The 109,006-nt window shown below is 43.9% G+C and overlaps 4 protein-coding genes and 2 non-coding genes across 12 annotated transcripts; 4 read left to right on the forward strand and 2 right to left on the reverse strand.

The window, feature by feature from the left end:
- Positions 1–11,548: 11,548 nt before the first annotated feature.
- Positions 11,549–17,877, reverse strand: ALOX5AP (arachidonate 5-lipoxygenase activating protein). Its single transcript, XM_035115748.3, has 5 exons — positions 17,791–17,877; positions 15,625–15,724; positions 14,714–14,784; positions 13,462–13,543; positions 11,549–12,270 (listed from the first exon to the last, which is right to left on the reverse strand). The coding sequence occupies exons 1-5, from the start codon at positions 17,858–17,860 to the stop codon at positions 12,108–12,110; spliced, it is 486 nt and encodes a 161-aa protein (XP_034971639.1). The 5' UTR covers positions 17,861–17,877; the 3' UTR covers positions 11,549–12,107.
- Positions 17,878–27,665: 9,788 nt separating this feature from the next.
- TRNAN-GUU (transfer RNA asparagine (anticodon GUU)) lies at positions 27,666–27,739 on the forward strand. The gene has a single exon. It is a non-coding gene; the product is annotated as a tRNA-Asn (tRNA).
- A 639-nt stretch (positions 27,740–28,378) lies between these two features.
- TRNAV-AAC (transfer RNA valine (anticodon AAC)) lies at positions 28,379–28,451 on the forward strand. Its single transcript has one exon. It is a non-coding gene; the product is annotated as a tRNA-Val (tRNA).
- Positions 28,452–31,740: 3,289 nt separating this feature from the next.
- On the reverse strand, positions 31,741–50,986 carry USPL1 (ubiquitin specific peptidase like 1). Of its 4 annotated transcripts, XM_088668241.1 has the most exons (9): positions 50,521–50,714; positions 42,238–42,397; positions 41,639–41,767; positions 39,879–40,506; positions 38,005–38,118; positions 36,531–36,660; positions 35,518–35,643; positions 34,989–35,149; positions 31,741–33,783 (listed from the first exon to the last, which is right to left on the reverse strand). In XM_088668241.1, the coding sequence occupies exons 2-9, from the start codon at positions 42,322–42,324 to the stop codon at positions 31,922–31,924; spliced, it is 3,237 nt and encodes a 1,078-aa protein (XP_088524367.1). In that variant the 5' UTR covers positions 42,325–42,397; positions 50,521–50,714; the 3' UTR covers positions 31,741–31,921. The 4 variants fall into 4 exon arrangements, with proteins under 4 accessions (XP_088524367.1, XP_088524368.1, XP_088524366.1 ...); XM_088668242.1 differs by lacking the exon at positions 42,238–42,397 and having other exon boundaries at positions 50,521–50,986; XM_088668240.1 differs by lacking the exon at positions 50,521–50,714 and having other exon boundaries at positions 42,238–42,471.
- On the forward strand, positions 49,564–61,793 carry LOC118084972 (ras-related protein Rab-9B-like). 4 transcript variants are annotated; one of them, XM_088668244.1, is made up of 3 exons: positions 50,206–50,393; positions 52,143–52,257; positions 60,555–61,793. In XM_088668244.1, the coding sequence occupies exon 3, from the start codon at positions 60,572–60,574 to the stop codon at positions 61,175–61,177; it is 606 nt and encodes a 201-aa protein (XP_088524370.1). In that variant the 5' UTR covers positions 50,206–50,393; positions 52,143–52,257; positions 60,555–60,571; the 3' UTR covers positions 61,178–61,793. The 4 variants fall into 4 exon arrangements, with proteins under 4 accessions (XP_034971060.1, XP_088524370.1, XP_088524369.1 ...); XM_088668243.1 differs by having other exon boundaries at positions 50,224–50,393; positions 52,143–52,855; XM_035115169.3 differs by lacking the exon at positions 52,143–52,257 and having other exon boundaries at positions 49,564–50,393.
- A 6,218-nt stretch (positions 61,794–68,011) lies between these two features.
- On the forward strand, positions 68,012–76,923 carry HMGB1 (high mobility group box 1). Its single transcript, XM_035115980.3, has 5 exons — positions 68,012–68,107; positions 72,761–72,922; positions 73,063–73,208; positions 73,429–73,603; positions 75,004–76,923. The coding sequence occupies exons 2-5, from the start codon at positions 72,773–72,775 to the stop codon at positions 75,187–75,189; spliced, it is 657 nt and encodes a 218-aa protein (XP_034971871.2). The 5' UTR covers positions 68,012–68,107; positions 72,761–72,772; the 3' UTR covers positions 75,190–76,923.
- The last annotated feature ends 32,083 nt before the right edge of the window (positions 76,924–109,006 follow it).

Here is a 109,006-nt window from a genome sequence, read left to right on the forward strand (position 1 = left end):
CCACTGGAAAACAAGTGCTGTTTTATATTCCTTTTTGCACACCGCTTTGAACATTCTTTGACTCAAAAGTGGTTTGTAAGTGTTGTAAACAAACAAAATTTGAGAACCAACCGATGTGCTCGCATTGATAATAAAACTCTACAAGGCTCAAGCAAACAGAATGCATTTGGGTCTCCACTTAGGTATATGAACATACAGATAATAATTTCAGCCAGTACAGTGAAGGAACTGCCTTCAGCCATGGAACCATTACTTTAAAACAACAAGCATAAAACATACATCTTTTGAAAAGTGATGGTTGCAGCCTTCTTCAGGTGTTCAGTGCAAATGTATGAAAAGAGTCGCAGGGTTGTGCACACAAGCCCTGAGTAGGAAAAGGGCTTGTAAAGGCATTCAGCTGAAAATGCTTTCAAGTCTCCTTGTCCTTTCAGACAAGGGTCTCTCCCAGCCCTGTATTGGGATGCTGGGAATTGACGTAGATGCTCTTATCGCTGAGCTACAGACCTCCCCCAAGTAGAAAACCTGATGGACTGATATTCAAAGGAAATATTGACAGACCTGAAATCTTTGAAACCTGACGCTGCAACAGCAAGGGTCACAGGTCATAACAGATGAGAGCTGGGCAGGCTCAAGAGAATATGAGATTATGTATGAAAGATGGCACAGAGTCAAATGGGTTTCATGTTCTCAACAGGCCGTGCTGGCAGTGAAGCATCCTCAAGGATACTTACGCAATGGCCCCCAAAGCCATATTGAGAAACTACAAGAGCGGTATGTGGAGTCAAAGTGTCTGACTGCAGTTCTCTTCATATTGATTGTGTAACTGTTATCTCTAGGAATGCTGTAGAGTTTACATTTTTGGACACCGTAAAGGATTGTGTCTCCAAACAAGCACGCCCATGCCTTGAGTACTGAATTCTGCTCTGTGAATATTTCAAGAAAGCATGTCCAGCTGTGCAGTAGGGATTTTCAATGTGGAGGAGCGTGTTGTGAGAGACCCCATAACAACCATAGTCCTAAGGAGAACAACTTTATAGCTGTGATTCATGCATTGTAGCAGGGTTTGATTAGATCACCGTTGGGTTCTCTTCCAACTCTGCAGTTCTGCTATACGGTACATCTGGAGGGCACCATATTGTCTAACCCTGCTGACTGCCTGGATTAAGAGAAACTACTGTTTTGGTGGTAGACTAAGAAGAGTCCATCATTGCTGTTTTCAGAACTGTGGCCAGAAGTCTGCAGTGAGCCCTGAGGGATAGCACAGTTGGTAGAGCATGAGACCCTTAATCTCAAGGTTGTGAGTTTGAGCCCCAAGTTGGGCAAAGGATTCCTGCACTGCAGAGGGTTGGACTAGATGATCCTTGTGGTCCCTTCCAACTCCCTTCCAAATCTGTGATTCTAAATTGATTAGAATAACTCCGTCACTTTTCTATCACAACACCACCAGAGCAGTTTTGTTTGGTCTGGATTTTATTTATCTGGTTTAGACCTATCCTAGGGGCTCAGAGTTGCTTACAGACAGTGCTTTTTTTCTAGAAAAAGGGGTGAAGGAACCCCCACTTCTTTTGATAGACAACCCTAAGTTGAGGTGTTGGAACACACCAAAGAGGTGGTGGAGCTCAGTTCCGGCTGAAAAAAAAAGCCCTGCTTAGAGACCTAAATGTTAATAATTCTGACTCCCAATGGCTAATGATCTTAGGATCACAATCTTTGTGCCACAGCTTCCTTGTTTCACATGAATGCCAGACCTTCCAAGTGTCCCTATTTTCTAGAGAAAGTCCCAGATTTACAGAAGGCATCCCGGTTTCTGATTGGATCCTGGAATGTCCTGCTTTTCCTTAGGATATCCCTATTTTCATCAGAGAAATGTTGGAGGGTATGGAGTTATGTGACACCCCCCCCCTCCCAAGCCACGGAGAGAAGCAATTTATACTTTAGAAGACATCTGAAGGCAACCCTGTATAGGGAAGCTTTTTTTAATGTTTAATGTTTTATTATGTTTTTATATATGTTGGAAGCTGTCCAGAGTGGCTGGGGCAACCCAGTCAGATGGACAGGGTATTCTTATTCTTATTCAATCGGACGTCTCTGTTTTTATTGGAGAAATGTTGGAGGGCATGGAATCCTTATGGAATGGGGAATGTTTTGAGGGCCACATTCCTTTCTGGACAACCTTCTGGGGGCCACATGACAGTGGGGAGTGAGGTCACAGCATACCCCTCAACTGTCCCGGGAAAACTGAGTCTTATCCCCCCCCCCAATGTGAGAGCACTGAAGCCATTTTGGACAGTGTGGTCTCGTGCTGTGTTCTTGCCCTGGAAAAAGTGCATTTGGGGGGCTGTGGTCTCGTGACTTGCCCCAGGAGCACGACCTGGAAGAAACATGGTCCCAGTTTTTGGCCTGGACATGTTGGAGAGTATGCCAGAGGCACAAGTGTGTGGAGCAACAACAAAAAAGTGAATTTTACCTATTGTACAGTAGGCTATGTTCTTCACTCTCACACACCCTACCCAGGCAAGGAAGAAGCATGATTGCAGTTCAAGGGCATATTCCAGTCAGGCAAAAACACGCAAGGAGGGTGTGAAGCAGCGCTGATGAAGGGTATATGCTCAGAAGTATATGGGACATGGGAAGAGGCTCCAGGCCTCAACTTCTCCACCCTTTGGTTCAACCAGTCTGGTGTCCTCCATGTTATGAACTACAACTTATCCTGGCTTGGGCTCGTGGAAGTTCTGGCCCACAACATCTGAAAGGCACAAGTTGGCTGCCCATGATATAATCACATCAGAAATGTAGTGTGGTTGGGGCGAAACATGGTTTAGGGTGCTTCAAAGAGAACGTTATAATTTTGTTCCTTTGGACTTAAATACTACATGGAAGTAATCCATGGCAGAGCAAGAGCTGCAGTTCACATAACACCATTATTATTATTATTATTATTATTATTATTATTATTATTATTATATTGAATTTATATCCGGCCCTTCCTTCCAACAACAGCGCCCAGGGCAGCAGACACATCAACAGCGAACAATACTAAGAAGCATTCTTAAACAGTTAAAAACATTCTAAAAACAGCTACAGTGGTGAGGGTGGGGTGGAATTCTAAAAACCTTCTTTGAAGATGGTTTGTTTTCTTCCCTTGTGCTTTGCAGCTCTTTTTTTTTTTTTTTTTGGCTCTTTGTCTTGCTTGTGCATCACGCAAAATAAACCTGACAGCCATATGCTGTGTGGATTACATTTTAAGTGTGTGTGTGTGTGCTTGCATGTTTGGAGAGGAGGCTGGAAATGCTGTAATATTGGTGCAATTAGTAGCCCTACTGCCACCTCCTGGTCAAAATGATGCCGGCAGCACGAGAAAAACAAAAGAAAACGAGGATTCAAAGAGGAACCATCATATTTGCTTTATTTGTTTATTATCTGCATGTTTAAAAAATACACAAGGCAAGATGCCAGCTGTCGTCTCCATCTGGCAGCTTAATGATGTTTCAAGACAGGTAATGAATTGGGATTATGGGGAAAGAATAAACTAAATACTTGAAAGTGACTTTTAAAAAGTGGTGCCTGTGTTTGCTTGTTTTTCTCTTTACCCCTCAATTCCCTTTTTCCTTCAGTAAAGGAAATGACTGCAGAACATGCTGTTGGAAAGTGCCCTGTATTTACTGACATTTTGTAAGCTGCTCTGGAAATCTTTTTGGCTGAAGGGCAGGGTAAAAAATGCTTGCAAATAAAAGATAGGGGTTGGCTTGATGGATCGGGCCAACATGGAGATTCTAGATGTCATTGCAAATAGTCCTGAATAGACGTATTAGCCATGCATCTGCCTAATTCCATATATTTATAAGAACATAAGAAAAACACTGTTAGATCAGGCCAAAGGTCTATCTAATCCAGCATTCTGTTCTCACAGTGGCCTACGGAAAGCATGAAAGGAGGACCTGAGCGAGACTGTACTTGTGATTCCCAGCGACTGATATTCCGAGGCATACTGCCTCCAAGAGTGGAGGAAGAAGATAGCCACAGTGGCTAGTAGCCATTGGCAGCCAGACCCTCCATGGACCTGTCTGATCCTCTCTTAAAGCCCTCCAAGTTGATGAATGTCATCACCTCTTGTGGCCGTGAATTCCAACATTGAAAGCAGGATTGCATGTAACTGCCCTGATACCATCGTGAGCACAAACCGTTGCAAATGCACAACGAAAAGGACATGGGGGTGGGTGCTCCTAAATTTCTCTATAATTTCATCAATCGCAGTCGTGGGTTTAAAAAACACTGACAAGGAGGAGGAGCCTCATTTTCTCACAAAGCAGCTAAAGTGCACCTCTTGCTTCATAACTCTTAAGTCCTGCAAGGCAGACTAAATACTTTAAGAACAAAATAAACAAAAGCCTGAACTCCTTGCTGGCCCTGATACAGCAGTGCTCTCTGTACCCACTTCTCGATGAGCCTGTTTGTTACTATGGTCCCTGCCTCCAGTCAGTCTTGCTGCAGTTTAGAGTAGATTCCTTGGAATCAAAACATAAAAAGTCGCTGGAAGGCTCTGACCTCCTCCAGCGCACAAGCTATGCCTGCACTAACCAGCTTGGCTGCAAAGGATTATGCTAAAAGTACCCTGTAGATGGCACTATTACTTCTGGAAAAAATAAAATTTTAGGGTCTGCATTAGTTAGGTTCCTTATTGCAAGGCTGTCTGTCCTATACAACATGCAGCGGGAAAATTGCACTGAGCTGCAATTTTCTGAGTCAAGGAACTAGGGGAATTGTAGCTCTGCTAGCGGAACAGCGGCTTCCTAACAACTCTCAACACCCTTAACTGTTCCCAGGATTCAACGGGGGAACCCATGGCTGTTTGAAGTGGCATGATACTGCTTTAAGCACATAGTGCAGATGGGGCCTAAGAATAGTGTGAAAGGCTTACATTGAGGTGCAAAATACGTTTATGAAGCAACCAAGTCCTTGAAAGCTCCACAAACAGTTGGGTTGGTTTCTGCTGCCTCTTATCTTTTTCCTTTTCTTTGATAGGGTATATGGGATATGTTAGGTAGAAACTATGTGCTTTATAGAACTGAGTATCATGCTACAGGTCTGAATCGATTAGGAAAGGTTCAGAAAATGTCAACACTACCCAAAATTAGAACCTGCTTTTTTTAGACGTCAGTCCTCAGGAGGGCCGGCCCTACCTTTTGGAAGAGTGAGGTGGCCACCTCAGGCAGTTGGCTCCGGGTGTCATGATAGGGCACCGAATTGTTTGTTACTGCAGTTTAATAATTAGTAGCATTAGCAATATTAGCATTGTGTTTTTTTACTGCATGGGTGAGGGAGAGGTGCTTGAGGGATTCTCTGCCTCAGGTGCCAAAATAACTTGGCTGGTGTGAGTATTTTTTTAAAAAAAAAAACCAGAACTCTTGGGCCTAGACAGTATTGGGCAAGCTGCTATCAACCTCATTTCCCACTTTAGAGAAACAAGGACTATAATGGTCTTTTTACATAGTTGTAGTCAGGATGGAATATGATGAATTTGATAAGAATTTCTAAGTAATGCAGATGGATAAAGTTTCCAAGTAGTATTAATGCTTTCAAGCACAAGCATTTCACAATCACATTTTGCGAATCGGGCTTTCATAACGGTTTGTGGAATAATCAGCATTGTTTTGACAGTACAAAAGAATCATCTTTGCTTTTTTGTTGTTGTCCCCTAAGATGAAAACAATTGTGAGGGTTTTTTCACCTCAGTTGAAAGCATATGATCCCCATTTATTAAAAAGGTAAAAAAGGGAAAGTATCGAGTCAGCCTGGTCAGTCCTACAAGAGCCTGGCCAGTCTCCATCAGCTCACACACATTTTGTGAAATGCATTTATTCTGCAGAAGTTTTTTAAGGTATGGCAAATGGCAGACTTTGGGCTCTGAGTCTGAGGGAGGATATGTGTGGCAACTTGAAGCTGCCAAAGTCGGGCGAGATAGAGGAAAGTCATTTGGAAAACTACGTACCAGTCTGAATAGATCTGTATAATGAAGATATTGGAAGACAAACCTTCCCCACCCCCTCAGATGAGCTGGAAAGATGACCAAAATAAGACTTACAAATGGCTATGTCCTATGGAATGTTTTAGAAGTGTATTTCTCAGTTTAAGACAGGGGTGAGGATTTTGTGGGGTCAAAATTCAGGGCTTAGGAATGCATTAGAAAAATCCCCAAAGGAATCAATAAAAATCATGGACTCGTTCTACAAACACTTGCCTAACAAACTATTTCCTGAGAAGGCATCGTGTTCAGATAGTGAGGCTTGCATGTACATTCCCCATAGGGATCACGCTGGCAAAGCAGCAGCCAGCAGGACTAAACTTCACCAGCGGCATCAGACGATTGGCGGCTGGGCAAAATTGGCCTGTGAGCTGGAGGTTCCCCACCCCTGGTTTAAGAGAAGGCAGCTCAAACACAAATGAAGTGTTTGTCCTAGTTACAACCTAGGCATCAACAATATTTGATGGCTGCGCATTTCCCCCAGTGAATTTGTGTTATTGTTCGAAACAAGTTCTGGAAGAAGAAGAAGAAGAAGAAGAAGAAGAAGAAGAAGAAGAAGAAGAAGAAGAAGAAGAAGAAGAAGAAGAAGATATTTATACCCTACCCATCTGGCTGGGTTTCCCCAGCCACTCTGGGCGGCTTCCAACAAAATATTAAAAATACAATAAAACACCAAACATTAAAAGCTTCCCTAAACAGGGCCACCTTCAGATGTCTTCTAAAAGTCAGATGGTTGTTTATTTCCTTGACATCTGATGGAAGGGCGTTCGACAGGGCGGGCGCCACTACTGAGAAGGCCCTTTGCCTGGTTCCCTGTAGCTTCACTTCTCGCAGTGAGGGAACCGCCAGAAGGCCCTCGGCGCTGTACCTCAGTGTCCGAGCTGAACGATGGGAGTGGAGACGCTCCTTCAGGTATACAGGACCGAGGCCGTTTAGGGCTTTAAAGGTCAGCACCAACACTTGGAATTGTGCTCGGAAACGTACTGTTACTTTTGAGCAGCAGTATAACTACATAAATAGATGTGCTCTGGGGTGCAGTTGACTCTGGATTAATACAGACTAGAAGGTGGCACAGAATGAATTTAAATACTGTAACTGGGAGTCAGAAGACTGAGACTTGTGTAATGAGTTCTCTGTTGTATTATGGATCTGCATTATCTTCCTAGAAGTATAGCTCCCCAGACATTCAAATGATCTTTAAAGGTCATCTGCCATGAGGCAGAATTTATGATATTACATCTAATCCAGCTTTGGTTTGGTTGCTTGAACACCCACTGTGGAGAACACTGTAACTTGTTTTGCTCATTTGCTCCACTGTCTGATTAATTCTAAGATTGGATCTTTCCCCCTCTGTCTTAAAAGTTATTTCTTCTTCTCCTGCTCTTAGGGAATAAATAGATCCTATTCCATTGATAACTTTACCTTGACTACAGCAAACTGCATTGCCTTTCTTTCAAACAAATGAACATGGCAAGTAAGTGATCCATAGTGTTCATATGCTCTCGTGAGACAGCAACCGAGGGCAGTGTGATGCCACAACACAGAGGGTGGCGCTGTGGTCTAAACCACTGAGCTTCTTGGGCTTGCCGATCAGAAGGTCAGCGGTTCGAATCCCAGTGCCGGAGTGAGCTCCTGTTGCTCTGTCCCAGCCCAACCTAGCAGTTCGAAATAATGCATTTCATATACAGTAAGTGCAAGTAGATAAATAGGTCCTGGAAGGTAAACGGCGTTTCCGTGCGCACTGGCTTCATTCATCGTGTCCTCACTGGCGGGGCTTCATGCTCCAGCACCGGGGGTGGGGGCAGGACTGGCGTGCATTCTGGGGGCGCGGCGGACAGCTGCCATGGCGCCCTCAGGATTGCCCTGCCCAGGGCGGAGCGTCCCCATTGCCCCTCCCTTCCTACGCCCCTGGGTGTCCGTTGTGCCAGAAGCAGTTTAGTCATGCTGGCCAAATGACTCAGAAAGCTCTCTGTGGACAAACACTGGCTCCCTTGGCCTGAAAGCAAGATGAGCGCCACAACCCCATAGTCGCCTTTGACTGGACTTAACCGTCCAGGGGTCCTTTACCTTTTTACCTATCAAGCAAAGCACAACTCCAGTAGGTTCCAGTAAATGGGATGGCGGCTCATGCATGCACAAACCTTTGAGATTAGCCCATAACGAGTGAAGCCTTCATCAAAATGTTGCAGTATATCCTCCCTCCAGAAAAGGAGTGCTTCTAGCCATTGTTAAAGCCAAGTATTTCCTCTAGGTAGAACATTCCTCTCTTTGCCCCCTTTGCCAGTCCCATCTGCAATACTCCAGACATTCATACATTATCCCTCTGACATTTAAATGGAAGCTAGCAGCTAGCAAGAGATGGGAAGGATACCTTTCTGAGAAGCTGGAGAACTGCTTTGGGAGGGAAATAAAAACCAGGGAAGGGAAATGGAATGGAGTATCCTGAGAGAGGGTGCAGCTGAAGAGGAGGACTCCACACTACAACTTTGGCGCAGGTTCTCTTTGTGTTATATTTATGGAGAAATTAATTCTTGGTAGAAATGTAACATGCCCGTAGCAACACTTTTAGGATCCCTTCTGAGACTGTCTTTGTTCTATAAACTCGACATATCTGACCAGGCAAATATATGCAAAGTTGTGTACAGGAGTAAATGAAAATTACAGAAGCATTTGCACAGTGGAACACTTTCTGAGCAACTTTAGGTTTAATCAAGGCTCTGTGGAAGAGCGTCGCAGCACATCATATGGCTGTGTATATTTTTTTTTAAGTTGCTGATTTCAGAAGTAGCAATATGAGAAATATGAGAGGAATAGTTAACAGCAATAACTTCACTCACCTTTGTTCTCAAGCTGCTGAGAAAATCCTTATCCATCACTGGCGAAACTACAGCATATTGGGATTCTGGTTGATTCAAATACAGCTTGATATGCAAAACCCTTTCTTGCAGCCCAATTCCATGCAAAATAAATAAATAAACCGCCCTCACATAACACTACAACTTGTGGGCTTCAAATGAAGCTGAATGTTGGAGGATTCAAGAGAGGCCAAAGAAAGTAATTCTTCAGGCAGTGCAGAGTTAAAACTATGGAATTTATTCCTGCAGGAGGCAGTCATGGCCACCAATTTAAAGGTAAAGGGACCCCTGATCATTAGGTCCAGTTGCGGATGACTCCGGGGTTGCGGCGCTCATCTCACTTTACTGGCCAAGGGAGCCGGCGTACAGCTTCCGGGTCATGTGGCCAGCATGACTAAGCTGCTTCTGGCGAACCAGAGCAGCGCACGGAAACGCCGTTTACCTTCCCGCCGGAGTGGTACCTATTTATCTACTTGCACTTTGATATGCTTTTGAACTGCTAGGTTGGCAGGAGCAGGGACCGAGCAATGGGAGCTCACCCCATCACGGGGATTCAAACTGCCGACCTTCTGATTGGCAAACCCTAGGCTCAGTGGTTTAACCCACAGCGCCACCCACATCCCTTGGCCACCAACTTGGATGACTTTAAAAGAAGATTAAATAAACTCACTGAGGACAAGGCTGCCAATGGTTACTAACTAAAATGGCTATGCTCTGCCTCCATGCTGGAGACAGTATGCTTCTGAATGGCAGATGCTGGAATTTGCAGGAGAGGAGAGTGCTATTCCTTTCAGGTCCAGCTTGGGGACTTCCCAGAGGCATCCGCTCAGCCACTGTGAGAACAGGATGCTGGGTTTGATGGGCCATTGGCCTGATCCAGCAGGCTCTTCGTACGTTCTTACTATAGATACATCTTTCTATGCAGCTTTTTGAGCATGTTCAACCCTTCCTCCACCACCCCTCAAAAAAACCCCACGGCAGCCCACAAACATAATGAAATAAAATTGGATATCATCTGTGGAAAAGAAGGATAACAATATAAAATAATATGATATGATGAATAAAATCTGTTATAAAAACTTAACATGCAACCAACAATATTTGGTGCTTATTATTTCCTACAGAAAAGTGCTTTCCAATTTTCATGTAGTAATGATCAGCTCAGCGCATGAAGTGAGATATGTTCAGTCCCACTCACTAGGTAAGGTTCAAATCAGGTTTTGATAAGAAAGCATGTAGAATGCTTTCAAGAGGGCAAGTTCCAGGCACATCTCAGCCTTGAGGTCATTATAAAAGCTTTCCTTTTGTGGCAGTGATGCCAGAAAGGTTCTGTGAAGCCACATGAGAATGAAAGAAATAGTATTTTTAATGAATCGCAAATGGCACCTTCTTGCAAACTTGATATTTTTGCCTGGGAGTCTGTTCTGTGCCTCTGAAGCATGGGTCGGGCTTGACCCTATAGGGCCGCCGTTTCCTGCAGTGATGCTGACTGCAGCGGAGATAATTCCATTCCAAGGAGCAGGGGAACAGCAGGTGCACCACCTGTATAAAGACAAGCAGGTGTTTGGAATGGCTAAAAATATTTGGGTGGCAGCGGCACATTCATTTAAGATTGCTGCATGTTCCCTATAAGCAAAGGACATTACTTAAAGGATCCTCCTTTATTCCTTTCATAGCTTTACAGACTGGTTTTTTTGTTTGTTTGTTTTTTAATTTCAAAACATTTCAGACCCATAATACTTCACAGAACAGACCTTGTGGCTCCACAGGTCCAATCTGATCAGTCAAGCTTGCTATGTGAGTGGAAAAGGCAGTCTGAGATCAATTATACAAGATGATCAATGTTTATATACCCTGTTTATGCTAGGCAGGCAGAAAGTTGTAAAGATATGATTAATACCATCCAGCGCATCAGTGGTCCTGCTGTAATGAGTTAGGAATCTTTGGTTTTGTCTCTTTATTTTGGTAAATATCCTGCACTAGACGGGAGACAAAAATGTCACCAGTGCCATGCCACCGCAAAATGGTAGCTGTTGACATATTATGTGCACTGACTGATAATAAAGGCCATCAGAAAATGCTTTATAAGAAATATGAACCTTGATCTAAGGAAATGCAAAGACAGGATGAACACTTGTTTTCTTTTACGAGCAAAACCGCTTCCCCCTGAATGTGCTGTATTACACACCGCTTTTCAATTTCCCCAGAATTAAAACAGAACTAGCAAAAGAACCATGGGGCGCAGAATAAGCGATGCTCTTCAGAAAATGAAAAAGTGGGGAAAACCTGCTTTGTGTTCACTACAAGTCTCTGAACTGAAAAAAATATATTAAAAACAGGGTGGACAGAAGACTGGGTAGTCATTCTAGTTTTATCTTGTTCTTGTTAATTAGCATCAATATTATACATAAAAAGAAAATAATGTTGTATGTCATTTGAGTATTGAGTGACTTAAAATCCGTTCCCTGTTCGCACAACCAGTTTTCACCAATATTACCAAAGCTTGTCATATAACACTCTCATGCATTTTTATTTCTGCTTTAAACTCTTACACCTGGCGAAGATTTTGTGTTAACTCTCAAGATCACATCCAGCACTTTGGACATGATTTGGTCCGATAGAAACATTGTGGACTTCAGGAATGACAGGGATCAAAGAATAAAAGGAATAATTTTGTCACTGTAAATAACTTTATTAAAATAACAGCATGTTCCAAAACATATATCATACTTTATTCTTATGTATATTAAGCCAATATGATAATGATAAAATAGGGCTTTGAGCCAGATGGCTGGTTCTATTTCTACCAAAATGGAAGCCTCAGTTCCAGTAACAATCATAGGAATTACAAATTCAAGAAGACTAAAAAAAATTCAAGCATTATGTCTTAGTATCTTGTAAAAAAAAATTTTAAATGATGGCAGCATAAAATTTTCCTTGCACTTAAGAATTCAGTGACCAAACCCATTTATAGGAGGGAGCCTGATAAATTACAGGAACATATTACTCTTCTCCCAAAGACATGCCAACTGTGCACAGTAAATCATTTTCTTGTCGGGGGAAAAAATCTGTGTTAAATAAAAACTACAAAGTCCCAAGGAGCATTGGATTTATGGCAATCTAAAAGCAGCTTTGTAGGTTCATTTCAAACATCTGCTTCTGGATATTGATTGGCTAAGCACACTGACCTCCATTCTCTTTCACCTCCTTCCTTCTCTTTCTACAGAGATTTAAGGAATAAGCAGCAGCGGGGAGATGGTACCAGTTATGGTTTTTATATACATTTGAAAATCGCTTCCAAAAAAGTAACCCAGGTAATAGTTGAGGACTCCAGCGGCAGACATAAGGAACAGGAAAGCTATGATGCGTTTTCCAAAAATGTAACCAGGAGTGCTAAGAGAGAGAGAGAGAGAAAGAAAGCAGTAGTTAACAATATATTGATTTGCAAGAAACGAGCTAAACCTCTCTATCTGTCATGAAGGTCAATCTCAACTTAAATAGAGCTCAGATGTTCAGATTAATGGGGTCAAACTCTGCACTGATGTATGCCTTGGCAAGCACAATTAATTTCGAGTGAGCCGTGCAGGTGTAAATCAGTCGGTGCACAGGGCAAAATTTATGCATCTCAGTAACCAAGACTGTTCCATTTAAGAGACGTATATATCTTATCCTAGCTATTAAAAATGATAGCCACTGATTATACTCGAAACAAAATTCAATAGCCTTGCATATTTAATTCAGGAACGTGATGGGGTAAGTGGAAGCCAAGCAGGATAAGACAACCAGAGACCCTCTGTGTAAGGTCCATTGAGTTCAGTGGGGTTTTGCGGGTTCAAGGTTTAAGGTTGCCGGCTCATTTTACCTTCAAGGATTTTGCATTGCCACACCAGTGAGGACAATGATTGCTGTGATTCTAATGGTGCCTAAACATCATACAACTCCAGTGTTTGCAGTTGAGAGCTGATACAGCAGTAACAATAACTCCCGTGACATCCGGGCTTTGCGAAATACAATCAGGATTGAAAGGGAAGGTGAAGGATCTAGTCTAGGACTAGAAGCCATGACTATTAAAGTGGTCTAAGAGTGCTTTAAATGAATGTGCCCGTATATTTTTGCTCCATGGAGGGAAAACACAGAGAAATACACAAAAAGTGCTCTTTTCTCATATTTTCATTACTGAAAAATCTACATTCCAAAGAAGCATTTTCCCACATGTATTTCTCTTCAGGCATTGTTCTAGAACTAGGTGAAAAGGAAAACACAATGTCAAAAAAAAGCCCGACAAACTGATTAGGAGAATCTAGAATAGTGGCAGGAAATCAGCGGCCTCCAGACATTGTTGGACTCCAACTCCCATCAGCCCTAGCCAACATGGCCAATGGGCTGGAATTTTTAAATTTACCGTATTTCCATTTCTACCCTGCCCTTTCTCCTAAAGGGCGGCAATAGGATCTGTAGTCCAATAACATATGGAGGGCCAGAATATCTCTTGTTATTTGGGGGAGGGGAAGGGGAGGGGGAACAAGGAATGGACAAGTGAGCCGCCATCTTAGAACTTTTGAGAAGATGTAAGTGGGGACTTACCTCTGTGTCCTTTCCCCCATATAGCCGACAAAGTACTTCTGTCTCACAAACAAGTACATCAGTCCCGCAAAGGCAGCAGGAGCTAAAGAGAAGTAGGAAAGGCAGGCCGTGTTAGACGTTGTCACTTCGCTTGGATTAAAATGCAACCTTGAGCACGATTCAAAGTGCTTTAACTATTATGGCTTTCAGAGGACAAGCCCTGTGTGGATGAATTAAGGAAGGAAACTGCAGTATTGCTATTTTGCCTTGATAAATGCAAAACCTAGGCTGTGTACATATGCGGGGTCTGAAACACACAGGGCTCTCTCTTTTTTTCAGAGCGCTTTTGTCGATAGTGATTTGCGGTTGTGTATCCCTTGACCCAGGTGGCGCTGTGGGTTAAACCACAGGGCTTGCTGATCAGAAGGTCGGCGGTTCGAATCCCTGCAACGGGGTGAGCTCCCGTTGCTCGGTCCCAGCTCCTGCCCACCTAGCAGTTCGAAAGCACGTCAAAGTGCAAGTAGATAAATAGGGACCACTCCGGCGGGAAGGTAAACGGCGTTTCCGTGCGCTGCTCTGGTTCGCCAGAAGCAGCTTTGTCATGCTGGCCACATGACCCAGAAGCTGTCTGCAGACAAACGCCGGCTCCCTCGGCCAGTAAAGTGAGATGAGCGCCGCAACCGCAGAGTCAGACACGACTGGACCTGATGGTCAGGGGCCCCATTACCTTTTTACCTTATCCCTTGGCACAATAACGTTGCCTAAAGCAGGAAATACTGCTTGTGTTGTCTGTACATACAGGTGGGAGTGTATATGAAGTAGTACACATGAAGGTGCTCTGCTCCCCTCCCCCCATTAGGTTAGTCACCCACCCACCCCAAGCACTGGTGGAAAGGATGTAACACTTTGCTGCACCTGCGTATGCACAGTTCCTTCCTCACTCCCCCCCACCCAAGGATTGCAATATGCTGTGGAAGTCTAGTAGGAGAGGAGAAGTGGCCCAGTCTTGCACCATGACTAGGTCTTCCCCAGTAGGAGGTGACCTAAGAAAACCCTTTCTGTGCATATCTGAATGCAGCAAGTGCTTGAGATGTGCGCTCTTGGCACAAAATGGATTAAAACTGTTGCTGGACATCATAGAGACAACATCATGTGCGCAGCCCACCCCACCCCCACCCCCAAGCATGCCTGCATCCGTCACTGAATGCACATTATCAGGCAATGTGTACACACCTCTAGGGAGATGGTGTGAAGAGGGCTCTGAATACATTACCTTGACTACACAGCAAGCCAGCACACCAAAGCACGGCAAGAAAGGTAGGGTAGGCATCTCTGCAGTTTTGGCTAGGAAATTATTTTTAAAAAGGGATATCATCATACTGAGAGCAAGAAAATGTATCCATGCAATTCGAAGCAAAGGACAAGGCACCTATCAATCACAGGGAAGCTTAATGTAAAATCAGAAAGATAGCAATCTCAAAGGGATGTTCATGTTACAACTGTTATCTACAAAGTTTTTTGACGTAAGTACAATGCACAAATTGAAACACAGACCATTGGGGAAGGAAGCTTTTAATCTGAACCATGGTTTGTTAGCTATGTAAACCTTGGCTCATTTCAGCAAACCATGGTTAAGACTAACCGCATATTGTCCAGGTATGAACATCATAACAAACTGTAGTTAATCTAAAATGTAAGCAAAACCTTCCAGACCCATCCTGGTGGCTGCGCCAGAAGAGGTGAGGGGTGAGCATAAGGACAAGGCTTACTTCATCTCATTTTCCTAACTAGCAAGGCCATTGTGTTTCAAAAATCGGAGTCAACAACATGAAGGAGAGAGCCACACCATACATTTAAAGGACGTCCAATGCACATTTAAAGCACATGACTTCTCCAATTAATCCTGGGAACATCTAACAGAGCTACGGTCCCCAGGATTCTCTGGGGAGGGAGTCATGTGCTTTAAATATGCACTGAATACACTTTAAATGTATGGTGTGGATCTGCTCAAAGTCTTAGAAGGCCAGCTTTCTGGGATGGGGGTGGTGGGTAGGAATAGTATCGAAGCAAATATGAGCCCCAGAATCTCTCTTTAGATACAAGCCTTGTGTCTGCAACGATTACAGCCATATTGTTTGCCATTTCAATCCTCTTTCCCATGACACACACACAAAAAATACTCACTTGGCTGTAAAGACTCGCTCAAAGGGAGATGTACCGCCACGGTGAACAATTTTGCCCGTACTGTTCTTGCTTTCCTGTTCTACTTTGCTTGCAAAAAAGGCTGTTTAAGGAAGGAAGGAAGGCTTACTTTTATTCCATTTCAATATTAATGTCCCTCTTTTCCTACCTGTGGGAAGCCCAAAGCGGCTAAGAAACAATGCCAAAGACAGAAAAACAAACAATTCCATAAACCAATGCAATGCAAATCAATTCCCCCCAAAAAAGTGGTGTAATAAACAGTTAAATTATAAATCAGAATATTTCTGTAACATAGTAACATCAAACTATGACTTAACAAAATATCAACTTAATGTTTCACAAATATCACTTTCAATTTTTGGATGGCTTGTAGGAATGGAATTTGGGACAGCAAAGCAAGGAAAGTCAATAAAGATGGAAAACCAATGCCTGGAATCTGTTATCTCTATCCAGGCAAGCAAGCATTGCTCTTGGTAGTCTTGCAGGTGTTTTTGTAAGGTGTGAAGGTCCAGAGGCACCTTTCATGAGCCCAGAGTCCAGCAGCAACCAAGACACCAATCTAAGCCTGATGCTGCTGCCTGAGAGCCACTGAAATTATTGGTGAGAAAAGATTAAGAACTCCTTTCATTCCTTTGCTGAAACACCCCTCTCTCAAACTGCTTTTTTATTTCAGTAATGGTGCTGAGACTCCAAAGCATAAGGTTGGTTTTTAAGGGGGTTGCAAATCTACCAAGTTCTGTTGCCTTAGCCATTACTAAAACTGCTGTGCTTTTCTTTGAAATATGCACACAATGTCTCTCTAGCCTTGGAAAGCAGTGCAGCAATTTCAGTAAGGTCTTCAGCCAGAAAGAACTGCTGGTTCCTACCCGAATTGTTAGTTCTTGGATTACCAATTTAGTGTGCTTGGGAATCGGATACTCCTTGCTGCCTTGCTGCAGTAGCCTGAGAGTTTCACATAAGAAGAATGGCCTCCAGGCACAGAGCCTGGCTCCTTTACACAATTGCACTGATCTCATGCTGCTTATTCAAGACGAGAGCAGGACAGAGAGAACGTGCTACTAGCTGCGTTGCTAAATCAGTGTCCTGTATCTGCCACTGTGGCCACAGCATCCTCTGAGTCATGTTGGGGCATCTGAAGAATGCAGAGAAACCCAAACATTTTGCTGCAAGTTGTTAGTCGCTATAACAAAGATACGGTTTCAGTGATCAATGGCGTCCTTCCAGGATCCAGAACAAACTTGTCTAAAAGGGCAGCCTGGTGCTCTAAATAGAATCTCCTCCTCCCTCTACGTCTGCTTCTCAAACTTTCTGTTCTCCTTCTGGACTTTATGCTCTCTGTTGCATATATGTCGCTTTGTGTGGGGATCTGTGAGTTGGAGAGAATGTAAGTTGAAGTTGTTGTTTTTTACAAAAACCCAACAACCCAGAAATCCCATTCTCCATCAATCCCCTTCTCTCCTCGCTACTCCTCACTGAACCCACAAAGTTCAGTGCAGCAGGGAAGAGGAAACGTGGAAGGGCAGCTGCTTTGAAAGAAGAAGGTCCCAAGTTCAATCTGCAGGCAGCTTCTCCCCGTAGCGATGGGAAAGACCCCAGTCTGAAACCCCGGAGAGTCACTGCTGGTCAGTACCAACCAGATGGACCAATGAGCCTGAATCGGTGTAGAGCAGCTAAAGTGGTGCTGGCCCTGATGCTGGGTGATGGGTCAGCCCTGCCTGCTCAGTGTTTCCCTGCAGGTAAGAGTTTGGTCCCCCCACCAAGGGAGCCCACCTCCCACTGCCAGTCAACCTAGGCAGCAGCCCGGCCGCCTCCTGCTATCACCAGAAGGAACATTTCCATCCCCACCAGCCTGCGACTTGCCACATTTGAGATTCTTCCCATTTTCTCAGTGTTAATTTAACATGGAAGTTAGTGCCAATGTTGCTAGGCTAAGTAATCTGGAACACACATTGCAAGTCTTTAATTTTAAACCCAGACAAATCAACAAAAAGAGGGGCGGGATTCTGAGAGCAGCTCTGACACAACATGTACAAATACAGATTATTATTATTATTTAAATGCATGCATTCAAATCTTTCTCACCCCATGCCTAATGCTCAGGTCTGCCTCTTTTTCTGACCTCCCCTCTCCTCCCTTGTTCTTTCTTACCATTTTGGACGGCGCTTAAAAGCGTAACGATGACCAGGAGGACAATGTACCCCACCACTTCTTGGTCCATGCTGTCGGCAGGCAGGCTTGCCAGGATATTCTGCTCAGCCTTTTTTTAGCAACTCAGCCAGACAAACCACAGGAGGAGGAAGTGATCCTCTCCCTTATCTTGCATCATGTAACTTTTCTGATGCCTCCACAGCTAAAAACGCAGCATGATAGTAGCATATCGTCTTCAAAAGCGCTATCAGTGCATTGCATTTACCGTAACAGCAATGAAGGCCATGCCTCTCAATCTTTTTGTTTCGGCTTACATTATTTGCATATCTAGGTGACGTGCCCATGTGAAGAAGCAGAAGTGCCGATCCATATCGTGCAACCCGCGTGGATCTGAATTAACAGTGCCATCGCATTTGTGACTCAAAGGCTCAATGTGAACCATGGTTTACTCCCAGGGGCATGAGACGACAGCCTAAATTTAAGAATCTCTCTCTGCCACAATCTGTTTGGACCATCTTCAGAACAAGATCCTGCAGAGATACCAATAAGAACTGGAAAACTAGAATAATATTGAAAAACGGGCAATTAAGTGGTTGGGTTAGTTGTTATTATTTTATCCATTTAAATCATCTTACTCTGCTCTTAAGCAGAAAAGGATCCCAAAATGCCTTACATGAGAGCAAGATGGTCCCTGCCCACAGATTTACTGTATATAATCTAAAACACAACACAAAAGGAAAAGGGGTTGAGGAGGGAAAAGGAAAAGATAATGTGTTACAAGTCAGAGTTATGCACTTCCTTTCTTCCCTGCTTGTCCCTTGCATTTGCCCCATCATTGCATTTTCCTTGCAAGTAAACTATGGGATTGGGAATCCCATGTTTTCTTATGTCCGTGTAGTTCTGCCCTCCATGTAGACATAGAAGCCAGATTCTCCCCCCCCCCCAAATTTGAACACAGCGTTAAAATCTTTCTTTCATGCTTTGCTTACAAATAGCTGAGCACAGAAAAGGCTATCAATGGCTGCTAGGCCCGATATCAGCGTTCTACCTTCAGTTATCAGTGAGGGCATGACTTTGAATACCAGTTCCTAGGGAACACTACCAGCGGCGGAGCTTCATGCAGGGGCAGGCAGTGGCGATGGCGCCCCTGGGATCGCATCGCTCAGGGCGCACCGCCCCCACCGCCCCTATCTTCCTATGCCCCTGAACACTACAAATTTAATTCTTTTTAAAACAGTATGAGGCCACTGTAGATTAAAAATAGCTTTGGCTTTTCAGGTGAAATTGCAGTTTACAATGGAGGAACCTAAGATATGAAACAATCTCAGACAGATGATGGAGTAACAGCCAGCAGATTGGGCAAAAAGAAGGTGGAGAAATGTTCCCTGCGTGAAGCACATGGTGTGTAACTTTGAAACTGGTAGAAATTAGTCGTAGCTTGGAGGATTTTTCCAAAATCAAATTTACAACTGTTTTATCTTGCAAATTTCCTTTGCATGCTTCATTTGTGCTAGGTTTTGTGGCTGTGAAAAGGGAAGCTGCTCTGCATGTGTAATAAGATAAGAAGTGCTGCAATATCAAAGAACATAGGAAGTGGCCTTATACGTGGTCCATCTAATCTAGTATTCTGTGCACTGGCTGGCAGCATCTCAGGCAGGCTTGTGTATCTGCAGGAATTTTTTCCAGGGAAGGCAAATCCTCCAAATAAACAAACAAACACCTGGACTTTCACTTTTTGAAATATGGCAACCCTACCACTGTGAGAACAGGACTAGGTGGGCCATTGGCCTGATCCAGCAGGCTCTTCTTATTTTCTTAACTAGCATCAGAGAACACCTTTAGTAGATCTGGTGGCTGGTGGCAAATCTTGGGTAGACCAGGCTTCTTAGAAACCTATATTCCAGCTCTTCCTGTCCATTGCTCCAGCAGCATAAGAAATATGCCAGAATAGCAACATTGGACGACACTTCAGGATAGTCATAGACTACTTTAATCTCCTGCCCCATCCTGCAGGAAAATGGGTTTAGCATTCAGCTTTACTGGGTTGGCATAACCCACATTCAGCTACAGCTCTGACCCCTGCAATATGCGTACAATATTGATGGGCTTCATCTGCATGGATACTGGCAAATTAAAAAAAAAGTTTACAAAGGAAAAAAAACCCCATGGGGGGGGGGGTTAGAAGAGATAAAATAAGACCTGAGGTTTGGATTGACAACCTTCTCCCTAATCAGAGCTACACCCAGAGCTACTTGTTTTCTATGGGGCAGCAGCAGGACCAGAGAAGACTAACATAAAAACTTTTAAAATGACCCCAGATGTTCCATCTCTAGAATTTCTTTTGCCTTCTCTTTGTCTAATTGGCTAGATCTGCTTTCTTCAATGTCAGCCTCATTCACTGGCTAAAAACACAGGCAGGCAGATGCAGGACAGTGGGTCACAAAACAAAGGAGGGAAATAGTGCCTGCCAGTTTTGTTCTCGTGTATCTGGTTCTAAAAGTGCTAAAAACCACCCTTTAAAAATAAAGCGAAATATTCAAAGTTGAGAATCTGCAGTTTACGGCTCATGCCCACCACTCCGCACTGCCACGCTGTCTTTCCAAGCCTACCTTGCTGGGAGACTAAACGAGGGACTGACCCTGGCAGCTATGGCATTCAAACAGGTGCTCTGCCAGTGAGGTACTGCCTCAGATGCAAGAGATATTATGTAGTGGTGAGACATGAATACCCAATATTATCCTACATGTGTACCAACAAAATTGCCCAATATATCCAATGGTGCTGTTATTTGCATGGGCAACTATACAGGGGAAGAACAAAGGAATATTCTTTGTTAAATAGTTCCTGCAGCCTGCTGCACTGTGCTTCCCCTAAGATCCAATCTCCACTCCTAATCCATGGCTATTTCAGATCGATCTGAACGGCTGCAATTTATAGTAAGGGATGCATTGCTGGTCTATTCCATAGGAAGAACTCTGGTCCTCTAGATGCTACTAGACTCCAACTCCCATCTGCCCCAGCCAGCATGACCAGGGATCAGGGATGATGGGAGGGGTAGTTTGTCATCATCTGGAGAATCACAGGTTTGCCATCCCAGGGCTGCTTTCGCAACCGCCCTACTCCATCTGTGTTTCTCCAAAAATAAGGCACCGTCTTATATTTATTTTTCCTCAAAAAAAAAAAAACACATGGTGGCTTATTTTAAGGGGATGTCTTTTTTTATTATTAAGTATGGTAAACTGCCCTTCACAATGGCTTATTTTCGGGGTATGGCTTATTTCCGGGCGGGGTATGGCTTATTTTCGGAGAAACACGGTATTTACTCCTGCCCATGGAAACCCAGCCATGTCTACCTTTTACTGTACATGAAGAGGGGCTTTTGGAATGCCAAAATGTTGGTGGCACACTAAAATTTGAACCCAATGTGTAGTATCAGGTGTGCACGACTGTCTCACTGTTCACTTGGAAGAAAACAGGCTTTTCACCCAGCACTGGTTATGAGAATAGACCCTGACGTCTGATCTCTTCAGTAAGATTTGAGAGCCACATATTGGCGTGAGGTGTCTTGTGATGGCGTCAGTCTTTTCAATTCTGCTTCCTCTCTTTGTATCATATTTTCACCATCCGGCACCCTATCCTATTTTTCTTTTCTCTTGTTTTCTCTTACTCTTTTTTCTGGCCCACTTCAGTCTTTACAAACTCCTTCCCCACCTTGTCTAAGAGATCACATAGGAACATAGGAAGATGGCTTGTACTGAGTCAAACCATTGGTCCATCTATCTCAGTACATTATTGTCTAAGCATCTTGAGCGGTCAAGCTCAGAATATAGGGAGGTGCAATTGTGAAGACCTTTTCAGAATCACACAAAACCAAAACAAGGCAAAACATAAGTCATTTTGATATTCTCATTCTGCATCCTGGTTGAGACACACTTTTTCACCAGCTTTCATGGATACTTAGTTATTGTGTGTGCGCGCGTTGCTGTTGCTGCTTGGCTTTTGTTTTTTTTAATCTACGTACCCACAAAGGATGTGGTTTCCTTGTTCTTTTCCTTTTCAACAGGCCTGTTAGAAGCAGCACAAAGAAAGGGGAACTAGGCAATAGACTTCCTTATTAAACTGTAAGACCCTTTTAAAATTTATGCATTTATTATAAAATACTCCCATTTATTATAAAATCTTTGTAAGCAATGTACCTTTATTAGGTCAACCAAAATGCACAAGCTTACTTCAAACTCTTCATCAAGCTAGAATCTAGGTGTTAGATGGGAAACAGAGGACGATGAGGAAATAAAAAATATTATCTGGTGGTGAAGTCATGGGTCTGCCTTGGGTCACAGTCTTAAAATGGAATGTGGAAGGAAGTAGCAGACCTTCAAACGAGGCCGTTAGGTGCTGGGCAGGTTTCATGTTGCACCAATAGCTGCTGAGACGAAGGAACATACCATGGTGGATTTCCCATATTTGGAAATAGAAAACCCAGCTGTTTATATAATACAATTCTCCTGTTTACTATAAACTTACAAAATACTAAAAAAAAAAATTCCTTCCAGTAGCACCTTAGAGACCAACTAAGTTTGTCATAGGTATTAGCTTTCATGTGCATGCACACTTCTTCAGATTCTTCAGTATTATAAAATACTGTTATAGGCCACCCCAATCTCTGCTGAGCAGTGTAAGATTCCAGTGGTCTTGGCACTTCACCAGAGTTAGTACCGTGTTTCCCCTTTTTTAAGACACCGTCTTATAACTTTTTTCCCTCAAAAAAACACACAGTGGCTTATTTTCAGGGGGTGTCTTTTTTTTAAAAAAGTGCTGGTACAACTGGGACCCACTGGCTCAGGACGCTCAGTGCTCTCTTCTGCGTGCTGCTGGGCGCGTTGTTGGCGCTGCCAGTTCTGAGCGCCTGCAGGGTGGGGTGGAGGTGGCAGTGCTTTAAACCCCCAACCCTGTAGAAAGCAATGGAAGTTATGGACCGTAACAATCCTTAAGAGGCGCAGGTCTTAAAAAACCCCTGGTATCACCCTTGAAGCACAGCCTTCCAAAGTCAGGGGGGAAGAGGTCTGTTTAGACAAAGGAAAGGATCGGGGGTGATTCTGCGCCCTGGGACCCACAGAACTACTTTAAAAATCCCAACCTGGGGGGGGGGTCAAATAGTGAAGCCCCATAGCCCTGTAGCAACAGAAGGCACATTCTGAAGCACCCGAACTGTTCGGTTCCATAAAAAATCCAGGAATTGTAAAATTAACAACAATAATGGGGGGGCACTCTATCCAAAGAGTTAATAAGGAATGGGAAAGTGTTGAGTTATATATGGAAAAATATGGAAAGGAAAGTTAGTTAAAGATAAAAAATAAATAATTATCGCAAGGGAAAAAATAACATCATAAAGGGTAATAATATTAAATATAAAATAGACAACACAACAGAAAAAGCAAGTATATGACTAAATGAGATCGCACAGGAGTGAGGGAAGTGGGGAGAGAGGGAGGGGGGGTAAGGAAAGGAAGGAGGCAATGGTTGGAGGAGGGTATAGGGGGATGAATTAAAGGAAAATTAAGACTGAGAAGCGCATGGTTTTTGTTTTTTAAAGATGCAAAGGCTTGCAATCAGCCAAAGTATAGAGCCCAACTTCCAGGAGACTGCGATCTACTTGCGGATTTATAAACTGGAGGTGATCTACCCCCGTTTTATTGGTGTTCAGGTCAGAGTTGTTTTTAGAGAGAGGAAATATCCCATTTTTGAGGTTAAAGTAAAAGTTCCTGACCTTTTTTTTTATAATGAGGAAATGCTGCTAAAACTCCGTTCTTCATTCCACGAAGGGGAGAGGGGGCGGGGCCGGGTGCTCAAAGACAAAAGAAATAGAAAAGGAGATAGCGATCAAATGCAGCCTCCTGGGGATCGATGCAGCCGCCGGGAGAGGCAGGGGCTGCAGCCGAGTGCTGCTTCGCAAACAAACGGGGGAAAGTGCTTAGAACCCAGAGAATCCAGCTGAAAAACACGAAGCAGCAACAGCAATTGCACACACACAATCCCAAGCCAGCACAGTAACCAAGTCCCAAAAGCAAGAAAGGACTCAGCAAACACTGCTGCGGCCGGCGTTGCTGCTGCTGACTCGGGGAGCTCAGTGCTCTCTTCCACACAGCACCTATCACTATGGCTTATTTTCGGGGTACGGTTTATATTTCTCAAATGCTAAGAAATGCTGCTATGGCTTATTTTATGACTACGCCTTAAAAAGGGGGAAACACGGTATTTCCTTTGGAAAAAAAAAGAGGCACAGCGGAGGCTGCAGTGTCTTTCTGAAAAATGGTTTATTTACTGTGGAGAGAGTTGCCAACATTCTCATCACAAGCAGGCCCGTCTTTCCCATTGGGTTTACTGGCGCAATGCGCCAGGGCGCTGGGTGCTCAGGAGTGCCCCAGCAAGTGGGGGAGCTGTGCGGCGGCCTCGCCTTTCCCTCCTGCACGCCCGCCAGCTGTGTCGCTCAGGGGAGAGCAGGGAGGTAAGCGAGGCAGAGCAGAGGCACTAGGACCCTGTTCCGCTCTGCAGTGCCTGGTGCTGCGTTTCTTTGGTAGAGGCAGGACTTCCGGCGAGGCAAGATGGCGATGGGCATGCTGCCACGGAGCTCTTGAGAGTGGCCGGCGTGCTCACGCTGCCTGAGCGGCTCCCGAGCTGCCAAGACCACTGCCGCCGCTGCGCATGTGCCGGGGGAACCCGGTGGACCGGCCGGGGGGCTGCTCCCCCCCCAGCGATTGCGTCAGGCCGGAGCCAAGGGCGTCCGGCCATCGACCGGGCAGAGCTCTGAGGCCTGGGGCAGCCTGGCTCGTGGAGCACCGGTGCTCCGGAGGGGAAGAGGGAGAGCCCCAGCCTCGTGGCCGCTGCTGTTGTCGTCCTTCGCCCTGGATGGGGAGAAGGGGAGAGGGACCCTTTGAGGCGAGGAGCCTAAGTCTTGCCACCCCTGCCGCTGCCACTGCTATTGCCACCTTTTTTTATCATTATCATTATTGTAAGGGACAAAAGGTACAGAGACCCCCCTTCCATCCTGAGGAGTAGTTCCTCCACCACCAGCAGCGCCAGTGGGGAGGGGGAAGAGTCCAGTGGGGAAGGAGGAAGTAGGGGCCAGGGCTCTGGCAGGATAGCAGAGCCTCTGTTGCACGTGAGAGAGGAAGAGAGAGCGGGGGAAAGGGGGGAGAAGGAAAACAGGGAAAGGAGACCCTCTTTCCCTCCGGTTCCGGAATTACGCAGGAGGAAACGCGGAAAGAGATTTGGGGTGCCCAGACTCTTATGTTGGAAGAAAACGCGGGAAGCGCCATTCCAGGGTTCTGACCCAGACTGCATAGCTGCCAAGTTTTCACTTTTCTCGCAAGGAAGCCTATTCAGCATAAGGGAAAATCCCTGTAAAAAAGGGATAACTTGGCAGCTATGAGACTGAGAACATGTATCCTGTACAGCTCTAGCACTGTAAATAGCCTGCACACAATAAAAGCATGAAAAGGCAACGGTTTGGAGAGTCTTTACTCTAGAGTAGTCGCAGCACCTCTGTGACAATTATCATTACTATTATTTTTATTTTTACTTTTTTACTTTCATTTATTTTTTTAAAAAATAAATGTTTATAAAAAAATAAATAAATGCCCGCCGCCTGCCCTCCCTCCCTCGTTGCGGCCAGGGCACAGCAGGTGAGGTCAGGCCCATAGCTGCCAAGTTTCCCCTTTTCTCGCGAGGAAGCCTATTCAGCATAAGGGAAAACCCCTTATAAAAAGGGATAACTTGGCAGCTATGTTCAGGCCGGCGGGAAACCAGGGGGAGGGGACGCCGGAGGGATTTTTGCACCACGGCGCTGGATACCCTTAAGACGGCCCGGATCACAAGAGAGTGCTTTGTTACTCTCATAAAAACAGCAAGCTTGGATCTACAAGCAGCTGAATCAGCCATGCTGCCTCTGCCTTGCGGTGAGAGCTTCTTCCCCTTGGCTCCCATATGGCATTTCCATACTTCCTCCTCCTCCTTCCTTTTCTTTTCTAGCTTTCTTTTCCTAAAAGCAAAGGAAGGATGAGTTCAAGCATTATAGTTCAAGCATCGGTGTTAGCTTCCTGCATTTCCCCCCTTTTATTGATAAGATCTAGTGCAGGCATCCCCAAACTTCGGCCCTCCAGATGTTTTGGACTACAATTCCCATCTTCCCTGACCACTGGTCCTGTTAGCTAGGGATCATGGGAGTTGTAGGCCAAAACATCTGGAGGGCCGCAGTTTGGGGATGCCTGGTCTAGTGTAATGACTCTTCCATGAAGAAAATTATAGTCCAGACATGATTATATACCGTTATCATTCACTCTATTTCTAATATCCAAGCTTTGAGTGTCATTCCTATAAAGCCAAAATTGCATATAGCAAAAAAACAAAAACACGTTGGGTTCATTGATGGGTGGGATTGCCAAAGTCTTTCGTGGATGCCCACCCTCTTCCCACCCCCGTTTTAATTTTTTGCCAAGTGCATGAAGCTGAAGGTGCACCAGTTAAATGCACATAAGTTACAAGTTACCCGTATGGCTAAAATGGTGTCAATTGGCTTGGGAAAACTCCAAAGTTTGCAGTAGTATACAAAATACTTAAGTACGGGGGGGGGGGCTGAGGTGGTGGTGGTGAACCCCAAACAGGCCAATGAGGACTGAGCATGCTCAGTGGGCACAGACTGTTTAGTGGCTGTTGGGAGGGTGGAATGAGGAATTGAGCATGGAATGGAAAGGCTGGAGTGGAAACCGACCAGGAACACGGCACGCTACAACATTTTGTTGCAGCCCATGGGGTGGGTGTGTGCTCAAAAAGTATAGAATAGCATGAAAAATACTAAATTAACTGAGGTTCCGCTCCCCTAGCAGAAGAAGCCTGCCCACTGTAATGTCCTCTCTTTGGGGTGGATTTCCCCCGAGATCTCCCCCAAAAAACTCAACAACTTTTTGTGCCACCCTAAAAATAAATAAATCCTGGGCTATGCCCATGTTGCAGTCCCCACTTGTTTTCATTTATTATTTATGCACAAGCCAGCCAGATGGGCGGGTATAAATAACATCATCATCATCATCATCATCATCAATGTTAACCTTAAATCAGGGTTGAGCAGAAGGTGAAAAAGGGTGCTAGGCAGTTGCAACATATGGGAGGAGGAAGTTGCAGGAGGTTAGCCTGGGGAGGGGGGTTGTGCAAGCCGTGGTGGGGGAGGGGCATGCACATGGGTTGTGAAGGTGAATGTGGGTGCAAAGTGGTGCTGCAGAACAGAATAGAGAAGTAGCTTCAGAAAGGGCGTTGGGGAGGTGAAAAGAGAAGTTATTCTGTGTGGGATTAAGGGCCAAGCGGCATCTGTTAAGAGACTGCAATAAGGATATCCAGAAGCTTATGATTGATTGATTCAAGATTGCCGAGTACCAGGGTGCCCTCGTGCCTTTCCCAGAAATTGCTGCCTGGCTAGGTCAAAGCCAGGCACGCGCATCAAAATCAAAGGAAGAAGGAACTGGGATAATATCCCCACTTTTAACTTGCCCTTTTCTCCCCCTGGAGGAATCTTGCTAGTTTGGGCTGGGCGATCACGAACCCCAAGAAAGGGTGAAATTTTAGGGCAGGCTTTTTGTGCAAGTTCCCCCGTTTGGGGCACTTATCTTACTGATCTCATTTGCTACTGCTGCTGCTGCTGCTGCAAGAGCCTTCCTCGTCCAGCCTTCCTGTCTCGCTCATTAGGAAGGAGGTTTGTTTCCGGGGTTTTTGCAACAGCTATTTTGGAGGTGGAAGAATGAATTAAAGGAAGCGCGTTAGCAGTCGCAATAACAGCAAGGCTGAAACCATAAGTACCTTCCTGGCAGAGACCCGAAACCAGCGGAGTCTCTGTGGCGCAATCGGTTAGCGCGTTCGGCTGTTAACCGAAAGGTTGGTGGTTCGAGCCCACCCAGGGACGGGGATAGCGGATCTTTTTTGCTCACTTTCTTCTGTCCTTGCTCTGCAAAATTTGTCACATCGTTTGAACTGATTTATCTCATCTGCAATTCAATTCTGCAAAGCAACTCTGGTTTGGAAGACGGAAGTACCTTGCATTTAATTCACAGATACCATTCTGAGCTGCTGGTTTTTTTTTTTTGGTTTTTTTTTAAACCGGGAAACTCGTGTAGTCGAAACGGGTGCAGGGAAACTACCGGGTATGACGCTTTTTCTCCATGTCTTCTGCAGGGAAGTGCACCAAGAAAAGGAAAACTTGCACATCGTAAGTTAGGTCTGTCGAATGCTGCAAAGTAACTGTTGGACATGGATGAATCGAGACTGCCAAGTTTAGGCGTGACTTTTAACCACACTTGATGGCACCTTACTTTGCAAAAATAATAAACTAGTATTATAGAACAGAATTTTTGTGTGTGTGTGTAGTGTGTAGTGTGTACCTATCCATGTCTGTGTATCTATATGCATGCAACCTAGCGGTTTTTCCTTCCCCATCCCCAGCACGCGGCTAAACGCTAAGACTTGCAAAATTCCGAAAACTACAAGAAATGCACATGCGAATTCTGCTATAAGGATCATGTGGGGAAGCCTTGAGCCGACCTAGGTTTCCGTAGTGTAGTGGTTATCACGTTCGCCTAACACGCGAAAGGTCCCCGGTTCGAAACCGGGCGGAAACACTTTTTCATTTTTCTCATTACAGTTTGTGAGACGTTTTACGACCTCAACACGTTTAGAGGAGATACCGCCCGGGCTTTGTGTTCTTTTGTATCAAATTATAAATATTAATGTGGTTTGAACGCTCCGTGAACCATGGAAGTTCAGTCACTCAGCAGACTTGACCCAACCGCTCTGCTTTTTTGTTGTTTTGCTTTCATTGCTCGGCTCATGTAGACTTATTTCCAAATGGGGTGCGTGTCGGTGGGGAGAAATCTGGATGATAAAATGCCTGTTTTAGGAAGATGGAGAAAACGTTGCGTGCTTCTGAAAGTGAGAACAAAGTGACGGCAGAATTCACACTTCAAATTCTCACACTGAAAGCTTACATTATTTCAAGTCATTAATTGTGCATTAAAAAAAATCTGTACTTTTATTAGCGCGGAGCCATGGTGGGAAGAGGATCGTTTCCTCCGTGTTTGGGAAAGGGAAGCAAGGAGCTGAGCAAGGGCTTGTTTGCAGAACAGCCATGGATCGCACCTCTGCAACAGTGTTCCATTATTTCTAATCCGGATTATTTAAAAAATGCACTTAAAAGTTTGCATTTAGCGCCACAGAGAAATTTCCTTTGCACAGCTTCGTGAGAATCTCCTGCCTGTCCCCCCCCCGGCCCCCAACGGATCTGCGGGGAGGGAGCGCCTGGTTGGGCAAACTTTTCTTTGAGTTGCAAAAAAGGCATCAAAAGTGGCGACTGCTACATACCAGGGGGGACTCTGCAGTATTATACATTGGGGTGAGGCGGAGAGGACTAGCGATGCCTACTAGGTTTTCCCAGTAGTGATGTATGGAAGTGAGAGCTGGACCATAAAGAAGGCTGATCGCCGAAGAATTGATGCTTTTGAATTATGGTGCTGGAGGAGACTCTTGAGAGTCCCATGGACTGCAAGAAGATCAAACCTATCCATTCTGAAGGAAATCAGCCCTGAGTGCTCCCTGGAAGGACAGATCGTGAAGCTGAGGCTCCAATACTTTGGCCACCTCATGAGAAGAGAAGAATCCTTGGGAAAGACCCTGATGTTGGGAAAGATTGAGGGCACTAGGAGAAGGGGACGACAGAGGATGAGATGGTTGGACAGTGTTCTCAAAGCTACGAACATGAGTTTGACCAAACTGTGGGAGGCAGTGGAAGACAGGAGTGCCTGGCGTGCTATGGTCCATGGCACCATCTCCTAGCCTAACCTATTTTACAGGGTTGTTGTGAGGATGAAATGGGGAGAACCGTGTAATATTTTTTTTATATATACCTCTCCCATCTGGTTGGGTTTCCCCAGCCACTCTGGGCAGCTGCCAATAGAATATTAAAAACACGACAAAACATAAAAACTTCCTTAAACAGGGCCACCTTTGGATGTCTTTTAAATGTCATATAGTTGTTTATTTCCTTGACATCTGATGGGAGGGCGTTCTACAGGGCGGGTGCCACTACCAAGAAGGCCCTCTGCCTGGTTCCCTGTAACCTCACTTCTCGCAGTGAGGGAACCACCAGAAGGCTCTCGGAGCTGGACCTCAGTGTCCGGGCTGAACAATGGGGGTGGAGATGCTCCTTCAGGTGTACTGGGCCGAGGCCATTTAGGGCTTTAAATGTCAGCACCAACACTTTGAATTGTGCTCGGAAAGGTACTGGGAGCCAATGTAGGTCTTTCAGGACTGGTGTTATATGGTCTCGGCAGCCACTCCCAGTCACTAGTCTAGCTGCCGCATTCTGGATTAGTTGTAGTATCTGGGTCACCTTCAAAGGTAGCCCCATGTAGAGCGTATTGCAGTAGTCCAAGCGGGAGATAGCTAGAGCATCCACCTCTCTGGCGAGACAGTCTGCATACCAGATGGAGCTGGTAGACAACTGCCCTGGACACAGAACTGACCTGCGCCTCCATGGACAGCTGTGAGTCCAAAATTACTCCCAGGCTGTGCACCTGGTCCTTCAGGACCAGGGAGTCATGCCACCTTGAGATCCTTGGAAGATAAAGGTCATATATAAATATAACAAATAAATATAAGATCAGAGCAAGATCTAGTTTCTACACAGCCTTTGGCAGCCTCCTAGGTTTAGCTCTAAGTTGGCATTACCTAACAATAAATACATCAGTTATGAAGCAGATGCATTTAGGTGGCATGAAGTCATTAAGTAGAGGTGGCGACAGGCCGACAAATAAATGTACTTGCACTCTAAGATTCCCTCACCAAGTAACAGTGATCCATTTTCTGGAATGTGAAGAATCAATACAATGAAGGAAATGTGAAAAATACAACATGCTTTCTTACAATAAGAAATATGTCAGTTTTAGACTGCCTCCGCTTTTGAAAACAATTTTCTTTTCATTTTGACTGAAACCCTGGGTGTGTTTTAAAATGCACTGATTCAAGTTTTAGTAGGTTTGCTGATATCCCTTCAGTATGGTCCCAGAAATAGTATTTTTTATTTTACTAAATTTATATACTACTTGACTGTAATAAAACCTCTAATTACCTCGAACAGGAGGGAGTGGTCCAGTTTCATATAGGTAATTAACACTAAGGCTTGACCTGTTTAGCCAAAATGTTGTGTTTGTGAACACATGAATCCAGACAATCAGACTAACCATGGTCTGTCGAAACCAAACAACTTTGCTTAACCATGGTTTGTTTAGCTACCCAATCTCCAGAACCTGGGCAAGCTACCGAGGCATAAAGCAAGAACAGCTGAAAGCAAATCAACTTTCTAGGAATAAGCCATGTCTTGTTTGCTTATCGGTGAGACAACTCACCCCCCCCCAACAAATCAGGGTTAAAGCAAGCCATGGTTTAGCATTATGCGCAAACACAGCAATCACAAAGGACTATTATTTAATCAGAAAGAGCAGGCTGAAAAGATGTATGTTTATGCCACATTCCCTTCATTATTGATTTAGATGAAACTTGCTTCATTGGGTATCTTTTTAGAACAGATTTTTTTTCTTGTAAAAAACTAAATAATTTAACACACACAATTGTGGGGAAAAATAGAAACCTAACAGCTCTTTTTTAAAGAGCTGACTATGCCAATGAGTTTTGAGACAAGCATCTGCCAGCAACTGTGCTGCCACACTTATGAACATGATGCCATATATATACTTTTTCGTGATCTATTACCAGATTTCTGTGGCTCAGCAATTGTGCATTTTTCTTTGACGGCTCTTGTGTGAATGTAATTCTACCTCAGCAACTTTTTACTGTTTGTCAAAACTCTACCTGTTATCACCTCCGTTTCAGACACAAAATTCAGAGTCTTGTCTCTTTTCTTCCAGCTTGTCTTAATTTATTATTAATAGTGATAATTAACCAACCTCATAGTAAAAAAACTTTCACATTTTAAAAAAATCCAAAGAACCTCCATGTGCAAAATTAGCTTGGAACACAAGTTATGCTTTGCTTTAAAGCTAACTAACAGAAACATGTGAAATTGTTAAAACACAATTCACCATGCTAAGAGAGTTTCATCAAAGTGATGCAAGTCTTGAGTGTCAGCCATTATTGAATTCAGCATTGAACTAGGCAGCAGTTCTTCTAGACCAAATTGTTTTGTTGGACTTTCAAAGTCGAGTATCTTGGGGGATGATTTAAGTGACAAGTCTGTATGATCCTCATATCCATTTTCCTTTACTGGACTATGATAATTATGGTCATGGTTTGTTCCCTGTGCACCATATCCACATTCTTCTTCTTGCGGAAGTTCCAATGAAGCAACAGATGGAGTGGGAGACAGCAGCTCAGATAAAATGTCATCAAAACTTGAACTGCTACACTGGGACATACTGGTGCTTAGAGAATTCAGAGATTTACTATCTTCAGCATCAATTTGGTCCTGCAGGGCATTTAACAAGCTCTGCAGGGGGTCACTTTCTTTCTGGGATTGAAGCTGTGGCTGATCCTTCATCCTTTTCTTGGGAGACCGCCTGTTTCGCACCTGACCCTTTGCCACCTTATCTAGCGAAGCCAGTTTCTCCTTCTTAGCTTTCAGCTGCTCTCGAAGTTGTTGGCGCAGTTGGTGTGTTATTGTAACACTTGACTCTTCAACATTCTCAGCCGATGTAAAGCTTTTAGTTTTACTGTGGCTCGGTTTGGGCCCAATCTGGTTACCCAAAGCAACCAGTGAGCCAACCCTCTCCACCACAGTTCTTTTGCTTCCAACAATGTGATGCTTTTCTATAGGAGGTCTTGCAGAAAGAGTAGGTGAAGATGGAGGAGGAGCCTTATTAGAAGAATCCAATGCCTTCTCCACTATCTTCTCCCTTTGCTTTTTTGAATGTTTTGCTTGGAAACCATGAAAGTGGCCTGCCTGCCTACCAAGTGAAGTGCAGCGAGTTTCTTTTTTAATGGGCTTTTTACAGATCTCTGTGTTATTATATGTTGATAAACTTTTGGGCATGAGAGGATGACATCTTCCAAGTAAGCCCTTTACCCAACTGCCTGTGAACGACTTTGTTCTGTTTTTAGGGGCCGGGTGAGAATAACTACTTGGGGAAGATGCAGCACTAGCCTGGGAATTTGCTGTTGCTTCTCTCCGGTGTTCTACAGTATTATGTGTTATCTGTACACTATTCTCTGCTTTTGTTCTGCTGCTTTTGTTTTCTTGATTTGCTGTGTCCAAACTGCTGCTATCTTTGATCAGAACTTCAGGTTCTGCCCCTTGAACTGGTAACATTTCTGGTGAATAATGGCTATTGCTCAGAGAAACGACTGGCATTATAAACATGTTACTTGCATTGTTTGGCTGCCCTTGATGCAAGGGAGTATTGGCATTTTCAAGTAACTTGCACACCTTCCCAGCAATATCTCTTTCAGAAGTAGCTGGAGAAACTTTAACTTCACCTGGATTATGCAGCTGTGATGTGTCTGTTCTGACTGTCATGTTATTTTCCACTGCAGGGCTTTCATCCAGTGGTTTACCTTCAGAGTCAAGTGGAACTTGCACAAGAGTCAAAGTTACAACATCATCATTGGCCAGATTTTCCAAGCCACAAAGCATATTACTTTTGTCATTCGCAATCAAGTTTTGTGTCTCATTTGTATGTCCATTCAAGTCATCGTCAGTGTGAAAAATTAAAGGTGCTTTGCCGGCAGCCTTGCCATCAGCATATTTAAAAGGAGAATTTGGCTGTGCTTTCAGCAAAGGAACATTCATAGCCACTTCACTTTCTAGCTGGAAATCTAGACCATTTGTCAATCGTGGCGATTTTCTTTCCCAGATGATGATGTGAATCTCTGAAGGGGGGACGCCAAAGATCTTGTGTCTTCTGGAGTACGAACCCTTTAAGTCATCACACTCAAGCCATGTTTCTGAAAATGAGAAATGAACAGTTCAGAATTTTAGGATGCATAATCCCTCATCACAGTTCTCTGGAAATCACCGTTCTATTAATTTCAAAGTCTTTTAGCACTTTACTGGATAAACCAGCTTTGAAATATATCCACAAAAATAAACAGCAACTAGCTTGCTTGCCCACATATACCTATGTAAGTCACAAACGGTCTCCAATTCTGTACCACTTTACAATGGCTTCCCTGCCTGGAAGCAATTTTTACTCACCACCGGAGATCAGGAAAACAGTTACTTACAAGTCTGATGTGAGCATTTATTTCACCTCACCAGAAAGTGTTCCTAATAATGGATATGAGTACTACTTATTTTCACAGAATCATAGAGTTGGAAGGGACCCTGAGTATCATCTAGTCCAACTCCTTGCAATGCAGGAATATGCAGTTGTCCCTTATGGGGAATCGAACCTGCAGCCTCTAACCAACTGAGCTATCCGGATGACTGGATATAGGACTGATATAGGAACGGTTTTGGAGCTCTCTCTTATCTTAATCTGGGATCACGACACAGTAGAAGACATAATGGTTGGTTCTCCCTGAGAAGGGTTTTGAGGGGAAACCCTCCCCATTACTGTGGGAGGCTCCCAGGTGCCTTTTGGGACAGGATTGGCAAGGGGATAATGGATATGAGTGTGCTGGAACTACTTATTATGAAACAGTGATAGCTTGTGTATACTGGGTTAGAAAAACTTACAAGAGAACAGCACACATACTGCTAATTGGTCTACTACTTATGGCAGGCATAGGCAAACTCGGCCCTCCAGATGTTTTGGGACTACAACGTCCATCATCCCTGACCTGTTAGCTAGGGATGATGGGAGTTGTAGTCCCAAAACATCTGGAGGGCAGAGTTTGCCTATGCCTGAGTTATGGGTTCCTAATCCCTTGCTTTTCTTCCCAGAATCATCTGAGGCTACCAAACAGGACTTGCAGCAAAAAGAGAAAGTCCCAGGCAAATTGCAGGAGAGCTAAAAGGAAAGAGGAGAAAGCATAACAAAACAAGATTGAACCACTGCATTTGAAATTTCCTGATGAAGGACCTGAGAGGGCTGGAACACTCTGCACAGTAAGCTTTTTCTTTTACATGTGCTTTCTGCTTTCTTTCTACCAGCCTGTGCAGACAGACACCTATTGAAGGACAGGTGATGGGAGTGCACTGTACTTACCATCTGAATCCGAGATCCATGTTATGAAGTGCTTTGCCTCCTCCTGATACTGAACAACAGCTGTTACTTGGTAGGAATCTCCTTGAAACTGAAATGAGTAGGTCTCCAGATCATTACGTGGCAAGCCTTCCACAAAGTGCATCATAAGTACCGAGGAAACACTACCAAAGAAACAACAATTTGTAGCTTTAGAACTATGTAACTTATAGCATTATTAATATTGGACACATCATCCACACACAGCAGAATTGGCAACTAGCTGCTTAGGATACTCCATTTATGAACGTTTCACAAGTGTTTCAAAAGCTTTTTATAAAACCACCCAAATAAGACTATTTGAGAGCTTATAGCAGAACCTTGGAGGTAGGCACAGATGTCTAGCTGGCAAATTCATAGTTACATGATGGGACCCAGCAAGGCTACTAATATTATGCCAGAACTGCATTTTCATATAACACTAGCAGCAGCTCACTGTCCACCTGCGATGTAGTTATACTCACATCAACAGCTTAATATGGTTCACACTTACTTTTCTAAAACCATTTCTCTTCTTTGAGATGTGTGATGACAGTTATTACAGGGACCAGTATGAACAGCTTTCAGCGGGTGCCATTCTGGGATGATATTTGTAAATGTTGTCAACGTCTTCCGACACCTGAAATAAGAAATGATCCAGTGCTGTGAGAAAATTCTTGCCAAGCTAAACCCGGGACATCCAGAAGAGTCATTCATATGAATGATCCACATTCAAAATTGCTCTAAATCTGCTGCAACCAAAAGGTTTAATGTAATTTTAAGTTCCAAGTTAAAGAAGTAAATACTGGCAAATTTCAGGGATTGTCCTAGGATGGGAACATTTACCCCATGCAACAGTTTTTAATAGCTACAGGAACATACACGTGCTGCTTGCAGGTGACTGAAATTCAATAATCAATGAATTTTCCAGTTTAAAGTAAGCTTGACTGTAAGCAGTGGCATCTCTGCAACAGAAACAGAAAAGATATCTGTGGGTATGTACATGATTCTCCCCTGCATGTGAACATAGCCTTGGAGTACTGTACTGCCGGCAAAGTGTGCTGGTTGTTTAGGCTAGCAAATAGCCGTTGGAGGGAATGTCTGTCAATATGGGGTGAGATATTATGCTCCTGGGCTTGGTGTCTTTATCAGGGAATAGAATCAAGTAGAATGGGATGTATCTGGGAACCTAGTTTATGTTGAGGCTAAACATAATGTTTGGGCTACTGTCATATATTGCAGTGTTCAGCTCTTGAATGCACACTTTAACTGGCAGGATCAATTCTGACCAACAGCAAGAAAAACTAAGGAATTATCGAGTACTGCAGAGCTAGCTTGTCTTTTCTGACAGCAAACTCAACATTTTATGCTATGCTGTGAAAGAAGACGTATGGCATGCTCATAACACCCCATCAATCCTGCACATGTTCTGTTTGCAGAGAAAAATATAAAGACATCCACGCTGATTTGAAGATTAACACCTGCTTGTATTAAGGAAGACGAGAAAGAACTTCAGCAGAAACTAACCTGTCATTGACTTGGTAGCCACACTGTGAGCATTCAAACTTCCATGAATAAGAGTGGAGAAACAGTTTTTCTGTTTGAGGATCATTCTTTAAAAGTAGAGGGAATGCAAACACCGGGCTCTCCTTGTTACCTTTGAAGAAAAGAAACGGGGGGAGATACATGAAAGCGCCCTACAGGACAGTGAAATCATTTTACTATGTTTCATAGAATCACAGAGTTGGAAGGGACCACAAGGATCATCTAGTCCAACCCCCTGCAGTGCAGGAATATGGAGCTGTCCCATATGGGGATTGAACCTGCAACCTTCGCATTAGAAACACAATACTCTAACCAAATGAGCTATCCAGGTCCTTTTAAAATAATGTAAGATACCTTGTTGAACACGGCCAAAATCTAGTGACTCTTCAAAAGACGTTTCACATATTTCAGAAAGCACTTACAAGGGCCAATTCTTACAAATGTTGGCGCACAGGCTCATAAAGCGTGCTTTGGTTTCTGTTCAAACAACGAAAAGTATGAAGGTATAAAGATACCTGAATTTTGCATTGAATTATACACTTTTTAAGTCACTGAAATATCTAAGAATTATACATTTTGCTTCCTATATTAAATAAAACCTAAGACCTAATTTATGACAACTTTTTTTTTAGTAACTGTCAGCAGCAGCTTATGCATCTTTACTCAAAAGCAAGTTCCACTGAGTTCAATGGGATTCCCAGGTGAGTGTGCACAGAGAGTGCCGTTGGAGTGCAATTTTCTTCTGACACCTAGGATTGGGATATACATGATGAGAAACTCTGAGCACTTACTACTTAGCAGGAAGAGGCTAGAAAATCTGGTGAAGGTATCTTAACAAGGAACCCTGTTAAGTTAGGGCCATAACTAAGTGGCAGAGCATCTACCACCTACCGGAGAGCTGCTACCAGTCAGTGAAACCAACACTGAGGTAAACCAATGGCCTGACTCCATATAAGGCAGCTTCCCATGTCTTAAATGGAATCTGCATGTTCAGAGGCAGTATACCCTTAAACATTAGGTGAAAAAGGCATGGCCTTCACACTCAGTTTCAGAACTTGCCCAAGGCATCTGGTTGACAAGTGTGGGAAGCAAGATGCTGGAGTAGATGGACCTTTGATCTGATTCAATGGTATCCTTCTTATGCCTAACTGAGGAATCAGTGGCCCAGAAAACAGCTAGAAAACCAGAATCCTATCTGAAGCTAATGACGAAAAGTAGTTTGCAGCTGTTGTACAGAAAGGAAGTACTAGCATTGTAATATATTAGCACAGAACTCTGAGGAATGACTGACTCAGGACCCATAAATAAACTAAAGATGAAGGAAATCTACAAGACAGGAAAAAAAGAAAGTAGGTTTGGCACTAGTTTACTGTCATGTTTGGAAACTTAGTGCTGTACTGTTATATGTAAAATAATAACAACAGCAATAATGAAAAATCCTTTAGCAATTACTTACCTAATTTACATTTAAGTTGTGGCTGAAGCTGGACAAAAATTGTATTTCTGATTTCATTCAAGTGTGATTCAGCTCTGGAAAAAACATCCAAAGGAACTTCCGAAACACATTCACCTGCACAAAACAGAATGATCCATCAACATTTTGTCTCCAGGAAATGCCATTTTTTTAATTCTGTACCAACAATAACTGAGTATTTATTTCACTTATTAATGTATGTATATATACCGCTTTAACAGTGTCCTTGAGCTGCTAACACTATTCAATAGATGTAATTATGCTATTTGTAGCTGTTACGGCTGTACAGTGGTACCTCTGTTTACGAACTTAATTTGTTCCGGAAGTCCGTTCTTACACTGAAAGCGTTCTTAACCCAAGGTGTGCTTTCCCTAATGAGGCCTTCTGCTGCTGGTGCCCTTCCACTGTTCGGCTTCCGCTCGTATTCCGGGGCAAAATTCGCTAGCCGGAACACCTACTTCCAGTTTTGCATAGTGTGTTGCCCGAATCGTTGATTAACAGGACTGTTCTTAGACCGAGGTACCACTGTACAAGTAACCAGACTTCAAATGCTCACAAGTATCTGCTAATGCTGCGAAATCAGATTAATGCAACCATCTCTATAAACAACTATCCAAAGCTAATGGCAAGTGGTGTGAAGCACTTAAATCAACTAGTACATCTGCCAAAGCCAAACCTCTGCCTTGCCTCTCATGAAGCGGCTTTCAAATTGCTTCCTGGAGAACCATGGTGTCTTTAGAAGCTTATCAGACACCCATTAAAGAGAAATGTCAGACAAGAGTCAATGGAAGACAACTTGCCACAACTACTGATATTTTTCTGGAGCATAAAGCAAGAGGAGATGAGTCTGTTCTAAGGGTGTACTGTCGCTCCCAGCAGAGCTACAGTGAGGCTCTGAGAGTCTACCTGGTACTCTAAACCAAGCATGTGAGCTGGAACGTGCCCTGGAATAATCTGCAGTGCATTGAAGGCCTGAAGAAAACAATTTAGATGTTCCCTAACAGACAAGCTGATGTGGAAAGCACAACCAAAAAGCAACATTCAAAACTGCATTGCACAAACTCCATGCAAGTATTTGATGTCAATACACAGCATGATAGGAATATTTTAGCCTTCACAAAGCAAGCATTCCATCATCTGATGTATCTTATCAGTCTGGGCCGATTTTGATGCCATTCATGGATGAGGGAAAAGAAGGATGAGCAACAGTCCATGCTGCTATTCTATTGGTGGAACAGGTTTTGATCTAATAAGAGGCATTCACTCATGTAAAAGAGGAGGCAATTGTTGCGGATCCCTCCTTCCGGTTGCAGTCCCTTGCCTCCCCCTCCCCAAATCTGTTACAGAGGGCTGGGGGACCCTGCAAAACAGCATGGAAGGAGTTGTGGGAGGCTAAAGTGGGAAGGGGGAAATTGTTTTTTATTTTATTTTATTATAATCACACACCCATCTCTTATGTTACTGGGAAGTTATTCTGTGAAAGGCAGTAGTGGCTATTGCTCTTTCAAGTTATCTGAGCAAATGTGTGTGGGGGGGGGTTGTGCGGGTTTCGTTTATGAAAGTATAAATATAAAGCCGAAAAACTACACCACTGCTTCTAAAAGATTGGTTTTTTTTACTTAAAGCTGGTTCACTTTCCAAAGCTGAAGGCTGGTGCACATACTAAAGACACAAACTTATTTGAGAAAGTAAGGAAAAAAAGAAGCTGTAAGCTGCATGGATTTTAAACGGCTATGCCAACTATAAAAGAAACAGCTGCACTGTCCAAGGCTCAGAGTTCTATACACCCCACTGATTTCTCCTCTAAAAAAATATTTTGACAGCAAAAGGAAAAAAGGGACTTGTGTTTGGCTTACCCCGTTGGCAAGTATTCACAAGTGCAGTTGCTTCGTTATATTTTGCAATTAGGCTCTGGATTACAGATACGTTTTCCAAGACTGATCCACTCAGAATCATTTTTAGTGTTTCTAAATGCACTAGGGCTGACAGAATGCAATCTAACCAGCAGAGAGCGTACACATTCCTCCACTGAAGCCACAATGGCTCTGGCCGAGATGGTTTGTCTTGATGCAGAATTTGAGATGATGATGAACCAATTTCAGGGTCTGACAAAAGCTGTGCCTGAACACTGAAAATTTCCGGTGAACTTTCTTGAGCTGCCATTTTCATGTCCATTTGCTGCTCCATGGATTCTGTTGCACTATTAAAGTTCGGCTGACTGGCTTCTGGAAAGTCAGGCTGCCCTGACCAAGTCCCAAACAGATTATCTCCATTGCACTTGGGAGCAAGATCAGGTTTGAATGCCTTCTCATTTTCTATCAAGTTATCAGTCCTCGTCAATTTTAAGTGTTGGGGAGCAGCAGAGGTTACCAGGCTTGTGTCAGATGACTTTCTTTTCCTACAAGTGCCCTGAGATGGAGAATCTTTTTTATCGGTAGGAATTATAATGTTGCTTAGTGGTTCAAATCCCAGAGGGTAGATGCACTGAAAAAGAGCAGGAGGGGAACACAAAGATATCTGAGTAAATTAATAACATGCAACGCAGTTCTTAGGGATGCAATAGAGGGCTGTATAAAGAAACAACAGCTATGCAACGCCTAATTAAAAACGAATAAAATCCAAATGTGATTTAAATAGCACTTCTCTGAAATAATAAGTTCTCTTTATAATTCCAGAACCCTTCACAGTCAACGATACTATAAATTGGTTCATTGAAATTAGAAACATTTTTAGAAACATAAAAATTGGCTTGAAAGATGGTATCTGCAGAGTAATATTTGGTTTTTCTCTCACTGTTTTTTGAAAGGATATTTCTGAAATGTTTTTCTGGACATTTGATGTGCTTATTGCTGCTGCTGTCTTTTTTTTTTTTTACTTTTACATAAAGAAATGAAATTTCTAGTTTTGATGAATTAGAGTTGGAGTAATCAGCACTTAGGCTATGTACCCTTAGATCACACACCCCCTCACAGATTCTCCTACTGATTTTGCCTTTCCTCTTCCCACATCCACCACTTTTCTCTTCCTCTTCATCCCTAAGCACAAGGCATAAACTGTCTATATCAGTGGTCCCCAGACTATGGCCCCCGGGCCGGATGCGGCCCAATTGGCCTCCCAATCCGGCCCGCGACGACCCCCGCCGCCCGCTGCTGCCGCCCACTCTTATGGCGCGCAGCGCGGCGGCGATCTTCCAAATCGGAAAAAAATCGCCAAAAATCCTTTGTGCGCATGCGTATGGGCCTCTCCCGACCCAGAAGAGGTCATTTCCGGTGCACTTCCGGGTCGGGGGAGGCCCATACGCATGCGCACAAGTGATTTTCGGCGATTTTTTCCGACTGGGAAGCGCGCCAGTAAGTGTGTGTGCGCATGCGCACGGGCGCGCACTCCCCGCTGCGCGCCAGCCCAAAGCCCGGTAAGTCTGGGGACCCCCGGTCTATATATTCAAACATAATGTATTATGGTTTAATGAAACCATTATTTTGTATGCCAAAGGGATACCCAGTTATAAAACGTTATGGCAGCTACTTAGGAAATTAGCATAAGTGCTCAGATTAAGAACCATGTATTATAGGAAAATTGGACCAATCCCAACTCAACAAGAAAGAGTGATATGCACCTGTGGATTTTCACACAAGAAAATAGATTCTTCAAAACTGATGTGATATATTCTTAGACCTTGTATGAGACCCTTCTTTTTGCAAGCTGGGCAACTTCCACTGGGAGTTACGTCTGCAGAACTGCAGTCCTGAAGTGATGTAAAACAAACAACAAATGTGTTATTCTTGAGAGGCCAAATATTAAAACATGGTAAAATGGCTTTCAGAGCATTTATGTGTTTCAGAGTTAAATCTGACAGCAGTGAAATATAACAAATCAAATACAGATGAGAGCAAATGATACTATACATAACTTGGCTTTTATATTGACTGTTTGGGCTATATGCACTGAACAAAATAGCCTTTACCATCAGTCTGACCGCAAAAATATAACCAGCAATAGATCAAATGTGTTCATAAACTTTTGGGGAATAGGTAACAACATTTGAAAGTAAATCTTTCGCCATTTCAGTAAGATTTCCGTGGAAAAATAAATTTTACAATTTTTTTTTGAAAAGTCATATAAATTAGGCCAATAGAAATCAAAAACTCTCTCAAACTTGAGGAGGAGGAATGAAAAAAGAGAACTTTGCACAATGTGAAAGAGAACTGAACTGACTTTTCCCAAATACCCCACCATGTGGAGTGCAGATGCCCCTATACCAGTCACTTGCAAACCATTTCCAATCTTCTGGCAATCCATCATTCTGCGGCACTGGCCAAATTATCATGTCACTTGCAATTTTTCAACAGTCCTAAGGATTTTTTCCCCATATACTCTGAAAAATAAGAAGTGAACAAGAAAAGTTAAATAAGCTTTTTTTTCCCCCAAGAGCAGTTTTTAGAAAGCACATTAAAGAAAGATTTTTTTTTTTTGGTGGCATAGAAGTAGATGCATTTCCTTGAAGAAAACCATATAAAGAAATGTATGTGTGTGTAAGAGAACCCACACCAAAAACCTACAAGCATGTAAAGCAACTAACTTGACTCAAAGTTCATATTTGTAGTATAAACAGATGAATTAATAGCCCCAACAGCTCTTGAAAATATTGCTGCTGTTCCACCTGCAAAGCAATTAAGCGACTTGTGCCACAATCTAGGAAGATGACAAAAACTGCATGTCATCCTAGGTGCTCTACACTGGGTGTGCTACGAAAACAACCGAGGTTCACATTTCAGCCCAAGCAAATAGACAACACTGCCTGATATAGTGCCACCAGAGTTAGGCAGAAAGTCTTGCCTACGGTGTATGTGCCACGGAAGATGCAGGTACAGTGATGCCCCATCAGTTAACTATAGACAGACTGGGAGCTCCTGCAGACATGATCATGTGTGCATCCCCTCCTTCCCTTCTCCCATTCTCTAGCTAGTGGTCAGCTAGCATTAGGTGCAAGCCAGACCTCAGCTGTGCCCAATTTATGTCTTATCTGGGCCATTTTGGGGTGGGCAGAAAACTCATTTGATTATGCATTTCATTTCTCTCATGTTAAAATAAACATGCATCAGATCATGTGTATGTGCTAATAGCATTCCGACAGTCAACGGCATGGGCATATGCATGCCACTACCATGTTAGCTCACATTAAACATATATGGGTTGCTGTGATGTGGATTTAAGTATGACTGTGAAGTACTTGAAATGCTTACACAGGTAAGGAACTTTCCTGTTATCTGGTTCATATATAAACTGGGTCTTTAAGAAGCCAGTGTAAACAGAAACTCACTAGGTACAATTCTGTTCAATAGTCTTTTTTTTTTCTTGTACTTTGCCGTTCTATATTTTAATGGGAGGGCAGATACACTACCATAGCATCAACATCAGAGAGGAAGAGAAATAATAAAAAAAAACACAGTAATTCTGAAAGGATCTGTACAGTGGTGCCTCGCTAGACAAATTTAATTCGTTCCACAGGTCTTTTCTTATAACGAAAAATTCGTCCAGCGAATCCCATAGGAATGCATTGAATTTTTTTGATTATTTTTTTTGCCCATAGGAACGCATTAATTGAATTTCAATGCATTCCTATGGGAAACTGCGATTCGCTAGACGAATTTTTCATAAAACGAATTCGTCTAGCGAGGCAACCTCCGCTCGAAAAATCCTTTCGTTAAGCAGGGCATTCGTTAAGCGAGGCACCACTGTAGTTAGCTCAGAGCTAGCTTGTGATAAACTAAAACCCATTTCATTCTGAAATAGTACGTGAACATAATTCTTCAGCTTTTAAAACCAATGTCAAAAACAGTCACAAATGGTGAGCAAAATCCCTACCATGAAATTTGTCTTTCCTGTGACAGCTATGTTCTGAGTTGATGTTTTCAGAGAACCTTCACGACAATGCTAGTTTCTTTCCTTGCCAGCTCAGATTCCATCAGTGAAGTTCAAAATTTTTGCCCAAGTATCAATTTATGTTTTACTTACGGTGAACCCCACTTGCCATTCTGTTGCCCACTTACTCAGTTTGGAGCATTCTGGAGCGGTTCACAGTCCATGGGTTTTACAACCACCCTGAATAATCTGGTGCCATCTACAAACTTGACCAGCTCATTGCTCTCCTAACAATTTAGGAACGTGTTAAATAACATTGATCCCATTGAAGATTATTGGGATACCTCACTTCTTACTTCCCTCTATTATCAGAATTACTTTCTTGTTCTTTAACCAGTTTCTAATCCGTAAGAGGATCTATCCACATATCCCTTGACTGCTAAGTTCTAAATAAATGCTTTTGGCTATGGACTTTGTTAAAAGCTTTTTAGAAGCCAACACTTACAATATCCATCAGCTTGGGGTGTCAGTAAGCATGTAGATGAAGGCAAAGAACAGCAAAATGTTGGTGAAGCAGGACTTCACAAGAATTGCTTATATCTTTAATAATGGTTTCAATCAATTCATCTGGACAGAAGCTAGGCCAGCTGGTCTGCAATTTTCTGACTTCCCCTAGATCTCCTTTCAAATGCTTAGAAAGGGTGCCTAGTGGAGACAACCCCCCCATTACCCCTTTACCCCTCCTACAAAGAGTACAAGCCTGCTAGCCATTGTTAGAACAGCCTTGCTTGGATTCATCTCTGGTCAGCTTGTCCACGTAAGACCACTGACAGAAACAGAGTAAGCACTGAAACAGCAACACTTTCTCCTGTCTTTATGTATACTCAAGCTACTTTTATATATCTCATTATTAAAATCAGTGTTCTAAAACAGGCATAAAACATAGTCCATAACTATAACCTCACACTAGCTTTCAAACCAATTGTGAATCATTATCCTAAAAATGGTGCAGTACTTTCACTGAACTATTGTTGTGAAATAGCTAAAGTAACAGACAACAGCACAAACTATTTTTTAACAGTCTAATAACAAATACATGCTTTTACTTCAGCACTACCTATTTCATATTTCATAATTTCATTACGGTCAAAGACCAGCTCGAAAAGCAACAACTCGGATAGCTTTCAAAAGAATAAAATATACGTTTAAAACATTGTACAACAACAGCTTAAAGATTAAAATTTGAGATAAACGCATATACACATAAAGACCTACAATTTGGGCTACCATACAAATTGGCCCTGCCACCATGGAGGCCGACTTTGACTGTTTTCCTAGTGAACTAATTTGTTTCAGGGGGTGGCCTGCGCCGCCAAATCTGCGCACAGAATCTGGCAACCATCCAGGTCGTCTTGTGGCCTTTGCCTAAGAGGAGAAAATTGAGTTTAGACTTACCCGAAAGGTTGGCAAGCCTCTCCAGCTGAGGGTAAATGGTATCTCTGAGTATCTCATCACAAAAGGGATCTAAAAAATAAATGCTCGGGGCTTCCTATTTCCCCTAATGGGCAGGCGCAAAGTCTATGAGCATACGGGACTTTTCCAAATGTTCTTTCCAAAACCGGCGAGGGCAAGGCCGAGCTTCTGGCTAGAGTAAAGGCCCTTCTTGTGTTTCTTGATGCGAGGAAAATAGAGGTATGCTACCAGGACATATCTCTAATTTTCTACAATTATATAATCAGGGGACCTCAAGCAGTCCTGTTGTCTCTCTGTGTCCATGATTCTTTGCCTGACCACAGATCTTGTTTGACCCAGGACCAAATTTAAAAGGGCTTGAGGAGCAAAGCCCAATTTCTGAAGAGTATTCAGAACTGCTGTCTGCCAGCCAGACTGGAACCAGTCACATAGAATCAGTGGAGCTATTCTTCGGGGGAGCAATTTAATCGCCAGCCACTTGTAGATTGATGTTAAACTAATATAAGCCTCTACTCTCATCCCAGTTTCTAATCTGACCCATGCATTTGGACCGCATCTGGGGACTAGTAGGAGGGTGGCGGGCCTAAGAAGGATCCATAAAGAAGCTGTGTCAACGTTTTGGCCTTATATAGTTTTAGGGCCACCTCATGAGAAGAGAAGACTCCCTGGAAAAGACCCTGATGTTGGGAAAGATTGAGGGCACTAGGAGAAGGGGACGACAGAGGACGAGATGGTTGGACAGTGTTCTCGAAGCTACGAACATCAGTTTGACCAAACTGCGGGAGGCAGTGGAAGACAGGAGTGCCTGGCGTGCTCTGGTCCATGGGGTCACGAAGAGTCGGACACGACTCAACGACTAAACAACAACAAGTTTTAGGGCTGCGATGACGGAAAAAACTCCTTGTGTTCTAAAGAATTTGAGGATAGAGTTTGCAGATCACAGCACTACCAGTACCTATGGAAATGACTGCTCAAACACTGTTTCAATTAAACCAGTGCCCTGCAACCTTGATTTCTGGCTGATCTCCAGATTTAGCAGCCATACTGAATACTTTGGCCTTTAACTATCTGTGGCCTTTTAGAAGTGAGTGGGATTTGAAAAATGTATTTCCCTTTCCCCTTGGTTTTAATGTACCTAGGTGCGGTTTATTGTATGTTTGGTTGTAAGTTGCTTTGGGTTGCCCTGGGTAATGTAAAGTGATTAACACATTTAATACATAATAATAATACTAATAAATATACTCTCTCTCTCACAAGAGTCCATGTTTATGTTCAGGATCAGTAACATTAAATGGCAATTAAGAAACTTTATTGCTTTTAATATTGTAATTCATTTATTTAACTGATAATGAATTCTTCCCTCCAAGACACTTAAGGCAGCACACAAACAAATAATGCACACCCATGTCAATACCTGACAGAAATGCTGATTTGCAAAAAAGAACACTTGCAGCACCTTAAAGACTAACAAACACACTACATAATAAACTTTAGTGGGCAAAGAGAGCCCATTTCTTTTGTGAGGATGCAATTAATACCTCTGATCAGATAAGATTACCATACAGTATTTGTAATTCAAGTACTGTAGTTATGGACTCAACTGTTGATGGATTCATCCACATTGTTTCAATCACCATTTGCAAGAGTGATTGTGAAATGATGTGTCATGCACTGGCAGCAATATAGGTATCCTGCCCATTGGAAAATGTATTGATTTGCATAATACACAAAAATTAACAGTTTTTGTTTCCTCACCTCTTGTAGCTTTATGAAGCCAGGTTTTAAGAAATCACCTGCAATTTTCTTTTTAGTTTATATAAAACCAGGAGGTTGCTGGAAATCTCATGGTCAAATGATACTAATCTTGCAACCAGACCCCCCCACTCCAGAAACTCAGTAAGAATAGCTCAACAACTTTGGGATAAAATCCTAAAAAAAAAAAAGCCCAACAACTTTGGCTGGCCCTCACACATGTTCACTTCCCCAAATCCAGCCCACTTTGAAAAAAGTTTGGGCACCCCTGTTATAAGCAATGCTGCCCTGCTTATTTTGCAGCAGAATACTGAAATGAGGTGAACTGCTCCTTATGCTTCCTTAACATTGTGGAGAATTGGGAATCTGAGGTTTATAGAGGTTTCTTTATAATGTAGGAATCTCAACACAAACAGATTTTGGAGAAAGCCACTGAAATAGTTATAGCTACAAATGAACTACCATCAATAGCACAAAGATAGGTGCCCTTACTTCATGTGTGTGCTCAACTGACTTAAGATACAAAACATGTTAGGCAAAAGACTGCAGACAAATTGTGTAAGAAAGTGCACTGTGGACTGCTGCAAATTGGTAAGAAAGTAATGAAAAATTAGTAACAAGTATTGCAAACTGAACAAGTAAACCAAGTCTTTCAGCATTTCCACACCTCTGTATATTTGTCATAAGCAAAGCAAATCATGCCACTACTGTATTGCTGCTGGGTTGGCTTGCTAAAAACACTTGAAATGTTCTGGTCACAAGGATTTTACATGCATTCAGTAAAGAAGGTGCCAAACAATGCAATCAACTATGGTTGAACAAACAAATATATATTAAGACTGAAGTGGTCAATGCCAAATTGGAATTAAAAAATCATGACCTTGCAATTATGTTTCAGTAGACCAGTGGGAGGGACGCAGGTGGTACTGTGGGTTAAACCACTGAGGCCAGGGCTTGCCGATCAGAAGGTTGGTGGTTCGAATCCCCGCGACGGGCTGAGCTCCCGTTGCTCAGTCCCAGCTCCTGCCAACCTAGCAGTTTGAAAACACCTCAAAGTGCAAGTAGATAAATAGGTACCGCTACAGCGGGAAGGTAAACGGCATTTCCGTGTGCTGCTCTGGTTTGCCAGAAGCGGCTTTGTCATGCTGGCCACATGACCTGGAAGCTGTACGCCGGCTCCCTCGGCCAATAACGCGAGATGAGCGCCGCAACCCCAGAGTCGGTCACGACTGGACCTAATGGTCAGGGGTCCCTTTACCTTTTAGAAGACCAGTATTGGTTTGGCCTATGTTGATTAATATCAACAGAAATAAGCAGCAGAAATACCAATTAGTATAGTATTAATAATATTTAATATTGATACAAGCACTCTGCTGTGGCATGTTCATTGGCTTAAGAACTGAGCTACAATGTATGTACTGGTACCTTAATACTATAATGATATTGTTTTTAAACAGTCTGCATAGAATTCTAACCCACTAGGCACCATAAGTGGACTTGGTCCAGAAAGGCAGCTTTTAAACATTTAAAAAGGAAAAAGACAGCTTGCTCCAATAAAACTTTGCATATATCCAAAACTGAAACTTGTTAAAGTTACAGGAATGCAGAATAAGATATATGCTTTTCCACACATAACAGAATTGTTCTAAATTTTCAAATTTGGAGGATATATTTTTACTAAGAAGGCTAGGTTTTTAATTATATAATGTTTAGTGTACAAAAGTACAAATTAATGCTTTGTATATACAACTGTTAACGTTGGGGGGAAAAACCAGAATATAAAATACAGTATAGCAATAATTTAAAAAGGCACCAACAGCTATGAAATGCACTAAATGCTATAGTATTTCTTTTAGAAGGTCTTTACAGTTCTGGATGAATGCTGGTAACTAACACTTGAAAAATGCATGCTGTCCAGAAATTCAGAGCAGCAGTCATACTGTTTGTCAGTACAACAAATAATAGCCCAATAGCTATGAACTGGAACCTGATGGGAGTCAAACTCAGCACGTTAAAAATAAAGGTTATTTACTAACCCTATACTGTACTGTATACCATTCCAACTGCTGACACATGCTGGCTGTGGGATGGGACTCTTATTATGTGTGTACAAGCATGCATTAGACTGAGTGGGAATCCTGAGCCAATCAGAAACACATTTCACCTGGCCAAATGTGGGACTGATGCACATGTAGTCAGCAGAAGGCAGGACTAGCTCGTGAGTCCCTCGCCATAGCTGTCAACTTTCGGATTTGAAAATAAGGGACCAGCAGCCTCACCCGTCCCGGGGTCAGTCTACGGTATATCTAACAATCCAGGATAGCAGCGGGAAACGACGCTGGGATAAGGGAATTTCCAGCAAAAAAAAGGGAAGGCTAACAGCTGTGGCTTGGATAAGGGAGTTTCCCGCAAAAAAGGGAGGATTGTCAGCTATGTCCCTCGCATGCTTTCAGCACAGAAGATAGTTTGTGTGAGTGCTCCCAGTACCACATGCCTGGACTCCTTGATAAATTGCCTTGCTTTCACCATCTGGTTCAGTATTCCCAGCCAACAACTGAACAGGATGCCAATATCACCTTTGTATGATGATTTGCAGAGATAATATGGCAAAAGGCACCTGATTTTCATTCTATAACAACTCTGGCTGTAAGTACAATTGGATGGTAAAGCACATAAACAAGATAGCTAATTTTGTTTTTCCGTCTAGCTCCTGAGATAGCACACGCACCCCTTAAAGAGTTGCATGAAAAGAATGATTTCACCACTTTTTTGGGGGGGTTGATGTGTCTGCCTGTGTTTAAACAACCTTACTAGCGTGCCAGTAGGAAAAGCAGGGCCTGGAAAAATTCCGCCTTCTGTGTATAATGTCTGAGGCTTCTGGAATCCAACAGGGCTAAACCCCAGCACATGGTTCCAAGATCCCTCTCAACATCATCCACCTTATACCCGGGGTCACTCGTCGTTCCGTGGACGTGGCACTCGCCCGCTCCCACGGGAACATACCCAACAAGGACCGGGATTTACTTTCACGTTCAAGTGCGTCTAAGCACCCAACATGGAGGGAGCTGCGCATACGGGAAAAAGCGAACCGCCGTCACGTGCGAAGCCACTCCCCACACAAAACAAGGCAGCTGGAGAAGGTTCCCCACGTGCGGGCAAGCAAGCCAGACGCGAAAGCGACCCTCTCAGGCTCGCGCTCCCCGCCGCGCGGATGGCTCAGGGAGGACGAGCCGAGCGCACCGTCGTCACGTGAGAAGCGGCCTAGACACCCGTGTAAGCAAAAGGTAATGCAAGGGAACAGTAACGCCGGGATGCTCGCAACGTGGGTAGCCACGAGGAGGAGGGGGGGCCGGCCGCTCCCCTTTCCCCTTCCCCGCCCGAGCAAAAGAGCCCCGTGAAGCCGTTACTCACCGCAGGGCCCCCAGCGGGAAAGGAGGACGGGACGGGCGCCAGGGGAAGAGCCGCGGCGGCCGGCTCCTCAGGCGACGGCGACGCAGCTCGTGCGTTCTTCAGGCCGGCTGAGGCCTTGCCGTGCAGCTTCCGGCGCCGTCCTCTCGAAGCGGCTTCGCGTCGCTCCTCCTTTTCCCTCGCCGCACAACCGCACTGAGGCGGGGCCTGCCGGGCCGGTGTGGGGAAAATGGCAGCCGAGAGGGCGGTGTCGGGAGCCTCCTTCTCTTTCCTCTCGGCTTGCGCGTGGAAGAGGGCCTCTTGCTCAGAGAAGGAGCCTGTCAGGAGTCAGGCAGGAGCCTCGTTGTGTCTCTGGTTGTGGGGAAGCGCTGAGGAGATGAAATGAGGAAAGTCGACCTTTCCTTACTTCGCCTCATGGCGGGGACGGTTCCCGCCCTTGCCGTGACAGCAGCTTGCCAGGGAGACATGCGGGGAAGAAGCGGGACAAAGTTCCGCTTAACAGAGGCAGCCGCGCCCAGAATTTAGCCTTTTAAGAGGGAAGGCGAGCGAGAAGGCAGCACGGTGGGGAAAGGGGATAGAGAAACGTTTGCTTCCCTCGTGGCACCGCGGGCAACCGGCGGGTGAAGCTGAGGGTTGAGAGATTAAAGACGGATAAAAGGAAGTACTGTACTTCATGCAAAAGCTCAGGGTTAAACTATGGAACTCTCTCCCACAGGAGGCAGCGATGGCCAACAACCTAGATGGCTTTAAAAGAAGATGAAACAGATTTATGGAGGAGAGAGAGCGCGCGCGCTATGGATGGCTATTATTAGCTCTGCCTCCATGGAAATCGCAGGAGGGGAGAGGGCTCCTGAGCTTGAATCCTGCTAGCTGGTTTCCCAACTGTGGTTGGGCCACAGTGAGAACAGGAGGCTGGACTAGATGGACCATCCTTCTGAACCAGCAGACTGTTCTTATGTTCTTAGCGGTCTCAATACTGCCAGTACAGTATGTAGAGTGGAGATGATTCTGTCCCAAACCGTATGCTGTTTGCTGGTTATTATCTCTAACTTGTACTTTATAGAAGGATGGTCAATCTGGTCTGTAGCAGCAAGTGCAATAAAAACTCCTCCCGTGGCACCTTGAAGATGGAGAATAAGTTAGCCCACAAAAACTTTCCCTGTAATAATGAATTTTGGCTGCTTTCGCATAGCAGTTTGTTCCATTTTCACTAGTTCTCTGTAGCTGTTAATTTCCACATTACTGTATATCTGAGCTTTCACACTATGTGAAAGATGGTTCCAGGACTGCAGTGGAAAATTGTGCAGATTTAGCACTTATTTCCATATTTGTAAATGGATTTTTTTCCTGGAAGCAAATAATGTGGAAATGAGCACGAATCTTGCCCTATTTTCCTCTATAGTTCCAGAAGTGACTTTTATGTCATGTGAAAGCTCACATGTAATGTGAAGCTTAAAAGGGAAAAGACATGAAAATAGAATAAACTGCCATGTGAATGCAGCCTCAGTCTTTAAGGTGTTACAAGACTTATTGTTTTTATATAATTTTTATGTGCACATGTAATTCCGTATATATACTAAGTAACTTGGGACACCTGGTTTAACTGTGAATTCCTTTGTTTCCAGATTAACCACAGACCTAAGCAGATGCAAACCACTTAAAGTCTCACCCAGGAAATAATTCTCATTAGAAGGTTGGAGGTTAACTCATTTATAAAGAGTTCTTCCACAAAGAGAGATTGTAAGTTTTGTTTTGTAAAATGTGACAAAGATTCTGGTATCCTGTTTTAATAATACTAGACAAATCTCTCCCAGTGACATGGGGCAGAACATTTTTCCATTTCATAAGCTCATTAGTAGTAATGAATGGGTGAAAATTGGCCAGGGGTTTTATTTTAAGCATGTATGTAGCTGTAACATTTCAGGGATAAATGTTTATCTTAATAGATATACCAATGGAGTTACACCTTGTTGTGACTTTGTTTCTATGTCATGGTCTGCAAATGTTATTGCATTTCCTGATTCTCCATAAGACTCTCTTCATGTGGCCCATACCAAAACCAGTCAAACTGTTGATGAAGAATCTGTATATGTGCATGAACGTATTTACTGTATATGAAAATCTGACCCTTACTTTTACATGACCTCAACACTGCACCCTAAGGTGGCTCCTTTTTCTTGAGTGGATTCTAGTTTGAATACAACGGATGCAGCTTTCTTCCAGCTTCCCCTGGTATGGATATGAAGTGATGGGAAAGCAGTTCCTATTGTGCAGTTGTGGGCACTTAGTGCATATCAGAGAAAAGGGGACCATTCTAGCATGATGTTTGCCCACTCAGGTGCGTGCATGATAATGTGTAAATGGATTCCTGTTATATGTTACTACTTGTCAGTACAGTAGTTGATTTTTAGATTGCAGGTCCCCACTTTTCCATATCAACACTTCCAACTACTCTGAAATCTGTATAGGCAGATTTTTCTTGAGGAAAGGATATGATGCATTTGAGGGACTTTTTTGAGGATACCTGCCAGAGATGATGGGTGTGTGCACATCTTTGTAACAGAGAGTTAGTGTGGTTGAGCGGTTAGAGTGGTGGACTAGGAGACCAGGGTTCAAATCCCCACTTGGCCATGAAGCTCACCAGGTGACTTTTGGCCACTCAGTGAACCAGTCTCAGCCTAGCATACCTCACAGATTTGTTGTGGGGATTACATGGGGAGCAGTCCATCACCTTAGGCTTCTTAGAGAAAAAGGTGGAAAATAAATAAAGGCCAAGGAGGTGGAGGGCATACCAGTGTAAAAATATAAACATTGCCCATTGCCTGGATTCTATACCACCATCTCTGCTGATCTGTCAGCAGGAAATCTAAATGAATCTAAACCAACCGGAGCCACACCACCTCTGCACAAAAGGGTGTTATAAGCAGACATGGGGTAACCCTGCAGTTTGCAGAAGTACAGAAAATATGTGGGGAGGAAAATCCAACGGTGGGGAGAATATTCCAATAATAGCTCAGTGAAGGCTGAGCATGGCTAGTACCTATGAAATGCTGACTGATTGTTGAGGGCGGGGGGGGGGGGGACCTGACAGTTGGGGGTGTGTAATGAAGTGCCTGGAAAAGAAGGATGAAGGAACCTAAGAATAGCCCTGCTGGGTGAGGCCAGTGGCCTGCCTACTCCAGCATCCTTTCTCATAGTGGCCAACCAGAAGCCTGCGAGCAGCACCAGAACACAACAGTGCATGGAAGAAATGCACAATATGGAAGGAGTAGAAGGAACCCACACAATGTCTAGATAGGTCATTTCATGTTTCACACTGAGAAGCTATTTATAAATATTGCCAGGGATGGAAGTGAGAGCTGCCCAAAACAATCCACTGTGCTCAGTGGGCACAGAGGCTGCTGACTGAACTTTTGGGACTGAGGGAATGGAAAACCAGAGGGGGGGGGGAAATGGAATGGAGTGGCTGGAATCCTGAACAGAAGTATTACACTTTAACACTATATTGCATGTTTGTATATACTAATAGTTGTCAAAACCCTAGACCCCAAACCCCAGGAATCGGCTCTTATTGGTGCAAATGATGTCTAAAGCCAACCCTGCCAGGTAGTACACTGCATTCTCACAGACTTCTCACAGCTGAAATCACTTCCTGGTAAGCCTGTTATGGCTTTGGCCTTGAAGCACAGTAGCACAAGCTAGCATAGGTGCTCCATGATGAAACAATTCCAGTTAATGGGGGGAAACCTGCAGAGACCAGCTTTTACACAGGCTGAAGTAGGAAAGCCATTTTCTTGGCAATCGTTATCTTGGTTCTGAGTGCTGGCCCTTTACATAGCCAAAACAATAAAATCCAAGTACAGTGAAGAGTTGCTAGCATGTTTGTGGGGAAGGGTTGCAGAAGCAGAAAACAAAAAACATTAAGGGGGGAGTAAATGGGTGCCCCCCTCTATAAAGAGTTCAATAAGAACTGAGCGTGCTCAGTGGCAGCAGAATGCTATCTAATGGGGGGTGGAGGACACACAGAAAACAAAACAGTGATGGAATGGACTGAAATATTGAACAAAAGCACTCAATAGTGCAACATTCTGTTGCAGACCCAATGTAGTTCACTAACACGTTTTGTTGAACTGGAAGTATTCCAACCAGAAGATTTATTACTGTCTGCCTCAGTAGTCCTAGTATACAAAATGCCTAGATGGCTGTCTTGTGTGGTTAAAAAAAACAGCTAAAAAGTGAAGTACATATATGTTTTATTAATAAACATAATTAATTGGAGACTCTTGTAAGAGTTTCTAGCATAGGAGTAGCAGAAATCTTTTGATAGACGGTGATGGTTCTGTGGTAAGTATTGACAGGATCCTTTTTCCATCTTGATCATGCAATGGCCATATCAAAGAAAAAGCAGAGGAGAACATGTAATAAAGTATCCCTCTATTTAAGAAAGTAATACAGTGGTACCTCGCAAGATTTAATTCGTTCCACTGGTCAATTCGTTTTACGAAAAATTAGTCCTGTGAAGCACGGTTTCCCATAGGAACGCATTGAAATTTAAGTAATGCGTTCCTATGGGCTCCGGGGAACTGGCGGCGGCGGTGCTTGCTCGCTTGGCTCGGGGAAGGCAGGCAGGCGGCCAGCAACAGCCCCGCCACCGAGCAAGCACCGCCACCAGTCACCTGGAGCCGAAGCGCGGCGGTGCTGGGGCTGCAGCCGCCAGTCTTCCCCGAGTCAAGGGGAAGCCAGGCGGTGTCAAGCCCTGGCAAGCAGCGCCTGCTGCGCTTCAGCTCTGGGTGCTGCTTGCTGGGGCTTGTCGCCGCCTGCTTGGCAAGCCCCGGGGAACCAGCTGTAGCACAGGAAGAAGGCAAATGAAGATCAGCTGTCAGCTTCCCGCACTGACAGCTGATCTTCCTTTGCCGCCTTCCTGCACTACATTCTATGGCCGCGCTTCGCAAGACGAAGTGGCGGCCATAGAAAACCTCATCGTCAGTCCCTCGCGCGACGCAAAACGCTTTCATCTTGCGAGTTTTTCATTGTGCAAGGCTTGCGTCTTGCGAGATACCACTGTATTCCGAAGGCGATTGTTTCATGTGTATGATCTCAATGTGTGCAAACTACAGTATAACTAGTAATCGGTATGATTCAAGAGACTACACATTGGAATAATAAATGAATCAAATTATCTACCACACAGGCTTCTTTTGTAAGTGAAACTATTATTGACTAAATACAATTTATCTGTTTCAAATACTTATTCCTCTCTCAAAAACAAAGATCAGACAGCAAAGTTAACAACAACAACATATGCCACATCCGCATGAAAAAAGGTGGATGTAATTTTAAAATCCCTATAAATTTATTTACATTAAAAATAATACTCCTTCAGCTAAAATCTGTATTCCAGAGATTAAAATTGGTACTGATTCTCCGGCCATCACTGTAACCACAGCCTGTCTTGTCCTCGTTGCTATAAAACACAATTTCGCAACAGGCTTGATCTTTATTGGCAAGAAGGTATTTAACATAAGTTTCCTCTGAGCTGGTGTATATATTCTGTTTCAGAACTTGAAATATAGGTTTGAAATTGTGCATAGCAAGTTTCACTTAAAAAAACAACTACATTACATTTCTATCTCTCAACGTGGTGCACACGATTCTCTCCCCATTCTATCCTCAAAACAACCATGTAATGTAGGTTAGGCTGAGTGAAGGTGAATAGCACAAGTTGAGCTTCATAGCTGAGTGATTTGAACCCAGGTCTCCCTGGCCCAAGTCTAACCACAACACTAAAAAAGATGTTGCATTACAAACAAATATTGCTGAACAATTAACCCAAGGCTTGACATTGCTTACCCAACATACTACTGTATAAACATACAGCTTTAATATTGATTTGCACATTCTTGGAATTTTTAGTTTCTTCTGCTTATCTATACATGTGAGGAACAATTTTGCCAATAATTGCTCATTATGCCATTTGGAGTTGTACATGTCATAGTGAAGAGTTGCAAAATTCAAGGCATTTGTGCATAACGGTTTTTACCAGGAAATAGACAGCAAAACAACCTTTGGTCAAGTTCAGGTACATATTATTCCCAGTGTCAAACTTTCATCATCTGGGACCTATAAATTTGGCAGTGAGCAAATTAAGCATTTGCTCCCTCCTAAATGGTCCAACACATAAATGGGACGCAGGTGGTGCTGTGGGTTAAACCACAGAGCCTAGGGCTTGCCGATCAAAAGGTTGGCGGTTCTAATCCCTGCGACGGGGTGAGCTCCCATTGCTCGGTCCCAGCTCTTGCCAACCTACCAGTTCGAAAGCACATCAAATTTTGCCAGAAGTGGCTTTGTCATGCTGGCCACATGACCTGGAAGCCATACGCCAGCTCCCTCGGCCAATAACGCAAGATGAGCTCCGCAACCCCAGAGTCTGTCACGACTGGACCTGATGGTCAGGGGTCCCTTTACCTTTACCATTTAAATGGTCCAACCAGGCTGTATGCTCATTGGCTTTCAGGTTTCATGGAATTTTAAAGTGTCAGTTGGGGATGTGGAAAGGGTAAGAATCCTATGTTATTGGTGAACTCAAACTGGTTTGCTTGAGTTCGTAACGTCCCTAAGCAACTGAGTGACAGGCTTGCTGAATGGAGGCTTGGACAATTAGATTAATCCCTACTGCCAAGCCAGTCTTTACATCTTTAGTGGTTTGGGGTATTTTTCACAGAGACGGAAGCCAACAACAACTAGTGAACCTGAACGACACTTGACTTCTTAGTATGTACCAATACAGTTTCCAGACTGGTTTATGATATTCCTACATTGCTGTGCATTTTATCAATGACCAATAATTGAATTTATAACAAGGTATTGGTGAAAGTGCAGAACCTGACAAATTTTCCAGGTTTGTATTTTCAGTGGCTTGCTAGGTACGTAACTCATGGAAGTAATGATGAGAAACCGTCATCTCTTGAGAACCTTCCCAGTAATGTTCTACTGCATTCAGCAGTTCACCCCTGCTGACTCTTTCTTAGTGTCTGTATCAAGGACAGGATCTGGAAAACCTGGTGTCAATCCAGACAATACTGGAATAGAAGTTTGTGGTAATACCCATTTATTGAGTTCACCAATAACATAGGATTCAGGCTCCTTAGTTATGCAGGTTTGCAGTTTGGGGTGCTTCTGCATCCCTTATTGTACACAGACTTTCCTGAAGTGGTGTAGGTTACAAGCTGATAAAGACTGAATCTATAGTAAGGATCAAAGGCAGAACAATAATTATTCATGCCTCTTTAACCTCTCTAGACTTCATGATTGATTACTTACCTCTGAAGGCTGTACGAAGGTTGTAGTCACACATCTATCCACCCCCCCCCCCAGTAATTGCTTGAGAATAGTTCTACAAAGTATCTTTCTCCAGTCCACATTAAAGTCCCCGCAGAGTAATTTCCAGAAGGAAAGAATCCAAAAGCTGCAGGTTGTGTGGTTATACCTTGACCAGCCATACCTTGGTTAGGGCAAGTAAAAATGTCACAAAGCCATATTTCAAGTTCTTCATAACTTTTCATCAGGTTAGCTGTTGAGCAAACTGGATAGGGGAGGGGTGTTAACAAGCTTAAGATGCAAATTTCTCCTGCACTTCAACTTTGTGATATTTTGTGTTCTAATAAAGGTATTACAGTGCTATCTATGACTTTTGGGTGGTTTTGTACAGTTTTTGTGTGCTTCACGGGATTTTGAAACTATGAAAATGATCTGACAAAGGGAATTAACATTTTTGAGCCAGCGGGGTGAGGAGGGGATGATAGACCATTGAACCGTCTGTGGGGTCTATACAGTGGAGTGCATCTCCAGGGGTAAGTCAAACCACTGTGTTGGCAGCCTGGGCAGTGTGTGTTGCATTTATATCCTACCTTTTTCTCCAAGGAGTACATGGCTCACCCCCCTCCTCAGCTAATCCCTACAACAACCCTGTGATGTAGGTGAAGAGGTTTGACTCAAAGGTCACCCAGTGAGCTTCAAGACTGAGTGGGGATTTGACCCCAGACCTCACCAGGTGCTAGCCTGACACTCTAACCACTGCACCACACTGGCTTCCTAGAGTTCTTTTTGCTCTGGGGCAGCTTTATAAATTAAGTTGGTAGATAAATATGGGGAAAGCAGAATGCCCTTAGAGAAGGGTCTGAAATATTTTCCTGGGAGCTTGAATTTGTTTTATTCTGGATGGTTAGATTGGATGTTTTAATGTGTTGTCGACCACTTTGAGATGTTTTCTTTAAAATATAAAGTGGTATAGAAATGAAATTAATAATAATAATAAATTGTATGGTAAAAAAATGGCACCTAGACATTCTGTTAGGCAACTGTAATCTAACGGTCTTGTCCAGGGGCCAGATCGGTTCTGTGGTGATCCCTCCGTGGGCCGGATTGCATGCGCACCCCCGATTTTTGGCATCTGCACATGCACAGACGCAATTTTCGGTGCCATGGAAGCGAGTCCCCCGCGTTGCACTGTGTCGGTTTAGCGCAGCGTGCAAGCAGGCAACTCGGTTCGGGGGCTGCTCGCGGGCTGCTTCCGGCCCATGGGCCTTAGGTTGTTGACCTCTGGTCTAGTCCAACCCCCGGCAATGATTCCTGCATTCCAGGAGTTTGGACTAGACGACACGTCATCTCTGTGATTCTATGAACCTAGGTTTAAGGTGTCATTTGGCAGTTAGCTTATATATCTGAGTTTCTAACACTGCCTGGAATCGGAGAAAAAGACGGGATATAAATAAATATAATAATAATTATGCTGGAAGCTGTCATCCCCCAAAGCAACTATTGTCTGCACTGACTGGCAACCATCTAGGGTTTCAGGCAGGGAATCTTTTCTAGCCATACCTGGAGATGAGGTGACTGAGCCAGAGGCAATGTGGAGACAATGTGGGAACACGTGTGTGTGTGTGTGTGTGTGAGAGAGAGAGAGAGAGAGAGAGAGAGATGTGCAACAAGCTGAGTGACCAGAGGCAGGACTCCTTTCTCCACAGAACAGGTGGGCAGTTAACCAGCTCTCTGCCCGTGCTGCTGTGTTCCCGGTAGAGCATGAGACTCTTAATCTTAGGGCCGTGGGTTTGAGCCCCACGTTGGGCAAAAGATTCCTGGAGTGCAAGGGGCTGGGCTAGATGACCCTTGTGGCCCCTTTCAGGTCTATGATTCTGTGACATGGGGGCAAGTGGCTTACTTGACACTACCAATGTCCACCTAGCATAGCTGTCCTTTCCCGGTTTCCAAAACTGAAACAGCAAACCACAAGCCTACACTGAAGGAGTGTGGTTCAGAGAAACCCACGCTGTTTGCCACACTTTAGCTACCCTGAGCAAAGGAGCCAATTCCTAGGGGCCAAAGTCAGGAACATAAGAGTTGGAAGGGACACTAAGGGTCCTCTACAGGAATCTCAACTAAAGCATCCATGACAGATAGTCATCCAGCCAGATGTAAAACAGATCAACAACTGTTTGACTTTTAGAAGACATCTGAAGGCAGGGAAGGGAAGTTTTTAATGTTTGGTGTTATATGGCCACCAGGAGCATATAACACCAGTCCTAAAGGATCTTCACTGGCTCTCAGTACGTTTCTGAGCACAATTCAAAGTGCTGGTGATTACCTTTCAATCCCTAAATGGCCTTGGCCCACGCCCACTATACCTGAAAAAGCATCTCCACTCCCATTGTTCAGCCCAGACACTGAGGTCCACCTCTGAGGGTTTTCTGGTAGTTCCCTCACTGCGAGAAGCAAAGTTACAGGGAACAAGGCAGAAGGCCTTCTTGATAGTGGTACTCTCCCTGTCAAGGAGATAAAGAACTATGCAATGTTCAGAAGACGCCTGAAGGCTGTCCTGTATAGGGAAGTTTTTAATGTTTTATATTTTTTACTATGTTTTATATATGCTGTAAGCCAACCAGAGTGGCTGGGGCAACCCAGTCGGATGGGCGGGGCACAAATAATAAAATTATCACAGTACTATCCCAACACCACTAACGGAGTCTGCCTTTTCCCTCTAGACGTTGCTGCTGCCGCCATGAGTGGGAAGTCACTGCTGCTGAAGGTCATCCTCCTGGGCGACGGGGGCGTTGGGAAGAGCTCTCTCATGAACCGCTACGTTACCAACAAGTTTGACTCGCAGGCTTTCCACACCATCGGCGTGGAGTTCCTCAACCGGGACCTGGAGGTGGACGGGCGCCTGGTGACCCTCCAAATTTGGGACACGGCTGGGCAGGAGCGCTTCAAGAGCCTGCGGACCCCCTTCTACCGGGGGGCCGACTGCTGCCTGCTGACCTTCAGCGTGGATGACCAGCGGAGCTTCTACAACCTGGGCCACTGGCAGAAGGAGTTCCTCTGCTATGCCAACGTGAAGGACCCTGAGCGCTTCCCCTTTGTGGTGCTGGGCAACAAGGTGGACAAGCTGGAGAGGCAGGTGATGCCCGAAGAGGCCCGGGCCTGGTGCACGGAACACGGCAACTACCCCTACCTGGAGACAAGCGCCAAGGACGACACCAATGTGGCCGTGGCCTTTGAGGAAGGTGTGCGGCGGGTGTTGGCCGTGGAGGAACAGCTGGAACGCTGCGTGCTGGGCAGTTCCATCAACCTGCATGCCAGCAGCAAGGCAGGCTCTTCCTGTTGCTGAACAGCCAAGGGGGTGGGTGGGAAGGGCATGCCCTGGAATGGTAAAGGCCTGTGGGGGGTTGGGTGGGGGGCCCTCGGGCTGTAGTCAGAGTAGGGGCAGGGGGCTTAGATAAGTGTTCAACATCCCCATTAACCAGGCATATTTTGCGACTGGTGCCGGTCCAATTGTGACATTCTGTAGATCTCTGGATGCCAGGTTGGCGATGAACATCTCCATCTGGGTGGTCCCTCCAGTTTTCTTAAGTGGGTCAGCAGAAGAGCTTATTTATTGCATATATATCCCACCTTTTTCTCCAAGGAGTCCACAGTTCAGTTAATCCCTACAAAAACTCCATGAGGTAAATGAAGAAGCTGCAACTGACTCCAAGGTCACCTGAGTGGGGATTTGAACCCAGACGCCCCAGGTCTTAGTCCGACACTATAACCACTGCACCACACTGGCTTCCTATAGTACTTCTGCTCTGGGGCAGCTTTATAAATTAAGTCAGTAAATAAATAAATATGGGAAAAGCAGAATGTCCCTTAGAGAAGGATCTGAAATATTTTCCTGGGAGCTTGAATTTGTTTTATTCTGGATAGTTTTATTGGATGTTTTAATACATTGTTGAACACCTTGAGATGTTTTCTTTAAAATGTAAAGTGGTATAGAAATGATAGTAATAACAACAACAACAACAACAACAATAATAATAATTTCATTTTTTAAAGAAATGGTGCCTAGACATTCTGATAGGCAACCGTAACCTAGATTTAAGGTGCTGTTTAGCAATTATCTTAACTATCTGAGTTTCTAACACTGTTTGAGACCCATTGGCTACCTTTACCTGGTTTAGCTGGCCAGTTGAAGCTGTTCCTGGGATGTGGCCGCTGTCACATGCTAACAGTTTCTAGGAGCCACAGATGAGAGCTGAGTGCAGAGTGAGGACCCAAGGTAAACCTATACAGTGGTACCTCTACTTACGAATTTAATGCGTTCCGAACGCACATTCGTAAGTAGAAAAAAATTGTAAGTCGAATACCATAGGAATGCATTGGGAGAAAAAATTCGTAAGTCGAAGCAACCCTATCTAAAAATTCGTAAGTAGAAAAAATCCTATCTAAACCGCATCCAAGATGGCGGACGGAGCTCCGTTCGTAAGTAGAAACATTCGTAAGTAGAGTTATTCGTAAGTAGAGATACCACTGTACATAGTGCCCCACCTATAATTACCCTGTCTATCATCTAGGAAGGAAATGGAGGCAAGGAAGGACAACAAGAAGGGCTGCTCTACTCCGACTGTCTCCTCTGCCACCCTCCCCCCTGGGCAGGCAGACACTACTTGTATATGCTGTATTGGAGGGAGGGAGGGCGATAGGTAGGGACAATTGGATTGCCCCCTCTCCTCCCTGCTCCAGTTGGACCACCCCCTCTCCTCCACAGGGCCAATAGAGACCATATTCCCTGTGGGAGTGACAGGGAGAGTGGGGGAAGCCGGGATAAAATCAGGGCCTGCTCCATTTGGACTGTGCCGCCCACCACCACTAAAAGATGCAATTGGAGTCAGCCTGTGGCATTTCTGTTCAGGGCCCAAATTTATAAAAGATAAAAAACAGTAGTCTATTCCAATAGCCATCATTGGTGATAATGCCAGTTTTCTAGCTACATAATCCTAATTTGATATGCCAATTTAATGCCCATAGTAGCATGCTGCTTAATTCAGACTTAATCAGAACTGTGGGTTTTATTCATCCACAGTTCTGATTAAGTCCAAATTTAATAGATGGGAATCAGATTTGCTGATTAATTCTAGTTCACCCAGTTGAGATTCCTACTGCCTTTTTATGGCTGAAGTAAGGTGACTTCGAGTCAGAAACAGAGTTGCTGAAAAGCTGAACATTCTCCCACTGGCTTCTGAATGCTGCTCTTGTTGGTTCTTATCAATGCAAGCTTATGACACAATGCACACATAGGTTAGTTTTTAAGGTGCTATAACATACCAACATGGCTGCCTTTCTAGAAAGTGTCATTTCTGAGGATTGTGATAGAAAGAAATATTTTATTTTATTTATTTTTAATATATTTTTAATAGATAGATATGTATGTGTATTTGTCCTTTGTGAACCCTAACTCAACACAAGGCTCTCTGCTGGGCAAGAAAGCATGGGGTCTCACATATGTGGGAGGAATTAGGAGAGTCAAGTGTTTCTCTAATGTGCACAGTGCTCAAAATGGGGAGTGTCATTCGTCCTGCAGTGAATATGTCAGAAAGGCAGAGTCACCTAGGGGAAACTGGGCAAAGCAGAACTCAGACGATTGAAATGAGACCAACTCTGCTCTGCAAAGATGTCTGCAAACATGACACGAAGGCTGGATCATCAATCCTGCCATGTGGGAATCTCTTACAGACCACAGTGCCTGGAGACAGGCAAACAGGTCGTGCATCCACAGCAGTGACCAGAAAAGGAGTGACCACTGGGACGAGCACAAAAAGAAGAAACGCCATGATGCATTTGCAGCAGCACAACCTGATGACTTCACCTTCCTCAACTGCAACAAAACATCTCATATCAGCCTCTCTACAGCCACAGCAGGTGCTGTAACTCTCGAACGTTTGACTTCATCCCCAAAGGTATACTCCGTTGTCTCATGAGACAGAAGGTGGTCAGCCTCCATTGCCTCATGAGGCAGATGGAGGTTTAGGTCACCAATAGCAAGTCAGGATGGGTGAGAGGTTCAGGGTAAATCAACTCTGCTGCACCCTGGGCCGTTCCCATTTGTCCTGCTGTGTCCCCTCCACACACAGCCTCTCCTGCTGCAATTAGGCTTGGGGGGGGGGAAAGCTTTCTATTTTAGATAATTCCTGGGTGGGGTGCTGTTTCAAGGGGGACCTTTTTTGAGGGCATGTCTGGATAATGAAGGCTTAACTCCACTGGCCATTTGGAGCTGGGGTTGATGGTAATTGGTGTGCAACAACCTCTGGAGGGAACCACGTTGGCTCTGTGTTTTAACTAATGGATTCTCTGCAGGGCTGCCTTTACATGATCTTTTTCAAACTTCACTTGGTTCAAAACACAGCAGCCCAGTTGCTACCTGGGACTTTATTGGTGACAGTTCCCCCTCCCCACTACTCTGTAAGGCTAAAATATATGAAAAGCAGTTGTGTGTGTGTGTGTGTGTGTGTGTGTGTGTGCCAGCCTAGTGACTGAGATGTGCATCAGAAGCCATTCTTTAGGTGCTGCCATAGGCAATGGCATACCTAGGGGTTGGCCAAGTTGGCCTCCATTAGGAGCACGCAGTCTGGTGTGGGTGGGTGTAAAACTCGCGCCTCTCCATGCATGCTTCCCAGGCCACTCTTCCACTGCTCTGGGTGCCTGGGCAAGGTGTGCAGGCTCCTCTGGGTGCCTGGGTCATAGCTGCCAAGTTTTCCCTTTTCTCGCGAGGAAGCCTATTCAGCATAAGGGAAAATCCCTTTTAAAAAGGGATAACTTGGCAGCTATGGCCTGGGTGGAGGAATCTGGTCATGCAAGTCATGTGGGGCACCAATACTGGTGCCTGCCAATTGCCCAAGGGGGCCTAGGTATACTTCTGGCCAAAGGGTTGACTGGTGGCAACTAGAAAGAAGGTCTTGTCTTTCATTGGGAGTTTTAGAACTCCCACCCAAGGAATGTTATTAATTTATTTAATTGGATTCTTTATCCCATCTTTTTCTCTTGACAAGCTCAAGGTAGCGTACATGGTTCTCCCCCTTATTTAATCCCCACAACAACCCTGTGAGGCAGGTTAGGCTGAGAGGCAGCAACTGGCTCAAGGTCACCCAGTGAGTTTCATGGCTAAGAAGGGAGTTGAACCCTTCCCAGGTCCCCATCCAGTACTGTAACCACTAAACCACCTTATCATTATTCTCTTTTGGACTCTGGGCAAAAGTCAGTTTGGTTTGCCCAAGCTATCAACACTGCTTACTATTTATTTGCTGGAGGGTATTTTATTGGTGTGAACTACTGCTTGCCTGTATTCCCTTCTGTTTGAAATGTTCTGGATACAGTGGAAAGGAGGATATAATCCTTACTAAATTAAATTAAAACCTCTAAATAAAATGCTAGCTGTAACACTGTTCCTGCATCTATGTGGACATGCCTGTTTGCAGGCTTTAGTTTAGTTTAAATGGTGCAGATTGTACTGTATAATCCAATTTGGTTTACAAAGTAACATTCTCTCAGATTAAAAGCAGTACCAGCACTCTGTTCTGCTACTGACTAATTTCCCAGCACCTGGATTTCCATAAAGTCTGCATCATCGACTACGGACTTAAAATGTATAGGAGGTACAGAATTTCGTTATCTTGAATCCCATTTAATGAGAGCAGAAGCTTAGAATGAGAGCAATCTCCACAACAAATGGAAATCATATGTGATCTTAGACATTTTTTAAAAGATTTCTGATAAATTATAGAAATTCCCCAGTCTTCCCATAAAACAGGGCCAGAGAGCTAAGAGCACATGTTGGGGCTTTCTGAGCACGAGCTAGTCTTATACTACTAGACTCAGTCCTGATGCTTTCAGAGTTGAACTATTTTTACTACCATTTCTGTACATGGAAGTAAACCACATTTAATTCGAGGCTACTGCAGCAAGTTACTGAAAAACCATTCTGGAAGGCCCAGCATATCCAGCTCTGACTTCTTATTGATAAGAGCTCACCTCACAACGCAACAGGTACATGTAAGTTACGAAAGTGTTGTAGCAAACTTAAGCATTACATAAGAACATGGGAAGAGCCTCATGGATCAGGCCAATAGCTCATCTAGTCGGCATCCTATTCTCACAGTGGCCAACCAGATGCCTGTGAGAAACCGGTAAGCAGGATTGGAGCACAGGACCATAGATACTAAGAAGCACAAAGTTTTACTTTCAGTGAAGATGGTGATGCCGCACCTGGGGGATTTCTGCCTGTCCTGCTGTTTTTAAAGGTATGGAACCTCTGTTCATAAAAGAGCAACCTCAGATTCAGCTTTGGCATTCAAAAGCATATTTATCACACGGAAAACTTTCTGTTACAGGGTGGTTTAATAGTAGTGACTAATAATGTAAACTGTACTTGTTTTAATTGCAATGTTTTTATAACCTGCCCTGGGACCCTTTGGTAAATGATAAGCTAGAAGTATAAAATTTAAAAATACGTGTTATCTCTGTCACTAACTTTAGCTGAAGGACAAGTTCTCAATATTGGATTTGCTAAACGTTTGCTAAACCCATTCCATACAGGGATTGTAACGTTTTATATTGCCCCAATTGCATAGAAAGTCCCTAATATCACTACTAGTTCCTAAGAATGTGGGGTGCTAGCATAAAAATTCTGCATACAGTTAGGATGTTATACATAGTGATTAGCTTTGAAATGTTATGTTTTATTTTCACACAGGAGCCAGGGTAGTATAGTTAATGGTAGTATAGTTAAAAGTAAAATGTTAAACTGTTGACTAGTATTTAGAGCTTTGGATAATTGGAAGCATAGCTGCCAAGTTTTCCCTTTTCTCGCGAGGAAGCCTATTCAGCATAAGGGAAAATCCCTTAAAAAAGGGATAACTTGGCAGCTATGATTGGAAGTAATGTATCGAGTATAGCTCCATAGACAGTAACTTGAGGTGGGCTGTCCTTCAAGGTGTATTGAAACCCTATCATAACGTAAGTGGGAAATGGCAAAACCAAAATATGGCTTATATTTTAATATAGCAAAATGTAATAAAATGATTTTAATGCCTGCTATTTTGCTTCTTACTGAAGAATGCTGCCTACTCACGTTCTCTTGTTGAAAGGCACAGACTTGTGTATGTCTTTTTTGAAAGATGGTAGAAAGACTAGGAAATGAATGGAATAAGCTGTAGCTGCAGTTCTACTGTTGGGCAGTAGTGTTAATCTTGATTAAAAATACTGGCTTGCAATATATTACCATGGAAATTCTGTAGTTTAACTATGAACATTATATTTAAAAATTGCTGAAATCCATATCGGACAAGCAGGATCCGATTATGAATGTCCTATAAAATTCAGACAATGTTTCCTGTGTGTTCACATCATACTTACAGTTCACTTCATTTTTAAAGCTTGTTGTGGGGTATTCTTGTAAAATGAGTGTGTAAAAAGAATGAAGAAAATGTATTTAGAGGAATAATGTGTATTAAATTTATCTAAGTCTCTTTCTGATGAGTGCATTAATCTCCTTGGACCTCAGTTTATTCATATAGAAAATGGGACTATTTCTTATAGGTCTATTGTACTGCATTTTTTTTTACCTGCTGGGATATACTATGGAATGTATATATAGTTGGCACATGTGTGTTTCAGATCTATGGGCCAATTAATTACAGTGAATATATGGGAAGTACCTTTAAGAAGTGCTTGTTTTTTTCCTGCCTTAAACAGTAGTGACTAGGTAGGTGTATGGTGAAGTTTTAGGACCCTTTATATAGGCTGTGGGGGTGCTTATTTGGGGATGGGGATGACCGTGTACCTAAGGGAACGAAGCTCCTTTTGCCTCTGCTGAGACTTATGCTATTGCCTATGAGCTGCTCTCTTCATACACCGCAGTACAGCACTAGTTTCAGCTTCAGAGCTGTACATCCCGCCTCAGCCTTCTCCCTCTCAGCCAGTTTTATATTTACGCGCCCTTTCAATCCCCGGTGACGTATACCCCGCCGCGTCCAACCAGCAGCCTCCTCTGGTCAGGACAATGGAAGGCGTTCCTCCAACCAGCGCAGCTCCTGCCTCGGCGGCAGCCAATAGAAAAAGCCCTGTGTTGAGAGTAATGTTACCAGCGTTGAGAGAGTGAGGAGGCTGCGTATCGATCCAGCTCTCAGCCATTGCAGTGAATTGGACTACATACGAGATCCAGGCAGCCTCGGTGACCGGCGCGCGTGTGTTTGTGGCGTGTGTGAACTGAGATCCTTGTCACGGGGTAAGTATCCTGCGGGGGGTGGGGGTGTCGCCGGCTGGCTGGTGGGGAGGCCGAAACTCCTGAGCCTCTGTGGGGGTTGGGGGGTGGACGGCGTAGTCTTTTTGGGGTGCGAGGGGGCAGGATTAGCTCTCACGAGACACACAAAGGGGGATTTAGGCTAGGAAACCACACTTCCCTCAGCACTGGGGAGGAGGGGGGGCAGGAAAACACCGAGCTGCTCTTTAAAAGGCGTGGGGGGGGGGGTCGGGGAAAAAAAGCCCCAGATCTACACCAAAGTGGGGAGTTTTGAGAAGTGGTTGAAGGGGACCCACAAATGCCGGGAAAGCGCCTTTCCTCTCCTCCTCGGAAAGCCATGCGATAATCGCGGCCGGGCTCGTCTCTTTAAACCCGTGGAAATGGGGCGGGGGTCTTGGCTGAGGCGGGGGGCGGCGGCGGCGGCGGCGGCGGGAAGCGGTCTGAGTGCTAATAAGCTGCTTACATAGCACGGCGATAGAGCCATTGCAGCAGAGCCGTCTCTATGTAATGTGTGAGAAAGCCGTGTGGGGAGACGGACTTCGCATCGCGGGGCTGGGCTCGTGTGTGAAGGGCTGTGGGGGGGGGGAAACGGGGGTGTCGTGTCCTTCTTTCTCTGCCTGGCTCCCCCCACCCCCTTTTCCTCATTGTGGGGAGCCCCACGAATCCCCTGGAGTGTCTCTGGGCGTTGTTGGCCTCGGGGCGATAAATCACCTCGGGAGCTGCGCTTGCTGTAACATGGCTGACGAGAGCCGTGTGTAAGTGGAGGCAGAGGGAGAGAGAGGAGGGGGGGGGGGAGGAAACAAGGCAGGCAGGGGGAGGCGCGCACGGGCGGGCGGGGGCGCAGTTCAGGGGAACTTTTTCCAAGGCGCCTTTTATCCTTGGGCGGCGAAGAGGGGAGAAGCTCCGCAGGCGACCGTTTAAAAGCCCGAGTCCGGCTGGCCGCGGGTTCAAAAAAATAATAAAAAATTAAGGGGGGGGGTTTCTGGAAAAATAAAACGGGAGGGGGGCCCTCTGGCAGCTCTCAGTGGAAACGAGACGCTCCCCCCCCCCGCCGCCTCATTGCCTGTAATGACTGAGTGTGTGCGCCAGAGTACAGAGCGCACCAGGCACACGCACGCACACACACACAAAGGGAAGGAAGGAGCCATATTCTCTATGAACAGCGGCCATTCCGAGAAGCGGCTTCGCTTCCTGCTCGGCTGCCGTGGGAGCCCGTGCAAAAGGAGCGCTTGCCATTGCTGCCGCGCGGGCGAAAGGGGACCCCGGGTCCCGCGCGCCCGACGAAAGCGCGCCCTCCCCGCCTCGGCTGAGCGCCCGCCACGCGCATTTCGAGGGGACTTTCTCTCATCAGCAAGGCGTTCGCACAAAATGGAAGGAGATCTGCCGCCGCCGCTGCTGCCGGTGGTGACCTTCTTAGGCAGCAGCCTGCGCCATTTATGAGCCCTCCCTACTTCCCTCCCTCTCTGTCTCTCTCGCTTTCCCGGCTCGTTCGTGTAGATTAAGGCGCACCGAGAAGAATCCCAAAGCTCTACAGCGGCAGCTATATTTATTGTCGGGCGCCGTCCTTGGAGCCTAAGCACACCGAAGCTCGTGGCAGCGTAGTTTCTAAGAAGGGACTGCATTTCAACGCGGCGAGCTCGAAAAAGCTGCGCCTTGATAATTTTTTTATATCTGTGGGGTGGGCTTTAGGGTTTTTTTCGGGGGGGGGGTTACCCCTCACGAAAAACTTTTCTTTCCCCTTCCACAAATTATCCCCTTCATAATTAATACATGGCTATGTGAAAGGGGGTAAATTAAAATATTTATACAATTCAATTCTTAGGATTTAAGTGGTTTTTTAAAACATTACCCTGTAATGTAGGAAGGGTTCAGCAGTGGAATGAGCGTTTTAAGGAACACTTGTGAATTAGATATTCAAAGGTACATTTTATATCACACTTTAAATCTGTAAGTTCCTCAAGTTCCTTTTTCTGTTGTTTTAATTATTAAGTTAAGCCCTAGCAGCCTCGTGTCTTTACTTAATTCTGAGAGAGCATTTTCAGACCCAGGCTCCATTGTAGACACGAGCAACTCTTGGCTTTTAAGTGTTGTTTACTTGACAGAAACTTTAGACCGGACATGTTTAGTCAGAGAATACAAATCTTTTTCTGTCAGCATGCCAAACTGATAGGAAATTATGCCTTTCTGTGGCAATGCCAGTTAGAGCTGTGCACATTTCCCCAAGTCAAGTTGTGCAAGCTGGAGTAGAGAAGTACTTTCTTTGACAGTCATGAAGAACTTCAAGAAAAGCCTGGTCTGTACAGTACTAGGAATCGTTACTTCTCAGAAAGAAAGTATCAGCACAAATATGAACTTAATCTGAAAAAGTAAGAACGTCGGAACAGCCCTTTTGGATCAGATCAAAGGCCTAACTTCAGCATACTGTTTCCCACAGTAGCCAGCCCACAAGTGGGACATCAAGGCAGTAGCCCTCTCTGGCAACTCTGGTATTGCTGGTCTCATTCTGGAGCCAGCAAGCAGGTTTGATCCCCATATGGGACAGCTGCATATTCCTGTGTTGCAGAGGGTTGGACCACTAGATGGTCCTCAGTGCCCTTTCCAACTCTACAATTATATGATTCTATTGCTGTGAGAGAAATAGCTGTTATAATTAGTAGCCCTTGATAGTCTTAACCTTCATGAATTCGTCTACTGTAATTCCATTTGTCAAGCTGTCAGAATTGGTGGCCACCAGCACATCTTGTGGACACAGATTCCATAATCGAGCAATACGCTTTGCCTTCTTATGCCAAAGCTAGGTTTACTCGGGAACCTTTAATGAGGCAGTTCAAAGCTTTTTGGCAGCCCAAGTATACAGTGTCTACCAAATCTGTCCACAGTTTTAAAAGTTACTGGGGCCATGGCTGGTTCTCATAGCATCTTCTACAAAACTTGTGCCCTTTTGCAATATGTGCTTTTGAAGGCACAAGCCACATCAGATGATGAAGCAGCTATTGTGCATGAAAGCTCATCCTATATTAAAGCAGACTCTATTAATTTTTTGTACTCTTTATATTGGTATTTGTAGCTAAATACCCCAGTCTAGCAAGCGTAACTTTAGAGTGTAGTACATAGTGCTTAATGTGCGTAGATCTCCTTTTCTGTACTGGGTCCATGTACACAGCATTAGAAACTGGGATAGGAATGCTAGGAGCCATGTGGCTCCTGGGACCTACGTTGTGGGTGCCAAAACAAAATGTCTAGGCACCTTAAAAAAATAATAATGCTGCCCCGCTATGAGACCAGACAGCCCCACAGAAAAAGGAAATGCTGTCAGGTGAATCAAGGGGTTTGCAGAGTAGTGTGGGAGCAAAAAAAAAATGAGCACAGGAGTAAAAAGGAAAAAAGGCGTGTCTTTTGCTGCTGGGCAAATCAGGTGTTTGGCGGGGGGTAGTGCAGTAGCAAAAGACACGCTTCTTTTGCTGCTGCTGTGCCAGGCCGACCAACTGACTGCAGCCAAGCAGGTGGAAATGCTAGGTGCTAATGGTGGCTCCTGAGCATCTCCATCCAGTAGCAAAAGGCAGATTACCAGTTGCTAATTTTGAACACTGCATGTACATGAAAGGATTTTTCAGAGTTTGGAACCCCAGATCTAGTACCTGGTGCATAAGTGGAATGATCTCTTCTGTCTTAGGTTAGCATGACAGTGCAAGGGAAGACTAGTTATCAAGTCTCTTATCATTGCCAAGCAGGTTGTTGTTCTTGTCAAAGCAGACCATGCCTGCCATTAAGTTTAGGTAGCCGTACATAAGCCACTGCTGAATACAAGAATTTTTTATTGAGGTTATAGACCAGGCATCCCCAAACTTCGGCCCTCCAGATGTTTTGGACTACAATTCCCACCTACCCGACCACTGGTCCTGTTAGCTAGGGATCATGGGAGTTGTAGGCCAAAACATCTGGAGGGCCGCAGTTTGGGGATGCCTGTTATAGACTAAACAAATTGTGCTTTGAAAAATAGCTTAAAAGGGTAATTCAAATTGAGAGGATTCACAATATTTAATGCTTTTCTCTCCAAACAGTAATTAAAACATTTTTGCCTATAATTTGGAATCTGTTTTCTGCAGTTCTAGCAGAACTTCATAGAATTTATAGTTGCTGGTATGGAAGACTTGCAGTTGAATAAAGGTAAATTGTGTGTCCAGGGGATATACTAGTATACCTTTTCTTATATCAGGAGTTTGCCTGATGTTGAGATGGAGTCATCTTATAACAACATGTTCTGCATTTTATACAGATTTGTAACCAGTCGCCTGGTTTGCAAATCCCTTTAAACTTGAAAGTGAACAAACAGCCAAATTAACCATGAGTGGTAAGCCAAAAATAAACCTTGCAAATCAGTGCTTGTGGTTCATTTTCCCCTAGCAAATCATGAATGGTAAGTCAAGAGCAAGCAATGGTTTAAAGTGACATGCTATCTGGGGCACATGTGCAACTGTTTGGTTTCCTAGATAGTTTTCCAAGATTGTAGCTTTAAAGTATTAAGGGAAATGGCTCAGACTGGTAGTTTAAGCAGTTTTTAATCATCTTCTTTTTCTTAGTTCACTGTAAAGTATGGAAGCCCCAATAGTTCTCAAGTGTTTCTACTTTGTCTTTCAGAAATAATCCAAAATGGGGAAAGGTGATCCTAAAAAGCCAAGAGGTAAAATGTCCTCATATGCCTATTTTGTGCAAACTTGCCGAGAAGAGCACAAGAAGAAACACCCAGAAGCTTCAGTGAACTTTTCAGAGTTCTCAAAAAAATGTTCAGAACGGTGGAAGGTAAGTTTTTTGCTTTAATAGTAGTACTCTAAATATGCAAGTAAGGAATAGAAAGCATACTCACAAATAAAAGTTTACAAATTTAGAATGGAATTGGGTATAATCTTGAGCTGAGGATGCATACTGAATTATTTTTATAGACTATGTCTGCTAAAGAGAAAGGAAAGTTTGAAGATATGGCACGAGCTGACAAAGTGCGTTATGAAAGAGAAATGGAAAGTTACATACCACCTAAAGGAGAGACGAAAAAGAAATTCAAGGACCCAAATGCACCAAAGAGGCCTCCGTGAGTAGCTTTTATGGCTAACATGCATTGCGCTGATAGACATCCAGAGGAGTGATAGATGAATGGTGGGGAGGCAGAAATTTCACCTTTTTTTTGTAAATATGGATAGGTCTGTTCTGTTATATAGCTTTGCAGTTCAATAGTAAACGTTCTCACCTTGCTGTACATAGTTCAGTAGTTCTAACCTTTATGTTTCAAATGTTTATAATTTAATTTTCAGCTCCGCATTTTTCTTGTTCTGCTCTGAGTATCGTCCAAAAATCAAAGGAGAACACCCTGGCCTCTCTATTGGGGATGTTGCAAAGAAACTCGGAGAGATGTGGAATAATACTTCTGCAAATGATAAGCAACCCTTTGAAAAGAAGGCATCTAAACTGAAGGAGAAGTATGAAAAGGTAAACTCCAGATAGCCCCTTTTGCCATTCAAATATTTGTTGTTGTCTTTAAATATATTGGGTGATGTACAGTGTTGGTCATAGTAGACCCGTTGAAACTTGAGTGAACTCGAGTATGGTTAAAATTGGATGTCACTCATAGGAAATTAATGTTAAAAGGAATGGAGCCATATGCATGCTTGCATTTTCTCTGGAATGTTAAGTGGTACCAGCAACCTATTGAAACTAAGAACATTGGGTAAACAAAAACATCCATCTGTGGAATATATTTCCAAGTAACTGTTCTTCGGAGCTAAAATACTAAAAAGATCTGATGAAAGTGTTGCTTAATTTAAAAAGAAAAGAAACTTGTAGCCTATGTGAACTAAACGTAATCACTAATAACATGCTTTTATTTGGAACATGTATATTAATTGCCATAGTTTTTTGGGGGGGATGTGTATCACTCCTAATAGTGGCTAATATTGTAGCCAGTACAATGCTTTCTTTATTTTTAATGGTTGAGGAATATTAACAGACAAGCGGGGTGGTTTTTTTTTTTACAAATTCAGCATAACTTGTGAACGAAATAAGATGGTCAGACTCTCAGGTCACTTTCATATACATACTTTGCCTTGGAAGAGGGATGAACATGTGAACATGTACAAGAAAGATACCCAGCTTGAAAAACCAAATGTGAAGGGGACAAGCCTGCAATATTCTGCAGGTGCTAATCTAATAAAATATTTAGAGATAGTGACCAAGGAAAGATCAGGCTGCTGCTTCTGATTTTGAAAAGAGCACCCACTGAATTTGCACAGCCTTTACACTTGATCGTTTGCATTTTGTGCTCTGCTCTGGTGTTCTTTGTAACAGAGCATAGTATAATAATATATTAAGCTACTCATAATTGAGAGAATTAAGCCATGGTGTAGATACTGTGTCAGTGTGGTACTGAGGAAGATCTAGCTAATGGCACAGCTCTATGAGCCATGGATTTACAGCAGCAAGATGGGTAAAAAAAAAAAACCTGATCATTTTGGAGAGTTAGGGAAATGAGAACAAAATTTTGTTTGAAACCCTATTCTGTACTTAATTTTTTAATGTAAGTTTGACATTGAATTTATTGAGCCTTGTTTTATTAAATGTTATGTGCAAGTCAAAAAGAAACTTATTGCATGCTGAAGGTGGCACTGTCTACTCATTAATTGAAGTGCATGAAATTTATCAATAAAGTATTAGAATTCATGACTGAGTGTACTGTTGTAGTGAACTGCAGTAGTACAAATCTTAGTCATCTGAGCAGGTTCTATGTTATGAATTACAATTCTGTCAAATATAGATTCCTGTGCATTTTCATTTAAGTGGTATTGCCTTCCCTTTGTGTCAAGTAGCTAAAAACTTTCTCTGCTTCTCCTAAGGATGTTGCTGCATACAGAGCTAAGGGGAAGCCTGAGGTAGCCAAAAAGCTAGCTCCACCTAAGCCTGAGAAAAGCAAGAAAAAGAAGGAAGAGGACGACGACGATGACGACGACGACGATGATGATGAAGAGGATGAAGATGAGGACGAGGAGGAGGATGAGGAAGAGGATGATGATGATGAATAATCCTCTTTTAGATCAGTTCTTGTCTATAAAAGCATTTAACCCCCCTGTACACAACTCACTCCTTTTAAAGAGAAAAAAAATTAAACATAAAGCTGTGTAAGATTTGTTTTTAAAATGTACAGTGTCTCTCTCTTTTTCTTCTTTTTTCTTTCTCTCTTTTTTTTGTATAGTTAACACACTACCGGACGTGTCTTTGGGTAGCCCTGTCCTTCAGTGGTATCTGTGGCCACTAACCTTGCCTAGTACAGTGAGGGGGTTGTAAATTGGCATGAAAGTTTAAAGCAGGTTCCTTGTTGGTGCACAGCACAAATTAGTTATACTTGCAGATGTAGTTGGTTACTCATTTTCATCAGTTGTCTGCATCAAAAAAATAATAATAGTTGATCTGTTAACTTAAATACCACTCTGTAATTGCAAAAAGAAAAAAAATGTAGCTGTTGACATTCTGATTGCTTCTAAGTAAATACATTTTTTTTAAAATTAGTATTGTTGTCCTTTTAATAGATGCCCTTGTAAAGTCTTTCTTTCTGGAAAGCACATTCTCTGTTCTGCCCTTTGGGGATCACATAAAAATGGCATTTTTGTTTCTTCATTCCTATAAGCTGATACAAGAGCTTTGATCTACGCCCTAGATAATCATGATAGGGTAGGAAATATATACAGGCATATGCAAAGCATTGTGTGTTTTTCCCTTCATATAAGAGGCCACCTTTTTCTCTTTTTTTGAGAACCCTGTTCTTAGCCAATTTGTATTTGCTCAGCTTTTGCTTACATACAATATTCTACTGATTTGTGTAAATTTACCAGTTTCTGAGGGCTGAGGAATATAGAATTCAGTTCAGTAGCATGGAAAATTTCAGGGGAAAGTAACTTCAAATTTGTGTCCTTGGAGGACTACTGAGAGTATATTCTCATTTTGAGCTGTGAGGAATTTACATATGTGACTCCATTGGCCATAATGAGAGTTGTATTTGCAAATAATACCTGAATACAGAGGTGAGTGTACCCTACCTAAGCAGGTAATGTCAAATGCTAAAATTACTGTAATCCTTCTAGGATACAATGTCAAGTAATAGATGTGGGCTTTATACAATGACCTCTCCTGATAGTAAATGTCCCACAGGAAAATATTTTACTTTACTAATGTTTTCTATAAGTGGTACCATTGTTCAATCTGTGTGAATTCATGCTTTCATAACCATAGTAGTCCTAGACTATCCCATTTTCAAAATTTTATATTGTCTCAAAAGTCAGATGAGATGTATCTTTTTCTGTTAATCTTTTTATAATGCATTCTTGATATTTGCCCATTTTGTAAGTTAAAATTAGCTGTATAGGGAAAGTACTTTTTCCCCATATAGGTGTGAGATGTAACATGGTATTCCAATGACCTCTGATTTGATAAAATATAGGTTGCTTTGAAAACCAAAGTTAAAAGTTTGTGCACATTCAGTAAAAGTGCTGGCAATTATTAACTCTCTACACATTTACCTGCGGACTAATTTGGGAACTGATTGGCAATTCTTTAGTTAAAAATTATGGTTCTCATGTGCCAGTGTTTAAAGATAGCATTCTTGTAACTTTACACACTTTTTTGATGGAGTATTGTTTTGTTATACGATTTTGACTTTTACGATTCTTCAATTTTGCATTTGTTTATGTATAACCTCAGGAGAATACTGAACATCTGATTTCCTGGTTGATACTAATAAAATAATAATTACAGAGGTTTTATACATTTAGTTAAATGAGTTTACTTTAAATATTATTTCTCCGTTCAAATATTATTTCTCCGTTCACTTAAATGCTTCAAATACGGTATGTTAAGTAATGGCAATTCAGTAAATTGCACCTCGAGGTAATTGGATATGGGCTGAAGTAGAAAGCTAACTTAGGATCAAAGCCAAATTCTAGACAATGTCACCATCCTACATTGTATAGGATGCCCCTCTCCTCAAGACTCCAGAGGCTTTTTGGGAGGTGCTGGGGGCAGCAAGAGGTGGGGAACTGTAACTTCCTTTACATTAGAATCAGAGCCACAGTAACAAGCAACAGTTTTGCTTGCCAAATGCAGACCTGGGGTTGTCTCCAACAAAGCTATGTTTTCACCTGTACAACCAGCCCTCCCCTTTCCTCTCCGCGTGACCTCCAAACCTGATCCAGAACAGATTTAGGGAGTGTGCAGGGGAGAAAAGAGACAGTTCCAAGTTCTTGTGCCAACGGGACAACTTGGTTGGGTACGGCCCATAATCTGCAAAGCAGTGTAAATGAGTGCTAAATCATCTTGGCTTTCTGTAAATGTAATGTTACTTTTCATAATGTTTAGGAAAGCTGCTAATATTGCAAATCCTTGAAATGAAAGGAGGCAATAGTTGAAGTCTGCACAGGTCCATGCAATAAAGTTTTAGTCCTCAACAGGATAGGGAGCAAGAACTGCATCCTGGTAAGACAAATACAGTATTTTTAGGGCGAGGATGAGTGCTGGTGTCCTCCGTTTTTGAAGATTGGCTTCCACCTTCTGGAATTTACTGAGTTGCTTAGCTCCAAATAACTTTGAAATGCTTCAGGACAGATAAAGCTCTTGGAAATGTTTGCACATCCTTCTCGGTTTGCTTCAGGACTTGCATTCTGCATGCCAGGTGTGTCCAACTTCCAAGAGACTGCAATCTACTCCTACTAAAAAACCTGGCAGTGATCTACCCATTGGATTGGCCAGAGTTGTTGAGCTTTTTTTGGGGGGGGTCAGGATCCCGCAATTGACCAGGGACATCCTGGGATCAACTGGTAGATCGCTATCAACCTGTTCGACAGGCCTGGTATATGCTAAAGCAAGCCTTTATAACTGGTTTTCAGACCTGCTTGCCAAAGTATTTTGAGGCCATGTTTTGAAAACTTGAGATTTTAGGCATTTAAAAATGGGGATTACAAAGGCAACCTAGCAAAAACAGCTGTTTTCTTCAGCATCAAAATGTAGTGTACATGTATTTTATGATGACCTGCTCCCATTTATAATGGATTTATTTGTTTCAGATCTGTAAGGTGTGCTATCTGAAACCCTAGTCCCAGACACCTGAGTAGCGATAATCTTTGCTTGATTGAGGGGTGGGTGCTTGGCCCTCCATGCCACACACCTCATGTAATGTGTGAGACAGGCACTCCATGCAGATACCCACTCAAGCAATAGCCTTATTTAGGTAATTCTTAACAAAGTGGAAAGAGGGGGGCGGGGGCAGTTTGAGAAGATCCATAATTGAAAAGATCTCTGGAGGTGCCAAATTTTGGCCTCTCACAGGGCACCCCATTTTAAAAGACTCAAAGTCTGTTGCTGTGTCCAGTGAGAATTGGGAGGATCACAAGATTTATGAAATGCCTCAGACTTCTGTCCCAAGCTTCTAATCCATCTCCTAAATTTAATTTTTGCTTCTTGCCTGCAGAAAATGGGACATGCATGTACATGGCAGTAACAGGGAACCTCTCTAGCCTGTGGGACTTAAAGATGATTTTTCAGGCTATTTAGGGCAAAGCACACCAACCTTTTCATGGTCTGATGACATTTGAGTGCAGGAAACTTCCAAGTATCGACTAAAAGGTAAAAAAAAAATCCAGAGCATATGCCAAGCGAAGGAAGAATTGGGAGTTCGACTTCAAACCTTTCTTTTAAATTGAGTGACTGGGCATCGTGTTGACATCAGTTGAATGACAGGTGACCTACATGAAGGTATGCAGTGCCAAGCAAGATGAAGAACAAGGGTAAGTTTTAGTGAGGCTTGGAGATCCAGGGCATTCTGGTGAAGTCTGCAACCCCATTGCCATAAGCGGGGAAACGGGTCTCATCCTGGGGCCCTGACGGCAACAAAGCCTCTGTGTGGTTAATGGTTTAATTTCAGAAATGTGTACGGTAATTTAGCATTAAAGTCAACACTTGTTTCATGATCCATCTATGGCAGCATTCCCCAACCTGGTGGCCTTCAGAGGTTACAGGACTACAACTCCCATCATCCCTGGCCATAATTTATGAAGAATAAGGTAGACACTATGGCTATGCTCCCTTCTCCAAGGTCAGAAGCAGTATACCTCTTGAGGCCAGTTTCGGGGAATCACAAGTGAGGGGAGTGTTTCTCGCACCCAACTTCTGCTTGTAGGCTTAGATGGGCCTTTCTTTGGCTTGATCCAGCACGGCTCTCAGGTTCTTTTCAGAGAGACTATATTTCAAATTTGTGCTTCTCCCTGCCACTCCCCATGATGCTTGGGCCTAGCAGACCCTCTCAGTGTCCCCATTTTCCAGGGACAGTCCCGGATTTACAGAAGCCGTCCTGGTTTCTGATTTGATCCCAGAATGTCCTGCTTTTCCTTAGGACGTTCCTATTTTCACCTGAGAAATGTTGGAGGGTATGGAGTTGTGTTACCTCTGAGCCAAGGAGGTAAGTAACTATATAACCTTTAGAAGACATCTGAAGGCAGCCCTGTATAGGGAAGGTTTTTTTAATGTTTAGTGTTTTATGTTTTTATATATGTTGGAAGCCTCCCAGAGTGGCTGGGGCAACCCAGTCAGATGGGCAGGGTATAAATATTATTATTATTATTATTATTATTATTATTATTATTATTATTATTAAAAAGGTAAAGGGGCCCCTGACCATCAGGTCCAGTCGTGTCCGACTCTGGGGTTGCGGTGCTCATCTTGCTCTATAGGCCGAGGGAGCCGGCGTTTGTCCGCAGACAGCTTCCGGGTCATGTGGCCAGCATGACAAAGCTGCTTCTTGCGAACCAGAGCAGCGCACTGAAACGCCGTTTACCTTCCCGCCTGAGCGGTCCCTATTTATCTACTTGCACTTTGATGTGCTTTCAAACTGCTAGGTGGGCAGGAGCTGGGACCGAGCAACGGAAGCTCACCCCGTCACAGGGATTCAAACTGCCGACCTGATCAGCAAGCCCTAGACTCTGGTTTAACCCACAGCGCCACCTGGGTCCATTATTATTACTATTACTATTATTATTATTGAATACGATGTCCCTATTTCATCTGATAAATGTTGAACAGTATGGTGTAAGTGTGTATGATTTCTGCCTTAACACTGCTGAATCTGCAAGCATTTGTCAGGGTCTTCCAGGCCTATTCTAAGGTAGAATTTTCCGTGTAAGAAATGAAAATCTGGCCGGGTTTTCAAGGAAAGAGCTGTGAGCTAGATACTGTCAGGATTCCTGGGAGCAACTGTTTTACATTTTCTCTTAGTTTCAGGCTGAACTGTACGATCTTTTGCCGATACTAGGTATTTGTAGAATGTGTTTTTCATTCAAGATCCGTCTTTGATCAGATCATGATATTCACTAGCACCATTTCACAAGCAGAAGTTCTTCCCGTTATAATCACTTTATTTACAACAGCTGAAACCCACAGCTAAACAGCTGCAATTGTCTCTCCACTGAGATTCTGGAGGATGAATCTGTTTTCAAAATGGAAGCCTTTAAGTGGTTATTATGTGCCTACCACCAAGCCACACACACAAAAAAAGGAGTGTTCCATGCTGGAAAATGATGTTATGGAGGATGCGGAGATAAATTCCAGGAAGCTGTCCAGGAAAGGGCACAAGGAAATAGTAGCAAAGCATAGTGACCTTGTACCACCTGAATGCATTGAACCGACTTGAAAGTATATTCTTCTCCTACTCGTGTTTGAACTTCCTGTCACTTCCTTTACCAAAAGCAAAGCAACGTAACACGATAACAATTTGCGTGCACAGTGAACAAAATCAGGAGGGTAAAAGGTGCACAAATATGCAACAGAAAACCCCCACGCTACTTCATCCTTGAAAATGTTTTGTTATTTCCTTCGGGAGGAGCAGGGAAGATTGCAAGATGGGAGGCCCATGATGAATTTGGATGCTACGTGATTAGGATGAATGTGAAATGCACCCCTGCTTACCTGCAAAATATCAACCAGGACCATGTATCTCATTGCTTCAAATATTACTTAATTAGGCATTTTGAAAGCATGAGTGGTTCGCTTGCAAGATTATAGAGGTGCCTCGACTTACGAATTTAATCCGTTTCGAAGGCACCTTCGTAGGTCGAAAAATTCGTAAGTCGAAAAGTGCCATTGGAAACGCAATTTCCCATAGGAATGCATTGGAAATAGAAAAATTCGTAAGTCGAAGCAACCCCATCTAAAAATTCGTAGGTCAGAAAAAACCCTATCTAAAACCGCCACGGTTTCCGTTCGGATGTCGAGAAATTCATAAGCGTGCGGCCATTTGCCCCATTCGTAAGTCAAAAAATTTGGTTGTCGAGTCGTTCGTAAGTCGAGGTACCACTGTACTGGGGATCAGTGGGAAGATGAACCCCTCTCCTCGGAAGGGTTCTGGGTGGTTTATGTTTACGTATATTCAATATGTGCACGTCCGTGTATACGCGCATCGTGCCTAACCAAGAAATGTCATAAAGATGTCACTGAGAGAGTAGAATGGGGTGTTTGCAGGTTTTTTCAGTAGGTTTCAACTTCAGTCATACCTTGGAAGTCGAATGGAATCCATTCCGGAAGTCCATTCGACTTCTAAAATGTCCGGAAACCAAAGTGCGGCTTCTGATTGGCTGCAGGAAGCTCCTGCAGCCAATCGGATGCCCCGTCGGACGTTCATGTTCCAAAGAACGTTTGCAAACCGGAACACTCACTTCCTGGTTTGCGGCATTCGGGAGCCAAAACGCCCGAGTACCAAGGCATTCGGGATCTAAAGTACAAATATATACACAATTTCACTGGCGCACAGGGTGCCTTGAAACGTAACCCCCACGTAGATATGGGGCTGCCTGTATTCTCCCAATAAGCCAGGGCTGGGAAAACTGTGGTCCTCTAGATGTTGATTGATTCCAACTCTCATCAGCGCTGCCCAGCACGGCCGGTGCTCCTGCGTCAGATGTCACAATCATTAAATTGTCAGACAATAACTTTCATACTCAGCTGATACATTTTCTGTGGAGACAGGTAAACACAGAGTAAATCAACTAACCTCCAGCCACCAAATAGTCACAGTGGGTTAAGGGTAAAAACAAAGAAATCTACTTTTTAAGTTTATGCTTTACTCCAGTTTATTCTAAAGCACGCTCTTGAGAGACAGTGGGGGAGTGTGCCTTTAGGGGTGAAGTCAAACTATTGGAATGTTACAGCACCTGCTGTGGCTATAGAGACCAATAGGGGGGAGACATGTTTTGTTGCAGCTAGGACAGAGGAAGACTGATGCACGTTCACTGTGGTGTTTCTTCTCTTTGTGCTCCTCCCAGCGGCCATTCCTCCTCTGATCACTGCTATGGATGCACGACCTGACTGGCGGTCTCCAGGCACTGCAGTCATCCACCAGGGATTTCCCACACGGCAGGGTAGATGTTGCCAGCCTTCGTGTTACACATGCAGACATCTTTGTAACTCAAAGTTGGTCTGCCAATGGGCCTGGTGCCTGAAGTCAGCTCCCTGTAGAGCACATCCTTGGGGATCCTGCCGTCTCTTCCATTCTTTTGGACACGAACAAGCCAGCGCAGACGTCGCTGAGACAGGATTGTGAACATGTTGGGAATGCGAGCTTGGGAGAGCACATCATTGTTTGAGCGTCTGTGCTGCCATGCCACTTATTTCAGCAGAAATAAAATCTGGGGTGAAAAGATACTCGCTCAAACACCATAAAAAAACAATAATTTTGGCACAGCTGGGCTTCTAAATTGCTCGGTCATCATAAATATACCCTTTAATTTTAATCTAACAGCCAGAGACAACCAGTGTGAAGAAGTATGTATTCTTTTTCATGTTCTTACTCTGAATCACCTACCATCCAACATTTCTCCGTTGAAAATAGGGACATTCTACCGGTTGTTGCTGCTTACTATTATATCCCACCCACTCTGGGCGCTTACAACATATATAAAAACATAACAAAACATTAAATATTAAAAAAACCTACCCTATACAGTGGTACCTTGGTTCTCAAATGCTTTGGTACTCAAACAACTTGGAACCCAAACACTGCAAACCCGAAAGTAAGTGTTCCAGTTTGCGAACTTTTTTCGGAAGCTGAATGTGCTCCATTTTGACTGCTACACTTCCGATTTGAGTTCCACACTTAGTTTTGATTGTCATGCTGAGGTCAGTCTGTTTTTGCTATTTATTTTGCGTTTTTGTTTTTGTGGCTCTTTTTTCGTTTTTATGACTGTGTGGAACCCAGTTCAGTTACTGATTGATTGGTTGTGTGTGTGACTGACGTACATTGTTTATTGCTTTCATTTTATGGAGCAATGGTCTCGTTAGATAGTAAAATTCATGTTAAATTGCTGTTTTAGGGGTTGTTTTTAAAGTCTGGAACGGGTTAATCCATTTTACATTACTTTCTATGGGAAAGCATGTCTTGGTTTTGGAACGCTTTGGTTTTGGAACAGACTTCTGGAACGGATTAAGTTTGAGAACCAAGGTACCACTGTACAGGGCTGAATTCAGATGCCTTCTAAAGGTTGTATATTGTAGTTACTTATCTCCTTGCCTGGGGGGGGGTGTCACATAACTCCATACCCTCCAACATTTCTCCAGTGAAAATAGGGGTGTAGTAAGGAAAAGCAGGACATTCCAGGATCAAATCAGAAACTGGGACAGCTTCTGTAAATGCAGGACTGTCCCTAGAAAATAGGGACACTTAGAGTTGGAAGGCACCTCCCAAGGTCATCTAGTCCCACCTCCTGCAATGCAGGAATCTCAACTAAAACATCCCTGATAGGTGGCCATCCAACCTCTGCTTAAAAACCTCCAAGGAAAGAGAGTCCACCACCTCCCAAGGGAGTCCATTCCACTGTATAACAGCTCTTCCTGTTCTTCCGAATGTTTAGTCGGAATCTCTTCCTTGTAACTTGAAGCCATTGGTTCAAGTCCTACCTACCAGAGCAGGAGAAAAGCTTTCTCTTTCTTCCTGAAGGAAAACTACATGCTATTGCCTGCCTTAAGAACATAAGAAAAGAGGAAAGCGAATTGATGGACACATAAAGGGAAGCTCCACAGTTTCAGCTCCAGGAGGTTGTTTTTTTTTGTTTGGGTGCAAGAATGGGCAAAATGCCCTCAGTGGGACCTGTCTCTGTCTGGACTTACTTCCTCCTTGCTGCTGTCGTCTCTGTGCATTTGGCTTCCACCATCCACACCCAGCACGCAAACACTCAGAGACGGCAAGGTGAGCAGAGGCTGTTCCTCTCTTGCTTCCTCCTACCACTGCTCAGTTGCTTAGAGCGAGCTGCTGGCAGAAGCAGCAAGGAGGCAGAGAAGCAGTGTCAGGGGCCCCGGGGCCCTCTGCTGAGGTGCGGGCCTTTGCAGATGCCCAAGAATACTGACCACCAATGGCTGCACCAGGTGTAGGGGAGCAGAGCAGCAGAAGGCAGAGATACATCTGGTAGAGCAAGGGAACAAGAACGTTGCAGAAGCAGAGTGACAGGCAGATGCAAGTCAAAGCAGAGTCCGTTTATGGGACCAGCAATGTTTCTCGTTTGCTGAGTGCAGTCCTCGCCTTCCCTGAAAGTTTCAAAAGTTACGTGAGTCAGCTAGCAAGTAATTACTTACCTGTCAAAAAAGGCACCGGGGCAATGGACAACAAAGCAGCGATTTCTTCATGTGCTACTCATTTTAACATACACCTAAGACGTCGAGCGCAAATCTGAAACTATTTGCATAGCCACAATGCATGCAAACTAATGCAGCAGATTAAAAACAGCAAAGTAAATCGGGAGCAGCCAATGTAAAAAGATGATAAAATCACAAGCCGCTCTAAATGAAAGAATGCCTGTGTTAGCAGTCTTTGAAAGCTTAGGAAGACAGAAATGCTTCTGCTTGGCAGCTAAAGGAGAGTAATGAGGTCTCCAAGCAGGACTCCTTGGGGAAAGCATTTCAAAGGCGAGGAGCCACCACAAAAAAGGCTCTGTCTCCAGTCATCACCCACCACACTTCAGATGGCAGTGTACCTGGAGAATGGCCTCAGAGGACCATTTCATTGAATGGGTAGACTGACATGGGAGAATGTAGTCCAACAAATATCTGGTTCCTAAGCCATGTAGGTTCAGGTTCAGGCATTAAAGGTTAAGTGGTGGATGTGACTAGTGTTTGACATGCAACTTACAGGTACACTGAGCAGAGGGTAGAAGATCCACAGTATAGGAGCCAGACCTTCTGTTGCGACATCTCCCCATTGGAATTCTCCCCGTTAAATATTAGGTCATCTTTGTTGTCTTTTTGGGACCTACTGAGCATCTTCCTCATCCAACAAGCCTTCAGTCTGCATCTGCATTGGAATTGTTTTTTGGATTTTTTATTGTATTATGATTTGTGTGTTTGACACTCTAGGCTCCTTCGTGAAGGAAGAGGGATATAGATTTTAAAAATAACAATTGACTGCTTTGCTGTTGAATATACACACAATGGAATGGCAAATCTGAGGGTTTGCTGCGCCATGTATGAAACGGCAGACAGGTGAACCCTTGTGTGTATTTATGTAAAAAAAATCTACATAAAAAAATAGGGTAAGCGTTGTGGGCCTATATGCTGAGGTATGCAGTTTGCAGTGATTGTCAACATAATTGAAGGAATAAAAATAGTTTGATTTGTCCAATTTCTCTTCCGCCACATTTATGCTCCGAAGCTTAGTGTGATATTATTAAACTGTTTGTTTCTGTGTGCTCTGTAAAAGGAAATTGTTAATAATTTTTGGGTATGCTTCAGTTGCTCATTCTAATTACTTGTGAGAGAAAACATCTGCAGACTTAACCACACTGCTAGGAAGACTGAAAAGCAGATTGCGTTTATTCTTTCCACAATACATTAAGTTGAATGAAATAAGGTAGCAAAGCCAAACTGTGAAGCTCGAAAGCAGACACATTTCTCATTCATACTGCTATGAATTAGGTCTAATTAAAATGACTTCAAGTTGATTAATCAATTAATCAACTGAACAACTGGGGTCTGCAGCAAAATGTTGCCGTGTATTTGCAGTGGTCTTATTCAGACAGCCTCCAAGATACACCATTTTTCTCTCACACACCTTTTCTTTCTCTTTCCCAACTGAGATGCAATATTGCATGGCTTCTGAGCATGTTCAGTCCTTACTGGGCTGCTGCTAGGTTGTTGTTGTTTTTAGGGAGGGTTTCCCTCCTAAAAAAAACAGCATCCCTGAATAATCTGAGGTCCCAAGGTACCTTAATGGGCCACTGCCACAAAGGGACCTTGCAGCCTTCCAGATGCATTGGCTGTGGCTATTGCTTGCCTCCAGTGGCCTCTTATGAATTGCTCTAAAAAAGGAGAGGAAATGAGTTTTTCGGAGGGCACAGATCTACATCAAAAACTGCATGTGCTAATGTATGTGTATAATTAAAAATCGTTGTTGTTGTTGTTTAGTCGTTTAGTCATGTCCGACTCTTCGTGACCCCATGGACCAGAGCACGCCAGGCACTCCTGTCTTCCACTGCCTCCCGCAGTTTGGTCAGACTCATGTTGGTGGCTTCGAGAACACTGTCCAACCATCTCGTCCTCTGTCATCCCCTTCTCCTGGTGCCCTCAATCTTTACTATGATTTAAATAGAAATATATCTTACTATAGTGGCTGGGAACAAATAACCTGTGTACCCGCTTAGATGATGGGCAACTCACACACACCCAACATTTCTCCGGTGAAAATAGGGATGTCCTATTCAATAATAATAATAATAATAATAATAATAATAATAATAATAATAATAATAATATTTATACCCTGCCCACCTGGACTGGGTTGCCCCAGCCACTCTGGGCAGCTCCCAACATATATAAAAACATAATAAAACATTTAAAAGATTCCCTATACAGGGCTGCCTTCAGATGTCTTCTAAAGGTTGTATAGTTCCTTACCTCCTTGTCTCAGGGGTCACATCAGTCTATACCAGGCTTCCTCAAACTTGTCCCTCCAGGTGTTTTTGGCCTACAACTCCCATGATCCCTAGCTAGCAGGAAGATGGGAATTGTAGTCTCAAAACATCTAGAGGGCCGAGTTTGAGGAAGCCTGATCTATACCCACCAACATTTCTCAGGTGAAAATAATACAGTGGTACCTCTCCTTACGAATTTAATGCGTTCCGGACGCACATTCGTAAGTTGAATCCCATAGGAATGCATTGGGAGAAAAAATTCGTAAGTCGAAGCAACCCTATCTAAAAATTCGTAAGTAGAAAAAAATCTAAACCACATCCAAGATGGCGGACGGAGCTCCGTTCGTAAGTAGAAACATTCGTAAGTAGAGGTACCACTGTATGTCAGTTCTAAAGAAAAGTGGGACAGTCCAGGATCAAATAAGAAACCGGGATGGTTTCCGTAAATCTGGGACTGTCCCTGGAAAATACAGACACATGGAGGGTCTGGCAGCTTCGAGGCCCCTCCTGAAATCCCTTCTTGTGGTTTGTTCTCGTTAAACTGGGCTGCCCTCTGTAAAATAGAACTCATGACCCTCCTATGTTTGCCACATTTCTAGAATCAACAGAAATGCTAACTGAACCTACAGCTTGTTGTTAGTTTGCTTTTCAGGACTTAAGCACGTTGAATCCCAGCACTGGGCTTTTCCGTTCATAACTCAAGCCATAAGCGAGACTCTTGCGGCAGCAGCAAAACTGAAAAACAAAGAATTCCTGCAGCAGCTCAGCTATCTGCAGACAAGGGTATTGCAAAATGTGTCATTTGAGGCGGATGCTTCTGATGCAGCCGTATGATGAAGGAGCCTCTCAGACCAAAAAGAAAAAAAAGCATTTGCTTGCAGGATAGGCCTCGGGCCAGTTTCTCTCGCTGTTCGGGCGCCCCAGGGTTGGTTTGCAGATGTTGCAAAGTGCAACTTAGTGCCACCCAGTGTTGGCAACTCGAAAAGGAAAGGTTATGTTGGGTCACAACCGAGCGTTGCTGAGTGAAACACAGGAAAAAATATAATCCTGCCTCTCGCTCAGTGTGTCAGAGGTGAGCTTGCTTGTTTGGAGCAGCACAGCTCTAGCGAAGCATAGAAGCACAGTTGCCAGAAGACGTTGCTGCTTTGAGTCACTCTGTTTTGTTTTTTGCCCCTGCGGTTTTCAAAGGCCTTTTCCAAATAATTTAATATGTTTTGAACAAAGTGAGTTCCTTTTGTAATATGTCAGGCTGTTGTGAAACGAGGCCGCCTGCTCCAGCCATCCTGGACTCTGAAGTTGTTACGAGATTGCTGCGAGGCAGATGTTTAAAGCCGTAGCTCAGAAACGTTTACAAAAGGTTTAAGAAGCCTCATTTGCAGGCCAAATGATTTCTCTCACTGTCCAAGGTGAACTAACGGTTCCACCCACCTCTGAAATTAAACTTGTGCCTTGAATTTTGCCCATAGGCATCTTTACCATGTATTAAGGTTTTGCTTGTCATTTCAGACAAGAAGCACTTTTACAGTGTGAAATGTTAGATTTTTTTAAAAAGTAATAATTAAAACTATATCTAATCTTTTATTTAATATTTTCTTTTTTTCAGGGTTTGTTTGTTTTCTACTCATTCATGGAAATGCTCCTTTACACATGAAGGAAATACATGCCTGTTTTTACTTGTGAGTAGGAACGTAAGAAGGTATGGCTTTTCCTGTATCCTATATCTGCCATATGCAGCACTGTTTCCATTCAGCTGCAGTTCATCTTCTGCCAAAAACGATGTTACGTGACTTACGGTCCACTGAGGCTTAGGCAATTAACATCACTTATTACATAAATTATGTATGTTCCATTGTCATTACGTTATTCCACCACATTCATTTCAATGTAGAGGAAACGCAAGGCACATGAGGGAGACCGTAATCAATTTACGGATTGTTTGCGGATTGAAAGGAACAATAGTGAATACCCATCAAATTCACTGGATGGATTTCCGTTCCATACATGGGGCAAATAGGAGAACACCACCAATTTCCATTTCTGTTTTGTTTTAGTCCGAATTCTCCAACATCCCTACTTGTAAGTCAAGCATGGATATGGCCAGCTATTCCTGGATACTTGGCATGTACCCATTTGTGATGAATGAATAAACCCAGCAGTACACATTTTTACAATGTTAGGATTTGTAGTTACAAGAATGATTTGTATAATGCATTCCTGTGAACATCCTGATTATGGCAATAATTTACACCCCGCCTTCTGACAGAAGCTGTACTCAAGGCAGATTGCTTTTAAAAAACAAAACAAACCGTAAGTTGTTAAAATAGCAGTGGCTTGAAACTTTGCAAAGAAGACTGCATTTAACTTTAAGTTGGCTAGAAAAACAGAGAGTGATGGAACCAGGGTGGGGGGTGCATGCCAAACCACTTCACCTCAGATGCCAGAGCTACATTTCCCAGCACCCCTAACAAACTACATATATTCCCACTATTTTGAGGGGAATAAAGCACACCATAGATTTAAAGCACATGGGGAAATGTAGTTTACCTCACATAGCTACAATCCCCAGCCACTCTTAACAAATTACAGTTCCCATAATACTTTAGGGGAAGCCATGTGCATTAAATGTGTATTTTCAAACGCGCTTTGTCAATCACTGTGTTTTCTTAGGAACACTGCTAGGCCTGGGTTTATCAAATCCTGCTGGCCTTGTGGCAGAGTCTGATTACGCACAGCATCTTTATTCAGTGCCTCTGTTTCTTTACTGGAAGGAACCTTTTTTTGGAAATGGGGCAAGTGTAGACAAGTTAGCACGCTAGCTGTGTAGGGGACAAAGTGGAAACTGTTGGTGTATGCACCATTACTGAGCAGCCAGGGCTGTGCAGATGCGGCTCTTGAAGAATCATAGAATTGTAAAGTTGGAAGTGACCTTGAGAATCATCTAAGTCCAACCGCCTGCAATGCAGAAATATGCAGCAGTCCCATACGGGGATCAAACCTGCAACCTTGGTGTTATCAGCAGCATGCTTTAGCCAACTGAGCTATCCACTTGGATAGGGGAGAAAGAGGGGAAGCTAGAACCCCACCAATCCACCGTCTGGGAGAGGACTCCTCAGTCTCTTCTTCTCACCAAACAGCTGAATGGCAAAATGTCTTCTTTCTTTTTTTAATGCACGCATTAATGATCTGCTCTGTTAAATCATAGCTGCTGTGTATTTGTGTGAGCCACAGTCCACACTCTGGGAAAGAAGGCTACTAGCAGAAAGGTTCCTCTAGCTCTCACCATCAGGACCAGACGAAGACATTTTGGGTACCTCTAATCCAAAATCCACATATTCCTCGTCGCCTGCACATCTATCTATCTATCTATCTATCTATCTATCTATCTATCTATCTATCTATCTATCTATCTATCTATCATCTATCTAATAAAGCCTAATAACAAAATAACTAACAATTTCCCAGTGGCCCTACCATTGGGCAGAGGGAGGCAGCTGCCTCTGGCAGCAAATGCTAGGGGCAGGAGTTGCTCATCTGATGGGCCAGAGCCGCAGCAACTGTCTCCCAGCAGCAGCAGCATCTCTGCTGCTTACCAGTAGAGGAATGTGTTGACAAGGTCAGGGCTGTGGAAACGCATTAACAGAGCCAATCTAGCACTCCCGCCCTGACCTCACCACTGCCCACTCCTGGTAAGTGGTGGCAACAGCGTTATGGGGAAGCTATCGCTGCAGCTGTGCCCCACCAGATGACCCACTCCTGGCTATGAGGGGCAGGTGGAGACAGCAAACTATTGGACGAGGTGGATTGGTGTGACCCCCTAAGCTAGCCTGCTGCCCTTAGATCTAGTTGGGGGGGATGCTTTCTGTTATGTACTGAGCTGTCCAATCAACATCATTGAAGTAAGAGTCAGTTGCCAAGCCGGTCGGTCAGCTTGTGGAAGGGAGGTGGGGTGCCGTCCTTCACTGGCCTCAGGCAGCGAAAATTCTTGGGCCGGCATCGATTCCCCACCTCTGAATGGGGCTCAAAGCCTGCTGCCTGGCCCTGGCATCATTCTTGCCTAAAGGGGGGCAGATGCCTCTGTGCTCCTGTTTGGCTGCAGTCCAATAGGCGAATTATTAACACACGAGAGTTGCATACAACCAGAGAGCCGTGCTGAAAATCTGCACTTGTGGTTGCAAATGCTCGGCGTTCTCTCCGTCGTTCTGATCCCAGGATGAGTAATACATTTGCCATGTTTGTATAGAACGGCTGGGTGTTTTCCACCCTCCCTCCCGCCCCGGTTCGCTGGGAAAGAATCTGCAGGGCAAAGTTTTGCTTCAAAGCATATCTTCAAACATCTGCTTGGACTTATTGCACAAGTATTTAGCGCAGAGCAGCGCATACTTGCCTGTAGCTTCAAGGCAAACGTGAAGAGTGGGGGGTGGGGGGAAGCTAGTACACTGGGTTCGGAAAAGAAACACAACGGCAGCCCTGAAGAATTTCGAAAGCAGGCTTGTCTTCCTAGGTTGTAATGGAAACAGTGGTTCCACCTTCGGCCTCTTTGAGATCTGAACTGAAAAGGGCAGCGATTGGTTCTGTTATCATGCCCAATCGACAGCTGCCTCCAAATCCACCATGAGAGGACAATTTGCAAAGCAGAAAATTACACTCCAACGCTTTAGCAGTATGTCTTTATGCCACCACTGGACATATGATAAGTGTGCTAGCAAGTTAGCGGCCAGGATTTGTGCCAGCCTCTAGAGTCTCTGGGGACTCTGCTGGTTTAAATAGCTTTCCTGACCTGAAATGCAAGGAGAGCCTCCGCTCCCTCTAGCGAGAGGAATGCCTCTCAGTTTTGAGGCCGTGCCAAATAAATATTCCCAAATGCTCGATCGTCTGGCAAGGAACTGGAGAGTTCTTTTTGCTCAGTTCCCCAGAAAGCTGTGTTGAACCAAAGCAGCTGTCCCCAGACGCCCTCATAGGACTTACCCTATGTAGAGGGAGAGGGAGAAAAAAATGTCGAGTTAGCTGTCACTTACCTAAGAGTAAGCCCTTACTGAATCCAATTGGACTTTTTTTCTGTATAGACATGGTTAGGATTGTGCTGTAAGCGCTAATTGCTCCAACCAATTGATGGTGCTGCCACGACCTGCAGATTGCTGCCTAATGGTTGATGGAGTACCTTCCTGGCTGCACGGGTATCACCATGGTTTGAGTGGAGTTTGGATCCGGCAGCCAGGTGTCCTTCCACCTGGTATGCCCCTTCCCTTCTTCCACCACACCCCTTCCACCTTCTTCTGTAACCATAGTTTAGCATTCGGCACAGATTGGGACTGCTATGAATTCATCAAAACCATGCTGTGAAGTTGATGGTTTGGAGATGGAGAACTTTGCAGTTGAAAATTTTTTAACACTTCCCTCTTACTTCGTCTCAGACAGTGTTTCTAAACTTTTTTCTTTTAATGCCCCCTTTTAGCTAACAAAAAATCCCCACCCATTTCAAACCTGGCTCCCGTGTTTATTTTATCTGAATTTTCAAATGGAGCGAATTTTCCTTCCTTCCTTCCTTCCTTCCTTCCTTCCTTCCTTCCTTCCTTCCTTCCTTCCTTCCTTCCATCCTCTCTCTCTCTCTCCTTGAATTGCACATCTTTTTTGGAAGCACTCACACCCCTCCACATAGATCTTCAGCTGCCCCCCCCGAAAAACATTGCTATAGAAGTTCCATGATAAGTTCTGCTCTGTATTATAGTTGGAAGATGGCTGTGGGAATAAAGGGCTTTGTTAAACCAGATTCCTTGACGCAGGAGGCAGATCCATTCCTGCTGCCTTGGGCCAAACTACATGTTAACTTAATTGTGCCTTTAAAAAAGAAGCATGCTTAATGCTGCCACTTCTAATTTGAAGGAAAAGCTCTACCCTGGGGCCCTGATCTTGCACCAAATTCTTATCTGGGACCCACACCAAGCCCCATCCCATGAATCTGTTTGCCCCCCTGGGTGCTGTTATGGGCATAATAAAATATGACTCTTATTTTGAGGATTAAAGGTGATAATTTAGTGCCACTGACCCCTAGGGAACATACACACAGAAACTTTCTGATTCAAGAGTTTATGTGTCTGTTGACATATTAAAAAAAAATATCAGGGATATAAGAAGGTGTAACTTTCCATTCTTCCACATCTTCCTCACTTGCAGCACTGCTTCCTTTCCGCTGCAATTCAGCTTGCAGAAAAAGCTATGTTATTCATCTTACCGTCCGTTGTGGCAAAATTTTACCCAATCAATTGTGTGATTAATGTCATAATTAATTATAGAACCATTACGTTATTCCACACCATTCATTTCAGTGCAGAGTAAAATGTAAGGCGATTTGGAAAGCAAGCCATCAATTACGTATTGTTTGCAGACTGAAAATAACAACAGTGAATATTGATCATGTTTGCTGGATTGGCTTCCACTCTGGACAGGGAATGAATAAGCAAACACCAGCAATTTCTGCTCCCATTTCTGTTTCCGTCAGAATTCTTTGACAACTCTGTGGTACATAGCATACAAAATTACAATCAGAGTCATGCCAGACAAAAAGACACCTTTCCTCTTCCAGCACAGTTATATATTTCTTAATGAGCAGTTAGAATGTTTTTCTTTAAATAGAGTAGCTCAACCAGACCAAAAGAGCTGACCGAAAACTTCCAGACAATATACCAGTCAACAGACGGCAGTTTCTCTCCCCACCACCACACAAAAAGCCTACAAAATTACTCAAGCAACAGAAATAATATTTTTTTCTTGCCCAGAAGGTTGACCAAACATGTTTCCTGAAGCTTAATGATCATGGCTCAGTTGTTTCCATAAAGCCTTCTGTTTCTGCATGTGTTCTAGAGGCCAAGTGCTGGGGAGGAAGGTTATGTTTATTTTGGAATGTGAGCATCTAATTTTTGCATCAGCTGTCATGCACTATTTCAGGGGGAATCCAGATTTCACTCTCTCAAATTCTTATGCAGGTAGCACAAGCATTTAGCCGACTGAATATCCTGAGGACATGTCAAAAATGGTAGCTTCCTATGCTCTTGTCTCAGCATCGCAGTGTCCAACCAGAAAATCACTTTGGGCGAATCCAGATACCATCCCTCCTGGGAATGGCACACTTCCACGATCACTGTGGGAAGCCAACCATTTAGACTGCACAACCTGCTCTCAACGCTGTAGCTTTGTTGCCCAGCAGGAGCGCCACCCAGTCTGTCCATTGGCACAGCAGGGAGTGGAAAGACTAGAACCACGGACCATCCGATCCCTTGAAGTCCTTTAAGATTAAGGTTTAGGTTAGGTATTTTGTGGTTTTATATTTTGATTTTATTCTGTGAACTGCCCTGAGACCTCAGGGTATAGGGCGGTATATAAATTCAATAAATAATAATAATAATAATAATAATAATAATAATAATAATAAATAAATAAACCCTTTCCTACTTGGATGCCGTTTCCAGAGGGTGGTGCTTGGGGAGTGTTCTTTGGCCCCATGGAGCCTCCGGGTTCAGTTTTATCCCCTGTGCTGTTTTACATCTATATGAAACCTCTGAGTGGGGTTATCCTCAGGTTTGGAGTACATTGTCAGCAAATTGCTGATGACACACAGCTCTGCTTCTCCTTGGCATCTGCAGGTGTGGCAATGGATATGTTGGACCATTGTCTTGCCTGGGTAATGTACTGAATGAGAGGGAACGAACTGAAGCTCAATCCGGTAAGATTGACGCACTGTTAGTAGGCGGTTCCCTAGACTGGATAGATGGGAGGGGGGACTGCTCTTGATGGGGTTACACTTCCTCGGAATAAGTGGGTGTGTAACTAGCAGGTACTTCTCAATCCAGTGCTGTTGTTTGAGGCTCAGGTGGCCTCAGTGGCACAGAGCGCCTTCCACCAGCTTCAGCCAGTGGTCCTCCATCGCCCCTATCTGGATAGATTGCCTAACGTCTGTCATCTATGCTCTGGTAACCTCTAGCTTAGATTACTGCAACGTATTGCACATAGGGCTTCCTCTGAAGATGGTTCAGAAGCTTCATCCGTTGCAGAATTCAGGGGCCAGGTATTCTCATTTTGTATTTTTCTGTTGTGAACTGCCCTGGGATCTTCAGATGAAGGACCTTATACAATTTTTTACAAGAAACTTAGTGATAGAAGTCATCTGCCCTCATGAGTGAATGGCCCAAGAGCTGCGGCTAGTGCAAATTGCAGTCACTCACTAGGCTGTTGTGCCCATCTGTTGCCATGTAACACTTTTGCTGAAAGACCTGCACTGCCTACCAATTTGCTCCGAGGTCTGGTTTAAGGTTTAGGTGGCGCTGTGGTTAAACCACTGAGCCTAGGGCTTGCTGATCAGAAGGTCGGCGGTTCGAATCCCTGTGACGGGGTGAGCTCCCGTTGCTTGGTCCCAGCTCCTGCCAACCTAGCAGTTCGAAAGCACGTCAAAATGCAAGTAGATAAATAGGAACCGCTACAGCGGGAAGGTAAACGGCGTTTCCATGTGCTGCTCTGGTTTGCCAGAAACGGCTTTGTCATGCTGGCCACATGACCTGGAAGCTATACGCCGGCTCCCTCAGCCAATAACACGAGATGAGCGCGCAACCCCAGAGTCGGTCAGGACTGGACCTAATAGTCAGGGGTCCCTTTACCTATTAACCCACAAGGTCCTAAACAACTCAGCGCTGGGATACCTCAGTACTCTAGACCTGTCCAGCTACTTTGGTCATCGTTGGAGTGCCGCAACCTGCAGATGTCCAGATGGCAACAACCAGGACGTGGTTGGTGAAGTGGGGGTATTTGCCTGATCCCCTATCACCAGTGCTGCCAGTCTGGCTAAGCCAATCTGGTGCTCTTGCCAGCGTGTTTGCACTGTGCTGACCTGTCTGCCACTTTCCCCACCCCCTCTCCCTCCCTCTCCCTCTCCCTCCCAATAAGCTGCGGCATTGCAGCTGTCAGTGGTGACAGGGAGTCGGGTAAATGCCCCAAGCCCACTGGCCACAACTGGGGCCTTTTCCAGGGTGGTGCTCACACTCTGAAATAGCCTTCTCCCTGTGCCGAATTTTCAGCAGATGCTGAAAACCTTTTTGTTCGCCTTCGCATATGATGGCTCGTGATACCAGCTGCTATGGCGTTGAATGCCTGCTGTCTTTACTTTAGATATTTTGGCTGCTGATTATGTTATACTGCATTGTTTTTACTTATGCTGCATATTTGTAACTGTTGTGTTGTTTTTCTTCTTGTTTATTGCCTGGATATGATTACATGGCAGGCAGTACAGTATATAAATATTTTTTTATATTAGAATACATAGAATTAAATAACACACACACACACACACACCCCAATTGCACAGCTAACACCAGTTAAGCTAACAATTGGAAGACTGGACAGAAACACCAAGTGAAATATTATGGAATGTATCTTTGGCATATTGAGGCTATTGTATTCTGCAGAAAGGAAATATTTCTTCCCCTGCTCGGCACATAGCTGCTTCGAAAATTCTTCTATTCTTCTATTCAACACGTTAGTGCTAGCAACTGAAGAATGAAAGAACTGTCTCTATGGCTATAAACAGCACTACAACTGCTGCTGATTTCTGCATCTAAACCAACTTGGAAATTAAATGTCTTCCTTCTGCAGGAGAGTCTCTAATGAATCCTATAAAAATAAAATCCGGAATTTAATTAAATTGAAAGAAGAGAAAACAGAGACCGTTATAAGCCCGTGCTGCTTCACCCTTCCTTGAACCACTGAGAGAAATACAAAAGGCAAAATTACAAATTAATAAGAGGTCTTTACAGATGAAACTGGGTTTGCATTATGGTGTTAAAAAAGAAATGTGCTGGAGGAGAAGGAAAAAGGTTAAGCTATTTGTTTACCAATGAGGCAAGCATTCAGGCATTGCTCATTATAAGAACTATCACAGGTACACCAGGGCTGTGAGACCACTCATTCAACTCTGCCCACAAAATCAGCAGAACCTCTGAACCTCTGAAGCATGGCTTCTGTATCTGTGAAGGCTTCCCATGAGATTAAGACCCCTGGTTTTGGCTGCGTACACATTAACATTTACTCTGGCTCCAGTGGGCTCCCACCACTGGTGTTTGAAGCAATGTACACATGGCATTAACCACAAGGCATATCTCTCCTGTAGTTTCTTGATAAATACTACTGCTTGATGTGTTTTCCCTCAAACCAGCTTCCATCCGATTTGAAAACGTAACCCACATTCACTTGGCAGTTAAGGTGGCAGCTTTCTTAAATGGGAGTTTGGGGCAGAGTTGTACGCAGGGGAAAGCCAACAGGTAATGTGCATCGATTTTGAGCATCTCAAAGTTGTGCTCCCCCAAGCTCACATTCTCAGCACTCCTGTCTCAGCGACGTCTATGCTGGTTTGGTCATGTCCACAGAATGGAAGGTGGCAGGATCCCCAAGGATGTGCTCTATGGGAGGCTGACTTCAGCCACCAGGTCCGTTGGCAGTCCAGCTCTGTGTTACAAAGATGTCTACAAATATGACATGAAGGCTGGCAACATCCACCCTGCCGTGCGGGAATCCCTTGCAGACGACCGCAGTGCATGGAGACCGTCAGTCAGATCTTGCATCCACAGCAGTGACCAGAGGAGGAATGGCCGCTGGGAGGAGCACGAAGAGAAGAAACACCATGGCGCATTTGCAGCAGCACAACCAGACGCCGCCTTCTGCCCCAGCTGCAACAAAACATGTCTCCCATATTGGTATCTACAGCCACAGCAGGAGCGGTAACTCTTCAACACTTTGACTTCACCCTGAAAGGCGCACCCCTCCAATGTCTCCTGAGAGAGATGGATGCCAACCAAAAAAATGTGCATTGGGTGAAGACATCCCTGCCCCCTCACTACCTCGAGATACATTCTCCACTCTCTGAAGTCCTCTTCATATACTCCTTGTGTGAGGGGACAGTGAGGATTATCAGAGGCTGTGGGGCAGTCCTGTTGTTTCCACATTTCCTCCCAGCCTTGACACCCTCGCTTTAGGCACTGGCATTTGAGACCAGGAAGCCTAGGGACCTAGGAAAGAAACCCATCAATTCCCTCTGGCGAGAGCCAGCGTAGTATAGTGGTTAAGAGCGGTAGACTCGTAATCTGGTGAACCAGGTTCGAGTCTCCGCTCCTCCACATGCAGCTGCTGGGTGACCTTGGGATAGTCACACTTCTCTGAAGTCTCTCAGCCCCACTCACGTCACCTCACAGAGTGTTTGTTATGGGGGAGGAGGGGAAAGGAGAACTTTGAGACTCCTTAGGGTAGTGATAAAGCGGGATATCAAATCCAAACTCTTCTTCCTCTGCCTGCCACTTGTATAATGCTCTGCTTTTACCTTTTGGCAGATGGTTAATGCAGCAAACGCTGCAAAAGTTTGTTAGCTCTCGGAAGTTAAATAAAACGACTCCCACTGAATTTTTAAAGACACCGAAAAGCTAGACACCCCGTGGGCAACACCAAGCACCACAGCTCACTGTCTAATGTGCCAGGGCAGTGTGTTGCATTTACATGTTGCATAGTCTTCTTCCAGCAGGCAAGGTTTTAATCATTCTGCCTGAAAACAAGTAGTAACAGCTCAGTGTCAGCCTAACCTAAGCCACGTGGCACGAGAAGCAATGAGAAAATCTGAACTGTTTAAAATAAACTATCAGGCAGGAGCTATGACAACTGAGTGAACAAGGGGTGGCATATTTTGTATTTTCTAATTCTAGGTAACTGCACTCTCCACTCAGTTTCTTATATTCTGTTAGAGCAGACATCCCCAGACTTCGGCCCTCCAGATGTTTTGGACTACAATTCTCATCTTCCCTGACCACTGGTCCCGTTAGCTAGGGATCATGGGAGTTGCAGGCCAAAACATCTGGAGGGCCACAGTTTGGGGATGCCTGTGTTAGAGGAACGTAGGAAGTTGCCTTATATGGAGTCAAACCATTGGTCTATCTAGTTGTCTACACTGACTGTTAGCGACTCTCCAGGATTTAAAATAGAGGACATTCTCAGTTCTGCCAGGGATTGAACCTGCTGAATGAGAAGCAAGTGCTCTAAGACTGAGCTATGACCCTTCCCCATGTTGTGAATATCAGATGTCCATGATGTGTGTCTGGACTGCAGTTTTCCAGAGCTTCACAAGCTAACACCAATTCCCAAACTCTTTGCAAGGCCTTCAGTTACAGATTATGCCCTACGGCATAATCTGATCTGTACACTGAGGCTCCCCTTCTGACATGAGCTGGCCTCACTGCCTCCATCACCTTCAGCACTAAGGACACCTATGCAGCCTCCTCGGTGGGGTGCTCACTTGCTTGCCCAATCCTGAGCATCCAGACATCAACTGTGTGAATTAAGGCGCTCAGCCCTTTCTTCAAAGGGAGACCTTAGGCAGTGTGTCGTGTTGGACCCACACCTTAGCTTCTGCCTAGCTGTGTCATGCTTGCTAACTTTGCAGTGAATTTTGTCTCGGTGCTGTAGTGAATTTTGGAATAAAGCTTTTAATCCCAACAACCGAGAGTCCGAGGAGGCCCAAGTCTGCGAGTGGGAGCCAGGACAGTTGGTGCACCAGATGTACCCAATTGCAACCCTGCTGTCGACGTGGACCCGCGAGGCTGATCCTGATAAGGATCTGCTCTGTAGCGCCAAAAAGGTTCTCCACCCCTGCTTTAAGCAAGCAGAGCTTTCCAGCATGGGTGGGTCCAACAATTAGGATCCAGCTGCGGCTGCTACTGTATGGGGCTGAGACCTAGTTTGTTTCTTGCCAAAGCCGGGTTTGGAGCTCTGCGTTCCTAGAATCCTGCATCCAGCCTGGAGCCCTCTCTAACTTGTCTTGCCCACAGTGTGCCCTGCATTCAGCCTGAACCCAGCCCAAGTTCTGCCTTGCCATGCCACACTGCAGAGCAGGACACACGGTTGTTTAATTTAAACACATGAACTGGAACTAGTTGTTTTATGGTGAAAGGAACAAGCTTGAGGGGCTGGAGGCTGGATCTGCTGTCCCTGTGGATCTTGCCACCCGAGGCAGTTGTCTCAAGTTGCCTCATGTGTACCTGCCATTTTCATTACACAGCTTCTAGTGAATGCTGAAGGAACACACCTCTTTGCCCTGGCTTTTGATGTGGTGTGTATTTTTTAGGACCCACCTCATTTTTGTGATTGAAAGCTGCTTTAAACTGCTTTTAATATTGCATTTTAATGTTGTAACCTGCCCTGGGACCTTAGGGTGAAGGGTGGGTAATAAATAAATAGGTAAATACTAATTAGTTCCAGAGGTCATATATTGGAGCTGTTTCCACTATTACATTTTTTGGAGGGGTGTGTGTGCAAAATTCTACAAAAATACGAAACTATCTTAACAATGATTCCAATTGGAAATTGCATGTAATATCTTTTCAAATTGCTTCTAATTTCAGGGCTCATAGAACAAAACTCCCTAATCTACAAAGCATGTTAAATAATTGTATGTAGATATGCATACTGTTTATTGTTGTTATACACAGTATTTCAAAGCTGTTATCAGAGCCACTCCCCCCCTCCCCGAATACAAATGGCACATCCATCAATGATATTCATTCATTCCGCATGGACTGGTTTTCTTTCGTTACAGTATAATTTATTTCCATCAGTGCCATCATTCACTAAATGATCTTTATTGAAAATTGCTCAGATTAAAGATCCATATACTGTATTTAATTTGCTATTAACGATTGATTTAATTGTACTCATTAAGCCATGTAACCTTGTTTATTTTCTTTGTTTCATTAAAATCCCCTCCCTACCATGAATTAGTTTTCTAATTATGTTTCTTCAACAGGTTTTATATCCATAACTGCTTCTTATTCTTGTTAAAGGAAGGCTATGCTCACAAGGTTTCTTTGTGCAACAGACTTTACACACTTAACGGTATGCATAGGTTACACATTACTTAATGCTCCAAAGTATCTTGTTTCCCAGGGTTAGCAAAGACACAGAAATAAAAGCAAAGCAGCCATTGGCTGAAAGTCATCTTGCTGATGAAAACCAGAACCAAATAAAACCTTGCTAGTTCATGAGCAGTTAAATGTTGGGCAAAAAGACTGCAGCTCTAGAATGAACTTGCATAGGAACAATGGCTACAGACAATAACAGCTCTTCGTGTTATGGGTGAGAATTTTTGCCAACACCATCGTTCCTTACTCATCTCCTGTCCCGATGGGGTGGAAACCCTTTTATGATATCCTTTTGTTAAGACTAGCCAAAGAATTAAAATATACAGAAATTATTGGCCAGGATCCAAGTTATTTCACACGGTGCTTCTGCAATTTGCACGGCTTTTATGTCAGGGAAATTCCAAATGTATGGCAACTCTACATTAAGGCCCCATCTGTGCCATACATTTAATAATAACTGCAACAATTTATTACTTATACCCCGCCCATCTGAATGGGTTGGCCTAGCCACTCTGAGCAGCTTCCAACATAATATAAAAAAACACAATGAAACATCAAACATTTACAACTTCCTGATACAAGGCTGCCCACAGAGGTCTTCTTAAAGTTGTATAGTTGTTTGTCTCTTTGACATCTGATGGGAGGGTGTTCTACAGAGTGGGCACCACTACCCTCAGCCTGGTTCCCAGTAACCTCATTTCTTGCAGTATTATGCCATACCACACCCCCAAGAAATCTGGGAACTGTAGTTTGGTAAGGGTGCCAAGAATTGTTAGGAGAACCATATTCCCCTCACAGAGCTACAGCTCAGAGTGGTTTAACGATCTCTCTTCCCAGGGAGCTCTGGGAATTGTAGTTCTGGTCCATGAATGGTAACGCAGCCATGGCCAAACTTGACCCTCCAGCTGTTTTGGGACTACAATTCCCATCATCCCTGACCGCTGGTCCCGTTAGCGAGGGATGTTGGGAGTACTGTTTAACTAGGGCTGTTTGGTCTGTGATAGTACAGCTGTTTCTATCCACCTGCTGATTAATGCATTGTGTGTATTCATAGTTAACGCCTCCTGCCTAATGATACCCAAATATTTGCTTTAGTGCAGGAGTAGCCAATGTGGTACCCTTTCAACGTTGTTGGGCTCTAGCTCCCCTCATCAGTCTCTGCCACCTAGCACAGCCAATGGTCAGGAACGTTGGGAGATGTTGCCTCACAAAATTCGGAGCAGTGGCAGACTTTGAGCTCTCAGAATTCAGCGGTGCCCTGCCAGATGCTAAAATTTGGCACCTCCTACCTCTCATGCTTCGTTCTATCCACAGCATTGTTGTGGTACCCCCTGCAGCACTATGACCAGTGCAGCCCAGTTCCACCTGCTTTTGTACATGTCCTTGCTGTCCTAACTGATGGTTAGTTGTTTTCCATCCTGCCTGCCTGAGGAAGTGCTCTATTTAATTCTCTCCCCTTGAATGCCCTCGCTTGAATATTAGACAGATGCTGTCTTTTGGGAAATACCGTGTTTCTCACATTTTAAGACACCGTCTTATAACTTTTTTCCCTCAAAAAAACACTGGGTGGCTTATTTTCAGGGAATGTCTTGTTTTTATTACGTCAGGAGCAGTGCCCCTCTTGCTCCCTGGCTCCCTGCGGGGCAGGATTCTTGACTGAAAGAAAAGGACGGGCAACAGCCACCACCAAACTCCGTGAGAGGGAGTCTGAGGGAAGGGAAGTGTGTGCGTCCCTGGCCCAGCCCTCTCTCCCCGGCCCTGGGATGTTCGTGAGGGAGGGAGGGAGGGAGCTCCTCCGAAGGGCTGCTCTCTCTCTCTCTCTCCTCCCAGGTGGGGACTCACTTAATAGCAATCTGCTACACTGGAGCTTCTTAAATTTAAACCAGTACAGTATAATGGAATCTATCTGTGTGATGCAGTACGTATAGCAAATAAGGATCTCTACCAGCCAGCCCAAGACTTAAGAGCGAAAGTTCCAACAATGTAGCACTTTGTAGCACTGATAGCAAAGAGGCTACCGGCTGATAAGAGATACTGTAGAAAACAAGGCAGTTGAGCAGCAATTAAAATGGTAAATGGTAGCAATTGTAGCAATTGAGCCAGCAGGAAAGCGGGGTGAGATAATCTGCTGGTCCTAACTGCTTCTCTTACCCACAAAATGTTAACTTTTAGCAGCTCCTAAACAGCGAGAAGCCACCGGCAGCGATCCCGGTACCAGTAAAAATCCTTAAAGGGGCAGCTCTACAGACAAGCAATAGAAAGAAAAAGAATCCTCACTTTTTAAAAGGTTTTTAAAAGGGGGGAAGGTGGGGGGAAGCGAGAGGTGGGCTCTGTGTGTGTGTGTGTGTGTGTGTGTGAGAGAGAGAGAGAGAGAGAGAGAGAGAGACACGCAGGGGAGAGAGAGAGAGAGAGAGACGCGCACACAGAGTCTCTCCCTAAAGGGGAAGGCAGCGTCTTCAATCGCCCCTCTTTTCTTCCTCCTGTTTCATCTCCTCCCCACCGCAAATGCCACTTTTCTCCTCTTCACTCACACAGCCTAGCTAAAAAAAAAAAAATCGAACGGGAGGGGAAATCACGAGTCTGCAGCAACCAGCAGCTATGGCTCTTCGGTGCATTTTTACAAGCTTTTAAAAGAAATACGTGTCTTTGGAGCGACAGCAAAATGGGGAGAGATTTTTAGGGGGGGGGGAGTTTGCTGGCGGGAGGGGGGAAGGGTCTATCACTATGTCTTATTTTCGGGTTATGGCTTATATCGCACAATTGCTTAGAAATCCTGCTATGTCTTATATTATGCCTACGTCTTAAAAAAGGAGAAACACGGTACCTTCCTCTTTTCAACAAGTTGTTTAAAGTGAGATCTTTCCAAGACTGAAGCTGTACTGGAATTGTTTTTAAAGATGTCGTTAAAGGTGTTTTTTAAATTGTTCTATCACTAGTTGTTTGCTTCCAGGGGCTCCTTTGGGAAGATTGGGGGGGAAATAAATTTTATAAATAAAGGATCAAAAGATTGCATAAGCAAATATTTTGGCCCAGGAACAGGCATAGACATGACCCTTCAGGAAATGCTGAGGAACAGCCCTGTTTGGTGTGCAGGGCCGTCTTAAGCATCCCTGGCACCATGGAGCGACGGATCCCTCCGGTGTCCCCCCCCCCTGTTTCCCAGCGCGGTGGGTGGGCGCAGCGCGGTTGCCACAGGCGCTGCTGCGCGGTGCCAGGCGGGCAGGCACAGCGCGGTTGTTGAACTGGCGGACCGGGCGGGCGGGCGCCGTGGTGCCCTGCACCACCGGGGGTCTACCTAGAGCCGGCCCTGTTGGTGTGTACGATGAGCTTCTCTCCTGCAAGGCTTGTGCACCCACTGACAGACATTTCCCTCTCTTTTCAACTCTCTTGTGTCTCAGAAGACTCCCTGTCTGATTTCTTTCTCTGAGGAGATTAGAGTGTCTTGGGGGGAAATACAAAAACGACAACCAATGCTTTACACGTTGGTCAAATGCTCCACCCCCACTGCTTCAGAAGCCTTAAAAAGAAAAAAGGAAGGAAACTTGAGGTTGGTGGCTTGGCAGGTGCAACCCTTTTCAGGCAAACATCTGTTTTAGTGGTAGCTCGGAACCAGTGCAGTGCACGAAAGCAGAAAGCCTGCCTCCGCTCCCTTCCCTTCCGCTTTTCTTGCTGTTTTTACAGACATCGAGGTTCCTGTAGAGGAGAGGCACTCATGCTGCAATTTCAGTCAGGCTTGCACATTGAGACTTTGCACTGTCATATTTGTAAAGGGCTGTTACCAAGGGTGAGGACGACTTCCTTTTAGACCAATAACTGTTTAATGCAGCTGTAATTGTTCTACATAACAGCCAGACTTTAGTTGCTGCACATTCACACCATGCTTTAAAGCTCTATGGTACTGCTTTAAACAGTCATGGCTTTCCCTAAAGAATTCTGGAAGCTGTAGTTTGTTCAAGGTGCTGAGAGTTGTTAGGAGGCCCCAGAGCAGGCATCCCCAATCTTCGGCCCTCCAGATGTTTTGGACTACAATTCCCATCTTCCCTACCACTGGTCCTGTTAGCTAGGGATCATTAGAGTTGTAGGCCAAAACATCTGGAGGGCCGCAGTTTGGGGATGCCTGCCCCAGAGCTACAATTTCCAGAGTTCCCTGTGCATTGGGGGAAGCCGTGACTATTTAAAGAGGTATCATGATGCTTTACATGTATGGTGCGAATGTGGTCTTTGTGAAGGCTGTTATCTTTTTTTTGAAGGATACAGGTACAGTTTGGTATAGTGCAGTAAAACTGGCTTAATGAATACAGTTTGCCTTAAGGGGTTAGAAGGATGTTATTACCAAAGACGATGTTGGATGTTGGAGATGTTGTGCCTGTAATGTAGGGCTCCGTTGAAAGCATTTTGCAGAAAGTAAAAGCAAAGCAGCTGAACATGCAATATGATGAAAATAGTTGCTATGTCCATATATATATATATATATGATTTAAACACACATAAATCAATATTTGATTTAAACACATACAAAAAACAGTAAAAGTAATACCAGTAAGTGTACAAATGGATGCAGATAGAAAAAATAAAATGAAGATGTGCAATGGGGAGGAAAACCTAAAAACAACTGAGAATACAATACAGCATTCAACTATTAGATATTTTAAAAGCGGTGTGTGTCATAGCTGCCAAGTTATCCCTTTTTTTAAGGGATTTTCCCTTATGCTGAATAGGCTTCCTCGCGAGAAAAGGGAAAACTTGGCAGCTATGGTGTGTGTGAGTCAATTAAGTTCTCAATAAAGCCTCTCCACAAGCTTATCTATAGAATAGGAGGTTTAGTGAGCTGTTCAAAGGAGTTAAAATAGGAGAAAAACTTAATAGCATGTCGAATAAAAAAAAGATGTTTTTAATGAACCATTAAGGATTCTCCATCCTGAAAGATCTTGTTTGATTTCTATTTAACACAAGTGGAAAAGAAACGCAAAAAGATTGTTTGGGCAACTGTATCAAACTAGGAACATAGAAAGCTGAAATATACCAAGTCATACTATTGGACCTCATAGCTTAATATTATCTTTGCTGATTGTCAGGTTTTCAAACAGCACATTCCAAGCCCGCCCTGAGGAACCAACCCTGTAGATGCTTTGCCACTGAGCTATGCGCTTCCCATAAAGGACCCCTTTTAAACCTTTCTGTGGCCTCTTCTTTTACTACCTCTATTTATTACACAGGCAGATGACAGTTTAAAATCATGGCTTAGATTTGCTCAGCAGTATTTCCAAATAGGCACACCAGCCAATCATTCAAAGATGCAGGCTCCACACCTATTCAAAAATGATTTTCCTGTGAGAAGGTGCCCCCGCTTGTTGCTTCATGTGGCACATCCATAGCACATTTTCCTTACAGCTCTTTTGTGTGTGTGGTATGGACTGCAAATAAGTGATAAGTTGTGGAACAAGGGAGGGAGAATAAGAGATTCCAAGGGGCCAGTCAAAGAGAAATCCACCCCAATGAAGAACCTCTGAAGCAGAGTAACCCCTTATGCATGAAAAGAAAGTAGATCCCCTCATGCTGCAACTTGAATCTCTACAACTTGCTATGTGTAATTTATTCTTCACAGATTGTATGTCTTGTTGAAGTCACTAGGTGGCGTTTGACTATGACACTTGGTTAAAAAAATTAGACAAACACCCTATCCTACCCTTTTTACATGGGAGCCAGGGCTAAAGTAACTAGATGTGAGAAATGCATAAATGTAACTCAAATGGATAAAGAGACATAAGGAGAACTCTGCTGCATTAGACCAAAGGCCCATCTGGTCCAATATCCTGTTCTCACAGTGGACAGTCAGATTATTTACTTATTTTATATGCCACTGAAATGTAAAAATAAGCTTCTAAGCAATTTATAAAGTATAAAAAGCAAGTTACACAAACCATTGAAATATAAATATCCTTAATTTAGATACACCATAAAACAGCATCATTAAAATAATACAGAAATAAAAAACTAAGGTCAGGAAATCAAGGGAATAGCAACAAGCATATCCTCAAATGCCAGTGAAATCTGCTGCTCACATTTCCACAGTAGGTATATTTTACTTTATTTAAAGGAATAATTCAGTTAAGTTCACATCTAACTTGGCCCTTGGTCCCATTTATTTCTAAGTGACTTCCAAGTGATTAGATTTAGGGTAAAGATGCATTTATTGTATTATCATGAGTCATTTTTCTGATTGCAACATATTTCCCACTGGTTTCTGAGATTGGCTGGTGACAGAATTGCTCTTTCCATGTCCTGCTTTGAATGAGCCTTCACTTCTGTTGTTGCTGAACAATGTCCACTTTGACGTGCTAAGCAGAGACCACCAGTTTGGCATCAATAGGCACCAATATGCCTGCAGTAATTCTTATGGCACTCACAAAAGGTCTCCGTAAATATCCTCTCAAAAATTCACACTACATGAGAGGTTTGCATTGGATTGGCCTCTCAGACATGGAACATGCATCCTTAAATATGTCCACGTTTCATTGGATGCTAGGACTGGACAATCACCCTCACTCATTTTGGAGAATGGCAAAGAGCATTTCTCCATGAGTGTGCATGGCAGTGGCTGATGCAGGTGCCTTTCACCACATTGATGGGCTCAGGGAACATGTCAACACCGTTTTGTGGTCCTGCCTCTTTTCCTGCTCTTTTAGGTGTGGCGGCCATTTTGTGTTATGCCACAGACACGCATCGCCCCCCAGCAGCCATTTTGTATTTGTTGCCTATAGCACTATCTCAAAATCCCATATGTGCCCACAGGTCCTGAAAGTTTGGTGACCCCCCTGGTGGTAAGGATATGCGGCTCAACATAACACATTCTTTCTTAATTAGTTAATTAATTAGTTAATTAATTAATACCTACTGGCACAAACAGCTGTTTACTGACTTGCTACATTAAAAGAAATAACATCATGTTGGGTGGCTAGGAAAAACCAGCAAGGAAACTGAGTTTGAAGGGACAGTAACAGAGTATCCTACCTCTGAAACACTGCATCCACATAGATTTCTGAGCTCAGAGCTCTGAAATGACATGATGAGAGTTACAGCAAAGCATGCAATCCACTTTTGTCACTGGGAAAAGCAGAGACCACCCACTGATCACCAAGAACAGCTGATGTCTTTTCTTGGCCTAGAGAGTGCGTTCACTGGACTCATATGGCCATATGGACTCATCAGGAGAATGTGATAAGAAATACCACTGATCTTTGCAGTGCAAGAGAAAACAGGTGCCGTGAGAGCCTATCTTTGGAGTAACTGTGTGTGTGTGTGTGTGTGTGTCTGTCTGTCTGTCTACCAAAAAGCACGTATGATTTTCAATTGAGAAAGAGAACTTCAATTGTGGTTATTCATAATCAAAGTTATTCATAATCAATACTGGAAAATGTAGGCTATAAAAACCCAGCTCTGCTCTCATCTGCACTTGTATAAATCAGCCACTCGTTTGTTGTCCTCGTTTTATTATTGATACCTCAATGTTCCAAAATAATCCATCAGGTCCTAAATCAGGCCAAAAAACAACAACACTTCAGATGGATGCCGCTTGCTTTCAAGGCATGTGCCGGAGCCCAGGAGGTGATGAATGTTGGGCAGCATTGCCAGATTACCCATTTAGAACATGCTGCCTCAAATCCTCATGTTTCATTTTTGTTTAGCTTATTCAGAATGTTGCCTCATATTGCCATCCTCTTTCTTTCAATGACCCAGACGTATTAGCTGCTGCCTCTCATACATAGAGGCTTGCAGGCCCATCCCCCTTGTCTCCTGCCCATCTGTTCTCTTGCAAGCACTCTCTGCCTTTTTCCATTCCCAGAGGGAACCAGCTGACAATCCACATTGACAAACTGAGGGGGAGAGGAGAAAGAAGCAAGGACAAGGCAGCCCCCACACTCTGTGAGCAGGAGGGTTTGCACAAACATAGCAGCGGCCTTACAGCAGGAAAA

Source organism: Zootoca vivipara, chromosome 4, assembly GCF_965207765.1.
Source record: "Zootoca vivipara chromosome 4, rZooViv2.hap1.1, whole genome shotgun sequence".
NCBI lineage: Eukaryota > Metazoa > Chordata > Lepidosauria > Squamata > Lacertidae > Zootoca > Zootoca vivipara.

Coding starts and splice junctions, on each gene's coding strand:
- ALOX5AP (XM_035115748.3), bottom strand. CDS start 17,860: ATGGACCAAGAAGTGGTGGGGTACATTGTCCTCCTGGTCATCGTTACG. Junction 14,785..15,624: donor GAGCGAGTCTTTACAGCCAA/GTGAGTATTTTT, acceptor ATAATTTCCTAG/CCAAAACTGCAGAGATGCCT. Junction 13,544..14,713: donor TGGCTTGCTGTGTAGTCAAG/GTAATGTATTCA, acceptor ACTTCTCTTTAG/CTCCTGCTGCCTTTGCGGGA.
- USPL1 (XM_088668239.1), bottom strand. CDS start 41,989: ATGGTAAAGGCTATTTTGTTCAGTGCATATAGCCCAAACAGTCAATAT. Junction 38,119..39,878: donor TGTGAATACTTGCCAACGGG/GTAAGCCAAACA, acceptor TGTTTTGTGCAG/GTGAATGTGTTTCGGAAGTT. Junction 35,644..36,530: donor GGCTACCAAGTCAATGACAG/GTTAGTTTCTGC, acceptor TTCTTATTTCAG/GTGTCGGAAGACGTTGACAA.
- HMGB1 (XM_035115980.3), top strand. CDS start 72,773: ATGGGGAAAGGTGATCCTAAAAAGCCAAGAGGTAAAATGTCCTCATAT. Junction 72,923..73,062: donor AATGTTCAGAACGGTGGAAG/GTAAGTTTTTTG, acceptor TTATTTTTATAG/ACTATGTCTGCTAAAGAGAA. Junction 73,604..75,003: donor TGAAGGAGAAGTATGAAAAG/GTAAACTCCAGA, acceptor GCTTCTCCTAAG/GATGTTGCTGCATACAGAGC.